At 40.9% G+C, this 108,407-nt stretch overlaps 4 protein-coding genes and 1 long non-coding RNA gene across 7 annotated transcripts in view; 2 read left to right on the top strand and 3 right to left on the bottom strand.

Moving 5' to 3' along the window:
* arhgef39 (Rho guanine nucleotide exchange factor (GEF) 39) overlaps positions 1–23,219 on the top strand; it is a 98,824-nt gene extending 75,605 nt beyond the window's left edge. For 2 of the 3 annotated variants that reach the window (XM_044186453.1, XM_044186452.1), the window contains 3 exons: positions 13,678–13,907; positions 20,510–20,598; positions 22,417–23,219. In XM_044186453.1, coding sequence (XP_044042388.1) covers positions 13,678–13,907; positions 20,510–20,598; positions 22,417–22,471 — 374 coding nt within the window. In that variant the 3' untranslated portion in view covers positions 22,472–23,219. Of the gene's footprint in view, positions 1–9,016; positions 9,083–13,677; positions 13,908–20,509; positions 20,599–22,416 lie in introns of all 3 variants that reach the window. The other variant, XM_044186451.1, reaches the window with a different exon arrangement.
* A 553-nt stretch (positions 23,220–23,772) lies between these two features.
* Positions 23,773–25,151, bottom strand: LOC122871289. The gene is made up of 2 exons (XR_006376832.1): positions 24,799–25,151; positions 23,773–24,038 (listed from the first exon to the last, which is right to left on the bottom strand). It is a non-coding gene; the product is annotated as an uncharacterized LOC122871289 (long non-coding RNA).
* A 17,919-nt stretch (positions 25,152–43,070) lies between these two features.
* il17ra1a (interleukin 17 receptor A1a) lies at positions 43,071–62,725 on the top strand. Its single transcript, XM_044186202.1, has 11 exons — positions 43,071–43,321; positions 49,292–49,316; positions 49,723–49,869; positions 50,052–50,173; positions 51,001–51,124; positions 54,697–54,744; positions 55,287–55,441; positions 56,673–56,747; positions 56,896–56,965; positions 59,920–60,030; positions 60,175–62,725. Exons 1-11 carry the CDS (start codon positions 43,226–43,228, stop codon positions 61,599–61,601), a joined length of 2,400 nt encoding a protein of 799 aa, XP_044042137.1. The 5' UTR covers positions 43,071–43,225; the 3' UTR covers positions 61,602–62,725.
* Positions 62,726–69,360: 6,635 nt separating this feature from the next.
* On the bottom strand, positions 69,361–73,874 carry tmem121b (transmembrane protein 121B). The gene has a single exon (XM_044186072.1). The coding sequence runs from the start codon at positions 72,964–72,966 to the stop codon at positions 71,794–71,796; it is 1,173 nt and encodes a 390-aa protein (XP_044042007.1). The 5' UTR covers positions 72,967–73,874; the 3' UTR covers positions 69,361–71,793.
* Positions 73,875–74,019: 145 nt separating this feature from the next.
* On the bottom strand, positions 74,020–107,538 carry mkrn1 (makorin, ring finger protein, 1). Its single transcript, XM_044186071.1, has 8 exons — positions 107,381–107,538; positions 106,498–106,629; positions 94,713–94,894; positions 93,974–94,197; positions 88,298–88,512; positions 86,861–86,971; positions 86,034–86,178; positions 74,020–76,395 (listed from the first exon to the last, which is right to left on the bottom strand). The coding sequence occupies exons 1-8, from the start codon at positions 107,452–107,454 to the stop codon at positions 76,183–76,185; spliced, it is 1,296 nt and encodes a 431-aa protein (XP_044042006.1). The 5' UTR covers positions 107,455–107,538; the 3' UTR covers positions 74,020–76,182.
* Positions 107,539–108,407: the final 869 nt, after the last annotated feature.

The following is a 108,407-nucleotide window of genomic DNA, read 5'->3' as shown; positions in this document are numbered from 1 at the left end:
CTGTAGACAGTCTATAACCTTCTTCTTGTAGCCATTGGTTGGATCTCTTTTAAGTTTTTGATATGTGGTTGTGTCTTCAAGAAGGTTGTTGACCTTGGTTTCATAATCGGCTGTGTTCAGAATCACAGTGCAGCGACCCTTGTCTGCTGGTAGAATGTTTATGCTGTGATCCTTCTGCAGTGCTGAGAGTGCCCTCCTCTCTTCGGATGTAATGTTGGAAGGAGGCGGTTTGGCACTCTTTAATGTTGCTGTGACACGTAGCCTCAGGTCTGCAGCCTCTGTTTCAGTCATCTTGTTCTTCCTAATGGCTGTTTCGGTGGCTGTGATGTAGTCCACTGTAGGGATGTGGTTGGATGTAACTGAAAAGTTGAGCCCTTTGGAGAGCACATTTTTTTCCGCCTGTGTCAGGATGCGGTCTGATAAGTTTTTGATCCAATTGTTTCTGTTAATACATGTCTCCCTTTGTTCAGTCCCTGATCTCCTGTTGTGCTGGTCCTTTCCTAGATTCTTCTTATTCAAAAGGATGTTAAATTTCTTAATTTGCCGCTCCGTTCCTGTGGTCTGCTAATTTCACAGCCAGGAAATTAGCAGACCACAGGAACCATCGCCGTTTTAATCTAAGATGCAGGCAGAGCAAGATTATTCCCAAGAGCCTACAGATTAAACCACCAGTAAAAGGACACAGAGCAGAGAAGATTTGGAGAAGAAACCTGACCCAGATGCTTAGTGAAAGGATCAGGGAAAACAACTTAAGAATAGACAATTTGAAGAACAGAATTGAATTTTTGCAGAAGAAGTTAACAAGCATTGTCCCAGAAGAAATCCTCAAGAGAGTGTTGGATTTTACACAGGTAGCACAGGGTGCACAACATAGGAAGAGCAAGGAGCGGCAAATTAAGAAATTTAACATCCTTTTGAATAAGAAGAATCTAGGAAAGGACCAGCACAACAGGAGATCAGGGACTGAACAATGGGAGCGCCAATTTAAACCAGCTTAGTGCGGCTCCTGCCAATTACATGTTCCAGTCTCTGTAATAGGATGTGATGGTCAATGGTGCCGAATGCAGCACTAAGATCTAACAAGACAAGTACAGAGACAAGTCCATTGTCTGATGCAATTAAAAGGTCATTTGTAATTTTCACCAGTACTGTCTATGTGCTATGATGCTCTCTAAACCCTGACTGAAAATCCTCAAATAAACTATTGTTATTTAGAAAGTCACACAACTGATTGGCGACTGCTTTCTCAAGGATCTTAGAAAGAAATGGAAGGTTAGATATAGGTCTATAGTTGGCTAAAACCCCTGGATCAAGGGTGGGCTTTTTAAGAAGCGGTTTAATTACAGCTACTTTAAAGGACTGTGGTACATAGCGTGTTAAGTACCAAGTGGGTATAAGTATATAATTAAAATAAGTGTGAAATACAAAGTAGGTTTACTGGTTGATGATAATAATACGGTATAAAGTAATAGTGCGGTTTAATTACAGCTACTTTAAAGGATTTTGGTACATAGCCTGTTAATAAAGACAGACTGATCATATACAGTAAAGAGGTGCTAACTAAGGGTAAAACGTCTTTAAGCAGCATAGTTGGAATGAGGTCTAAGAGACAGGTTGATGGCTTAGATGAATTAATCGTCGAAGTCAGCTGAAGATCGTCAGGAGCAAAGCAGCCAAAACCCACATCAGGCTCTACAGCTATTTCCAAGGTTCCTGTGTTTGAAGACAAGTCGGCACCAGTTGAAGACAGGACTTGATGATTTTTTTCTCAAATAGTTCAAATTTTATCATTAAAGAAGTTCATGTAGTTGTTACTACTGAGCGCTATAGGAATACATGGGTCAATAGAGCTATGACTCTCTGTCAGCCTGGCTACAGTGCTGAAAAGAAACCTGGGGGTAAGCTGCTCTGGCATTACGGAGGGCCTTCCTATATGTTTTAAGACTATCTTGCCAGACTAAACGAGATTCTTCCAGGTTGAAAAAAAAAGTGTTTTATTGCAAGTAAAATAAATTTGTGATTAAAAATGTATTAATGCAAATCCAAAAGTTTTCGAATCCAAACATTTTTCTTTTGAGACCAAAAGCTTTGCTTTCAAATCCAAAAGTTTTGCTATTGAAACCAAAAGTTTTGGTTGCTGTTGAACTGACTCTCGTGGGCGGGACCTACGCTGAAAGATTAAAGACGGAGAAGACAGAATATCAATGCACATATATGTTTACAATAACGTCGCAAGAATGTTGTGTTTTAACAGGTGCACATAGATTGCTTTTGTTTGACAATGTATGATATTTTAATGGATTAAAAAATCTGTATTATTTTGTCAGCCTGTAGCTGCTAGCTTAGCTCAATAAGCTACTCACTACCATTACGTGCCAAGGCTGCCTATTAGCCTGCATGATGTTGTGCATGTAGCTAGTAGTTAACAGGATCAACAATCTATCAAAATATTTGTGATGTGCTGTATTATTTTATCAGTCGTTATTTAATATTGGTCACTTTCTTGACTTAGGTGTCACGCTAGCTGAGCAATCTGGGTTCCATCCACCTGTTTTTATTGCACATCTTTGATTTTAATAATAGTGGCAGATCTGTGTGGAGTGATGAGGAGACTGTAACCTTCCTCACATTAATACATAAAACAAACATAAATGTCATATTTATATCGTGTTTTCTACCATTTGATGCTTGATTGGCGCTCACTCAATTACCTCATGTTGTTGCGCCATCTTATTCTTCAATGATATATAATGGCACTTGACTAGAGAGTTGGCGGCACCTACTGCTTATCTCGATGAACCAACTCCTAATAATCGCATTACGGTAGTGGGTGGAAACAAGCATTCATTCGCATTTTCTTTCGCTGATTTTTGGGCCACCAACCGAAATTTTCTTTAGTTTATAAGTATGGGAATGTTTTCCCATGCACAATTTTTTGCAGATCAGACTCATGGCCTAGTAGGAGTTCGAAAAAGTAGGTTTTGCATATTTTGCATATTTTGCAATTTTGCGAAAAAACATTGTAGGCGGAAATGGGTGTGACCTATATCACAAGGTGTCTGAGGTGCATGCATCAATTTATACCTCCCCTGTGAATTTCACTTGCATAACTCTTATGGTGTAGGCTGCAGTACCACTTTTACCAACGGAAAAATAATAGCCAAGACACCAAAAATGACACATGCCCACTGGAGGTGGCGCTATAATCAAGGTAAATGCGTTTTGGCCAGTAACTCCCACATAGTACGTCGCACATTCGAAATCCTTACATGCACACATTCCCTGAATTGAGCTGCTTCTTATGATATAGACCACGCCCGTTTTTGCCTATAATTTATTTAGATTATTCAGAACATCGCAAAACATTCAAAACCTACTTTTTCAAACTCCTCCTAGGCCTTAAGTCTGATCTGCATAAAAGTTTAGAATGGAATGGAATCTATGGACCCTATGGCTGTGTGCCCAGGCTGTGTGCCTGATTACTGACCAGGCGAGAGGACAGCTGATGAAACTCCACTCAAACAAGGCTGCAGGCCCCGATGGCGTTAGCCCCGGGGTGCTAAAAGTCTGTGCCCCCCAGCTATGTGGAGTCCTTCAGCCTGGCTCCAAGGACTACAGACCGGTGGCACTGACTTCCTACATAATGAAGACCCTGGAGAGACTGGTTCTGGAACAGCTGCGGCCCATGCTCAGACCCCTCCTGGACCCCCTTCAGTTCGCCTACCAGCCCTGACTGGGAGGATCTTCCTGCTGAACCGCATCTACACCAACCTTGACAAGCCGGCAAGCACGGTGAGGATCAAGTTTTTTGACTTCTCCAGTGCTTTCAACACCATCCGGCCAGCCCTGCTGGGTGAGAAGCTGGCAGCGATGCAGGTGGATGCCCCCCTTGTGTCCTGGATTGTGGACTACCTGACTGGCAGACCACAGCATGTGCGCCTGCAGCACTGTGTGTCGGACAGCATGGTCAGCAACACTGGGGCCCCTCAGGGGACTGTCCTCTCTCCCTTCCTCTTCACCATCTACACCACAGACTTCAGCTACCACACAGAGTCCTGCCACCTTCAGAAGTTTTCTGATGACTCTGCTGTGGTGGGATGTATCAGTGGTGGTGATGAGTCTGAGTACAGGGCTGCGGTGGGTAACTTTATCTCATGGTGTGAGCAGAACCATCTGCAGCTCAATGCGACAAAGTCTAAGGAGCTGGTTGTGGATCTACGGAGGGCCAAGGTACCAGTGACCCTGGTTTCCATCCAGGGGGTCAGTGTGGACATTGTGGAGGACTACAAGTACCTGGGAGTACACATGGACAATAAACTGGACTGGGCTAAGAACACTCAAGCTGTTTACAGGAAGGGGCAGAGCCGCCTCTATTTCCTGAGGAGGCTGAGGTTCTTCAACATCTGCTGGACAATGCTGAAGATGTTTTATGAGTCTGTGGTGGCCACACAGACTAACACACAGTGCTATCCTGTATGCTGTTGCATGCTGGGGCAGCAGGCTGAGGGTAGCGGACGCTAACAGACTCAACAAACTGATCCGTAAGGCCAGTGACATTGTGGGGGTGGAGCTGGACTCTCTGGCGGTGGTGTTAGAGAGGAGGATGCTGGCCAAACTACATGCCATCTTGGACAGTGTCCCCTACCCACTCCATGGCGTGCTGGTCAAACAAAGGAGTACCTTCAGCGGAAGACTCATCCCCCCAAAATGCGCCACAGGAAGTCATTCCTGCCTGTGGCCATCAAACTCTTCAACTCCTCCCTATAAGTGTCAGTCTATATGACCCTAAGTCATTAAACTGGACATTGGACCATTAACATCACTGCAATACTTGAAATAATTGTGCAATATTCTCTGTTTAATACTGCTGTGCAATATACTCTTTTCAGTTTAAAATTCCCTATTTATTGATATTTATTTATACTTCTATAACTGCTGTGCAATATCCACCATCTCATAATCATCTTAATAAGCTACCCTTAACTTGACAGTACAAGCACTATGACTTATTACTTATATTATTACATTGTATTATTACACCGTACATACGTATCATCAACCGGTAAATCCACTTTGTACTTTACATTTATTTTAATTTTATAATTATATCCACTTTGTACTTAATTTATCCTGTATTATAGTGTGTTATATTTTGATTTGCTTAGAAGTTATATTTCTGTGTGCACTGACGTGATAGTAAACAGCTTTAACAAAAGAGTTTCCCTTTGGGGATCAATAAAGTATTTCTGATTCTATGTATGTACTGAGGCCCTGTGCAAAATTTGGTGCCAATCAGCCACTAGGCGGCGCTTTTGTCATAATCATAAATATGCTATGTGTGGTAGCTGAAGTCTGTGGTGTAGATGGTGAAGAGGAAGGGAGAGAGGACAGTCCCCTGAGGGGCCCCAGTGTTGCTGACCATGCTGTCCGACACACAGTGCTGCAGGCGCACATGCTGTGGTCTGCCAGTCAGGTAGTCCACAATCCAGGACACAAGGGGGGCATCCACCTGCATCGCTGCCAGCTTCTCACCCAGCAGGGCTGGCCAGATGGTGTTGAAAGCACTGGAGAAGTCAAAAAACATGATACAGGTGGGTGTGGATGCGGTTCAGCAGGAAGATGATGGCGTCCTCAACTCCCAGTCAGGGCTGGTAGGCGAACTGAAGGGGGTCCAGGAGGGGTCTGACCATGGGCCGCAGCTGTTCCAGCACTAGTCTCTCCAGGGTCTTCATTATGTGGGAGGTCAGTGCCACCGGTCTGTAGTCCTTGGAGCCACTGGGATGCGGTCGGCACAGGAATGAGGCAAGATGTCTTCCACAGAACAGGGACCCTTTGAAGACTCAGGCTCAGGTTGAAGACATGTTGAAGGACTCCACATAGCTGGGGGGCACAGGCTTTTAGCACCCCGGGGCTAACGCCATCGGGGCCTGCAGCCTTGTTTCAGTGGAGTTTCATCAGCTGTCCTCTCACCTGGTCAGCAGTCAGGCACACAGCAGAAGTTACAGGTGGGGGAGGGGGGGTCATTAGTGTGAAGAGGGCTGTTAGCCTGATGGGTAGGGGGGAGCAGAGTACTCAGAGGAGCTTGAGGGCCGACAGCAGCTGAGTTAGAGGGGGGATGAGCAGGAGCCGGCGTGTCGAATCTGTTAAAGAACAGATTAAGTTCGTTGGCCCTGTCCAAGCTGCCTTCAACTCCTCTGCAGCCAGTCGGTCTGAAGCCAGTGATGGTCTTCATGCCACTCCAGACCTCTCTCATGTTGTTCTGCTGGAGTTTCCACTCCAGCTTCCTCCTGTACTTCTCCTTGGCGTCCCTGATTTTCACCTTCAGGTTGGCCTGGATTGCCCTCACCTTCTCCCTATTACCATCAGTAAAGGCCCTCCTCCTGGCATTCAGGATGTCCTTGATGTCCTTTGTTACCCACGGTTTGTTATTTGGATAACAATGGACCATCTTGGTTGGGACATTGCAGTCCACACAGAAGTTAATGAAGCCAGTAGTGTACTCAGTGAGCCCGTCAATGTCCTCTCCATCAGGCTCACTGAGTGCATCCCAGTTTGTCACCTCCTCCAGATCTCAGTGGGGACATCGGTAGTCCTGGGTGCCATGCCGCTCGGCTTCAGCGCGATCAGCTGTTCCCTGGTGTAAACAATGCGGCCAAACAGCTGATCTGCAGCGCTGCCCCAACCGAGGAGCAGAAGAAGAAGTTCCACGGCGAAAAAAAGTACCAAAACACTTTCTACCCTCATTTTCGTAAAGAGCGTAGTTTAAATTACACTTACACACAAGTTACTCAAGTTTGGAAGAAAAAGGAAGACGACAAGACGGAGCTACGGCAATGGGCAGCATGCGGGCTGGCGCATGCGCACTTTTTGCGCAAGTTGGAAAGAATTGAGGTTCCGGGAAAAGTCTTTTTGCAGTGTCCGCTTGTAGGGATCGGAGGAAGCCGGTCGCTCCGTTCTTTGTTCTCCTTACAATTAGTTTGACGCTAAGTGGCTTAGTTGCTTGTTAAAGTTAGCTGGCAGACTTTGTGTAGTAGCCGCTGGCGCTAACTAAGCTTTGTTGCAGAAATCTCACGCAGGCGTCCCATGTCTGCTACAGTAAGAGAGAGAGTTTGGTTCTCCTGTGTGTCTGTTCTAAGCAGGTCACACTGGGAGACAGCTAGCAGCTGTCTGCTGCAGCAGAAGAGTCCAGAAGAAAGAGAGAGCGAGCAATGGCCATGGTGTTTTTATTGACCTGGTGACATCATGGGTCCTTTAAAGTAGCTGAAAACCTCTTCTTAAAAAGCCCACACTTCATCCAGGGGTTTTAGATAGCTATAGACCTATATCTAACCTTCCCCCTCTCTCTCTAAGATCCTTGAGAAAGCAGTCACCAATAAGTTGTGTGACTTTCTACTTAACAAGAGTTTATTTGAAGATTTTCAGTCAGGGTTTAGAGTGCATCATAGCACAGAGACAGTACTGGTGAAAATTACAAATAACATTCTAATTGCATCAGACAATGGACTTGTCTCTGTACTTGTCTTGTTAGATCTTAGTGCTGCATTCGACACCATTGACCATCACATCCTATTACAGAGACTGGAACATGTAATTGGCATTACATGGAGCTGCACTAAGCTGGTTTAAATTCTATCAGATCGATCTCAGTTTGTACATGTACAACGATGAATCCTCCATGCACACCAAAGTTAGTCACGGAGTTCTGCAAGGTTCCATGCTTGGACCAATTCTATTCACCTTATATATACTTCCTATTGGCAATATTATTAGGAAACACTCCATAAACTTTCATTGTTATGCAGATGATACACAATTATATCTATTGATCAAGCCAGATGAAACTAACCAGTTGGCTAGACTTCAGGACATAAAAACCTGGATGAAAACCTGGATAAACTCAGTCAAAACTGAAGTTATTGTACTTGGCCCCAAACACCTCAGAGACACGTTATCTAAAGATATACTTACTCTAGATGGCAAGGACTGCCTTTTTTCGCCTATGTACATTGCAAAAGTCAGGCACATCCTGTCTCAAAATGATGCAGAGAAACTAGTGCATGCATTTGTTATTTCTAGGCTAGAATTTTTGCAATTCCATAATATTAGGCTGCCCGAATAAGTCCCTTAAGACTCCAATTGATCCAGAATGCTGTTGCCTGTGTACTGACAAGAACTAGGAAAAGAGATTTATTATATATAGATATATATTTCTCCAATATTAGATTCTCTGCACTGGCTCCCTGTAAAATCCAGAATAGAATTTAAAATCCTTCTCCTCATCTACAAAGTCCATAATGGTCAGGCACCATCGTATCTTACTGACCTTATTACCCCACTAGAACACTGTGCTCCCAGAATGCAGGGTTGCTTGTGGTTCCTAAGTCTCCAAAAGTAGAATGGGAGCCAGAGCCTTCAGCTGTCAATCTCCTCTCCTGTGGAATCAGATCCCAGTTTGGGTTCGGTAGGCAGACAACATCTCCAAATATAAGAGTAGGCTTAAGGCTTTCCTCTTTGATAAAGCTTCTAGTTAGGGTTGACTCAGGTGAGTCCTGACCCATCCCTTAGGTATGCTGCTATAGTCTTAGACTGCCAGGAGACTTCCCATGATGCACCTTTCTCCTCCTCTCCCTCTTCAACAGTATTCATTCTTATCCTATTAATGCATGTTACTAACTTCTAATATCTTCTTTCTCCCATAGTTTCCTTCTGTTGCTTTCAGCAGGTATGTCTGACTCCGCAGCCGTAGAGTCTAGATCTATGATTACGGGCCTCCTACTGCCCCCATGTTCCTGCTTGACAACTGCTACTACAGTTATTATTATTAGTCTTATTATTATTATTATTGTTATTCCTCTCATTATTATTCCTATAATTATTTCATTAATATTAATATTACCACTACCATTACATTATTATTATTTTAATATTCTATGTGGAATTTGCATTGTGCTACTGTATGCTCTCTTTCCTTCTGCTCTCTTTCTTTCTCTCTCTCTTTCTTTCTCTCTCAACCCAGCCGGCAGTAGCAGATGGTCGCCCACCCTGAGTCTGGTTCTGCTTGAGGTTTCTGCCTTCTTAAAAGGAAGTTTTTCCTTGCTACTGTCGCCAAATGCTTTCTCGTGGTGGGAATTATTGGGTCTCTTTAAATAATATTAGGAAGAGTACGGTCTAGGCCTGCTCTATAGGAAAAGTGAAATAAGATAACTTCTGTTATGAATTGGCACTATATAAATACAATTTAATTAAATTAAATTAAATACTACTACCCATGAGCCTGGTCTGCCATTCCTATGGAAAAGAAGCCATTCAAAGATGCTAATCAGAGCAGTAGTGAATTCAAAAGGCTTCATTGATGAACATGTGAACAAGAGGCTGCACTATAGTTTTTGGATGAATCTGAATTTGACCCAGAATCTAAAAGTGCATTGCTTCAAGCTGCAGGTTGTAAAACCAGTTTTCTCAAGACTGTATTCTTTAGCTTCCACCTGCTGTTAGCAACACATGTAACAGAATTGTAAGGTTGGTGATTGGATGTTTTTTGTGAGTCACGTAACGTTGTCTATGGGAAAAATAAATGGGACTTCTGGAACTACTTCTGGAACCAGGGTTGCCAGAAACATCTCCCACTTAGCAACTCTATCTCTATCGATCTATTTTGAAAATCAAATAATTGTTTAAAGCATTTGTCAATTAAAAATGACAAACATTTGCTGGTTCTAGCTTCTAATATATGAGGATTTGATGCATTTCTTTGTCATGATTATATCATTTGACATGATTATAAACTGAATATCTTTGGTTTTGGACTGTGGATTGGCTTAAACAAGCAATCTTAATACTTAATAAAAAAATCTCCTTGGACTGTAGGAAATTATAACAGCCATTTTTCACTATTTTCTGACATTTTATAGAGAAAGCTATCGATATTGCTTTGAAATAAAACATTCAGCAGACACAGAGCAACACAGCCATTTCAGTGGAGTCATCTTCCTGGCACTCGTACCTCTTACAATGATCTTAAAGCATTACATTCAACTTAATGTCCTTTCTCTGCAGTTATGAGGCCAGAAACTATTACTACTCTCACTTATTTGTGAGAATATGCCTGTACAGTGGCTATTGTCGGTTTTCACAACAAGAAAAGCCCCCAGGTATGTTAGTTAATTGTGAAATAGCTGAGGGTGTGAGGGATCTGTTTCATGAGGACATTTCCCACTACAGATATAGTTTATTCAAAATTTCCTGAACTGAGCGTTAAGATGACAGGCCTGACAGTGGTCATTGTAACACATTAAAATGACTAGTTGCTCTGTGTCTTTTAAATGGTTGTATAAGGCTCAAACATGGTTTTATTTATATTAAATTTAATAGAACGATCACAACCACTGCTCCAATCTGAGAAACACCTGAGAGAGAGTTGTGGGGTTTCTCTTGACTGTTTTTGCGTTTGAGACCCATGGCATTTCAAAAGCAATTTGACCCCCACCTGGCCCTGCCACTTAATCTCAGTGGGCTTGTCTGTAGCTGAAAATGTCCTCCCTGAGCCCCAGAGGCACAGCTCCGGCCACTCAGACTAGCTGCAATCACAGGCTACTGGCTGGGGCAATTACAAAAACACCCTGGACCCAGGCTGAATTTTCATCTTATCTATCCAAATGTCAGCCTCTTGCTTATTAGCTATCATCATGCTGCTGCCAATCATGGTGAAAGAGATGAGTTTTCCTCAGCAGCCACACCCCGACATGCCTACCTCCCACTGAGTCTGATTTTCTCTCGTCTTCTTTGCTCCCTTCAAATAGCCTTCATTTATCTTTTCAATTCAGCATGGCTTAGTTAGTCTCATTATTTTTGTTCTCTGCAGTTCTGCAATTTGATGCTGAGGAGACGATGATTATTACCACTTTTACACTGACATAGTGATGTTGGTTACACCTACATTGGTGGTCAATCTGAATGTGTCAATGTGAGTTATCTAGGTTTGCGGTATTGAATCTGCTTATTGAATCCGAATCCTTTTGAATCCCTTATCAAATTTTAATCCGCTTCAGCTTTCAACATTCGTGAGTACCTTAAGTTAAGAATAACTAAAACTCAAAGATCTCTAATCACCTTTTGTTGACTGAGAAGGTAGAAAAACTTTCGAGTGTCAGGCTAATTAATGCTGACAACCTGTAGCGAAAACCTGAAAAAGAGCTGAGAAGCATAAGACTGGAAATGTTGATTAATTGACTTGTAACTTTTTCAATTTTTTCTTTTTTTCCCAAATCAGGACCTTGAGTATTTGCTCCAAATACTGACATGCGTGACACAATTAGCTATATCTTTTCATTAGAGAAGAGTTGCTACTCTGGTGGTCTTGTTGATTACAGACACCGGTTTGCAGAAGGCACATTGACCCAACAGCCAAAAGTTTCATTTCAGCCATTATGGGATTAATGTCAATTAAGTACAGCTGATATAATTTGCCACCGCTTATGTCATTTTGGCAGAAGCGACTGTCAGTGCCGGCTAAAAATGAGAAGCCTACTAATGTAACCAGGATGTCTTGCACATTTATCTTTGCTAATAAAAAAGGAAAGATAAAAAATATTGATATGTTTGTTCTCTACGGAGCTTAACTATTCCAGTTTTTTTGGAATGGTAATGTTTAAGCTACAAAAACACTGGTTAAGGTTAGGGAAAGTCAGCATTGACTTTTGTAATATATAATCGAGACAACAATCTTTCCCAAACCTTAACCAAATGCTTTGACTAACACTGTGTCTACACAGGAGGTGTAGCGTGACCAGCATGTTACCAGAGCGGCAGTAGCAGCTTCAGTGCCCACGTTTTGGCAGTAGTCAGAGCCCAACACACAATCACTGTAGTTACGCGCGTAAATGGAAGAAAACTGAAGCGTAAAAATCCGCTTTGGTTATTTGGGGGGGACTATCAGGTGCTGTAACAAATTCAGAGAGTGTATTTAATATTAGTTTATTTAGGGCAGGCCTAATAAGAGGTAGATCAAATCTTATGAAGTGGAGCCTGCAGAATAAAACCCCTGTCTTAGTGGGATCACAGTTTTGTTATTTGCTTGTTGGTCAGATTTGCAACAGTTAAATCAAATAGTGGCCAGGTATAACTAATTAGTAACAACTACACCTTGAATAAGAACTAGTTGTGTGTGGTGTATTTCATGATACTTTAATGATGTGGAAATCTAGTTTAAAGGCACTGTGGTCACTTAGAGATAGTGGTAAATGCTAAAAATAGTGTGAAAGAAGTACAAGTAGACATGAGTCATAATGTCAGTGAACTGAATTAATGTTAGCTACAGAGCAACATCTATCTGAAGTTTGTTATGGCTAACATTTGCCACCATAAGCTAATGGTCATATCAAACAGTAAGTAAGGGCCCGCTTGAAAACAAAGTAGTTTGTGTTGTCTAACCAAGTCAAAAGTGTTTATATCTGTTCTGAATGGCCACACTTGAAGGCGGGGTGAAAAGCCTGCTGTCATAGAAAGGGATGTGACGATGATGAATCGTACAAATGGGAATAACAGCACACATTTTCAGACAGTCTCTCCTCAAAGACATTCAAGGTGTTGCACTTGGTTGTTCACATGAAAAGTGACAGAAGTAGTTGTGTGAAGAATTAAAAAAAGAGACTGAGACCTGACCAGTCACTGAAAGTTGCAAAAATTGGATATTGGACTCACTGTAGGGATGGGTTCTGATAGCTAGTTCCATTTTGGATCTGGTTCCAAGTTGGTGAAATACCCAGATTCTTTAAGCTCTGCAGCCAATGAGTCCCTTATTGAATCTTTCATTCACAACCTCTCTTAGATCATCTCTTTTGCCTATTTCTGACCTTACAGGCAGACTGACTGGAACATTTAAGTTAAGGCAGTCTGCTTTAACTTAAACTGCCCTAAGTCAAAGTGTGGATACAAAGTCAACCAAACAATTCCCAAATGCAATATATGCAGGGGTACTCATGACAAAGAGGGGATTAACAAGTCCATGGTTAAATATTTATCTACCGTCCATCATGTTAAAGTAAGAAATTGTGTTATTTTTGATAACTTGAGAAGGACGAGTGCTTGGCGTCAGCCTACTGCCGGTGTTACACTGTATTCTGTGACCTGTAGCAGTGCAACAACCATTTCACATTCACGTAACATTAAGTGTATCGTGTACACAGAAAATTCAACAAATGGTTTAGTTGATATTTGCTGAATGATAAAGTATTACTTCCACTGTGTTTACCTTCTTCAGCACAGCCCCCCAGTAAGGAGCAAACACTGTTTTCCCTCGTAGCAAAAGGAAAAATGAGTCAGGGATAACAGGGTTAATGAATTTCACAGAGTAGTGACAAAATATGTGGTGAAAGCCCTACACCCTTTCAGCACAGTAGAATCTCCATGGTTTAGCTATAATACTGAGTGAAATAAAAACAATAATTTTTCAACAATTTTTTAACTAAGACTCGGTAAGGAAATTGAAAGGATTCGGATTCGATAAGCAGATTCGGAACCGGATTTAGATTTGATAAAATGCTATTGAACCCCATCCCTAGTCATGTGGTTTGAAAACTTTAAATGGGTAATAGACATGAACAGTGACATCAGACACCAGACAAGCATCTAAAGATAATGATTGTTTATGTTTCTGTCTGTTCCTCCCTCATCTCACAGGGAGATGGTACATCCGTGAGGGCTGGCTGAAGATGGTTCCTCCTAAAGGTGCAGACGTTAAGCCCAAGATGTTCTTCCTGTTCTCTGACATGCTGCTGCAGGCCAAGCGCTGCAGCTCACTGCATACCACCAACGGAGACAAGTTTGCCGGTCAGTACGCCTACCCCCTGCAGGATTGCACTGTGGAGAAGGTGTTTGGCCACACCAGGAGCCAGGGAGGCCTGCTCAGCGTGAGTGTCAGCCAGCTAGGCTCATAACTGCCTACCTAAATATTGTTCATGTGACAAGTTTCTTTCCAAAACAGAGCGATCAGGGAATTTCTGGGATATTGTGAAATATTGTATTTGATAGTGTTCAGCTCAGTGGGAGTGGAAAACAACATTAAAGAAACAGGAAGGAAATAAATCAATTAATGGCATACTGACTTATTTATGAACAGCAGCTGAAATTTCATATTAGAAGAATGAACTATATATAAGGAAAACAGCAAGAAACCTCTGATTCTAGTGTTCAATTTTGTTCAATATATTCTCCAAATTAGTTATAAGCTTAATACAATACTTACATGCCCATGTATATGTTGAAAGAGTTATTGGTCCTCCTCTCCATACTAGCCGCAGAGTATTCCTTCATAGTGCAACTACAATGTAAAATATAGAAGTCTCATTCTGTGCAAAGATTTATTCCAAAGCTGAAGCCTTATAGCTTACATCCTGGAAGTTGCATATAGGTTTTTTGCTGGGACAAAACACAGGCATTCAACCTACACACGATTGCCAGGATGAAGATACCTACTTGGTTTGTGTTATTCAGATTGCTGAAGCTTCATCTTAGCATCAGCTGAACTTTAGAATACACAGAACAAAGACTGTGTATTTTGTCCTGCATCTGTTACAGTGTAGTCACTCTACGAAGGGATTGCTTCAGGAAGAATGATTTCAATCACCAATAACTCTTTCAATCTACATGTGCCATATAAGCATTGTATTAAAATAGACTTCTTGTACAAAATCTCAACCTATACAGCATATGCTTTAGAATATAATAAAACTGTATTGTCCCACCAGGGCAGGAAATTAGTCTTTGTCTCTCCAATAAATATAATAAACATAACACAATAAAAAAGTAATAAACACAACATGCATCACAAATCATCAGCAGTAAAATATCCTAGCATGAGGATATGTTAGTGCTGTTTGTTCATTATATTGACTGCACATGGTACAAATGATCCTAGATATACCTTTTTGTTTGTAGGTATTACTAATCTTACACAGAATGCATATTTTTAGTTGCCACAGTCAGGTTACCATACCAGATTCAAGTCAAGTCAGTGACAATCACTGAGCTTTCAGTGTTATTGTACATATCATAGTCTTAATGATAAGTAGGGCCATCTACAATAGTTGACACAGGATTTGTAATTTCCTGTGTAACTGTAAGTTGAATGTTAAAAAGAAAATGCTCAGTGTTTGTTGGGCAGCAGGTGGGGGAGACATCTGTTCATTGATTTGAGTATACACATGACTGAGTCCTTAGCAGAGGTATTATTTAATTTCCACTTTTGATGTATGTTGCTTTGATTTGTCTTACATATGGCCTTGCTGTTGCATAATCTGCCAAACAGAGATTTCCTGAATGTTTTCCAGCCTCACTGAATGAAAATGTCATTTAGTTCTGCTTGTCAGAGAAGACCTGTGTTCCCTCATTTCTTCTTCTCCCTAATCACTTCAGACCCTTGTTGAAGTAGCCCAAAAGTTGAACTTTTAATTTGTCTCTCCTTTCAGTCTGATTCATCAACTGCTGGCTGCCAAATTGTGTCTAGATTATGTAGTTGCTGTCATGAAACATTCACGCATCATGGAGTGAGTAACCAAAGCGTTTATGCAGTGAGAGTTTAGTGCCAATGCTGCATCAATATTCATTTCAGCAGATATGCTCTCGCTCAAAGAGCTCTTTATGTTGTGCTGTTAATGTGCTTCCCTGTGATGCACAGCAGTGTGCGGAGGTTTGATTACTCTACTGTCTGCTCACACTGCTGTCTGTCCAAAATGTTGGCAGCATTTGATGCTTTTTGACATTAAAGCTTGAGTCACACAGGACTAGTAGTATTTATTTTAAATATTAAGCAATTATAATTCAATATGTGACTTTTCATTTTTCTAATCATTTATTAGGTAAAAAGACATCAATGATATCAATCTGGGAAATGTAGCACATATAAGAAGCTGGAATCAGTAAATGATTTGTATTTTTTAGCTGTTGGTATTATCAATTAACCTGTTGTCTATTTTTGCAATTAATCAAAAATCATTTAGTCTATCAAATGTCAAAAAAATGTAACTTTTCCTTCACAACCTAAGTGACATCTTCAGATGTCTTGTTTTGTCTGACCAACAGTCCAAAAGACTGATATTCATTTTACTGTGATATAAAGAGAAAAGCAGCAAATCCTCACATTTGTGAAGATGAAACCAGAGAATATTTGCCATATTTGCTTGACAACTGTAACAATTAATAAATTATCAAAAAATAATTTGCCTATAAATTTTCGACCAAATAATTGATTTGCTTCTTGTTTCAGCTCTAACTTTAAAACACTTTGGGATATGGTAAGTTAAGATGGGCATTTGTACACTAAATGATTCACTGGTTTCAAAATAATAATCATTTTCTTAATCCCTTGAGAATTTTAAAAAGTTCCATCACACGTCACCTGCTATATTTCTGATAATGATAACATCAGTCTCATGTGAATCAACATCTCAATATTTTCAGACTCGAGAAAAATATAAACATGTTTTTCTACAAAAACCTTAAATGAATTTAATTAAAGAAGCCAAAGTTCTCAAATTTTAGATGCTGTCTAACACAAGCAGCTGTACAAGACATTAGCCTGAATAAAATTAGGGCTGCAACTAACAATTATTTATTATCATTGAATCTGTTTATTATTTTTATAATTCATTATTAATAATCTATAAAATGTTACGTGACATTTTTCCAGAGCTGTTGGTGATGTGTTTTTACTTATCAGACCAACAGTCCATAACCCAAAGATATTCAGTTTACTATAATATAAATGCAATACATTTATAACAATTAATCGCTTTTCAATACTGCTGATGATTTATTTTCTATTGATTGACTAATCAATTAAGCCCTAAATAAAATACAGTTTTAACATCTGACCAGACATTTAATGCCAGTTTTTGATACTTGACATCACTCAGTGCTACACACATTTTGGTCAGCTCCATAAAAGTATTGTGATTTGATACCCAGCCCTAAAAATGATTAGTATGAGCTTGTTGAGCTTGTTTGATAGCTTGTTGGTGCAAATTTAGCCGGTTTACCTGCCTAATCAGCCATAATGATCCACTACCATTCAGTAGTGTCTAGAGAAAAAAGGGATTTTATCAATAGTATGTGGGTGAAATACAGAATTTATGTATTTTGTGAGAATGTGCAGCACCAAACACAGATTAATTCAGGTAATCCTAGTAGTGTATATATAAGACTACAGAGTGTCCAGCATGTGTGTTGCTGTATGATCATCTTGGCAGGCCCAAGGACGTATTGTCTTGATTTGTTGAAGGCAGTGTAAATTAAAAGCATCCTTCAAGGGACTAATGAAAAGGCTGCTGATGGGGAGATTATTCAGAGCTGTATTATTTGGAGTGTGTGTTTATGTTAAGAGCTGGGAAGTGTAGTGATGGCTGCCTGCTATAACAGAATCTCTCAATTGCTGGATCAGATTAGGCTGCAGATCCATCTCTTCCGGCCCTCCAGTAAATACATCTTCCTCAAGCCTGTCGCCGCTCTCCGCCAGCACACTACACGTTATCTAATGGCAGAAATGGCATTTCATTAGCCTCTTATCCCACTGAGGCCCAAATGCATACTCAATAGTATTACACGTAATTTCTCATAAGGACACATTATTGATCCCGGGCCTCTACCTGAGCTTAAGGAAAAGGGCTGTCAGCACTCCAGGGCCCTCCTCATACAGGGCCATGAAAAATTAAAGCCAAATTAAATTTGACAGCTGAAAATGCCATGGCAATCTATATGCAAAGTCTGAAAAAAATCGCTTTTATTAAAATTGTCTGTGTTTCTTTCTTTTCTTTTTTTCTTGGTCACATGTTTGTAGAGAACTGGCTTTTATTTGTGGCTCGTCACACATTTTTCTCTTCATCTTCTGTTCTTTCCCCTCCCTCCGTCTGTCTCGACCTTACTTATTCTCTCCTCTCTCACTGTCTGTAGTCTTCCTCCTGCTAATATGCCCTCACTACTTGAATATTTTCCCACATCCCTGACAGATTCTCTCTGATGTATAAATAATCAAGCTAAATTATGTGCAGCAATGAGGCTCCATGCTCTGCCGTTCTTATTATACAAAGTAATTTCTACTACCTAAGAGGGTCAGATTTCCTGACAAATCCCTAATTACCGCATTGCAATAGAAATGGAATCTATTTGTGCATAAATCAACCGCCGTCCCCCAAGTGGCAAGTTCCTAATATCATGTGGCACTCAATTCTCACTGAACTCTAATTAGATAATACTTTTGATGATGGTACATTTGAAATCGTAATCTATTAAATGTATAATGAGAGACACCCCCCACCCCGTATAAAAACATCATTATGTTTGATGAGCTATATGCTCTGTTCTGTCCAAATGCACATGGAAATGATCGATATGTCACTTCTCAACAAGCTAGTTTCCTGTGTAGAGGCTGCAGCCGCAGATAAATGTGAAAGGTAACTTAATATGGTAAAGGCCTAATTTTGATCCTCTGTAATAGCTTTCCCAGTGTAATCGTGCTGCTGTAAAAGCCCCTTTTGTTTGGGCTTGGACATCTCCCTTTGGTTTGTTTGACAAGTACAATCTGAGGCTGCTTTTAGCAATGTGAATGAGAGAGTTAATAATTACTGTTGACTCAAAGGAAGAGGGCCCTGTTACTCTGTAGACTTGAAAGGAGCCCACAAGAGATCTGAGAACATGTTTCTGCCCAGCTGCCGACAGAACAGAATATCATTTTCCTGTAAATGTGACCTGATATAACAGATTATTTTACTTTACTCAACTTTACTTGTTTTGTGTGTTTTCTTTACCTTCAGATTTCAGTCAGTGTTGAGGGCGATGAACACCTGTGAAAAGCAGCAGTAGGTTTTCCTGTATGACAAGCTGACAGAGCGAAGAGGTTTTTGCTTGATTTGGCCTGCCCTCTACTGTTTTTATAATGTTACTGCAGTTTCAGCCCTGCTGTAGAGATTCTTCTGATGACTAACAGATGGTGAGGCCACTAAAATACAACCAAAAGCAGATAAATCTACAGTTTTTTATGGTTCCCATGCCTCTTGGAAAATCTGGAAGGCTGTAAATGTGTCTTTCAAATCATGTCCTGAAAAATGACAAAATGTCCTGGAAAACTATGATTTGTTGTGGAAAAGTTTTTAATGTGGAACAAACTTAAAATCAGGTTTCCACAGTGCATGAACCGTCAAAAGAGGCATAAGCACCACAGATTTATTTTTTCTCCAGTTTCCTTGCAACACTTTGCAGTTGAAAAGACTTAGTGTTAGTGAAATTACTAAATGTTTCTGAAGAACAAACTTTACTTTCCCCACCCATTTTTTATATTTCTTACTTCTTCCTTTTAACTGTATATTTCTAAATGAAGTTTAAAGTGCTGAATAGTTTAAAAGTCTGCCAGAATGGAAAGTCCCTGTGCAGATTTGGTAATCTTTGCTAATCTGAAGTCAGCTTGTGAATGATGCTGTTTTGCAGCCAGCTCTTTTTGGATGTCAGAGTTTGCCACCAAAGGCGCAGACCATCAGAAATTACCTCTAAAACTGTAGGAAACACTGTTTTTAATGCCCAATTGATAATGACTATTAAATGCTACCGCAAATGTGCAAAGTTCAGATTCAACCTATCAAAGACTGAGTGAAATGTATGTGTTGATTAATCTTCATAATAACAGTTAATCTCTTGAAGTCTGAAATTTGTCATATCTGGCTGATAAAGTCAGACTATGACTGAGGATTTCTTGAGCCACTTTTTACCCCCTTGGTCTTGTTAGCATAGACTTACAGAACAGTTACTGTTTCAAGAGGTGAACTCTGGTTTAGATTGTGCATGTTGCATGGACAAAAATTATGAATTTTTGCCAGCACAGAAAACAGGATTTGCCAAACAAAGCTTCAGTTTTAATATGGCCATCTTATTATCCAGTACCCATCCTATCACATCACAGGATCTGGAGTAAGGAGACCTTCAGTCTTAAATCAAACTACATGTTACTACAGGGAACAGGTAGAAGTGGAAATATGAACCAGCAAGTCTAATTTAAAGATTTATTCAATGCCAAGAAACAAAGCCTTTTTAGGCCACATTGTACTCTGAAAAGTTAATCACAGCAGCAATAGTTTTCTCCTAATGAGGTAAACAGTGAATTAGCATAGTATTACAAAGCACACACTACAAGGTATTCTACCTGTAAATATGTACAGTACCTGTGTTCGAAAACCTTGTGTACCTGGATGATGTTGCATTGCACAGCTGAAAAAGTAAAGCTAGAATGTTTCTCTGAATATTTTATATTGAGCGACAGCACCGCTCGCTGCACCAACACATAAGTCTCACTGAAATTAATGAGGAAACCTGTGTTTTGGCTGTGCTGCCATTGCCAGTGTGACAGGGCCATACCAGTCATCCAAATACCCATCACAATACAGTACCGCACACCCACCATAACACCTCATTCACACTCATACTGCCAACAAACATCCTAACTACTCTCTTATACCTCCTCTTCCTCCAGTTAACCTTCCCCAAAGCCAAACTCCTGCTGATGTCCAGCAACCAGGAGGATCTCAATGACTGGTACCAAAGCCTGAGCTCAGCTATCCGGTATGTACCTGTTACACACAAACAGACACAGATGCCGGCACACACGTTTGTACATCTATACTTGTGAGCACCCTCATTGATGTGACATAAAGCATTCCCTAACCTTAATCATGACAACTGTAAACCCTAACCCTAACCCTAGACTGAACCTAAACCCAATTCTAACCTGAACTCTTAACCCTCAAACAGCCCAGGACTGGCCAAAATGTTCTCACTTTCAAAAACTGACCTCAATCTGAAGGTCTAAAACTCAAATTGGTCGACACAAAGATAGACGTACAAGTACACACACATCGTAGAAAAGGTTTCAGTCATAGTCATCTGGACACTGTTTTCAGAATGATTCTACGATAGAACACTCCTGGACGAATGAGGGACTACACCGTCTTATTTTGAAGTACACACACACATCACACACACACACACACACACACACACACAGGTTGTCTGTGAGTCTTCAAGAAGTCATAGAAATTAATTGGTGGTATGTAGTTTTAAAACCTTAATTAATATACTGTGCAACAAAGTTAGTGCACGTTTTTGCTTCAATCGAAAAGACTGTTTTGACTGTATTCAGGTGTCATAACACACATGGAAGGTCCTCAGCTCAGGCAACCCCATCTGAGAACAGTTGATACTATTCTAAAAGATAAACTTGTGATCTTCTCCTTCAATTGCACCCTTAAATTTCTTTAAATTTCGAGAATACAACTTGTTTCCACACTGGCAACGGCTGTGCATGTACAGTGGTGTGAAAAAGTGTTTGCCCCCTTCCTGATTTCTTATTTTGTTTGTCACACTTAAATGTTTCAGATCATCAAACAAATTTAAATATTAGTCAAAGAACAGACTGCCTTTTTAAGGTCATGCCACAGCATCTCAATAGGATTCAGGTCAGGACTTTGACTAGGCCACTCCAAAGTCTTGATTTTGTTCTTCTTCAGCCATTCAGAGACCCCACAACAACATCCAAAGAACTGCTGGCCTCACTTGCCTCAGTTAAGGTCAGTGTTCATGACTCCACCATAAGATAGAGACTGGGCAAAAAAACAGCCCCAGACCATCACACTATCACCACCATATTTTACTGTTGGTATGATGTTCTTTTTCTGAAATGCGGTGTTACCTTTACGCCAGATGTAATGGGACACACACCTTCCAAAAAGTTCAACTTTTGTCTCATCAGTCCACAGAGTATTTTCCCAAAAGTCTTGGGGATCATCAAAATGTTTTCTGGCAAAATTTAGATGAACAGCAGTGGTTTTCATCTTGGAACTCTGCCATGCAGGCCATTTTTGCTAGTTATCGCAAACACTTGAATGCAGTTGTTGCTGCTAAGGGTGGCCCGGCCAGTTATTAGGTTTAGGGGGCAATCACTATTTCACACAGGTTTTTAAATGAAGGTTGTTATTAATAATAACAACCTTCAATTAAAAACTGCATTTTGTGTTTACTTGTGTTATCTTTGACTAATATTTAACTGCTACACTGTAAATGTAGCTGCTGGTAGCTCCTTCAAACTTGCTACATTTGTGTTGATTTTTTTTTTTTTTCGGCTTTATTGCTGAAACATCATTACATGATGTCTGATTGGATATGATTTAAAGGGCTAAGCCAAAATTGTTCAAATCGACTGAATCAGGAGATTTTGACTATGGCAACGGCTGTGCATGTAGATGCTGCGGCAAGTCGGCTAGCTCCTTCAAACTCCACTACATTTTTATTTTTATCAGTTATCTTATTTGATATTAATTGAAATGAGAATCAGGCTGGCCAAGCAATGGGAAATCTGAGACTGTTTTGCCCACATCTTTGCAGAGACCTGCTCCACCAACATCCCGGCTCTAGCAGTCAGTGGGCGGACCGTTCCTGAGCTGAAGGAGCACAAGATTCTGGCCGGATGAGGGGAGGTGGACTCTGTAAATTGATAGTGCTTGGTGTGCAAGCGCAGGAAAAGTGGATGGACACAGTTTGCAGATGTTGAGCATTTTATGTGAAGATGATAACCACATTATTATGTTCACTATCTTGTTGCTGCCGGGGTTAGGAAATGGTGCATTTGTTGGGGACTATTTTCAGCGGTGGATCAATACACATTTGGTGCTCTAGTGAGTATTTGGGGCAGCAGGATAGTGTATGTGGGATTGAGTCAAAATAAACTACAGTGTATATGTCACCCAGTGCAACGGTGTGGCACACTGATGTGTTTTTCATAGTTTTTGGACAACAACTCTATGGCACAGAGGAATAAGATATATCAGGCTGTGGATACACACACATTACTTGTTAGAAGGATCAGTTCATTGATGGTTTGAGTCTTTATATGGGATTTGGTGACAACAAAAATATAGAATAGCACTAGACTTATCCTTTAAAATAAATGTCTGTGTTTGAGCTGCACAAGATTAGTGCTGACTGATGAGTGATTCTGAGGTTTATTGATTTATTACTTGTGATTTTAATTCAGTGAAATAATGTGTGACTCGTGTGTATTTTCATTGATTGTATTTTTGGATATTGGATGCGTTATCTTCCTGTTTCTTATTTTCTGATGAAAAGCATGTAGCTCAAAACTTCACCTATATTTAATGAAAAACTTAATAAAAATTCTTGGATCATTATGCAGTGTGTGGACAGTGGTTTGATTGTCCTAACCCTCAGTAGGTATAGAATGACTCGGTAAAACTTTAACACTGGCTGATGTGTATGCAGGTTTTTATTGGACTTCATTATTTGTAACCCACAGAAGACAATCCACAAATGTGTACCATAATACACAAATATCTCACTATCCACAAACATATTTTTTAATTTGTGTTGTGTCAAGTTATATCCACAAAAATATAGCGATTTGCAAATATGCATAACTTACTCTGTAAAAAAGTATTTTAATTTCACATAAAAAGATATAGGTTTTACAAGTGTAAATAGTTCCACCACAAAAAATACATGTAAAGTGATATTTACACATTTGTGGATTCATTTTTACATGCCCCCCTATTTATTTGTCCAATTCCACAAATAACAGAGCTGGCCAGCCCCTATTAAAACAGATATGGTAGTGGCATGAGGCAAATAACAGAACAGCTACAACAGTCTAATTCAGAAAAATAGGGTTAGTGCAGGAAACAAACAAGTAAAAGACAACACTTATGTCATAATTTTGATTATAATTTGTTCATACAAGACTGTTTATTACATGACACAATTCTCAAAAGTATGTAAGTAAGTAAAAAAGTATTTATTTAAATATAAATGTAAAACAAATACATTGTGATAAACTATTCAAAAGTAAATTATACACTTGTACAGAAAAGTTTAGATGGAGATGAAAATCAGAGAAGAGTCCAGCGTCGTCCAGCAGCAGTAGAATGCAGTGTTGATGGTGGCTTGGAGTCCAGTGATGGTAACAGGACAGGAGAGATGAGGCCAAGGTGCTGCTGAGAAAGAAAGGGATGAAAGGGTCAGTGATATCTCCAGAAAATCCACAGGTCATATCATTCCTATAATCATGTAGTAGAAACACAACAGAGACATCATGGCTTACAAAGCATTTAACTTTTAAAATACTGTCACTTTTTTTACCATTTAAACTGAGATGACACATTATGTGCAATAAAGATTTTAGTGGAGCTGCTCTAACAGACTGACAGCTGTCTTGTGTGCACAGAGTCAGTGTTATAAACAGAAGGACATGCAGAGGTTTCATTCTGAGTGACTTGATGCTGTGGAATATTTGAATGTGAGGCCAAAAACCGCTGTTCAAAGAAATGATTGACAGCATAAAAGTGCTAACTTCAGATAGTCCTGATTAACAAACTAATATCCAACCAGGATTCAGATTCTGACAGTAAACCTCGGCTAAGTAATGCGCTGCGACAGCGCTTTGATTCGGACTGAATGACTGACCGGGTCTGTACGAAGGAGGCTCTGTGAGAGGGAGGAGACACAGAAGAGTGTTTGTTGAGGAAAACCTGCCAGTGAGCAGGCTAGGTTCACAGAGTCAGTTACCATGGTAACCATGGTCCTGACCCAGACTTTAAGTTACCTCTCTTTCACTCAACCCGCTTTCTGAGACAGGGCCCCGAACTAAATGATCTAACATATGAGCTAGCTTGTACACCACTGCTACAGCTAGCTAACACTAACGTTAGCAAACTGTAGGTAACCTCAGTAAGTAAGCAAGCACAGCACACTCACCTGGAGATGACAATGACGAACCCGATGCTGAATCATGACCGTTGGGTTAAATAAAGATGCTCCACCCCGTCTTTCTCCTCCTGGTAGAAGCCAGCTGGTTTTCTCCTGTTGTACGATGGTTCTTGTTCAGCCTTCTTCCATCAGCTCACAGACTGTAGTTCCCTCAGCTCATGTGAGGGAATCTCGCCACCTGTTGGTGTAGCTAGTAACTGCACCTCAATTTACAGTTTCCTTTTTTCAGATCTGCTGCGGTACGATTCCACAAATAAACAGGAGGGAAGTCACAAACTTCATGTGGCCAACAAGCTGACAGGAAGCAATCTACAAATGTGCAAAACCCTTCACATGTCCACAAATGCGTAAATATCACTTTACATGTATTTGTTGTGGTGAAACTATTTACATTTGTAAAACCTATACCTTTTTTATGTGAAATTAAAAAGTTTTTACAGAGTAAGTTATGCGTATTTGCAAATCGCTCTGTATTTTTGTGGATATAACTTTACACAACACCAATTTAAAAATACATGTTTGTAGATAGTGAGATATTTGTGTATTATGGTACACATTTGTGGATTGTCTTCTGTGGGTTACAAATAATGAAGTCCAATAAAAACTTCCATAACAGTGTACCTTGGGCCTATCTGTCTCTCAGAAAGACTCTCAGCATTAGTCAGCTAAACCTTAGTAACTTCACTCTCAGCTCGCCAGAGCTGGTGTAACTGGGTCAGGTTTGTAGGCCTTCTTGCTTGCACTCACCTTTTCAGTGCCGCCCACAAATTTTCTATGGGATTGAGATCAGGGCTTTGTGATGGCCACTCCAGTACCTTAACTTTGTTGTCCTTAAGCCACTTTGTAACTAATTTGGAGGTATGCTTGGGGTCATTGTCCATTTGAAAGACCCATTTGCGCTTAAGCTTTAACTTCCTGGCTGATGTCTTCAGATGTTGCTTCAATATATCCACATCATTTTCTTTTCTCATGACGCCATCTATTTTGTGAAGTTATCTTTGACTAATATTTTTGTTTGATGATCTGAAACATTTAAGTGTGACAAACACTTTTTCACACCACTGTATTTTATATAGACTTGGGTTGACATCTGCAGCCGAGTACACCAGCTGCGCGTAAAAAAGTAGGTTTTACGCTGGTCTTAGCTACGTCCGACATTGTGATTTGAATTTACCAAGTAAAGAGTGTACCAAGCTTGACTGACCACAGTCGTAGCTGCGCCCAGTCTTATGATGCGCGTTCACATGAATACACGTGAAGCGTGATGATTGTTGCACATTTCTATCTCACTCTAACTTCTTCCTTCAAACAAGCTATGGAAGATATGGATAACGCAAACCAAAAGAAAAGGAAAATTAATTGAACTGATAGAGGAATAAGAAAACTTAGAGTTGTTTGTAGAGCATAGAGACGTACTCACAGCTAAATTTAACAACACAAGCAAACAAAAACTATCAGCATGGAAATCGATCACCAGTGCAATCAGTAATGAATGCAATGGCGGACTGTGGACAGTTAAAGAGGTCAAAGTTAAAGAAATAGAAAGATCTTTTATCAAAAGCCAAAAAGGATTCATCGGCTCTTAACAGGGGGAGGTCCTTCACCAAAAATGTCTGTATACAGCAGTATCATCATTGATATTTTTGGATGACTGAATGGCATTGACAGTTCAGAGCTGTCATCCCCAACAGTTAAAGTGGATGACTCGGATTGGTGCAGCGCAAATCATGATGTGACAGCTGTCAGTATGAGTGGTAGGTCATTAATCTTCTTTTCCTTTCGGCTGTTCCCTTTCAGGGGTCACTACAGTTAATCATGTGCCTCCATCTAACCCTGTCCTCTGCATCCTCTTCACTCACACCAATTAACTTCATGTCCTCTCTCACTACATCCATAAATCTCCTCTTTGGTCTTCCTCTAGCCCTCCTGCCTGGCAGCTCCAACCTCAGCATCCTTCTACCAATATATTCACAGTCTCTCCTCTGAACATGTCCAAACCACCTCAATCTGGCCTCTCTGACTTTATCTCCGAAACATCTAACATGAGCTGTCCCTCTGATGTACTCATTCCTGATCCTGTCCATCCTCGTCACTCCCAAAGAGAACCTCAACATCTTAAGCTCTGCTACCTCCAGCTCTGCCTCTTGTCTTTTCTTCAGTGCCACTGTCTCTAAACTGTACAACATCGCTGGTCTCACCACCGTCTTGAACACCTTTCCTTTCATTCTTGCTGATACTCTTTTATCACACAACACACCTGACACTTTTCTCCACCCATTCCAACCTGCTTGCACTCGCCTCTTCACCTCTATTCCACAGTCTCCATTGCTCTGAACCGTTGACCCTAAGTCCTGCACCTTCTTCAACCTCACCGTTCCACCTGGGTCCCTCTCATTGACACACATGTATTCTGTCTTACTGCGGCTAAGCTTCATTCCTCTGTTTTCCAGAGCAGACCTCCATCTCTCTAGATTTTCCTCCACCTGCTCCCTGCTCTCACTACAAATCACAATGTCATCCGCAAACATTATGGTCCATGGAGATTCCTGTCTAACCTCATCTGTCAGCCTGTCCATCACCAGAGCAAACAAGAAGGGGCTCAGAGCCGATCCTTGATGCAAACCCTCCTCCACCTTGAACTCCTCTGTCACACCTACAGCACACCTCACCACGGTCTTACAGCTCTTATACATGTCCTGCACCACTCTAACATACTTCTCTGCCACTCCAGACTTCCTCATACAATACCACAGCTCCTCTCTCGGCACCCTGTCATACGCTTTCTCTAAATCTACGAAGACACAATGCAACTCCCTATGACCTTCTCTGTACTTCTCCATTAGCATCCTCAAAGCAAATACTGCATCTGTTGTACTCTTTCTAGGCATGAAACCATATTGCTGCTAACAAATGCTCACCTCTGCCCTTAGCCTAGCTTCCACTACTCTTTCCCACAACTTCATTGTATGGCTCATCAGCTTTATTCCTCTGTAGTTGCCACAGCTCTGCACATCTCCCTGGTTCTTAAAAATTGGCACCAGTACACTTCTCCTCCATTCCTCGGGCATCCACTCACTCTCCAAGATCTTGTTAAACAAACTAGTCAGAAACTCTACTGCCACCTCTCCTAGACACTTCCATACCTCCACAGGTATGTCATCTGGACCAACTGCCTTTCCACTCTTCATCCTCTTCAACGTCCTCCTCACTTCACTCTTGCTAATCTTTGCTACTTCCTGCTCCACACCAGTCACCTCTTCTACTCTTGGTTCCCTTTAATTTTCCTCATTCATCAACTCTTCAAAGTACTCCTTCCATCTTCCCATCACACTCCTGGCACCTGTCAATACATTTCCATCCTTATCTTTAATCACCCTAACCTGCTGCACATCCTTCCCATCTCTATCTCTTTGTCTGGCCAACCTGTACAAATCCACCTCTCCCTCTTTAGTGTCCAACCTAGCATACAAGTCCTCATATGCTCTTTGTTTGGCCTTTGCCACCTCTACCTTCACCTTACGTTGCATCTCCCTGTACTCCCGTCTACTCTCTTCAGTCCTCTCAGTATCCCACTTCTTCTTAGCTAACCTCTTTCTCTGTATACACTCCTGAACTTCCTCGTTCCACCACCAAGTCTCCTTGTCCACTTTCCTCTTTCCAGATGACACACCGAGTACCCTCCTACCTGTCTCCCTGATCACATTAGCTGTAGTGGTCCAGTCATCTGGGAGCACTTCCTGACCACCCAGAGTCTGTCTCAGCTCCTCCCTGAAAACTACACGACATTCTTCCTTTTTCAACTTCCACCACTTCGTCCTCTGCTCTGCCTTTGTCCTCTTCATCTTCCTCACCACTAGAGTCATTTTACACACTACCATCCTGTGTTGTCTGGCTACACTCTCCCCTACCACTACTTTACAGTCACTGGTCTCTTTCAGATTACAACGTCTACACAAGATGTAGTCCACCTGAGTGCTTCTACATCCGCTCTTATATGTCACCCTATGTTCCTGCCTCTTCTGGAAGAAAGTGTTCACTACAGCCATTTCCATCCTCTTTGCAAAATCTACCACCATCTGTCCTTCTGCGTTTCTGTCCTGAAGACCAAACCTGCCCATCACATTCTCATCACCTCTGTTCCCTTCACCTACATGCCCATTGAAATCTGCACCAATCACCACTCTCTCACCTCTGGGGATGCTCTGCATCACTTCATCTAACTCACTCCAGAATTTCTCCTTCTCTACTCACATCCTACCTGTGGGGCATAACCACTCACAACATTGAACATCACCCCTTCAATTTCCAGCTTCAGACTCATCAACCTGTCTGATACTCTTTTCACCTCTAGAACATTCCTCACAAACGCCTCTTTCTCTTCCTATCTGACTATCTTTCAACCTGGTCTCCTGGACGCACAGTATGTCCACCTTCCTTCTCTGCATCACGTCAATGAACTCTCTAGCCTTCCCTGTCATAGTCCCAACATTCAAAGTCCCTACTGTCAGTCCTACATTCTTAGCTTTCCTCTTCTCTCTCTGCCTACGAACACACTTTCCTCCTCTCCTTCTTCGTTTTCGACCAACAGTAGTCCAATTTCCACCGGTACCCTGTAGGTCAACAGCACCGGTGGAGGTCATTGTTAACCCGGGCCCTGACCGATCCGGCATGGAAGTCATTGTCACGATTCGCATTTTTAATTTGGCATGTGTTTTACGTCGGATGCCCTTCCTGACACAACCCTCTGCATTTATCCAGACTTGGGACTGGCACAAGAAGACACTGGCTCGTGCCCCCTTGCGGTTGCATTAGTGGTTGGTCATTAATACAGTAACATTACCATAAATGACTTTATCCTTCAGCTATAGGTTAGGCCTACATTGTTACAATTAAGTGCTAGTTAGACAAACTTAAAATACAATGTTGAGATTTTACAGACTCAAACAACCTCCCAAGAGAAGAGAAAAGCCCCACAGCATGCCCCACAACCCAAATGATGACGCAGGAGGAATATGTCTATGCCCACACTCCCAAAACAAATGTTGAAAAGGGAATCCTTCGTGGGGAGACTGAGACTACCAAACCCAAGGCAGAACATGAGAAGTTGGAGCTTGAAAATGAAAAACTAAAACTGGAAATTAAACTTCTTGAGACAGCAGAACAAATATGACTTCTCAGAATGGTGAAAACAATAAAAAAAAATCTATTTCCTTTCTCTCATTTCATGTTAATAGTTCTCCAAATGTTTGTCCATGATGTAATTGTCACAGCCTGTCATGTCCTCACCAGCCTGTAATCACCCACACCTGCTCCCAATCACACTCAGTATATAGTCACTCCACTCACCTCACTCAGTGTCCGACCTCGTTCACGTGTAGGACTCCATGCACCAGACTACACAAATGTCCATTGTGTTGGTTTCCAGTGCTTTCCCCTGTTTCCAGTGTATCTCCCCCGTGGCTTCACCAGTCCTCCATGGCTTCACCAGTCCTCCGTCGCTCCACCAGTCCTCCGTGGCATCACCAGTCGTCCATGGCTTCACCAGTAGTTCCCCAGTCTCGGCTCCCTTCAGCTACCTCCCTTCATCCACAACTCGTTTCCTAGCACTCTCCTGGCTGTTTTTCAATAAAGAGCATTCCAGTCATTCTCTGTGTCTCCCTCCTGTCTGTCAATTGTAACAGAAGGTCGGACCGATACCACGAGGATGGCAGCCAGGAGTGACGACGGCCCCTTCCTCAACCTGAGTTGTCTGGCCCAGCGTTACCTCCTCAACCGCCCTTCACCTCCTCTAGCGGCTGACGAGTTGGTGCAGCCGGGAGATCTTCTCAGGCTCAGTAGGAGAATGTGAAGAGTTTTTAGCGAAATGCTACCTGGTCTTCCTCCTACACCCATCTCAGTTCCCGACTGAACAGTCTCGGGTGGCCTTCATAGTGCTCCGGCTGGCCGGCCCGACGCTGCGCTTGGCGGGATCCCTGACGGCACGGGAAGAGGCGGTCCTCAACTCTCTGGGCCAGTTCTTGGCGCTGCTCGGCCAGAAGTTTGGCCCGCCGAATATGTGGTCATCAGTCGGTCTGCCTCCCAGGGCTCCGCCTCCCATCGGCTTGCCTGCCTCCAGTTCCGAGGCCCAGCCGCTGCCGCCTGCCTCTGTCTCCAGAGGGTCCCAGCCTTCGCCGTCCGTCTCCAGAGGGTCCCAGCCTTCGCCGTCCATGTCCGGAGGGTTCCAGACTTCACTCCGGTTTCCAGCCCGGAGGTCCATCCGCCAGAGTCCCCAGGCTCCGCTCCGGTCCAAGCTCCTGGTCGACCGCCCGAGTCCCCAGGCTCCACACCTGCCCCAGCTTTGGGCCGAAACCCCAGACTCCGACCAGCTCCCCGGATCAGCTTGCTCCCTATGGACAGGCCACTGCGTCGGGGGGGGTTCGTCCCTCGGGAGCTGGCCGTGGAGGGGGGGGGTACTGTCACAGCCTGTCATGTCCTCACCAGCCTGTAATTACCCACACCTGCTCCCAATTACACACCTGCCCCTACTCAGCCCCAATCACACTCAGTATATAGTAACTCAACTCACCTCACTCAGTGTCCGACCTCGTTCACATGTAGGACTCCATGCACCAGACTACACAAATGTCCATTGTGTTGGTTTCTAGTGCTTTCCCCTGTTTCCAGTGTATCTCCTCCGGTCGTCCGTGGCTTCACCAGTAGTTCCCCAGTCTCGGCTCCCTTCAGCTACCTCCCTTCATCCACGACCCGTTTCCTAGCACTCTCCTGGCTGTTTTTCAATAAAGAGCATTCCAGTCATTCTGTCTCCCTCCTGTCTGTCAATTGTAACAGTAAAGAAATATGCGTGACATTTCTAGACTAAATTCAGCTCTAAATCGGAAAGGCCTTGGACAATTAATAGCCTATAATTTATATTTATATAAGTCAGAGCCAAATTGTAATGAACTGTATGTTATTGATGTATGAGATTGCTTTTACTGTTTTGTTGCTTATGTTTATATATTTATTATATACAGCTCTGGAAAAAATTAAGAGACCACTGCAAAATTATCAGTTTCTCTGGTTTTACTATTTATAGGTATGTGTTTGGGTAAAATTAACTTTTTTGTTTTATTCTATAAACTACTGACAACATTTTTCCCAAATTCCAAATAAAAATGTTGTAATTTAGAGCATTTATTTGCCGAAAGCAACAACTGGTCAAAATAACAAAAAAGATGCAGTGTAGTCAGACCTCGAATAATGGAAAGAAAATAAGTTCATATTCATTTTTAAACAACACAATACTAATGTTTTAACTTAGGAAGAGTTCAGAAATCAATATTTGGTGGAATAACCCTGATTTTGAATCACAGCTTTCATGCGTCTTGGCATGCTCTCCACCAGTCTTTCACATTGATGTTGGGTGACTTTATGCCACTCCTGGTGCAAAAATTCACGCAGCTCAGATTTGTTTGATGGCTTGTGACCATCCATCTTCCTCTTGATCACATTCCAGAGGTTTTCAATGGGGTTCAGGTCTGGAGATTGGGCTGGCCATGACAGGGTCTTGATTTGGTGGTCCTCCATCCACACCTTGATTGACCTGGCTGTGTGTCATGGAGCATTGTCCTGCTGGAAAAAACAGCCCTCAGAGTTGGGGAACATTGTCAGAGCAGAAGGAAGCAAGTTTTCTTCCAGGACAACCTTGTACGTGGTTTGATTCATGCGTCCTTCACAAAGACAAATCTGCCCAATTCCAGCCTTGCTGAAGCACCCCCAGATCATCACCGATCCTCCACCAAATTTCACAGTGGGTGCCAGACACTGTGGCTTGTAGGCCTCTCCAGGCCTCCGTCTAACCATTAGACGACCGGGTGTTGGACAAAGCTGAAAATTGGACTCATCAGGGAAGATGACCTTACTCCAGTCCTCTACAGTCCAATCCTTATGGTCTCTCGCAAACCTCAGCCTGGCTCTTCTTTGCTTCTCATTGATGAAGGGCTTTTTTCTAGCATTGCACGACTTCAGCCCTGCCCCTAGGAGCCTGTTTCGAACCGTCCTCCCCGTGCACTTCACCCCAGCTGCCTTTTGCCATTTTTTTGTAGGTGTTGATGTCGTCCTACGGTTGTTGAGGGACATTCGAATGAGTTGGCGGTCATTCCAGTCAGTGGAGAGTCGTTTTCGCCCTCTGCCGGTCTGTATCTTTGTTGTCCCCAATGTCTGCTGCTTGACCTTGTTCTTATGAACCGCCGTCTTTGAAATTTTAAGGATGGAAGCAACCCGACGCTCACTGTATCCCTCTGCCAGTAAAGCCAGAATTGAACCCTTCTTTTCCTCACTCAAAACTTTTTTGGCATGGTCAATAGTTATTTTTTGATTCCAATTACTTTTGAGGTACTACTAGCACTGTTTTTGCCATCCAGCTGGTCCCACTGCAAGTGTTTTTTTATACTTTTCCTTATTAAATAAGATTTGGTTCAGGTGATCACCTAATCAGCTCCTCATTCAGTAGAATGAGGTGTGCCTGTGTTGGAATTCAACAGACATTGGAATGGAATGGCTTCCATACTTGTAGAGATGCTGATTTAAGAAAAAATTGCAGTGGTCTCTTAATTTTTTCCAGAGCTGTATATGTTAGGCCTATTTATTTATTTATTTACCGGTACATCTAGGCACCAACATACAATTTATTTGTATATTATTTATTTAAAATACACTATAAAAGGCCCTATTAAAAATATGTGATCAAAAAGGTGAGCTAATTAAAACATCGACTAGATGTTTATTACATGCAAAAAAAAAAAAACATGAGACTGAAATTAAATCAGTTCAAACGGCAATGTTAGATTATTAGCATTCATTTAACAAATATTTACCAACAGTGGTCATTCTTTTCTCATTCTTTTACAACATACAATATGTTCTAGGTCCTTTAAGTTGTTTGATATGATTGTGGACAAGTTGTCCACCAACATCTTCAGGGAAGAGCCATGGGGTTCTCATCTGCCTCCAGCACCACTTCTCCTTTCCTCGGAAGGGGGATTTTCTTTTGAACACAAATGTGGCAACAATGATGACACAGGCGTGTTCAGGATGCATTCGCATTTTACTGTGGAGGCAGTGAAACCTAACAACCAACAAAAATAGGCTAGTCAATACCATTTCACATTATAGGCATAGTTTCATTTTAGCCTAGTTATAGGCCTAACTCAAGTTTATTTATATTGCCCTTTATCACAAGCATGTCGCAAACAGCTTTACATCATGGCAAAAAGTAATATACTACATCACTATATAGATTATACACATTGCATACACCATACTGGTGTTTTTAAATTTTGTTAGTGGTGTTTATGCCCATAAAAGTTACTAACCTACGTTTGAGGACTCCAATGTAGTGCTTGACAATGTTTTTCGTTGTTGCATGCTTTCTGTTGCAGTTGTACTCTTGTGCAGTTCTCGCTGCGATGACAGGTATCATTAGTCACTATCTCTGTGGAGAAGACCATTCACTCTCCCACTCAAATTCCCGACAAAGTGCACTCTCTCTGAGTATGCGAGCATCATGGGTCGACCCAGGCCATGAGAGCCAGTACACTTTATGGGAGCTGGGTGATCCCAGCTCTCCCTCTCTGTTTTGCCTCCCACCTCTCACCTCTCAGCTCCCAGCTCCTACCTCTCCAAAACTACACTAATTTAAATAGGTTGTGGTTATGCTTTCTATATCCCACATTGGATCTTGATGTGGCTAAAACTAAAGTGTTCTTTCTAGATCCCACATCTATTATTGTGCATTGTGCCTCCCTAACCCTATTCTCCCCCCCCCCTCTCTTAAAACCAAACATGGTAGCGGCGGATGGCCGCCCACCATTGAGTCTGGTTCTGTCCAAGGTTTCTGCCCTCTTAAAGGAAGTTTTTCCTTGCCACTGTCGCCAAATGCTTGCTCATGGTGGGATTTGTTGGGTCTCTGTAGTCTAGACAAAAAATTTAATTTAATTGAATTATTCATGTAACTGGTTCTTTTCATATATAGTGGTGTGCAAAAGTGTTTGCCCCCTTCCTGATTTCTGCATGTTTGTCACACTTGATGATGTTTCAGATCATCAAACAAATTTAAATATTAGTTCAAGATAACACAAGTAAACACAATTGGTGGGGCAATCACTTTTTCACACAGGGCCATGTAGGTTTGGACTTTGTTTTCCCTTAATAATAACAACCTTCATTTAAAAACTGCATTTTGTGTTTACTTTAATATTTAAATTTGTTTGATGATCTGAAACATTTAAGGGGGCAAACACTTTTTCACACCACTGTATTCTAAGAGAGAAAGAGAAACGCAAAACATGTCGGCATAACACCCGCCGTCGATGGGGGGGGGGTAGCAATTAGGGAAAAAAACCACCAGAGTGGACCAGTGTTCGCAATAATTCCTGTGTTTAACCACAGATTGGAACACAATCATGTTAATAGAGTAATACTCATCAGACATCAGCACACTTCCCTTGACTTACTGTTACTGCAGACATTTTTTCAAGTAAAGACACTTCTAATGCTCGATGCATGTTAGTTTGCCAAGGAACTAAATATTGTGCTAGGACAGTGACATTAAATAATCATACACAGTAATGACAGATGACTGAATCTTTCAACACTGCTATTAACTCTCAAAACAGAAGTGGTCTGGCCATTGTTATAACCAGCTATGTGTTATAAACTGCGCTCTCGGATTCATAAGATATTTGTACTTGTAAACCGTGTGCACGGATTTGTAAACTGAGAGTACAGATTTAGGGTGAAGTCAGATAATTTGGGACACTTTTTAGTAGATTACCAAGAAAACCACCTAAAATTACTACCCTAACTACCTTAAGTGTGTACTTACTTACATAACACTTGTTATGGATCTCTGCTATATTACTATAAAGAAAATGTGTTGCCAAGTAAAATACTTTGGACCTTCAAACTCATCAAGAACCCCTACCTCACTCTGATGACATGCTCAAGTAACAATGGACAGTCACTGATGGTTAAAAAGGACACCAAACCATTCAGATTAATTGAAAAACAATTGTATTTCATGTTATTTTATATTATTATTATAATATACTTATTTTCCCCTTCACTTGCTTCTCTAATGTTGACTTTGGCACATTCCATGCCATTGCCAAAAACATAAGTTTTGGCCTCTGTCCTGTCTCCAGCATCTTCTTATTATATTAATTTATCGGACCCTTCATTCTTTCCTCCCTCCAATGATTGTACTTTCCTCCAACTTTTCTGACATGCTTTCCCTGTTCTTTTGCCTGTTTCCTTTGTGCCATATTGTCTACACTGGATATTAAAATTATTAATATTCCCTTTCAAACTGTACCTCCCTCGCCCACCAGGATGTACATATATGTGTTGCATGCGTGTATGTGCCTGAGTGTGTGTAACAATGTTAATGATAGCTAATTCTGGCTGAATGTTTGTTGTGATGCAAATAAAGCGGCCTGCAAGCCCGTGAACTCTCTAATTGCCTATGTCTCTGTCTCTGTCACGGACCCTGTTGTAGCAAGATGCTACAGTTAAATTACCATTAGCTAAAGATAATGCTGTGGATAGGTAGACCCAATGGTGTAGGGACTAATAAATCAATCCCCAACCAGAAAGCCTGGATGAATGGAGCGGTGAGGGCTCTACTCAGTGCCAAAAAAGCTGCTTTTCGTTCAGGAGACAAGGAAGCTTACGATACTGCCAGAGCAAAACTGAAAGCTGGCATCAAGGAGGCAAAGCTGAGACATCAGGAGAGACTGGAGAGAGACCTCAACACCAGCAACACCAAAGATATGTGGCAGGCGATCAAAACCATCACAGGCTACAAAAGCAGGAGCGCCTGCATCATGTGTGAGGCCACATTACCAGATGAGCTAAACATATTTTATGCTTGTTTTGATCTCCCCAACAAAGAGTCAGTTGTAAAGTCTGCTCCGCCTCCAGAAGACCAGCCATTGTCAGTATCCACAGCAGATATGAGAAGAATCCTACTGACAGTGAATATGAGTAAAGCTGCTGGGCCTGATAACATCCCTGGCCGTAAACTAAAAACATGTGTCACAGGAGATTGTTCCCACCTGATTCAAGACAGCCACCATCGTCCCTGTACCTAAAAAGTCTGCAGTGTCTAGTCTAAATGACCACTGCCCTGTGGCTCTCACCCCCATTCTGATGAAAGTTTTGAGAAACTGGTTCTCCAGCACATAAAGAACAACATACCAGCCAGCCTGGACCCACACCACTTTGCTTTCAGAACCAACAGATCCACAGAGGATGCCATCTCCACTGCCCTCCACTCAGTCTTCACACACCTTGAGAACAACAACATCTACATCAGAATGTTGTTTGTTGATTTCAGCTCAGCATTCAACACAATCTCCCCAATGAAACTGAATGGAAAACATAGCACTCTGGGCTTGAGTACCACACTCTGTAATTGGATATTTGGACATCCTTACAAACAGACAGTTCAGATTGAAGGTCACACCTCCTCCACTCTAGTGCTCAACACTGGAGCCCCCCAGGACTGTGTGCTCAGCCCCCTCCTGTTCACTCTGTACACCCATGATTGCAGCCCCCAACATGGAGATAACTCTGTTGTGAAGTTTGTGGATGACACCACCATCATTGGCCGGATTACAAACAAGACTTATATCACAGAGAACCTGACACCCACCCTGGTCAAGAAAGCTCAGAAAGAGCAGTATTTCTTAAGAAAACTAAAGAAGGCAAAATTACTGTGCCAAGTTCTTAACTTTTACAGAGGAGCAATAAAAAGCATCCAGACTGGAAACATAACAAACTGGCATGAGATGTGCACGGCCCAGGACCGGAGGGCTCTGCAGCGGGTGATTAAAACCACTCAGAAGATCATTGGTACCAACCTACCAAGCATCAGTGATATCAGTGAGGTGAGGTGCCTGCACAGAGCCCAAAGGATACTAAAAGACAGTACCCACCCAGCCACAGCCTCTTCACCCTGCTGCTGTCTGGCAAGAGATACAGAAGTATCTACTGTTGTACCACCAGACTACATATAATTTTTTGAGTAGCATAAAAGGAACTAGAAGGTGGGACATGGGAGCTTGGAGGTGGGAGCTGAGAGCAGCAAGGTGGGACATGAAAGATGAGAGGGAGGTGCGAGCTGGGAGTTGGGAGCTATGAGATGGGAGGTAGGAACTGGGAGGTGAGAGATTGGAGATGGGAGCTATGAGATGGGAGCTGGGAGGTGGAAGCTATGGAGGTCAGGCTGAGAGGATGGGAGGCAAAATTGAGCGGGGTCGCTGGATGCTGGGTACAGTGCCGTGTTTCTGTCTGATACATGCTGTTGTTGAGGGTAGAGCTCTTCAATTAACTCAAACAGGGCTTTGTCATCGCATTCATTTATTTGCAAAAGAAAAGTCTGGAGAGAAGCTGTTCCTTAATTTGGCATTTATTAAAACATTGGAGGATCAAAACATATCTTGTACAAGGATCTTTTCTATTCAGAAAACCACAGTCAGCAAGCTGTTAATCTGTAGTCAACATCTTAGGAAAAAGTGCTCTTCTTAACATTACACAGAGTTTTAAATGAGAATGTGCAACTATCTGATAGGTTTCTACAGAGGTGGGGAGGAGCTGTGGTTTAGACTTAGCTCTCCCTTTGTTGGTACACAGGCTGGCCCCAGCCTCTGGGCACACGGTTCGTGTGGAGACAGCGCCCTAGTGGAGGAATCCTACACTTCCTCTGTTTGTAAGTTGCTAAAGTCTCTGCTTCGTTCCTCACAAATTATACTTCTCCTCTCATGGCCATTACAATACATACTGTCCTCAGTACATGATGTTCTTTCTGATATCCCTGTTTCTTTGTATAAATGTAAGCCTGTTTGCAACAGCTAATCAACTTTTCCCTGCAGTCAGCAAGTCTGCAGGACAACACTTTGAATTGTTAAGCCTCATACCCTGCTTGTGTGTATGTGTGTACAAAAGTTTCAACATGGTATTAATATAATAGGCAAGCAATCTTCGTTTAAGTTTTTGATTGTCACAGCTTGCCTGCCAAAGCAAAACCTCTCAATCAGCTCACCTGTGGGTTTGTCCGATCACGGCTGACTCTCTCGTCTTAATGTCTTTTCATTATTTATTCTGTAAAAAATATGCGCTGCCATCTTTCCTGGTTGTGTGATAATTATTTATTCCGTGGTTATTACCATGGATACTAGTCTGACTTTCCAACTTATGCCTGCTCCTTACTAGGCGTAAAAGTTATACCCAGGCGCAACACATACAGGGCTTAAGTCTAAATGGTGCACTAGTCATAACCTTAAGTTGGTCATAACTTTCAGTTCTATGTCGGACGTAACGTTACACCCAGGTGTTAGCCCAGCTGGTGCACTCAGCTCCTGGTGACTGGGGAGGTCATAGCAGATGATTCACATCGTTTTCATACTCAAACCATTCAGTGAGTCCTCGTGTCTGCATGGAAGCCTCTGCATTCATTATGTTTCTAGGCTCATTTATTCAGGTTTTTCCTTTAATTTGTCACTTGCCTGTACAATTAGCTTATAAAATATGATTCATTGTTATAGATTAAATTACCCAACACTATCTAAAGAAGTTAAAATTAGCTTCACCTTGACCAACAACAACTATAATATTCTGTTACATCTTAATGCATCTGTGATAAGAATTCAATAATATAATAAATAATATAAAAAGTGCTAGGATAAAAAGGATAATTCCAGTTCATTACAAATTATTAGTGTGAATGCTGAGTATTCTCACACACACAGATAGAAACAAATACTAACACATGCATATACACATTAACAAACTGACACACACTAACGCACACATGATTGGTTTTTCTATCTTTGTGGGGACTCCAACACACACATGCTGGTTTTTCTGCATTGGTGGAGATTTCCAAACACAAACCGGGTTGTCTATATTAGTGGGGACTTACACACACTGTTTTTTTATACCTTTGTGGGGACTTCCATATGCAAACTGGTTTTTCTGTCTTTGTGGGGACTTCACCACACAAACTGGTTTATCTTTGTGATGATTTTTTACCAACACATACAGATGTACACACATACTAACTAGTTGTGTTTTTTAATGACCTATTAAACCTTTTTTTTTTACAGTGTACTATCAGTTGAACTATATCCTGTGAATGTTGCCTTTTTGCATTATATTGTTTGATAATAAAACAAAGAAGGTTAGCTCCATGTTATAACCCCCAAACCTGCAAATTAAAGCAAACATCATGAAAACTTAAAAGGAAATGGCGTTCCAACAACCTGGAAGAATCCAATTTAGTCTGGCAAGATAGTTTTAAAACATATAGGAAAGCCCTCCGTAATGCCAGAACATCATTAATAGAGGAAAATAAAAATAACCCCAGGTTTCTTTTCAGCACTGTAGCCAGACTGACAGAGAATCACAGCTCTATTGAGCTATGTATTCCTAAAGCCCTCAGTAGTAACGACTTTATGAGTTTCTTCAATAATAAAATTTTAACTATTAAAGAAAAAATTCATCAAGTCCTGCCATCAACGGGTGCCGACTTGTCTTCAAACACAGGAACCTTGGAAACAGCTGTAGAGCCTGATGTGTGTTTTGGCTGCTTTGCTCCTGTCAACCTTCTTCAGCTGAATTCGACGATTAATTCATCTAAGCCATCAACCTGTCTCTTAGACCCCATTCCAACTAGGCTGCTTAAAGACGTTTTACTCTTAATTAACACTTCTTTAGTGGATATGATCAGTCTGTCTTTATTAACAGGCTATGTACCGCAATCCTTTAAAGTAGCTGTAATTAAACCGCTTCTTAAAAAGCCCACTCTTGATCCAGGGGTTTTAGCCAACTATAGACCTATATCTAACTTTCCCTTTCTCTCTAAGATCCTTGAGAAAGCAGTTGTGACTTTCTAAATAACAATAGTTTATTTGAGGATTTTCAGTCAGGATTTAGAGTGCATCATAGAACAGAGACAGCACTGGTGAAAATTACGAATGACCTTCTAATTGCATCAGACAATTGACTTGTTTCTGTACTTGTCTTGTTAGATCTTAGTGCTGTGTTCGACACCATTGACCATCACATCCTGTTACAGAGACTGGAACATTCAATTGGCATTAAAGGAACCACACTAAGCTGGTTTAAATCCTATCTATCAGATTGATCTCAGTTTGTACATGTTAACGGTGAGTCTTCTGCGCCCACCAAAGTTAGTCATGGAGTTTCACAAGGTTCTGTGCTTGGACCGATTCTATTCACCTTATATATGCTTCCTTTAGGCAATATTATTAGGAAATACTCCATAAACTTTCATTGTTATGTTATTTCATTTCATTGTTATTTCATTGTAAACTGTAGCTAAAGGACTTTGTTTAAGGGCACATCAGTAATGGTAGGGGCACTAGCCTTTCTTTTAGGGATTGAACCAGCAACTTTCCAGTCATAAGCCTGCCTTTCCTCTGCATAGTTTTAGTTTACTTTATTTGACATTATGAGGAGGACATCACACACAAGTAAAAATATCCAAGACTTACGTCCATCGTGGTCCTTGTTATAAAGATGCAGGAGTCCAGGTAAAAAGGTGAGACATTATATTACCCACATACATTACATATAAATACCTGTATTACTGTATATCACCATCAATAAAATCAACACAAGCATAAAACATCTTAAAATTATGAAATAATATGAATCATTACATACAACCACAATGATAATATTACACTTCTAAATTTCCCATAAGCCATTTTACTTTTTTGTTAATTTTTCTTTTTTAAAAAAAATCTGGTTGTTACTTATTATTTTAATGTACAAAGGTAACTTATTCCAACAAGAACCCATGTTGGTATTAAACCTCAGTAAATACAAGTCAGCAACACTAGCTCTAGTTTGGTGGGTATGAGTTCCCCCAACCCTGTGAAGGTGGTCTTTGTTATAACAACAGAGGCCCTGAGTGTCTCAAAGATAAAGTAACATTTAACTTTGACTTTAAGTTACAGGCCCTTGTCAGTTACATAGTGTCAGACAAGAAAGGTAAAGCTTGCATTTCTATCTGGGGATGTTGAAGAAATGTACATGAAATATGACAGAAAAGTGCATGAGCTCATACTGTTCAGTGACTTCAGTGCACAGACAATAGCAATCTACAAAAGATCCAACTTCTGCACTTCTTGTGCCATCTGATGATGAATACGTCAAAATGCACCTGTGCGACACTGAAAATGACTGATGTGGAAAGTCAACATGTCCTACTTCCCCTCAACTTCCTTCACTGTTCAGCTTTGTCCTTGGTTTTGAACCTGATTAAGTGTGGTGCTGTTAAGAGTGCAATTGGAGCCAACATATGATCATGTCATTTCTATTATCATGATGAAGAAAAACGATCAAGCAGAAATATGTCACTTTGAAGTTGTGTGAAAGTACAGTAACGTGTTCCTCTGAGCCCACACAACAAGGAAGACACATGTATAATTATTCATGTTGCATTCTTGTCTATAGGAAAAATGGCATGTCAAAACAACCTGGTAGAAATTACCCATCACTGCAGCTTTTAGCTGGTATTCACTGCCCCAACATACAGAGAATACTTGCAACTTACCATACTCTTCATAGTATATACTATTTTTTATTTTTTCTATCTTTTTATTATGTGCAATGTTAATATGCAAATTTAGTGAGTGAAATGTTTGTGAAAGGATATTTTAGATATTGAGGTGATTGTAATTTTCTTGTATCTGTTGGAAAGGGTACAGTACACTATGTCAGGGGTTTCTAACTCTATTCTCCAGGGCCTACCTGGCAAAAGGTATGTGTGTTGTTGTCAGGAACTCACACAGAGTTTGCTGATTAGGCTAATTTTAGTACTTATAATTAGATAATTAGAGTTGAAAAACTGTACTGGATCATTAGGCCTATCAAATGCAGAGACATGCAAGTAAAGAAGGTACAGACCTGGACAGAGAGGAAAATTTACCTCAGCTCTAATTCACAAACACTGTTCTGTGAAACGAAAATGAACAAATGAATTGTTTCAATAATTTATTTTGTAACTAAAGCTCTCAAATTAAAATGGTATGACACTACAAGCCTATTTGCTATTTAGGTCTGTCTGTGATTTCATGTCCCTTATGCAATAAAGATAATTATCAGAAGCAAACAAAGTCAACAGATAGTGGTCTATATTCCCAAGCGACGTGAAGGCAACATGAGGTAACTTACAGTAAATAGAACCGGTTTTTTACGTAGAGAGCAGGAAGTTTTTTATTAATCAACAGCAGCGTCGGTCTCTCATTGTGTTTTGGCTTTAGTTTAGACCGCAGCAGTATGAAAATGTCTGGACGCAGATACTTTCTAGACTGAAGTGAGGGTGTGACAGTACAGCTTCCTTAAAATGATCCTTCATCGACTAGTTTTGGTGTTAATGTGCGTGTCGCTGTCGGCCGCGGAGAGGATCTTAACAGAGCTTCCTGACAGCTGCTCTCGACAGGTAAGCTAGCACCGCCTGACGCGGCTCGCGGGCAGGAAAGAGACGTAAAGCTTTCAATCCGCCGCCTCCAATTCTGTCTGTAGGCCTTAAGGAAACTAGAAGGATGTTAGTGTAAATGCAGCCATGTTTCTGTAATGATTCAAGTCGTTTTTGTCATTTTTGGTCAGTATTGATTCACTGAATTATATCTCATTTACTCATCTTTTTATTATGCTTCATCTTCTGTTACGTTTTTTCAACTATATTCTAATAGCTACTGTTATCATCCTGTATTTGTAACTATTTTTTGAAACAGATAGGACATGACTGCTGGTAGACTATAATTATGGGGTTTGTCAGATGGACAAAATTGTAATTATAATAATTAAAACAACATTTTCTTGATATGGTAATGTTATGAATATGTCACAAAATATAAACATTCCAAATAAACAACAATATCATTTAGAAAAAACCCCAACATCATTTTAATTCAAATATAACTTATAATTCATTTAGATACTAGAATGGTGCACCACAATATCTTTTGTCACCATGTGGTTTTGTATAGATATATGACAGCATATTGATGCCAAGATGAACAATGTTACAATGTAGTAAGCGAGTTGTAACAGACAGTGGGGAAAAATGCTGATAAAGATTTACAGTTAATAACTCATTCATGTCACCTTTTTCATACTATCAGCTAACCCTTTACAGCCTGTTGTCCACATAACATGCTTTAAAAATGAAGTCTGGAGGAAATAGATTTCAATTAACACATACAGCACTGCTGCCACCATTCACAAATATCTCAGTTTCTTGTTATGATATGATGGTGATCAGAGTTGGCTCTGGATATGGCGCTGCCCCTCAGCCTTGCTTCCAATTTTTCCAGTGGCCATTCCTGGTATTGCAACGCAAAATCTCCCTGCGGACCAAAAAGCATTTTACCCATAGGCCACCATTTTATAAGAGATGTCTGTAAAACTTTTGACAGGACACATCAAACTGGAAGCAAGGTAAATTATGACTTTTTCTATTATGAATTTTTGATCCATGGAGGTTTTATATTTGTAAAACTTTCCTCGAGCCGAGAAAAGCGATAAAAATCTGTGACATCATCACAATGTAAAATCTATGGGCCAAGTGGGAACTCGTGGGCGGGGCCAGCTGGAGAAACAGTACTGCCTATATTCAGTGGGCTGCATACCCCAGAAGTAAACCCGGAAGCTAGAAACTTTTTTTACGTACGTGTCAGTGCCCGATCCGTAACAGCTGCCTGATCCGTTCTGGACATGCACAAAATAGGTCCTGTCAGTCAAAAAATGTTACTGCAAATGTGCCTGTTCAAAATACTAAAACTAAATCTTTCAAATCAAGATAACAAAATGGGTTTTAAACCTTTCTAAATTGAATAGTTCACTATTATGTAATAGGGAATTTACTGAAGTTATAAAAAACCTGGCACTTATTTCTGCCTGATTTGTACCACGCACTATGTGGAACATGTTTTTTTCATATATTGAATGAACTGTATTGAATGAACAGAATTACACTTTTTTCATTTTTAATTACAAATGAAGTACGGATTATCCGATGATACACGGACCGAACTATTACATTTTCAATTATTAAACACCATGTTGTTATCTTGAGTGTGAGTAGGACTGTTTTATGATCAGTCATTCATATTACGAGTAATTTTGAATAGGCAAATTGACTTGACTGACAGGACAACTTTTGCGCGTGTGCAGAACGGATCGGGCACTGACACTATGCGCCAGGCGAGCAATTCTCCTTGGATTGAATAGGTGCCATCTTGGGGTCTGTATATAAAGATGGACGACACGTCTCCACTTCCTCCCACTGTACAAAAATGAAGTCACAATATCCCGGATACGGGAGCTGCCATCTTGTGCTGGTGATGTCATTTGGAGCCAGAGTCTGCGCAGTAGTGATCGGGGTTGCAGCCACGATATTGAGGTCCTGCGCATACACCCGGCTGACTCAATCACCAGCAGAGCCCAGCTGTCAATCATGATGTGAAACCCCCTATTTATAGCATCAGATAACTCATTTAAACCAAACTTATCAGAAAAATGAACACTTGGCATACACCAGCGTGATAAGAACTACCTAAAATGACTAACAATCTTTGGGAAAAATTTATTTGATGTGTACTTGGATTTTTTAGTTTGGAGGGGGGTTTATGACCTATACTGCAGTCAGCCACCAGGGGGCTTTTGATATCTTTTGGCTTCACTTTTGGGGTCATGTTGTCCATTTTTATACACAAGCTATTCATCAAAACAATAACAAAAAAACATAGTTTGATGACGTTGTGAAGTAGCGTGGGATCATGGGAGTTGTTGTCTTCGCCACCATTGCCTTCATTGCAGTCAGCTTCTCCCGGGTTGGGATTCCTTCAGTGTCCATCGTTCAGGAAGCTTTTACCGAGAGCTGAATTATTCTCAGAGGTCTCCTTCTCTCCAAAACAAACAGACCAGTGATTAAAACTGGTAAAAACACTGAATAAAGTAGTTTCACTTTAAAAATCTGTGTTTTTTTGACAATGTTAGGCAGACAAAGGACATCCCAGAGGGGCGGCAAGCCGAGCTGCCGCTAACATTTGCTCAGCTTGTTTCTCTGACAACTTAAGATCCAGACGTCCGATGACTGAAATCCTTCATCTGGTTAAAATATATAGTTAAAAACTACCAAGATCTAAAAAGTGTATTGTAAAAATGTAGCTTAAAACTGGATAAAAAGTAAATTCATGACAATGGACCACTAGCTGCATGGCTAACTGAGCTACGGTGATGGTATCTCTGCATCAGGAAACTCCGTAAATCAAAGAGAGTTGAGGCAGAGCAGCCAGAGGACATCAGAGGGCAATATTTTCTACACAAAATATGATCCAGTTTCACCAAAATAAGTGAATAAAGTTGTTGTGTTTTTGTACAGTGATCAGTGAGGCCCACCCCCCAGAAACACTCCGCTCCAGGTTTTTCCAACCTAATTCTTGTCTCATTTGTGGTCTGATGAACAGTAAATTCATCAAATTCAGTGCCCCAAATCGCTAGTTTCACCAAAATCAGTGAATAAAGTTATAAAGTTGTGTTTTACAGTAAGGCTCGCCACGCAAAAATGACCTGAAGAAGACCAACTTTTTCTGCTGAGATCACGTGATTTCCTTTCAACTGCAGAGCTGCTCTTGCAGAGGTCCACCATTTTGTGTCTGCAGCTAGGTACTTCTGGCAGACAACCATAATGCTGACGCATGTGCAAAGGAGATATGACGCCATTGACAGGCCACAAAATGAAATGTTACCTTGATAAAAATTACGGATTTCTCTAGGTTTGAAAATGGTTGGAAACAATTGAGATAATGTAAGTAATACAACTCAACAAAATATGTAACATAGGTCTAGTGGTTTTTAGACATTTTAATGTGGAAAAGTTACATATTATACCTTTAAAGTATTCTGTTTTTGCGTGTTGCAGTCGCAGGCACCTTGGATACACAGTGGTGGTGATTGGAACAAAACAGGACCGGTGTTTTGGTTTAATGAGTGACTCTGTTAACTGGCGACTTTCGGCCGAATGTGTCTGTGGTTGTCATAGTTACGACAGCTGTTGAAAACAGGAAGAGAATATGTAGCTGTCCTCATGAATGCCTCTTTGTTTAGTTTTTCATTACAATGTCAAAACATACCTATCTGATTCGTCTTTGGAATCTTGTTTGAGGAAACTTGTCACATACTCAGTCGCATTTTGAACATGTTTTGTTGTTACAGAATATGTCCAAAGCAGCAAGAGAGCAAGTTGCTCTTCCTGTGAATGTCTATGTCTAATACATTTTCTAAATACACCTATTCGTCTTTGGAGCTTGTGTGAGTAAACGTGTCACGTAGAAGAACTATTTAGCCCTTTTAAACAAAAAAAGGAAAACTATTCTTTTTACGGGATTCAAACTCATACCATTGTGGTAAAATAAAAGAAAGTCGGGAGAGTATTTCAGTGCACCATTATCACCACACTATTGCACTATAGGCGCAGCATAAAACAATTAATACAGCATACAGCCTGCCGTCTCTCTTAAAAAACGGGAGACTGCCAGATCAACTTGTGACTACACTGTTCTTGCACTTAAGGTATTTTACTGGTTTCCAACATAAATAAACCACCGTTTAAAATCAGTTGAAAAACATAATTGTAGTGCTACAAATCAATTAAGTAAATATGTTGATGTAATCACGTGGAAATAGTGAAGTTTGAAGATCCTGCTTCTGCTGCACAATAAAAAAAATCTATATTTACTATATTTACTGTCTATATATACCAAAAATGCATAGAATTGTCCTTCCACTGCTTACAACCCAGCCAAGAACACAGAGATGTCAAACTGTCAAGTTAATTTTATTCAGGACAGGCCAAAAACACATTTGTCTCAGACAGTGTCACAATCTGTACAACATATGACACCCTCAAGGGAAAAAATGCATACCACACAAAGGGAGAAGAGGCAGAGCAAATAATAGCAGCTAACATGCACAAATACGGAGCAAAAACTGGCTATTTCTCCTGGAATATGAATCAGAACTGGAATATGACGGCAGCACCTACATTACCCTTCACTATATTGTGTGGACACATCGACTCCATGTTAATGGCCATGGTTTTTGAATGAGAGGGTCAACAATCACGTATGGGTGGAATGTTTGAGTGTTCATATACTTCTGGCCATATAGTGTATGTTTTCTGTAACTGATTATATCTTGTGTTTCAAAAGATTTAATATCTAGCCTATATATCATGTGTTTGTCATATTTACACATTTTAAGTAGCCTATAACATTGCCTTAAGGTTACTAACATAAATACATAATTTATCTTACAAACAAAGCTTTTAAACAGCAGCTTATTTGTGTTGGAAACCAGAGCAAACTGCAGCATATCATCCGCTGTGTTGAGAAGGTGATCGGCGGCAACCGGCCATCATATTCCAGTTCTGATTCATATTCCAGATGCCTCTTCTCCCTTTGTGTGGTATGCTTTTTTTCCTGAGGGTGTCATAGGTTGTACAGATTGTGACACTATCTGAGACAAATTTGATTTTGACCTGTCCTGAAATCAAAAAATAAAATGAACTTGACTGTTTGACGTCTCTATGTTGTTGCCTGGGTTCTAAGAAGTGGAGGGACCTCAATTCTATTCATTTTTGATCTGAAAAACATTATTTTTTATTGTGCAGCTTCAAACTTCACTATTTCCAAATGATTACATCATCATAAACATTTGCTTCATTCATTTGGAGCACTACAATTACGTTTTGAATTAACTGGTTTTGGAAGAGCAACATGTTCTCTTCCTGTTTTCAACATATTCCGTAACAACAAGCAACGTTCCAACCGCGACTGAGTACGTGACACGTTTCCTCAAACAAGACTCCAAAGACAAATCAGGTAGGCTATGGCTGTATTCGAAACCGCCTACTATACTAGCAGTGTGTACTCATTTGGCCAGAATGTAGTATGCAGTACGCAAACAAAAGCAAAAGCTCCAGTATGCCAAAAATACCCGGATGTTGTACTGATTTGGAAAAAATCTCCAGTATGCATCGGACCAATCTACCTCACGCACTGTGTCCCACAATGCAATGTGCTGGAACTATCACAATAACCGTCCCTTAAACTAAACAAAACAAAGAGGCATTCACGAGGACAGCTATGTATTCTGTTCCAGCTGCGTAACTATGGCAACCACAGACACATTTGGCTGAAAGTCGCCATTTAACATGCTAACTCCTTAAACCGGAAGGCCCGGTGTTTAGGTTTTATGATATTTTTTAAGGTGTTTTTCTGTTCTGAAATGCACTTTGTGTAATTGGTGAAACGTTGGGAAATCAGTAAAGTTTATATTTGTAAGATTGCTAATACTACAGTTCTCATTTCTAATCTTTGCTTTTTTTCTTTTTTTCCTGCCACAGGGTTTGAGTTGTGCAGTCACCAAAAGTGAGGGAATTTTACTCTTCTTAATTCCTTCTATTGTCATATCTCTAATCTTTTGAGCACACGTTGAAGAAAGGAGAGTGCCTAACACTCAGAGATTACAGATTTGGGTTCTTAAGGGTTATAATAATATTCTTAGACACATTTAGTCACCAAATTTAGGGACATGCTCTCTATCTTAAAAACCCATTTTTATCCTACAAAATTCAAAAAATTCAGTGTTCCACCCCAAACTAACTAAGTGTTGTGGAATTGTGGAATACTTTCTGCATTTAAATTAAGAAATGAATTAACAAACAAATAAAGAAATTCTGTAAATACATGAATGATAGAATGTGCATGGAAAAGTCAGATGGGATATCAGGTTTCTCAGCTGTCTGACATTCAGTATGTGTGTGTCTGTGTGCAGGTAACTGTATGGACAGTAAATGGCTGGATGTTCATGAGTACACGCCCAGCAGTCCAGAGGAGCTGCAGGTGTCTGTGGACACAAAGCGGGATGGGACAGGACACCTGCAGCCTGTACTGTTCGCTAACTGGACGATAAAGGATGATGGTGAGTCAGTCTGCTGACTTGTGCAAAGAAATGCATTTTAAGTATTACATTAAAAGGATGCAAGACATGCATTTATTCATATGATGTGTAAACTTCAGATGACTAGCTTCACTTGATGTGGTGTAGTGAAGACAGGAAGGAGCAGTGAGACAGGAAGTGACCTCTGCTGTGTTTCTCCACAGGCAGTATTTGTTACCTGAAAGCCACTGAGTTTCATGTTCTGGTGTCGTCCACAAACCAGAACCTGTGTGTTCGATATTCTTTCAAAGACAAACTCCCAATGAGAAATCCATCAGGGGAAAAGGTGGGTGGCTCACAACAACTTAGATATTTATATAGTGCACTTATAGTGACATTTTCAAATGGTTTATATATACAAGTAGCACATATTTCATATTATTGTATGTTTTTTCACATCAAATTACTCAGAACTTCCTTGTTTTTTTCTGAATATGTTCCTCTGGTATTAATATGTACACTTTACCATCCAGTTTTACCATAATTCCAGTTTTTAGTCTCCCACAGGAACGTCTGTTGTGTTCTGTATGACTTGCAGCATTTCTGTGTCTGCAGCTCATTTCTTTTTGCCATGTATGTGTTGTTATATTTGTGAATGTGTTTCTTAATTTGCGTTTTTCCCCCTTGAAGGTGCTGTCAAAGCAATCAGGATGTATTCATCAGTTGCTTGTGTTTTATTGAGCTGCACTGCAATGAGCTCTTTTGGCCCCCATTGAACTTATTTACAGAATGAAATGATTTATATGATACCAATGATGAGAAAACCATTGAAGGAAAGCTGAGATGCAGAGTGCTGCTTCTTAATACAGACCTATTCAATTCTTAAGCATACTTTCCCTAAACTGGATTGATCTTGTTGATTTTAATATAGATGAAATGTGCAGTACTATAACCAAAAAATGTCAGATTAGACTCTGAACCAGATACTCAATATTAAATACTGCAGATCAGGATCAGAGAGAAAAACCTGATTTGCACAACCGTTTCATAGCTTTATGTAAAGCCCGGCAACACTGTTGTTTGTGGTAACAGTTTGTAATCAAAAACAAAACAGTCATCAAAGTTTAATTCCCTGAAATACAATATTATGACAATATTATTTTGTGTCTTCAGTGGTCATTCTCAACTAAAATGCTGTTGGACCCTGGTCAGAGATACCGGGTCTCTGTCTTCAACATCCCCAAACCAGAGTTGGGCCACAGCAGCTATGATGTCAGCACTGATGTCATTGTTCCTGGTGAGTTGAAGTCAAAACCAGTATTTGGTTGGTCTATACATTCTCCTGTCAATTCAATTCAATGTTAGGGTCAATTCATAACAGAGCAGGTCTAGACCATACTCTTTATAATATCATAGTAAATGGACTGTACTTATATAGCGCCTTTCTAGTCTTTCTGACTACTCAAAGCGCTTTAACTACATATCACATTCACCCCATTCATACACAGATGGAAACTGCAGTTGGATACTAATCATTCACACACACTTAGTTTAACTTAATTTGGGGTCAGGGACACTTCGACATGTGGGCTGGGGGAAGCTAGGATCGAACCACTGACCTTCCAGACAATTCCCACCCTGAGCAAGCACTTGGTGACAGTGGCAAGGAACTGGAGGAAAGAGGCAGAAACCTTGAGCAGAACCAGACTCAGGGTGGGCGGAGAGAGAGTAGTATTCTAAATAAAAGAATACTAGATTTCCTCGAAGAACACTCCATCTTGAGTAAAAATCAAATTGGCTTCCTCCCAAAACACGGCACCATCAACCATATATACACCCTTCACACTTTAATTAACAAACATGTACACCAAACAAAAAATGGTAAGATAATAGCTTGTTTTATTGACTTCAAGAAAGCTTTCGACTCTATTTGGCATGAAGGGCTCTATTACAGACTTCTACATTGTGGTATAGAGGGCAAAATGTATGATCTGGTTAAATCAATGTATTTGGAAAATAGATGTGCTGTAAACATTGGAGACAAACAAACTGAATCCTTCACCCAGAGGAGAGGTGTTTGTCAAGGCCGCAACTTAAGCCCGACTTTATTTAATGTGTATATAAATGAACTTGCTGTACAGTTGGATCAGTGTGCTGCTCCTGGCCTCTCCCTCCTAGATAGAGAGGTGAAGTCTCTGTTTTACGCTGATGACCTTGTTCTACTGTCTCCTACTGAACAAGGACTACAGCAATAGCTGGACATAGTAGAAAAGTACTGTCAGAACTGGGCCCTGGCAGTAATGAAGAAATATGTAAATACGTTTATATGAAGAAAACTAATGTCATGATTTTTCAAAAATGCCACAGATGCCAGGAGAACAAATACCATAAATAATCATATCATTGAACACAGTATGAGTTATACCTACCTTGGTATAACCATAACAGCATCAGGGAGTTTCAACATGGCAATGAATGCACTAAAAGAAAAAACTCGAAGAGCTCTAAATGCAATTAAGAGAAAATTTTATAATTTCCAAATTCTAATTAAAATTTGACTTAAAATATTTGATAGTGTCATCCAGCCCATTGCGCTATATTGTAGTGAAGTATGGGGTCCACTCAGTCATCATAGCTATACCCACTGGGACAAACATCCAACAGAATCTTTACATGCAGAATTCTGCAGATACATTTTACACGTACACCAACAAATGCATGTAGAGCAGAATTGGGCAGATATCCACTGATAATTAACATTCAAAAGAGAGCGCTCAAATTTTTTAATCACGTTAAATCCAGCCCCCTAGAAACCCTCCATTCCAAAGCCCTCCAAACCCAAGAGCTGAGCCCAGAAAAGAGTCCCCTATGTCAGCTGGTTCTGAGACTAACTGCTAACTGCCCCCCCAGACACACTCTGACCAGTCGCACAACAGCACTGCTTTCAAAACACCAATCAGAGAAAACCAAATTATAAAGTAATGTAAAGAAACCTATTTGGAACATTGGAAAGAAGAAACTAAAAGCCAAAGTAGATTAGAATGTTATCTGGCCTTAAAAAGAGATTATGAATTAGCAGAATATCTCTCTACTGTCAGAGATATAAAGCAGAGACAGATCCTAAACAAGTAGGCTCAGTGACCACAAACTGGCAATTGAAAAAGGAAGACACAAAAAATCATGGCAACCAAAAGAAAACAGAATATGTGGTCATTGTTCGACAGTTTGACAAAACATGTAGCGTTGCATTAGTTAAACAGTACTGTGCTTAGCCATGTACACTGTTACTCTATGCTATGCCCAGTTATATGTTACCAGTCCATGAAAGAAGAAGAGCTTTGGTGTGCTGCTGTTTGCTGGCCATGTGGATGAGCCAGGCAGGGAAGAATTTTGGTTCTGACTGAAGAAAAGTCCTTGCTGTGCAGTCCATTTGTGCAGATGGAGGAACCAGTCGCTCTGTCTGTTGTTCTCCTTACAGTTACTTAAGGTTAGCTGTCAGATTTTATGTAGTAGCCGTTGGCGCTAATCATTGTTGCAGAAATCTTACACAGGCCCTAGTGTCGCTGCTGTAAGAGAGAGTTTGGTTCTGTTGTGTGTCTGCTCCAAGCAGGCCACATTTTTGGACAGCTGCTGCTGAGCATCAGTGCTGTAGATGAAGCCAGGAGGGAAAGAGAGAACAATGGCCGCTGACCCATTTTTTGAGCTGGTGACATTACGGGTCACCGGTCAGTCTGAGCAATGGTAGCTGGAAGCTGGGTCCATGGGGGGAGTTCACACCTGTGAAGTCTTGGAGGATCGTGGGAGACTGAGTTCAATGGCTCTCCATTGTCTAAAGAACAAAAGAGCATGCAGTCTCCTAATAAAAGTTCAGCTAAAGTCCCACAAATGAATGAATTAATTTGTGGAGTGCCAGTGGTCCCAACACAATCACAGAAAGCACAAAACTACGGGAGAGAGAAGGATTTTAAATTATATTCTGGATTTTACAGGGAGCCAGTGCATAGAAGCTAATATGATCTATATATGATCTCTTTTCCTAGTTCTTGTCAGTACATGTGCTGCAGCATTCTGGATCATCTGGAGAGTCTTAAGGGACTTATTGGGGCAGCCTGATAATAAGGAATTGCAATAATCCAGCCTAGAGGTAACAAAAGCAAGGACTAGTTTTTTGAGAAAGGATGTAGCTGATTTTTGCAATGTTACATAGGTGAAAAAATGGCAACCCTTGAAGTTTGTGGCAGTTAAAGGACATCCTGATCAAAGATAACTCAGAGGTTCCTTATGGTGGTGCTGGAGGCCAGGGCAATGTCATCTAGAGTAACTATAGCTTTAGAGAACGTGTCTCGGAGGTGTTTTGTACAATAACTTGAAAATTGCAGGTCATCCAGGTTGGTATGTCCTTAAGGCTGTCACTGTTTGGTTGAAGTTATGAATGAGTTTAGTTTTATTTTATTAAATGTATTTCCACATTTGTGTTTAGTAAATTCTTTCTCATTCCAGTTTAGCCTTCTTATTTGTTAATTTTTAACTCATGTAATCAGTCTGTTTTCTGTGTGTCTGTGTGTGGATCTTATATAAAATGGTTAACTGGAATATACAGGATTATATACAGTATATATACTGAAATATGAAGTATCTGAAACTGTCACCATAGCAGGTTTAGAAATCATAGGCAGCAGGTCTGACATCTGCAACCAATAAATGTATTTAACAAGACTGAGTGTGAGATTATTCCTACAACTCTTGTGCAATTTCTTAAACTCAAATAAACAAACTAGGGGATTTTGTGCATCTGGTGTCATTGCCACTCATTTGCAGAACTTTGAATCCTCTTGAATTGACTTTGATGAAATTCTCTGATTTACCCAGATTGTCAAGATCCCAAAATGCAGATGACCCAGTTTTGCATAGAGAGAGGTGAGTCCTTGATATTCTGAAGTCCAGTAAGAGTGAGTAAGTCATATAAACCAGAAGTTTTCAAAGTGGGAGGCGGGCCTCCCCAGGGGGGCTCCAGTTTCAGGGGAGGCTCAGTGAATGGAAGTGAAAAAATATTACATTAGTTATTACATTAGTTATCAAAAGGAGATCACATAGAATAGCCTAAATGTGTGTGATTTGGTTAAAGACATTTAATTTTACTTTTTTCCCACTTTCCCAGAGTCAGAAACTAATAAATGCCTTAGGACAGACCTTTTTTTAATGTATTTGGTATAGTCTGAAGTTATGTCAAATAGCAGTATTAGGCTATCTTGGCTCAATTGTTGAGTGTCTATGGGATCAAATAACATAATTATGATCCCACAGGCATCCAGGAATTAGCGAAACTAAGTAAGTAAACTAAGGCGGGGTGAGGGGGCGCCTTTTTCCAAGCTTTGTCTGAGGGGAGGCCCACAGTCTCAGACTTTGAAAACCCCAGATATATATCATTTCTAACATGTTGTCTTGTTGCTGTACCGTAGGAAGTCTGTGGCAGCCAAACATCAAACTGGCTCAGATCACTGCAGTCAGTGGAAGATCTGCACTGGCTGTCAGCTTCAGTCCTGACAGACTCTGTGAGGAGTATGTAGTTATTGTTAGTTGCTCCAGTACCCAACAAGTAGACCGTACATACAAGGTAAGGTCACATCATGCTGGACATTCAAATGCTTCTGTATTTGAAGAGTACTTTTGCAGTAGGCTGTCTCACACAGAAGATGAATGCAGTTTTCTTATCAGTGATTTGACCCAGAACATTACTGTAGGTGCTCATTACAGCATCCTGTATTTTGTACCATAGCCTAGTTTTTACCCCAGTTTTTTCTTCATTTCAGTACAGCAAACTGTGTGCCCTGCTTCTCTGTGCAGTATTTTTCTGCTGATTGTAGAAAAGGCTGCTCATTACTGTATATCTGCAAACCACTTGAATGTATGTAACTCCTCAGTCACAGATACATTTTAGGGCTCACATATCATATCGTCCTGCACAGTATCCAAGTTGCAACGCTGCAGAGTGTGTTCGAGTGCATTCACACTAGATATGTTCTGAGGAGTTTATTTGAACTTCCCCCTCTGGTTTAATTTGACACCAAATAAGAACACTGACACCTGAAAATGCAGCTCTCAGTCTCCTCACAGAGAGCTGAGCTGCAGTTCATTAGGAGTGAGATGTCAGCATCTCCCTCTGTCCTTTCTTGGGACTACTGTCTACCTACTGTATAATATATAGAGTATGTTCATATGCTATTTAAACTGTCTTTACTAGTAGCAGTAACTACATTATTAGAAAGGTCAGAATGAGGGGTTATTACCTACTGGGTAAACTTGCTACAGACCAGGTTCTATAGTTCCCTATAGTTCTATAGGGATTTATAGTCTAAGTGTGACACCAAGGAGTGGTGTACCTGTGTGCCTTGTGCCAAAAAGTCTTGGTCCTTATGGTCATTTTGAAAGCAGTAGTTTGTGGTGCTCTTGAATTGTATTGTGTTATACTGTGTTTGTAATATAATTTGTAGTCAACCCTCAATGAAACACACGGGGTGGTGGAGGGTGGTTGTATTATACTGCATTCGTCTTAGCTAGGTTTACCTAATAAAGTGTCAAATTAAAGGAAAAATGCAAAGCAAGTTGCAACAGATGTGCACACACAAGGTGCACGTCTGCAACAGGAAAACAATTATTTTGCAGGCATGTCGTTTTTAGCAACACTAAACCCTAAAAACATTTACATAAATCCCACACAATAGTTTTAGATTTTCTTGAGCAGAAAGGTGTTCATGTTGAAATGTACCAGAATTATAGTCAAAAATTTTTTATTGATAATTGTCTTGATAAGTCTTTTCATGGTGTCTTCTTTCTCTCTTCTCCAGGGTAATCAGATGACCCTGAATGTAACATTCAGCCTTGATAAATGGCCTAGATCTTGCTGCCAGTTTGATGCTGAGGTAAATCTTTGCAGATCTATTCTGCTGAGTAATGTTAGTGTATTACTAAACTCCTTTTTCAGCTGGCAATGCCTCTGCATTATCTATGATAATATTTAACTTCCATGTTAGAGTTAACTGACTGACTTGACTTTATTCTTCACTGCAGATCAAACCACTTTTCCCACAATGTGGCCAGGACTGTGCCCGTCAAAGGACAACTCTGGATGTTTGTCCTGGTATGTTGGCAGATATAGAATATCAATATTATGGCTAATTAGGAGTGTGACTGGATGTTCTATCTTAGTGATTATGGTACAACACCCCTTAGCCTCACAATATGGTCAAGTTGGACACCAATCATAAGGTTGGTGGTTTGATTCCCAGATTTTCCTGTCCACATGTCAAAGTAGATAGATAGATACTTTATTGTCGTTGCATATCAAACACAACGAAATGTGGTTTGGCAGCAATCCACTCCGCTTAGCAGGAGTATGATGCGTTGCTGTAGATTAAACTACCCAACAGTATATAAAGCAGTTAAAATGAGCTCAACCTTAAACATCTACAGCAGTAAAATGCAACACACACATTAATGCAGCAGGATAACACTTGAATGCAGGACTTTTACTTGTAGTGGAGTATTTTCACAGTGTGGTATTAGTACTTTTTCTGAAGTAAAAGATCTGAATACTTAATACTTCCACCACTGCAACCGCTGAATATTCTAAGTCTCAACTGTAGTCTAGTTTGTCGATTTCTTTTGCTGCAGTTATGGTATTAATTGTTTCCTTTTAGAGGTCTTAAAAATGTCTTAAAAGTCAATACATTTGTACTTTTTGTAATTGTGCAGATACCCTGTTATTATACACCCATGGGTACTATACACTGATGAAAGACCAAAGCTAGCTAGATAACTAAATTATCTGGTCAGCTATCACTTCTTTTGGAAATACAGTAAACTGTATGCAGTAGCTGGTGTATTAGTGGCTAGTATGGTGGCCCTGAGAGCTCAACACACTGCATCTTAAGAAAGCACATGAAAATATACAAAACAAAGTAAATGAAGAAAACATCCTCACCAATTCCACAACACGTGCAGCATTTAGAAAGAAAAACGCTGCAAAGTGAGAAAACACAACCAAATACAGACAGCACAACCAAACAAACGAAAAAACTCCAGTGATGTGAACCTTAATATAAGGTTCACTAATTTGAATATTTTTTGGCTGGACCGTAGCAAACAGTGCTCAATTACGTCCTCCGGAGGCTTTTACAGAGATGCACGGACTGTCCTCAATTACGTCCTCAGGGGGCTTTTTCAGTGAGGAGACAGACAGTCCTCATATTGCAGGACATATTGCATATTTGATAAACAGAATAAAATGTGTCAGTAAGACTGAGGAAAAATCCTATGGAAACCTCTCTTGTCTGTTACTTCTTGATGCATTTATTGAGACTAGACTATTACCTTGATATAATATTAACTGTCCCAACACAAGTATGTCCTCCGCAGTCCAGTTTGGCTACTTTTCCAGAGGTCCTTTTAAATTACCACTATGTAAATATATCAACAACAAAAATAACAGTTTGGACTGTGATCAAGATTTGATTAACTTGAGCAGAAAATGGCATTACCTTGTCGGTTTTGCCATACTGCTGTCCTCCAGCATTTAAGCTTTACCTTAGGAGTGTGTACGACATGTTCATCTAACACTGTTAAGGCTCCTCTATACATAAAAAGAAGTGCCATTTCAGTCTTCAAGTGGTGAAGCTCCTGACCAATCTGGAGAGAGACTGGACTGGTGTTGCCCAGTTTTTGTTATTTCTGAAAACCACAAACTGGCAGCCACACCTGCATTCCATGTGAGCCATGTGAGTTAAAATGGATGAACTCCACCTGTCGCTCTGTTCTCCACATTCCTCACATTCCTACTTCCTCCACAGTCTGTGTTCACTGCTGAACCACACCGATCATCTCTGTGCTGGCAGTGATGAAGAGGAAGTGTGCTTTGAGAAAAGAGGCAATAAAGTATTGAATAACAGCCAGGAAAGATAAGTGCTGATAGATAGACTCTCCCTACACCAAGACACCATGTTTTGAAATTCAGCTTGAAAATATGCTATTCAATGTGTAGCAGGAAATGCAGCTACCTATTAATGGAATATTTTGCTTTCTGTAGCCTGTTCATTGATTTCTAATACCAATGACTACTTCTGCTTTATATTTTCCCCCACCAGTATGACAACAGGGATAATAACGTACTACAGAACAGTTTCAAGCCCACTGATACATGATCTATCAGTCACTTCTAAGGGCAGAATGTATCCTTTTCTGCACCTCTTCCTTGTACCGTGACTATAATGCCAGTGAGAGAAATTAGGATATAATTAGGGGAATTGGGTCAGCCAAACAAACTGACAATGTCCTCCCTCAGCTGGACTTAGGCACAGACGTCCTTTGAACTAAATGCTAACATGCTCACGATGACAATGATGTTTAGCAGGTTTAATGTTGACCAATATTTACATTCACCATCTTAGTTTAGCATATGTTAGGGTGCTAACATATGCTAAAATGCAAGTTAGCACTAAACACAAAGTACAGCTGAGGCTCATGGGAAATCATTAGTTTTGCAGGTATTTGGTCATAAAGCAAAATATTGGCCGAATTCAAATTTTGACCTGATGATGGCACTACATGAAAATCAGGCGATCACCTAAGTTAGTAGGATTCACCATGTGGGAACCAACTCAGCTATACATACATTTACATATATACAATATTAAGGTCAGGTATTTTTGTAGTTTGGGCATTGTGTACACATAACACGAGTTTTCATCAAAATATAAATCATAGTTTTATGTTGCTATGTAATTTATATATTAGGCTACATTTGGGCTAAATGTGGACCGAAACAGACGTCCATCATGGGCTAAACTTAGACCAAATGAGACTCAACTTTTGTGCTAAATGACCACCACAACTGGCCGACCTGATTTGGCAAAAAAAAAGTATGTGCTAACTAGTTCAGTGGATAAGTGAAAACTTTGACCTGCTGGTGACACTAGAGGAAAAGTCAGGGGATCAACAAAGTAATTTGGATTTAGCCATGGGGGCAATAAATGTCATAGTTTACTCTGTAAAAACAGCATCACGGCTAATCAGTGAACTGTGTTCTGATTTCCACAGCAAAGCCAACAGATGCCCCCTATGTCCATCAGTACACATTTGTTGCCCTGGGAGTGGTGTTTATGTGTGTAGTGATGGCAGTTATTGTGTATGTCCTCTGCAGGAAGCCAGGTTAGTACATATACAATACATTTTCAGCTCTATCTCTGTTTAGTTCTAACTTAAAAATCAATCTAATTTCATTAAGAAACATTGGTTTGAAATTACTCTTAATTTGTTGATGGCATCTTATTGGTGTTCTTGGTGCACTTTCAGGTAAAACTGGTATTGTTGCACCACCTGCGGGAAGTGAGAAACCGTGGCAGCGGCAGCTTAAGCAACCGCCCAAAGTGCTGGTCATCTACTCCCAGGACCACCACCTCTACAGGGATATAGTGCTAAAGCTCTGTGCCTTCCTCCAGGCCAAGTGTGGCACCAAAGTGCTGGTGGACCTGCTAGACTCCACCTCAGTAGGCATGGTGGGTCGCCTTCGCTGGCTTGAGTGGCAACGGCAACAGCTTAAAAATCCTTCTGACAAAATCCTGGTGCTGTGCTCACGAGGCGTCCAGGCAAAGTGGAGGGCCATGTGCGGTGAAGGTCAAGTGACACTGCGGGAAGACATTGTCTCCCCTACTGATGACATGCTCACTCCCTTTCTCAACCTCTTCCTACCAGACATGCACCAGGCAGGCATGCTGGGCAAGTACATGGTGGCTTACTTTGATGTCATTGGCAGCCAGCAAGACGTCCCATCAGTTTTTGACATCGCAGTCAAATACAAGCTGATGAAGCATTTTGAAGAGCTGTACTTCCGGATCCTAGACATTGAGAAGTATCAGCCAGGTCAGGTCAACCACATCGACGGCATCAGTGGGGATGAATATTTCAACTGTCCCGCAGGTAGAGCCCTGAGGAATGCCATCGAAACCTTTCAGGCCTACCAGGTGGAAAATCCTGATTGGTTTGAGAAGGAGTGTGTGGACGGTGAGGAGGAAGTCATGACTGAGGCTAACCTGCTCATTGACCAGCTGGTGATCCCTCCAGTCCTAGAGTGTGTTCCTCTAGTCAGAGATGAGCTTCCTGTCTACATCCATGAGGTCAAAATCAATGAAAATAGCAACAGTGTTCATGTCCTTACACCTGAACTGAACACAGAGTGCGAGCTGTCGTCAGTGGCAGAACTTACACCAGTAGTGAACCCTGAATGCAAACATCAGTATCTGTCAAACCTGGATGAAGTGTTGACAGATCACCTGTATCCTCACAGATCCAATCCAGAATCTGTCTACGTAGTTGAGCCTGTTTTGAACAAGCCGCCACCACCAAGACAGAACTGCCTCTCCCTCCAGAAAGAACCCTTGGGTCAAATTCCTACTGAGGATGAGGAAGAGGATTCTCTACTACCTATGATCCAACTCTCTCACGCTCATTTGGACCAGAGAAGCTCATCCCTACAGAACACCCTGAACTCCAACCCTCCAGAATCCTCATGTATGCAGAGTGAATATTTCCCTCCATCCGAAATCAGCCACTCTCAGCCTGTGGAGATGGAGGAGGACGAGGTTCTGGAGCCCACTGGAAAGGGTCCGAGCAGTGGATCTGATCAAGGCTACATCTCCAAAATGTCCTCCCAGCATGAACCACATTTCAAAGAGGATCCACTGGTGGCTCTGAGAAGGCTGCAGGAGGAGCTGTTTCAATAGAATCTAGGATACTTTGACATAGGTCCTGAAGGAAACTGATGCTCACAGTCCAAAGTCCATCCCCAGCAACAAGTACTGAACTTTCACTGACTTCAACCAACATCACCTGCATGATCACAATAAGTGCCTGAATGTAGGAGGGTGTAAGAGGTCCAAACGCTGTAAGAAGAATTGGACAGCGCACCTGTGAAATCATGTTATATATAATAACCTATATTATTAATATGCTGTTTAACAAAGACAAATCAAAATGATCATACCTTCATAGAACAAATAAGTAGACACAGCGACTGGTGCAATGTGCATGTAGATTTGTTCATGTCAGTTTTTTTAAATGGTTTGCAATTTGTTCTATTAAGTCAGAATAGGGTTGTTTGAATAGATGTTGCACCTGGATTTGCCGAGATTTGGACCGGAAAATTCATGACCTATTTCAAGAGAGATGTTGGGCTTGGAGACAGCAAATAGTAGTCATTAGAGGATCTGCAACTGAATTAACTTGCTTTTAATATTAATTAACTTAATTTAACTGCTTTTGGTTCATCACTCCGACAGGAGGATGCAAGGCTGGATTACCAACCAGGAAATGCAGCAACTACCCAGGGGCCCCAGATTCTCAGGGGGCCAAAAAGCTCCAGGTCCACAATTTGGCAATAACTAAAACTAACTGAAATCTAAACTGAGCCATAAGGCAACACCTGCATTCTTACGCAATCTTCAGGCCCCATTTTTTAGAGGGGCCCTGAGAAAATCTATTTAAAATTGAGTTTTAAGGCTTTTATTATTTCACTTTATATTGTGCTTTCATGGTTTTACTAAATACCTTTGTTCTCAATCAAGCTTGGTGCTGTTAAACTGCATTGTAGGCAATATTTCAAGTTGATGTGTTGTCTTCTACATCTGGCCTTTTATCCATGGGAAAAAGGCAAAAGCTCCACCAGTAAAAGTTTTCCAGGAATGAGGGTATATTGCAAATAACATTTTTATCAGTGTGTTCATGTAAGGATTCAGTTTTGTTTGACAATGAAGGTCTTTTATGGGGGTCTAACAGCACTTATCTTTTTCCGGTTCAATTATTTTCCTCTGTTATAAAAGAATCCATAATAAATAATCTATGTACATTACTTTCCTCAGATTTATTTCAGGTTTCAACCACATAATACTCTTACATCAACAGTACATAGATTGGATTATATCAGTACAGATATACACCACACAACTTAACAGAACAGGTAGAATCCTATCTGTAAACAACAGCAATGTTATGTCCCTTTAAACAAGTTTGAAGAAAAGGAAAGCCATAATATAAGACAGGGTATTCAAATTGCACACATTGTGTTTTTCATTGCACGTAGGCTAAAGAAGAAAAAACATTTTAATCTGGGTAGCATGATTGGCTCCTTTGAATATCCATGTCCATGAAAGCCTTTGGTTGTTTCAGTGTAGTTACGCACTGTGCTTATTCATGCAGGTTAAACGTCCACTATACTTCAGCTTAAAGTTTAATGTAAACAAATGGTCCTGCTTGTGATTAAACTGTGTGGTAAGCTTCATGTGCAAATCCAAATAAAGATTGTTAGAGAGCCTTTCCAACAGTGTAGGACACATAGATTACTGGCACAAGGAAATAATACAAAATAGTATAAAATATAATATTTTAAATACTTTGGCAAGATATGATAAGCAATAAACAAACAGAAGCCGTTCTCTGTGTAATATGAGAAACAAAGCTGAGAGAACCACTGGAGTAGTCAACATGTCATATTGTGTGTACAGCAGCAGCTCTATGACCTGTAATCCTCCATATAGAGCACAAATCAGGGCCAACATCACAACAGCACTCTGGTGTCTGCAGAGTGAATCAACAATTCAGTCAAAGATTTGAAATTGGAAAGATTTATTGATCTAAGATTCTATTTAATTTTTGAAAGTGAAAATTCATTCTGGATGTGGATGAATAGTATTTTGACAAAATCCACTTAAAATCCACTTATTCACTTATTCACAGAGTTTTCTTCCAGATCTCGTGGTCTACATCAGCAGATAGTCTTTGTCATGGAGACACCTCTGTTGTCATCATGTGACATAAGTATAGAACTTAATTCACCTAAAAACAAGTAGTTTACATATAAGTGGAAAACTGAGGGAGACTGGCCTTGTGTATGACATCATCTTGATCACATGTTACAGCTGTGGGGAACACAACATCAGTGAAACAACAAGGACCTTGGACAAGTGATTGAATGATTGAACACCAGAACCAGACAACATCAGCTGTCTGTGAACACCAGACCAAAACCACTCACAGTACCACTCTCTCACATTCTCGCCGGGGGATTCCCAACGAAGATGGAATGGTAAATGGACTGTACTTTTTAGTCTTTCTGACTACTCAAAGTGCTTTAACTACATATCACATTTACCCCATACACACACATTCATACACTGATGGCAGGTGCCAACTGCTCATCAGTTGAAAGAAACTAATCATTCACACACACTCACACACCTCGCAATTCGGGGTTCAGTGTCTTGCCCAAGGACACTTCAACATGTGAGCTGGGGGAAGCTGGGATCGAACCGCCAACCTTCCGATTGGTGGACGACCCGCCACAGTCGCCCCCGAACGTCCACAGAACTCCTTATTTAAGAACAATTTCAGAACCTTACATTATCTGGATGTATGATCATGTTATTGCTTGGTTGTTTGGTTATAAAGAGTAAGGTCGAGATTCTAAAGAGTACGGTCTAGACCTGCTCTATAGGAAGTGCAATGAGATAACTTCTGTTATGAATTGGCGCTATATAAATAAAATTGAATTGAATTGAATTATCTTTCATCGATAAATAAGGAGAATCTCTTATAGGCCTATAAAAGTCAAGAGGCCTTTATTCATTTAGATATGTAAATTGTTGAACGTAGCTGATTATTAGTAGTAACTGATAACTGTTGTTGATTTAAATCATCATTCAATATTCCTTTTAAATCTTCTAATTTATGTATTTATGTTATTTGTTATACTATTTATTTACTTGCATTATTGTTATCTCCACAATAATATACCACATAGCTGCGTAAGAATGTGTCTCATTGAATTTTGTTCAGGATAAGCTATTGTCAGTTAGGTAGTCAGTCATGCCAAACATATAAATAGCACTCAATGTGCTAATGAAAAGCACCCAGTGGTTGACCAGAGAAAGTTCAAGGATGATATTCACATCTGTCACCAGAGACCGTCTGTGAACACAGACCTGTCATGTGACCAAAGATCCTCACTTAGGTCAAATGATGACACCTGAGCAAACTCTATCCACTGAGGAAGACTGTGAGATGTGGTTCAAAGCTCTGGAAAAAGCAAAACTGACCTTGAGATTATTTTGTCAGGCTATTTAATTATTATCTATTTTATTGTTCTTGTGAAGGAATTTTCCTTAGCGGCCTCGTGTGTAGAGATGTGAGTAACAGGTGAAAGGCAGGACACTACAGCAGTCAGAGGTCAACTCCATTTCTAGGGCTGCAAGTGATCCCTGTATGTTCCCTAGCCATAGTTCACTGTCTCCATATCTGTCGCTCTCATCTGGGAGGAAGGACAGCTGGGCAGGCAGATGGGGCTGTTACCTAGGCAACCCCAAGGCCTGATAGTAGCTCTTGTCTCAGGCATAGAAGGAAATACTGACTGATTTCCCTGTAGAATGCACCACATTTGACCTGTTAGCTCCAATGTGACTGTCAGTAAGATTTACAGTTCACCATCCAATAGGAAGAGTGAACATATGTAGGCTGGAGAATCCTAACCTTGTAGGGAGAACACATTAGATTCTATAGGGCTAGTAAAGGATAAATATTGTGGATCAGGAAGAGACCTTCATACTTGGTTTTGGCACTGCACTGGGTTTCACCTTGTACTGCTGATATCACTGTCTCCTCGGCCGAGTCTCATTAAACATTGCTGTGTAAGACATCCTGAGTCTCCAGAAACCTTCTTCATCATCAGAGTTGACCAGCTCACAAGAATTTCCTTCATAGTTCTAAATAATAATGATCGTTATTAATTCATTATTTAGAATAACAATCTATTGCATTGACTGAACCGAAGTCCCGCCCGTTTACCCACAATGCTCCAATCAAAGCTGAACTACATGTAGACCCAGCAACCCAACAATTCAGCATGAGGCAATACAGCCATCATTTTTTGACAGCACCAAGTCTTTCAAGTCAATTTGGTTTGTCAGGACCCTTAAAGGTAAACGAACAATTCCCTGATTTTGGCAAAATGTACAATAATGGACCCAAATTTACAAATGTATGTTTTTTGAATATTTAGAATGCTAATGGAAACAATAACATCCTGACAGTGTACCTTTAAATTAGACAGAGATTCAGTTCATTTTAAATTAATATAAACTAAGCTCTTAATCCTTGCTGGTTCCACCTGACACTGTACAACATGCAGAACCATTTGAGCAGAATTGGAGTCCAGGCTAACTTGTTTGGCAAGTCACACTTGGTGTTTGCATGTTTTACCTTTTTTTTTATTTATTTTTTTCAACAAATCTCATACACTTTGCATCAATGCTGGCCATTTTCTAAGCAAACTGCATGTTTTGAGATTGCTTTCCTCTAGTCAGTCACTGGTATCAGTTCATTCCAATACAGCTTGAAAGCCATATCTTGTTGACACAGTTACATACTTCATTCTTGTTTTGTGATTCACTGATTTTTCAGTTCAGTCTGTATTACTATGTACAACTGCATGACCAAAAGTATTTGTAGACATCCAACCATTCCAGCCATATGTCAGTCGGCCCCTGATGGGTGATAAGGCCTGGATTGTGGTGGATGGGGTTGAGGTCAGGGCTCTGTGCAGGCCAGTCAAGTTCTTCCACACAAAACTGGGAAAACCACATTGTTGTGTTGACACAGAGAAGGACTTTCCCCAAGCTGTTGACACAAAGTCGGAAGAAACTATAATTTAAAATGTCATTGTATAATGTAGCAATAAGATTTCCCATCATTGGAACTGAGGGACCTAGACCAAACCAGGAAAAACAGACCCAGACCATCAGTCTTGACCCCTCAGCAGTACTCCCACAATGCTCACAAGGCACAACCTCTGACCTGCATACACTGATCGCTCGCAGAGAAGCAAACAAAGCTGGCAAATTGCACAGATTCCCTCACTGTGTAAATTCACAGTTCATTCAGCTCCAAAATATTAGGCACTAAAATCACTTCAGACCCCTCTGACATCATCTTCAGTCCTATATACTTATCTAATATACTTTGATCAGCCAATGTTGCTAGACACAACATTACTAAGCTTAATAAAGAGCTAATCATGGAGGACAGTGATCATGCCATGACATACTGTACCTGCTGTTAATCACAGCTGTAGTGTCAGTCTAGTAAATGCACTGACCCACTGAAATGTAGCTTGGTATCACCTGTGCTGTTCCCAGCAGCACCTGGATGCAGACTGTCTCCCATTTCAACTCATCAATGTGTAAACTTCTACATACACTCTGAAAAAGATGGATTTTCAACACAACCTGTTGGATACAGCATGTATGTCACTTTCACTTGTTTAAATTCCATGGATCATTTTAATGGAACAGTCTGACATTTTTAGTCTGATTGTTTGACTGTCTAAAGTCAGATGAAAAGGTCAATGATGGTGGAAAGTGGGGTTTGGATTAAAGAACAGCAGACTTTGAGCTAGATCAACCGGACAAGGCAGGCACAACAGCGGCTGCTGTGATCACCCAAGAGGAGAGGAAGAGCCGGGAGAGGAGCCATGCTGGCCCAGCGTGGATCTAAGGCTGCTCCTGACTAATGTCCGGTCTGGACAAAATGGGACTCAGAATCAGAGACTGTTGTGCCCACATCTTTACAGAGACCTGCTCCATCAGCGTCCCAGATCAAGCACTGGACGGGCGGACCGTGTTCCGAGCTGACAGAGCGCAAGACTCTGGCGAGATGAAAGGAGGAGGACTCTTTTTATATGAAGATGGAAACCATATTATCATCACTGTCTCTTTCCGCTGTTTAAATTCCACCAGACACACCTGCGCTGTGCTGCAGGATTATTTCCTGGGTGTATACGTGTAGACTATGTATATAAATAACTGTATATATTGTTTTATTTTATTTATTTTACCCTATTTTAATATGAATTTAATTTTCTGTTATGTTCTATGTGTGTAGCATGAAGGCACTACAAACTTTCATTTCATTATACAACCAAGTGTTGTAAAATGATAAATAAATGACCTTGTACCTTGAATGATGTCACTTTTGTAAAGCATCAGCATTGAATGTTGGCAATCTCCGGTGTCAAAGTCCAACACTTTGCACACCCAAAAAGTTGTTTGTGTTAGTGGCACTATAGCATTGTCATGCAACTGTACTTCTGTCTTTCCCTCAGAGAAAGGACACCCAAGAGGTTGCATGTCAGAAACACATAAATGTAGGTCATTTTAAGTGTTTCAACAAACAGCCAATCCTGTCTTTTTCTGGGGAAGATCTTGCAGTTATTGGCCTAGTTCAAATTCTAAATGCACCTAAACCAACGACATCTCAGTTATAGTTTCTAAAAATGTTGAACAAACAAGATACGTCATGTAAATGATAAAGTTTTTGATTTGTTGGGCCAGCAGTAAAAACAATTGTATTTCCCAAAATGTCAAATTGTATATATTTATATTATACTGAAGTATAATAGTAAGTAAGAGTATAATCACATTAAACTGATGAGATCACTGATCTGCTGAATTTCTTTGTAGCACAAAACAGGGGGAGAGTGATGTCATGGAAGCCCATTTCCACCAGGTAATCGAAAGAAAAAATTAGGGATGATAAAAAATAACAATTGTCATGAGTATTATTATGACTTGCTTTGAGAGGCACTTACATCCCATAGAAAATACTTAGGGCTAAGCTTTGAATAGCACTACATTCAGTGGGTCTTCATCCTTATCAGAGCTTTTTCACTGAAAACAGCTGCCGGCTGCTGCCGCTGGAAACCAGGTTCAATTCAACTCAGTTATATTTATATAGCACCAATTCATAACAGAAGTTATCTCATTGCACTTTTCCTATAGAGCAGGTCTAGGCTGCTTTATAATATTAATTACAGAGACCCAACAAATCCCACCGTGAGCAAGGACTTGGCGACAGTGGCAAGGAAAAACTTTCTTTAAGAGGCAGAAACCTTGAGCAGAACCAGACTCAATGGTGGGCGGCCATATAAGGTTGATGAGAGGGGGGATACCGACTGGAAAACCAAAACTTCTTTTAGCTCATTGTTTTGGAAGCAGCTCCTTGTAGAGATGAGAGGAACTGCAGAGTTGGGAATAATTATTTGTGAGTTCCTTATTATGAGCAACAATACATTACACATAGCCATTTGATCCATTGTTAATATAAAAATATTAATCAGTGCAGCTTTATGTAAAAGATATGACTTAGGTCAAGATTGTGACTCAGACTTCATATCTCATAATTGACTTGGCTCAGTAAGAGATTGTCATAATTACTTACTGTCATGACATACTGAAATGTTATTTTTATCATCACTAATTTTTTTCTCCTTTTTAATTGATTTTTGAAAGAAATGGGATTCCATATATTATAAAGCACTAAAAAGTAGCACGCACACACACACACATATATATATATATATATATATATATATATATATATATATATATATATATATATATATATATATATATATATATATATATATATATGCACTGAGCGTTTTTGTATGCTTGGCATGACCTTTTAGCAAAGTAGAAATATTGTAGGCCTATGAGTGAATAAATGGGTGTTTTTTGGAGAAATTGAGAGCTGGGCTCTTAGGTGACCCAGAGAACTACAGCGCTTAAAATGACATATGTCGGTAGCCAGTGATCTTTTAGGACTCATGATCCAAAAAGTGACAGAAGTAGTAAAACAGTAGCACAGCCAGTGATACTAACAGAAACTCTTGTTGGCCAAGGGTCCATTTGAAAAGGGCTGTAGAAAACCTGTCAACCTGTAATGGCACTGTTGGATCTTTATGCATGGCATTAACTTACACAAACATGTCTATGCTACTCTCAGTACCAGACACAGCATTTAGAACTAGCACGGACCCACGGACAACACTGTCATCAATAGAAAACACTAAATGGGTGGAGCCCTGGAGAGTCAAACCAGAGGATTCTTCAAATTGCACTTTATGTGTCTCTCTGTATTCAATTCAAGTGCAGCGGTGAAACTCACAGACTGAACACAACTCGACAAGGTCAGTGCACTGCGGTTTGTTTTCCGTTTGTAGGCTGCAGGTGCTACAGTCAAACCCAACACCTGCAATAGACTGGTCTGAAAAGGGATCATTGTAAGGCGTTCCAGACATGTCCAAAAATTGGAAAATCTATTCTCCTGTTATGTAAAATGTAATTGGCCCCAAAAGTCAGAATTCCAAGTTGAAAGCTCAGAAAGATTAGTCAGCTCCAAGGTTTCAGATGCAGTTATCTGACGCTGCTCCAATGTAGCAACGTGCTGTAAACACCTGTGAAAATGTTTTTAGCCTATAATATTGAATCTATAAGGCCTTTTTTTTGTATCACATGATGTTATATCCACCATAACTGGTCACGGCTGGATTACCAAGCGGGCAACTGCCCCAGAGGCCCAGACCCTCAGGGGCCCCGAAGGCCTCAAGTTGTATGTCGCAATCACTTTGTGGTAATTTGATTCATTACAAAGTTGTTCGGTAATATGCACCAAGGGCCCTAAGGTGGCTGCTGCATTTTTTTTCCAGTCATGGGGCCTTGTCTTATAGATGGGTCCTGTGTCAAAATGCAATACAGGACTGTAACTACTTGCTAGCGGCCCACAGCTCAATTTTACCTAGGCTGAAAAACCAAAGAGAGAGTAGATGCTTTCTGAGGTTCTGCTCCTTCTTTTTAAAATCTGTGTAAGGGACACATTTGCAACTTTACAACATGTAGAAAACTGGTTGTTAATCAGTGAAGGAGTTTGTACTGGCAAGTCCTTGATACAACCAAACTACTAAGCAGCTGCCTTGGTGCCCACAGACACCAAGGGGCCCCCAATAAGCAAATTATAACTGTTAAGTCTCTTTGGGTTGCTCTCATCATTACATAGACTATTTAATAATGTGGGTTTGCTGATATTGTCATTCTAGTGGAATCTAACCCTGCAGATATTTTCATTAGAATTTGTCAAATTGTTTATATATTTATCTCTGAGATTTCTGCCTTCACCCCTATACAATGGAGGTGGATATAATTCAGTTTGTGCTCACAACATTTTAAAATTTCCAAAGCTTTACTCAGGGCAATCCAAAGAACACAAGACAGTTTTTATAGAAGTTATCTCATTGCACTTGTCCTATAGAGTTCGGTCTAGACCTGCTCTATTGGAAAAGCGCAATGAGATAACTTCTGTTGTGAATTGGCGCGATATAAAAAAAATTGAATTGAATAGGAACTATTTCTTTGTTATAAAGCAATTCCAATGAAAGCTACCTTCAGTGTGTTCTGTGAATTATCCAGAGTGACAGAGACACTGTTTGTGGAAAGACATGTTGCAGCTGAATTTTTAAAATGTAATTTATTTATTTTTTGTATAAGACCCCTCTTTTATAGAGGTCCAGTTTTAAAATCTAGTTTTAATGTTGTTATTATCTTAGTTGATATTATGCTTACACGGTTCACATCCTCAAATAAATGAGTGTTTAATCAATGTAACTCAGGTGGGGGACACAGGGGGCTCAGCAGTCCCTGTCCCCTGGGGCCTGCTCAGGTTAGTGTATTGAGGTGGAGGCAGTAATCTCAGCTCACCACTAGAGGTAATTGAGAAAACATGTATTTTTGCAATTTGGGTGAAATGTAGCCTATTTGAATAATTAGTTTTTCCTTTAAATGTTAATTTACTTTGTAATATGATTGCACCAAGTAAATGACTTTTCCATACACTGTTTTGTTGCCTAAATACCGTACAGTAGGTTTGGAGTGTTGGCCTGCTTTTCAAGTCCTCACTCAAAGCCACTATCTGGAAGCAGAGGCTGGGGTTGGAATTCGGACCTAAGTGGGATTTTCCAATTTCCAGCCGTGTCTGGAGCGCAGCACGACTCCTCCTTTCCCCGCCATCACCGCGGAGCCGGCCCTCAGCCGGGCTCTAGGACTGGGTGACGGCCAGGGTGTTGACGTATCCGTGCGGACACATGTCGTTCTCGGATACGCAGTGGGAGAACTGGGCCGGGTTGTTGCCGCCGGCCAGCCTCCGCACCCCCCGCACCGCGACACACTGCTCCACCAGCTCCAGGAACTTGCACACCAAGAAGAAGATGTTTTTGAACATGAACACCGACACCGGCATCTTGTACACAAAGACCTGGAAACACCTGACCACCAGCAGGGGCGCGTTGACCACCAGGCCCGTGGAGAAGCGGGCCCACAGCCACCGGCAGCGCAGCTCCGACGCCGTCAGCTCGTAGAGCCAGATCACCGGCACTGCCAGGGCCACGAAGTACACCGAGATCACGGTGTACTTCAGATAGACGGTGGGGATCTCGTTCCTTAGCAGCATCTCCACCAGTGTGTAGCTGTCCAGCAGGTCCAGGCAGGTGCTCAGGAAGCAGCTCTGGGAGTGGTGCCGCGTCGCCCCGTTTAAATCTTCGATGATGGAGTTGATGAGGCAGAAGAGCAGCGGTGCGGACAGCAGCATGATGATCTTGAAGCCGGTCACTCCGCACGGGACCTTGAGCGCGATCAGGTCCAGGATGGATGTCTCCAGGATGAGCACCACCTTCGGAGTGCAGGCAATGACATAGATGAGCCAGGCCAGGTAGGCGTACGTGAACTCCCCGAGGTTGCAGCCGAAGATGGAGCTCTTCTGGTGGAAGCCGCAGGCCCGCTCCCTCTTGCTCCGCGCGTTCTTCATGAAGAAAATCCCCCAGCCCGAGATCACCACCAGGTCCGTGGCTATCCACGAGCACCAGTACAGGTCGGTAAAAATGATGAGGTAGAAGTCCAGAATGCCGCCTTGGAAGATGAGGAGGAGGAAGCAGAGCGCCTTGTACAACAGGCTCCTCTTGGATTTGTACCCCAGCAGGGGAGCGGTCTGCATGAACTCCCCCGATGTCATTATGCAGGCGGCCGCGGTTGAGGAGACCAGGGGCTGGATGCTACCGCTCTCCTCCGGGATGATGCTGCCGCTGGTGGTCTGGGTGTCCCGCCTCCTACTCAGCTGCCCAGATTGCGGAGAAGAGGAGACGGGGGAGTCCGGGCAAAAGCTCGCTTCGGATAGATAGTCGGCCTTCGGATTGTCGTTTCCAGTTTCTGAGAGCATTGTATTTGTGCGGTCGCCTCCCTTTCTCCGCTTTTCTTCCTTCTTGATGCTTGGAAAGGTGGAGAGAAAGAGACATGCGCAAAGAAAGGCAGGGGCCCTGATGGAATGGACTAGGCTGCAGCTGCTTCAAAAGGCCTACATCTGCTTTTGACAACAGTGATTTCACTTCTTTATTAGTTCGTTTTTCAATCAATTATTTAGTCTGTAAATTACAACAATAAACACAAATTCCCATCAGCAGCTCCAAGAGGCCAAAGTGATGCCTTCACATGCACTGGTTATGTTTGAAGCCCCTTGTATCGCCTAACAATGGGCCTAACCTAATTAGAAGAAAAAAGGTCTTCAATTCCTAATGACAAAAATTATATCAAAATTATTATCTGTTGTGTATTTGTATATCGGCTACATCTTATACAGAAAGGTGCTCTATGCACTGTGTTATTACTCATCAGTGTTGCTTTTGAGTGCACTCTTTGTGCAATGTATACAGTTTTTTATGCTACAGTACTAGCTGGTAGTCATTTGGAAAGACATTCATTTAGGAATTTGCATTTTAGGAATATAAGCACAAAACTGAAATAATGATGGTCCTGAAAGTAGAGGACCCTCTTCAAGACAGGACCTCAAGATCAGGTAATAAAGCAGGACCCACCTTAAGGTCCCAATTATGTCACCTGATATTGTAATGGCTGCATAACCCTTAATACATGTTCAGTTAAATTAGCACAAAGCAGTTGACACTTTGTAAGCCTGGATCTTTTTGGGCCCCTGGAGTTCAACATTCAATCTCCTGTTATTTAGTCTCCACCAGCTCCTGAGGGGACTTTTCACATTACTATTGTATTACTATTATTTTTAGTACAAATATTGATTAGTGCAGCTTTAATTTATTGAGTTGTATATTAGAACTACAGAACAAACTCTTTACAAATTATTAGTTAACTAATCGTTTTTAAGGGAGCGCGGACATGTTTTCAAGTTGAAATAGTTTCATGTTTTTACTGTAACTGAAACAGACAAGACAAGCAAAAAGATTTAGACTTGATACAGTACAGAGATTGATAATAAACTTTAATTCAAGTTAAGATGGATGGCTGTGGAACATAGAAAACACACATTTCAGTATAAACATATGCATTCCAATGGAGTTCAACAGGTTGAGACCATGCTATCAGGAGTCTGTGGATGAGCATCTCAGCAGCAAAGCTTAGTATGCATTACTCAGTGAAGCCAACGGAGAACAGTGAATCTACACTTTACACTGGTGGGGTGGGAAATTAAAAGTCTCAGCTCCATGATTCTCTGCGCCGTCAGTCTGCTGAAGAGTTTGTAATCACAAGTGTTCTCTCTCTCTCTCTCTCTTTAACCTGGTTCTGAGGAAGGACTTGCTTTTTGGTACCACAGGTGTTCCTGGATGCTGAGATTCAGGATGGTGGAGGGGAAAAGATTTAAAATAAACACATAACATTTCACCTTAACTGCACAGTAAATTCATTCTTCATTCAAAGGCAGTATGTTTCCCAGACTACAACAGGTGCATACGTGTGTGTGCATGTAAGGGGGGGAGAAGAGGAAGGGGTGGGTGTGTGTGTGTGTGTGTGTTTCGGAGGGGGGGTGGGGGTGGGGGATGTGGAGGGAGAAAGACGACGACTTAGCACAACCTTAGCAGGTTTACCCCTAGCCCTGAACCAGGACCTGTCATACAATTTATCAGGGTCCTAGATCGCTGTCTCCGTAACCCCGACACTTCAGTCACTGAGCAGCTCAGAAACTTTGTTACTGAAGAATGGGAAATTCTTCCTCACTCACCGACAGCAGTGCTGCCGCTGGTGGCTGGGAGATAAATAAAAAAGGTGACTACCATTTTGTTCAGTAGTATTGCAGTAATATAGATTCCAGTCACCAGAGGCAGCACTGAGCAGCACTCTGTGGCCTCAAATTAGTGTGCTTGATAAATTTCGGTTTAAACCTTATGGTTGTAGATCAGCCTTTGTAAAACTGTGAAAAAACTCTGCATGAGATGTTGAAGTTTTTGAATGAGCAGAAAAGATTTGTAGTTGTCTAAATAAATTTCATGCACAGATGATATCAACAGAGAGGTTACACAAGGACAGGTAAAAACAGGGTCATGTTTTCTTTTTGTGTAACCTGGCCATTGATTTGTGCACATATTTTATTTAAACATTCTCATGCTGTTTATACACTAAACAAAAGGTCATAAACAACCACAGGCTTTGAAATTATTACTCAACATAATTTTACAAGCTCAAAATTTAAAGATTTGAGTTGATACACTCTAGCCGGTGAATGTAAAACAAATCCTGCATTGTTACTTTCCACTCTCTGACTTTGTTTTTCCCCACCTTACAAGTCTCCAAGAAGTTTGCCTACCATCTGGTGCATTCATATCTTTAACATTTTTTTCTGTAACGAATTTGTGACTGAAGTTACAAAGATGGCGATCAAAGATCAGGGATAGTGGTCACCCTGCTTTAAACAGCCACAAACCCTACAAGAATTTCATTGTTCAGGATTTGATGAACAGCTTGTGTTCCATTATGATCTAAACGCGAAATGGAAAGGCTTTTTAACCCTGAAAAAAAAAAAAAAGCAAGCATAGATTTCTAGGGGCCACAGTAAATACTTTTCAGTACAATATGACAATGATTATAATAATGTATTGAACATCAGCAGCTTTAATAAAGAAAAAAAAAAAAAAAGAAGTTCCGGCTTTCAAAAACCGTCAGTAAAATCTTACAACATGTCCATCATGATTACAGTAAATGCTGCTGAGTAAGTTCACATCCTCAGTCTGAGACGTATGTATTTACACCTGGGTAGATGATAAACAAGTCAAACCCACATCCACAAATAAACTTGACAATGTTTATTAGCAATATTTGAAGAAAGTTATAATTTTTGTTAAATCTTATATTGAGTTATTTTTGTAATTTTATTATTTTACCTTTTAACATGAACCGCACAAGATAGACTCACGAGGATAGATGTCTAGAAAATGTTTAGCATGAGCGCACTGACTTGTTGGATTTTTTTTTTTTTTTTTCATCTTTTATAAGTTCATTTATTAATGGCCTGCTTAAAGGCACTGCCACAATACAGGGGATGGGGAAAAAGCTACTGTCCATCACTCACACAAGACAGTCCATTCTAGTGTCTAGTATACATGGGGGGTGGGGAGGTTAATGGGTGGGGATGCTATAGGTAAATCTCATAGAAATCGTCCAGCTCCTCGTGAAACAAGTCCCACTCATCCTCTGAATCTGTCACTTCGTCGTCAGTTCCTGCAGCGAGCAGCATGAGGAGCATCTCGCTCAGCTCAAACGTCACCATCTCCTCGTCCTCGTTGTCAAAGGAGTCAGTGCTTTCCCGCTCATCAAAGATGTCCCATAGTGGTGTTCGCCTCGAGTTCTGGGGGGAAAAGGAAAAGAGTTCTATTTTCAAACAAGAATGTATTCTGGGAACAATAACTTAATCTGATGCAGCAAGTCAGGCTCATGGAGCCTTCATAAAGCCTGGTCTACATATGGAAGCCCATTTCTGCCAGCAAAAGAAATCATAGATGAAATGTTAGGAATGACAGAAATTAAGACACTCACGGACAGTCAAATAATGTAATTCCAATTCAGAATTTTTACTCAATTTTTGACTTAAATCAGAATCATGAGATAAATTACATTTTTCTGATAATTTTGACTTCCTATGTCAAAATAATGCCACAGTATCTCAAGTCACTTTGACCTAAAAAAGGAAAAACCTAAACATATCTCATCATTTTGACTTGGCATCCCATTTTGACTTATAAAGCCTTTGACTTCTAAAACTTTTGACTGACTAGCTTATAATGCTGAATTAATCAAGATTTGTACTATCTCAACATTTTGACTTACTACCTAATAATTTTGACAATCTCGTAATCTTGATCTAAGTATCTCATAATGTTAACCAAGTAAATCGAAATCTTTAGTCAGTACTTCATAAATATGAAATCCTAATGTTTCAGTTTGTTCTCCTCCCTGTCTGACAAATTGCCCATCCCTAGGTGGTAGAGATGTGGATATAGAAGCAATTTTTATATCCACATCACCACCACCTAGGGATGGGCATATATATGTATGTATAAACTCATGCTCATGAGTTTTTAAAAATATTACCGAAAAAACCCCCAGATTTAAAAAAAAAAAAAAAAAAAAAAAGAGGAGCAGATCAGATTAAACAGATTTTCACATTAGCTTTTTATTTCGACATATCAGAAAGTTCTTGTGTTCACTGCTCCAATCATTCATCAAAGTTTACAATAAACAAGGTCCAAGACTCGCGCTTAGAAAATAAAGTGATAAATAAAAATTAACTGCTGAAGGTAATAAATGGTTAAACTACAGAGACTTAAGAACAAGAGATTTAAGCCGTGTCTGTCATGGGCAACGTGAGATTACTGGCGAATAAAATGGATGAGCTAATGGCGTTATCCCGGAGTCAGACGGAGTTCTGTGAGTGTAGTTTGATGTGCTTATCAGAGACATAGCTACACCAGGATTTCCCGGACCACAACGTTTCCATTGATGACTTTCAGACTGTTCGGGCCAACAGGGATCACACCGGGAGCGGTAAGAGTAAGGGCGGTGGGCTTGTTGTTCTGGTCAACAACAGATGGTGTAACCCTGGTCACGTTACTATCAAGCAGAGTATCTGTAGCCCGGACATTGAACTGTTAGCTGTGGGACTCTGGCCATATTATCTGCCACGTGAATTCTCACATGCCATTGTTGTGACTGTTTACATCACCCCCTCTGCTAACTCGGCATTGGAGTGCAACACCATTCACACCGCCATAGCACAACTCCAGACTCAACACCCGAGTGCACTCATATTAATCTTGGGTGACTTCAACCATGTCAGTGTTTCAACAATACTGACTAATTTCACCCAGTATGTGTGTTGTCCTACTAGAGAGGAGAGGACATTGGACCTGCTGTATGCTAACGTTAAGGATGCATACAGCTCTTCCCCCTTCCTGCCCCCTGGGTAGGTCACACCACAACCTGGTTCACCTCAAACCCTGCTATGTGCCTCTGGTTAAAAGGCAGCCTGCGACCACAAGGACAGTGAGGAGATGGTCAGAGTACGCCTATGAGACACTTCAGGGATGTTTTGAGGTGACAAACTGGGATGCACTCTGTGAGCCCCATAGAGAGGACAGTGGTGGGCTCACTGAGTGCATCACTGGCTTCATTAACTTCTGTGTGGACTGCAATGTCCCAACTAAGATGGTCCATTGTTATCCAAATAACAAACCGTGGGTAACAAAGGACATCAAGGACATCCTGAATGCCAAGAGGAGAGCCTTTACCGATGGTAATAGGGAGGAGGTGAGGGCAATCCAGGCTGACCTGAAGGTGAAGATCAGGGACGCCAAGGAGAAGTACAGGAGGAAGCTGGAGCGGAAACTCCAGCAGAACAACATGAGAGAGGTCTGGAGCGGCATGAAGACCATCACTGGCTTCAGACCGACTGGCAGCAGAGGAGTTGAAGGCAGCTTGGACAGGGCCAACAAACTTAATCTGTTCTTTAACAGATTCGACACACCGGCTCCTGCTCATCCCCCCTCTAACTCAGCTGCTGTCTGCCCTCAGACTCCTCTGAGTCCACTGCTCCCCCCTCCTCCATCTTCCTGGCAGAGTCCAACTCCCCCCTTAACTGGCTCTCGGGCTAACGGCCCTCTCCAGATTGATGACTCCCCCTCCCCGCCTGTAAGCGCTGCTGTGTGCCTGACTACTGACCAGGTGAGAGGACAGCTGATGAAACTCCACTCAAACAAGGCTGCAGGCCCTGATGGCGTTTGCCCCGGGGTGCTAAAGGCCTGTCCCTCCTAGCTATGTGGAGTCCTTCAACACGTCTTTAACTTGGCATTAGTGTTCAAAAGGTCCCTGTTCTGTGGAAGACATCTTGCCTCGTTCCTGTGCCGCGTCCCAGTGGCTCCAAGGACTACAGACCGGTGGCACTGACCTCCCACATGAAGAAGACCCTGGAGAGATTGGTGCTGGAACAGCTGCGGCCCATGGTCAGACCCTTCCTGGACCCCCTTCAGTTCGCGTACCAACCCTGGGTAGGAGTTGAGGACGCAATCATCTTCCTGCTGAACCGCATCTACACCCACCCGGACAAGCCGGCAAACACGGTGAGGATCATGTTTTTTGACTTCTCCAGTGCTTTCAACACCACCCGGCCAGCCCTGCTGGGTGAGAAGCTGGCAGCGATGCGGGTGGATGCCCCCCTCGTGTCCTGGATTGTTGACTACCTGACTGGCAGACCCCAGCATGTGTGCCTGCAGCACTGTGTGTTGGACAGCGTGGTCAGCAACACTGGGGCCCCTCAGGAGACTGTCCTCTCTCCCTTCCTCTTCACCATCTACACCACAGACTTCAGCTACCACACAGAGTCCTGCCACCTTCAGAAGTTTTCTGATGACTCTGCTGTGGTGGGAAGTATCAGCGGTGGTGATGAGACTGAGTACAGGGCTGTGGTGGGTAACTTTGTTTCATGGTGTGAGCAGAACCATCTGCAGCTCAGTGCGACAAAGTCTAAGGAGCTGGTTGTAGATCTACGAAGGGCCAAGGTAGCAGTGACCCCGGTTTCCATCCAGGGGGTCAGTGTGGATATTGTAGAGGATTACAAGTACCTGGGAGTACACATGGACAATAAACTGGACTGGGCTAAGAACACTCAAGCCCTTTACAGAAAGGGCCAGAGCTGCCTCTATTTTCTGAGGAGGCTGAGGTCCTTCAACATCTGCCGGACATTGTTGAGGATGTTTTATGAGTCTGTGGTGGCCAGTGCTATCCTGTATGCCATTGCATGCTGGGGCAGCAGGCTGAGGGTAGCAGACGCTAACAGACTCAAACTGATCCGTAAGGCCAGTGACATTGTGGGGGTGGAGCTGGACTCTCTGGCGGTGGTGTCAGAGAGGAGGATGCTGGCCAAACTATATGCCATCATGGACAGTGTCTCCCACCCACTCCAGGCCGTGCTGGTCAAACAAAGGAGCACCTTCAGCAGGAAGACTCATCCCCCCAAAATGCACCACAGAGCGCCACAGGAAGTCATTCCTGCCTGTGGCCATCAAACTCTTTAACTACTCCCTCTAAGTGTTAGTCTATATGACCCTAAGTCACTAAACTGGACATTGATCATTAACATCAGAATCATAAATACTTTATTGATCCCCAAGGGGAAACTCTTTTGTTACAGCTGCTCACTATCACACAGGAATGGAAGTACTAAGAAAAAAATATAATACACTATAATACAGGTCAGATAAATTAAGTACAAAGTGGATATAAGTATAAAGGCTAAATAAGTGTAAATACAAAAGTGGACTTAGAGGTTGATAAGTATGTATGGTATAATACAATGTAATAATATAAGTAATAGTGCAATAATGAGTACTGTCAAGTTAAGTGTAGCTTATTAAGATGAATATGAGACGGTGGATATTGTACAGCAGTAATGGAAGTATGAATAAATAAATAAATATCTGAAAACAGAGTATGTTGCACAGCAGTATTAAACAGAGAATATTGCACAAGTAGTCATTTAAGGGAGAGGGAGGCACAATGCAAATACCACCTAGAATTATTATTTTTGTAAATAGAATTGTAATTGTAGTGTTAATATTAATAAATGAATAATAGCAATGACAGCTATAGGAAAAATGTCAGTATTAGTAACAGTAGAGAGAGAGAGGAGAGAGAGAGCGAGAGATAGAGCTTAACTACTTTTGCATGCAGTAAATGTGGTCGCAGTGTATGTTAGTTCGACATAGGTCACTGTATAAATTCCCATTAGGTCTGACAACCTCATTATAAAGTCTCACCAGTGTCTCTCACCTTTACATGCCTCTCTCCTCCCCCTGTCCCTCCACCTTCTTTCTTAAATTTATTTTAGCTTTTATACAGTGGTGTGCGAAAGTGTTTGCCCCCTTTCTGATTTCTTATTTTATTTGCATGTTTATCATGCTTAAATGTTTCAGATCATCAAACAAATTTAAATATTAGTCAAAGATAACACAAGTAAACAAAATGCAGTTTTTAAATGAAGGTTGTTATTAAGGGGAAAAAAATAATCCAAACCTACATGGCCCTGTGTGAAAAAGTGATTGCCCCCTAAACCTTAATAACTGGTTGGGCCATCCTTAGCAGCAACAAATGCAATCAAGCACTTGCGATAACTTGCAATGAATCTTTTACAGCACTGTGGAGGAATTTTGGCCCACTCATCTTTGCAGAATTGTTGTAATTCAGCCACATTGGAGAGTTTTCGAGCATGAACTGCCTTTTTAAGGTGATGCCACAGCATCTCAATAGGATTCAGGTCAGGACTTTGACTAGGCCACTCCAAAGTCTTGATTTTGTTATTCTTCAGCCATTTAGAGGTGGACTTGCTGGTGTGTTTTGGATCATTGTCCTGCTGTAGAACCCAAGTTCACTTCAGCTTGAGGTCACTAACAGATAGCCGGACATTCTCCTTCAGGAGTTTTTGGTAGACAGCAGAATTCATGGTTCCATTTATCACAGCAAGTCTTCCAGGTCCTGAGGCAGCAAAACAGCCCCAGACCATCACACTACCACCACCATATTTTACTGTTGTATGATGTTCTTTTTCTGTTACTTTTGCGCCAGATGTAATGGGACACACACCTTCCAAAAAAGTTCAACTTTTGTCTTGTCATTCCACAGAGTAATTTCCAAAAAGTCTTGGGGATCATCAAGATGCTTTCTGGCAAAAATTAGACAAGCCTTAATGTTCTTTTTGCTCAGCAGTGGTTTTCGTCTTGGAACTCTGCCATGCAGGCCATTTTTGCCCAGTCTCTATCTTATGGTGGAGTTATGAACACTGACCTTAACTGAGGCAAGTGAGGCCAGCAGTTCTTTGGATGTTGTTGTGGGGGTCTCTGAATGGCTGAAGAAGAACAAAATGAAGACTTTGGAGTGGCCTAGTCAAAGTCCTGACCTGAATCCTATTGAGATGCTGTGGCATGACCATAAAAAGGTAGTTCATGCTCGAAAACCCTCCAATGTGGCTGAATTACAACAATTCTGCAAAGATGAGCAGGCCAAAATTCCTCTACAGCGCTGTAAAAGACCCCTCGCAAGTTACCACAAATGCTTGATTGCAGCTGTTGCTGCTAAAGGTGGCCCAACCAGTTATTAAGTTTAGGGGGCAATCAGTTTTTAACACAGGGCCATGTAGGTTTGGATTTTGTTTTCCCTTAATAATAACGAACTTCATTTAAAAACTGCATTTTGTGTTTACTTGTGTTATCTTTGACTAATATTTAAATTTGTTTGATGATCTGAAACATTTAAGTGTGACATCGTAGAAAAGGTTTCAGTCGTAGTCATCTGGACACTGTTTTCAGAATCAAGACGTTTCGGCTCCCATCCGGAAGTCATTCTCAATTGTGAAAAATGGTCCGGGAACTCAGAAATATAAGCTACTCCGTGTTACATAAGCCCTGCCCGCAGGAAGGAGTCTTCCTGAGTATCTGCTGATTACCCTGCCTAGTTTCACCTGAAACTGACCTAATTGTTTCCATGATGGCCCAGTAATCAGTAATCAGGCCTATTGTTTTCTGGCTGCATCTACTTCATCACTGTTAAGTACCTGATTAGCATATGATTGGCGTGAATGGCTTCTTTGACACCTCTTTCAAACCAACTCTTCTCTCTACTTAGAATCGTCACCTCACTGTCTTCAAATGTGTGGTTTGTAGCTTTTAGATGCAAATGCACGGCGCTCTACAATCCTGAGTTAGCGTGTCGTCTGTGCTGATAAAGTATTTTGTGAAGTGGCTGTTTAGTCTCACCTATGTACCGTTCTTTGCAGTTTTCCTCACTGCAGGTAACAGTGATGAGGGAGGTGCAGCCAGAAAACAATAGGCCTGATTACTGATTACTGGGCCATCATGGAAACAATTAGGTGAGTTTCAGGTGAAACTAGGCAGGGTAATCAGCAGATACTCTGGAAGACTCCTTCCTGAGAACAGGGCTTAATTAACACGGAGTAGCTTAAATTTCTGAGTTACCGGACCATTTTTCACAATTGAGAATGACTTCCGGATGGGAGTCGAAACGTCTTGATTCTGAAAACAGTGTCCAGATGACTACGACTGAAACCTTTTCTACGATAGAACACTGCTGGACGAATGAGGGTCTACACAGTCTTATTTAAGTTTGACAAACATGCAAAAAAATAAGAAATCAGGAAGGGGGCAAACACTTTTGCACACCACTGTACCTATATTCACTTTGTACTTAATTTATCTTACCTGTATTATAGCGTATTATATTTTGATTTGCTTAGTACTTCTATTGCTTCTAAGTGTGCATTGACGTGATAGTGAGCAGCTGTAACGAAAGAGTTTCCCCTCAGGGATCAATAAAGTATTTCTTATTCTGATAACCGTCCTGTAACACTACTACCTTTATATATTTAAATTGTTGGTGGCTCACTGTCAGAGAGGTCATTTTTGAGGTCTGCAGTTTGTGGTGATGCTGTACTGCATTATATTATATCATATATGAGTCTGTGGTGGCCAGTGCTATCCTGTATGCTGTTGCATGCTGGGGCAGCAGGTTGAGGGTAGCAGACGCTAACAGACTCAACAAACTGATCCGTAAGGCCAGTGACATTGTGGGGGTGGAGCTGGACTCTCTGGCGGTGATGTCAGAGAGGAGGATGCTGGCCAAACTACATGCCATCTTGGACAGTGTATTCACCCACTCCATGACGTACTGGTCAAACAAAGGAGTACCTTCAGCAGGAAGACTCATCCCCCCAAAATGCACCACAGAGCGCCACGGGAAGTCATTCCTGCCAGTGGCCATCAAACTCTTCAACTCCTCCCTCTAAGTGTAGTCTGTCTCTCTTCATGACCCTAAGTCATTAAACTTGACATTGATCATTACATATATGCATATGTATTAATACTCCTGTGCAATATACCCTTTTCAGTTTAAAATTCCCTATTTATTGATATTTATTCATGCCTCTATTACTGCTGTGCAATATCCTCCATCTCATTATAAATAAGCTACACTTAACTTGGCAGTTAATGCACTATTACTTTATACCGTATTATTATCATCAACCGGTAAACCCACTTTGTACTTCACACATATTTTATACTTATACCCACTTGGTACTTTTTTTGCTAGTACTTCTATTCCTGTGTGCACTGACGTGATAGTGAGTTGCTGTAGCAAAAGAGTTTCCCCTCGGGGATCAATAAAGTATTTCTGATTCTGATATTATATTATAAGGCGTTCCTAATATTGAGTCAAGACATCAACAATTTACATACTCTACAAATACAGAACCTTTTAAGCAAGGTAGTATTTATTGCAAGGTTACTGCATGTACCTCAGAGGTGTTTCTATTTTTCTGGTCAACCTGCATGTTATTACGATTTCTAATTTCCACATACAGCAGAGGGTGCTACAGTTGAGGAGGTGTAGTTAGGGTAGCAGAAGAGTTTCCCCTCGGGGATCAATAAAGTATTTCTGATACTGAACACGAAAGTGCCAAGGCAGAATGGTCCCTGCCACTGAAAGTGCAAGAAACCTTTAGTTTTTGGAAGGATTATTAGGGCCCGAGCACAAAAGTGCCAGGGCCAAAAGGTTCCTGGCACTGAAGGGGCAAGGAAACAATTGTTTTTGTAGGGATTATTATTATTATTATTATTATTATTATTATTATTATTATTATGGCCCTAGCAGGAAAATGCCAGGAAACTAATTTTTTTCTAGAGATTATTATTGTTATTGTTGTTCTGCCCCTTTGAACACATTTTTGGCTTACGATGCTAGAAAACTATGGAAATGTTGCACACACAAGTTCTGCAGTGATTGGGGTTGGGTGCGGCTCTTTAGTACCTCCAAACGCACGCCACAGTTGGGGAAAAAGTTGCTTTGATCTTCATGAGATTTGGGTGGATCATTGCTCTCATCATAAAGAACATACTTCACTTTCCATTGAGAGAGATTTCCCATTAGGAAGTCAGCCATTTTGGATTTCCTGCGTCAATTAAATTTTTTTTAAACACGTTTGAGGCCTTTAGAATGCTGAAAAAGGCACGAAACTTTGCGCCCAGACCAGTAAATCCTTTAATTTGAGTTCATGTTTGGGCTTGGGGGTGGCACGTCGGCTCTATACCGCCCCCAATGACTTTTAGCCTTCAAAACGGCTAGGGATAGCGGAAAACTCACGAAACTTGGCACTTGAGGGATTCCAGGATAAAAGAGAGAACAAATGATCGTTGACCTTTTTATTGACCTGGTGACTTCCAGGTCACGGGTCAGACTGGCCAATGCTGCGTTCAATGGCTCTCAGGATTGTGGGACAAAAGAGAATGCAGTCTTCTTACAAAAGTTCAGTTAACAATCACCCAAATTAATTAATTCATCTGTGGAGTCCCAACACAACGCTAAATTGTGAAGCTCTTTAGGTTTCCTCAAATGGCGTTGCGGCAAAGTTTGGAGAATTTTTGCGACTTTTTAATGTCTTAACTGCTCCTACAGAATTAATTCGATTGCCTTCCAATTTGGGTAGTGTAATCTAAAGACCATTGTGATGCTAAACTGCTAAGCTTTTTACGTTTTCTCAAGCAGTGTTATCGTGGCAATGCGGTGAATGGCGGGTTCCAAAATTAGCAACAGTGCTAGGACCCGTTCAACACTGCTTGCAGCTTTAATTTAATGTTTGCCTTGTAGATACAGGCACAAGTGAAGTAGTTAAAACTACAGTGAAAAGCAAGCAACAAACTAATAAATAACGTCTGTAGTAGGGCCAACATTGTATTAAGTACAAAAAAGCTTTTTCTCTGGAGAAAAAGCATTTTCTCAAGGGCAGCAATGCTGGAAACAGGACAGTGGTGTGAGGGGTTGTGCCGCGGCGTGACCAGCTGCCACTGGTGTGGGGGTTGTACATAGAAAATACCAGGGGCTGCTGTTCCGATGCGCGCTCGTTCGGTGGTATGTTTTGCCCTTTACCCGGTTCCTGCTGTTGGATCCAGCCTGTCTTCGCTGGGGTTGAACTTCCTCCAGCCGTCCATCAGGAAAGGCGTGCCTGTAGAAGCAATTTGAGCCAAAAGGACACGTTCCACGACCCTCGTCAAAGTAACGACACGGTTTACTCCTGAAGAAGAAAAAAGGGAAACCAGAGAATACACACAGAAAGTTAGATTGTCTCAGTGATTTAGAACACAAAACACACCTCTAGCATCAAGCAACACTAAACTAATCAATCTTTGAATGATGAATGATGATGTTTTCTCAGTGGAGAAAAATGAAGACCAAATTTTCTAAAGTGTTTCAGAGTTAAGGTCTGCACTGGAAAGTTTTTTCATGCACCCGCCCGCTCCCTGCTGAGTTTCTCACCATTACCACCCCCTCCCGCAGATTCACCATCCCACTCTTGTGATGATTCTAAATCACATCTACCTGCAACAGCCTTCTATTCAATATCTGTCTGCCCCATCCTGCAGGAAAAATAATGGATTTTTAATTGCTGATACTTAACTGTTGAATAAGCCACTTTCCAGCTTCAAAAGACCAGTAAAATAAGATGGACTGAAAAAAAGCCTCATTAAATAAAAAAGAGACAAAAAAGCATCTGCAACTTTTTCTTTTGCAGAAAAACTGCAATGAATTGTGTCCCTGTTTCTCTGATTTGTTGTTTCCCACAGTAGATACAAACCACTTGGTAGAAATCAGGTTTATGTGCAGCAGTGATACTGTTATTGTTGTAAACGTTTGTGTAGTGAGTGTATGGATGTGTATTCTCTGTGGTCCCTCAATATAGGAAATGGTCTGTGTACCCCATGCCGTCCTTGTATTTTTGGATGAGTTTCTGCTTGTCATCCTTATCTTCCACCCAGTATTCGCTTGGGATGACAAAGTTGGATGTGATTCGACACTCTGGGCAAGACCTGCAAAGAAAAATAATACTGTTTAGTAATAATAATAATAATAATAATAATAACAACAATAACAACAACAACAATACAAGTACTGTTAAAGATTAGTAGAAGATTAGTTGTGTGGTCACTGGGATTGGACCAGTGTGGCATCCTGACCATAACATTTCAATAAGAACACAACCTGTTAACCAAACTCCTTCTATTTGCAATACATTGCTGCTTTGCAAAGAGTTAACCATATTTTCTTTACCAGAAAGCATTCTCTTAAATAACCATGTACGGGAAATGTCTGGGCTCAAACAAGGGTCAATAAGATTTTGAGCTTGTGAAATGATGTTCAGAAATTATTTCAAAGCCCATTGTTGTATCAACTTTTGGAAATTTGTTAAAAACTCTGCATGAGAAATTTTGTGAATGCATAGCAAAGATTTGTATATGTAGAAAATCTGGGAATATTTAAGTAAGAAGAAAGAAAAAAATTATTTTGTACTTAGACATGTGCATGTTTAACTTCAGGGTCACACTCAGGGTGGGAACTTTGTGTGCTTTATTTCTGTACTTAGATATTGGTAGTAACCCCACCCCCCAGACAGATTAAAAAAAAAAGGACATGAAAATCTACTGTTACTCATGAAGTGATTTGATTTGAAGAGTAAGTTTCCTTGACTATGCAGACACTCTGGTGTAATAAGTCAAGCTGACCTGATCTTGACTCAGTGAACCTGCTTATCTTATATATCTCATATTACGTATTCACTTATCTTGCATATAGCACTGTCTAGATAGGATGCCTTAAAAGTATTTCACTTGTCTTTATTTCAAATCATGGTAGAGATGCTCTTTGTCCTCAAGCACACATGGAAACTGAAATATCATCAGCTCAATATAGCTGATATAACAAGGTTTACTTTTGGAACCACTACAGATAATAGTGTTGAAATCATTAGTTAATTTATTGATCTTGATTGGGTTACTGACAGAAGATTAATCAATGGCAATTTTGATAGTTGATAATGTTTTAAACAAAAATCAAGACATTAAATACCTTTGGGTTTTTACACTGTCACTGACATAGACCTCGCAACTTTTGGTCATTAGTTTTGATGCTTAACAGACTAAAACTAAAAAACTGGTTCCTTGATAAATAAATATTTCACAACCTCCTGAGAAAATTTAACAGACATACAGATTTAAAATAATTTACTATTTAGCCTTAGAGCAATGGAGACTACAATCTACTGGGGACACAAGAGCCTCATGACAAACAAACAGGTATTCCAGAGAAAATCTTCCCTCACTTTCCAAACCCTAATTTGCCCTGTATAAGTGACTCACTTGATGATTTTGCTCTCAAACTGTTTGGCACTCCTCCACTTGCGAATGCACTTTAGACAGTAGCAGTGGCTGCAGTTGGAGAGGATGCCAAAACGGCGCTCACTTGGGTTGGCCTTCTCAAACACCACTTCCATACACACACCACACATCATGTCCTTGCTGCGTTGGATGGCAAATGAAATCTCCATGTCTTTCTCATGGGCCTCGATGCATGCCTAGAAGAGGGAACAGTTAAACCAACACACCACAACCTTTTCTCCATTTAACCAGGGTTCCATTCAACTGTGGTCCTCAGATAATTTATCAGAAGAAATGCAGTATCTACCAACAGCAGAGAGAATACAAAAGGTGTTCATTACATATCTAATGTTACATTTTTGCTTTAATAAACTTCTTACACACTAGATGGTATTATTTTCTTGGGCTGTGTTCAGACAACAGCAGCACTGCATCAGAAAACAGCAGCCCCCCCCAGTCATTAAATGGGTGAAGCTGGCTCATAGTTTCGCTGTAATGCAATGCGTGCAAGCACACATTCCCAGTAGATGATTTTGTAATGTGAATGGTATTAATCTACTGTTTAACTCGTGATTGTGATGGAGGATAAAATAACCTGATAACTTTCCAGTTGTAAATATATTATAAACTGCTGTGCAGTGTTTTGGAGTTTGATAAACTGAGGGATGTATTACTCAAACTGGACTTCCTGGACCATATTTCATTGTCTCACTAGTACCCGATACGGCTGACACTTTATTCATTACGAATAATGAACAAACGGAAATAACGCGTGGAAGCTAGAGATGTCCTGAGCTGATTCTAAGGACTAGCTCAGGGCTAAAATACACCCGATGCTGATCCTTTTTTACTGTATTCTACTGTGTTTTAGCCACCTCTGCTCGCTAGTGTTGCAGCGCTGCTCTCCTTTAGGAGCCTAAGTGATTGAGTTCTGACACACGGATTGGCAAAATACAGCTCCAACACCAAAACATCTGTTATTGAATATTTTAGCTCTCCTCTCTCCTTCTCATGATCAAAGAGTAATGAACAAAACATTTAGGTAATAGCTTCTCATTTTTAGCTGGCTTAACCGTTGCTTTTACAAACGTCACCGGCGGCAGGTCATAACAGCTGTCACTAATTATACAACAGTTAGTTTCGACCGAGTAATTTAATTGGACAAGAGGCATTCCACGAGTGCTGCTATACAGTACAACAGCACTGGGACTTTTAACTATATGTATCATTCCACTTTGCAGGCCTAATAACTGTCAATTACATTAACAGTCATTAGATTAGATCATCATCATCTTAGATTGTAACAAACTTTGCACTGCAAAGATGAACATATTTCCACAAATAACATTTGAGTTAAATTATGAATGGTCGTCCTCTAGGGAAGGAAAGAAGCCTGGATACTTCAGCGCAAACCTCCAGGTGTGCTCATACGACATCAGTCGACCTAGACAAATTAGAGAAGAGCAAAAATGAAGCTAACACTGTAAGGCAACCATCATGGGCTTTGAACTGCTTTCACACATGGCTCAAAAATATAAACAAACATCAACATTCAGTCCATTAAGACGACCGAGCTGAATACAGTCTTGAGGCAGTTTTATGGATCCATCCGGACAACTAAAGGGGAGCTCTACAGCATCAGCAGCTACCTTGGGCTTCAGGCTGGTTTAAATCGTTATATCAATGAGCCTCTGGTTAGCCGTTCATGGAATTTAATGCAGAATCCAAACTTCATATCAGCTAATAATGTTTTCAAATGTGTTGTAAAAGACATTAGAAGGGCAGGGAAAGACGAAACAACACACCATCCTCCGATTTCACCTGAAGACCAGCGCATCTTAAAATATTCTGCAACAGTAAGCCCAGACAATCCAAAAGGTTTGCTGAACAAGGTCTGGTACGATATTCAGGAGCAAAGAGGGGAATCAGGATCTCAAACCTGACTCATTCATCCTAAAACGTGACGAGAATGGAGTATTTCACCATGACATGACAAAGAAACAAACAAACAAAATAAAATCATAAAGCCCCACTGGAAAAAGAGAGAAAATCGGAGGGGCGCTAAGTTTGAGGAGCGAGGAAATCCCCTCTGCCAGGTAGCATCTTGAAAAGTTCCTCGCAAAATTGCTCCTGGTCCAAAAGCCCTCTTTCTGCAGCCCAGGAGGGTAACAGCGGCGACAGACAGCTTCTGGTAGACCACCGTTCCCTGTCTGATGCAGGACTCGAAGCGAGGGAGATCATGGCAGTGAGTGGCCACAGGTGAGATGCTTTATATTAACATACAGAGACTACGATGTGAATTGTGATTGATAATGAGTCGCGGAACATAAAAAATATAAACAAAAAACTTGTTTGTCTTACAGGTCTGAAAGCTCGCTAAAAAGTTTCTGAGACTAGTGGTCGATTGATATGGGTTTTTCTATGACCGGTGCCAATATTTAGTGAGCAGGGCGGCCAAAGTCATGTATAATTCCATTATTCCAAGCACATTACACTATAATATACATGGTTATCTTAGCCAGTAATATGTTGTTTTAGATGGAATTTTTATTAATTAATGAAACTGAAAAATGTATTGGGTTATGCTGTAGATTTCAGAACGTGACTGGCGTTTAAGGGAGAGCGGGGTCAGCAGCGACGTCCTTCAACTGCATTCTTCTATACATTATAACTTAATATATATTAAACGCTAGTCAGTAACAGTTTTAGTTTAGATTTGCTGTCATTTAGGATGGGAGAAACGTGTTTACATTTAGAAAAGACATTAGGCATGAGAGTTATAGTACAGGGCTCAAAACTAACTTTTTGGTGTGGGAGAGCTAACATCGTTCTGCAGCAGCCAAACTGACAAGGCTACCTGCAGATGTGTCTGCAGACGTTTCTTGTTTATAGGCCTTGTGAGCGCAGGCATTGCCGAGGCCGATTATCTCAAAATGCCAGATAATCAGCCCGATTAATCGGTCTATCACTACTGGAGACCATCCATGGAGAGCAGGAAACAATGGAGCAACGTACTGTCTGATCAAGCTGTTAACTCATCGGAATCACACATGCCACCAAAACGACTGTCAACAGACTCTTATTTCACTGGTTGCACAATAAATGGAAACATACAGATAAACATGATACAAAGTAGCTGGCCTGCGGTAAAGTGTAGACCTACACAAAGTAGCAAGCTAGTGTGCAGGAAAAGTTTGTGTTGCTTGGCAACAGTTCAGTCCGAGTCCAGTTGAGGAACCATTTTATGTTGGCAGAGCCAAATAAATGATTAAATAAAACAAATAAGGGGTGTCGCGATATACCAGATTTGGCAATAACCGTGAATATTGAAATATTGATATCATGTTAATAATACACATGATAATTCTGATTCTGATAATATCGTGTAAATAATCCAGCGCCTCTGTTGCTTTCCGTTTGTGCTTTGTCATAGTAGGTGGCGGTAATGCACCTTAACACTGGCTGCCGCCCGCCATAAAAAAAGTAAACATTTTCTATGTTTACCGCAATAATATCATTATTGTGAATTCTTTTGGCCATGATGATTGTGTGGTAAAAATCTGATATCGTGACAGCCCTAAAACAAATCATAATCTGTTGTTGCCTATTACTGTTAATTAATAAATGTGGCTTGTAGAACTGTTGTATAAAAGCAATATCACACTTGGTGTGGTGCTGTTGTACTGAATATCAGCACGGCTGTGATTATCTTCGGCACTCGTACCTACGACCGAATCACAGCCGTGCTGATATTCAGTACAACAGCACTCCTTCTCGTGTGATATCGCTTTATTCACTTTCATTCTGTGAGCAACTTGGTGACAGGCTTTTCAGTTGGTGTCTGTACTGCCAAAGATTGTTTGTGAGGAAAGAACGTCCACTCTATAACACCACTGTACAGCCCCAAATCGACTTTAGTTCCAACTTCAACATTGAGGAGTCTTCCTTCTAGCTGATTGCTTCATGTCAATTTCAGGAGTTGCACAGTCTGCTGCTTCTTCAAAATGCAACTGCCTTACAGAAAGGTTGAAGACACCTGTTAACTCAGTGAGGCAGCAGGGGCACTGCAAATGAATGGAGCAATGTCAGCTCTGCAACATATCTTACGATTAGGCAAGAATGAATTCTGCCAAGTTAAACACTGGTTCTTGTTTGTTTGTTTGTTGTTGATTTTTTTGTGAAGTGACTGCTCTAGTAACTGAAGCAACACACCCCAATCTGTCTGTAGTAAAGAGGTGAATCATGCCGGGCCTCAAAACCTCAATTAAATGCAACAAATATGTGAATGAAGTTGGAATATATCAGCAAGAAGCAATTATTATGAGCCAAACACACATGTAAAAATGGTGATATATTGTTAAAAAATAAGGAGACAGAGGGACTTTAGTGAGAAACAGTAACTATGAAATCTTTATATTCTACATACCCCCAAAGCCAGAGGGATGAATACATTGAGAAACAATATAACTGATAAGTATGAAGGCGTACCGTGTGAAAGCACCCCTGATATTCTCAGACATTCAGTAAACTTATCAAGTTCCTTGATTTTTGCTTCATAATCCAGCTGTAGGTAGCGCTGGACTCCATAGATTAATTTGTTCATTGTGTGACTTAGACTGAACCTTTATTTTGAAACGTGAGCCATTGTATCGTCGCACCTCTTCTCCAGTCACTTCCTGGACTATCCCCCGAATGGGTAACAAAAACTCAGGCTCACCTTTTGTTCTCTCTCTTTCTGCTTTCACCGGCTCACCTCTCAGACCTGGGGACAGAGGTCTCCTCCGCCGTGAAGTCTGCTCGCAGCAGACACACCGAACCAAACTCTTTTTTTCTTATGAGAGCGACGCGAGAGGCTGCCTAAGATCCCTGCAACCAAGCTTAGTTAGCGCCCGCAGCTACAGCACATATTCTGCAAGCTAACTTTACAAGCAACAGGAGCAACAAAGCCAGTTAGCACTGAGCTGCTAACTCTGCATGAAGAACAAAGGAGCGACCGCTTTCCTCCGACCTGCACAATCAAAACACGGCACAGCAAAGACTGCATCATTCGACATTGGATCTACAACTTTTCCCAGCTGGAGCAGCACACCAAAGCAACCCCTCTTTCCTTCATGGACTGGTATTGTTAACTGGGCATAGCAGAGCGTGAAAGCGCAGGACTGCTTAACTTTTCTCAGTGTACATGTATTGATTCGGTTCATTGAGCTATATTGTTCTGATATGTTTTCATCATTAGGTTATTTGGTAGCCACATGCTAAGTTGATGATAGTTATGCTTCGTGCACGTACTCATAGAACTACTATGTTTAGTATATTTTATGAGACTGAATTAATTCATTGGCTATTGTTTTCCCTTCTTTAAGGGTGGTACCCCGAGGTGAATTTAATGCAAGTTAAATTCTATCATTTAATATACATATTGATTATTTCTGAAAGCCTGATGTCAGTGCAATCACTCTACTTCATCTTTTTGTAGCGATTAATGTGTTAATGCTGTATAATTTTGGTGCCTTTGAGGCTCATTAATTATCGTTACATATTTTGGTATCACCTCTAAAAATTCCAGTATTCCAGGAAATGTGTGACAGTGGGACAGTGAATGCACACCCCAGCATGGTTAATGTGGATCCACCAGCAGGTTGTTTCTGTAAGTGTTACCTTAGTGTGATCGGAGCGCTGGGTGGTGTCAGTGGGGTGTAGCACCTGGAGGCCGCACATGTCACACACGTCGCCGTGGAGATAGGCACAGTTGATTCCGTAGCGGCACTCTCCAACAGCAGCGTACGGACAGAGCTGCTTCCTCAACTCTTTGTTATCCAGTGCTGCGTCACTGTCAAACTCCTCAATGAGAGGGATGGAGCTCTCCACCTTCACTGGCTCAGCTGCACACAGACAAGACAGAGAAGAAACATTTTTACAGACATTTATTTTGTGCCACATTAATGAGAAAACAAAAATTCTTCATGCTTTTGCCTACTCTTGCAAATGAGGATAATCTGATCTGACGACACTTAACCTTAACACCTTAAGCTTCCTTTCTGCACTCAACTTTTTTCCCCAATGTAACCAACCTTTAAACTTGACAATGAAGTCATAATTTGAGCTGCTATGCTTTTTCAGACCACATAACAGTGGATGAACTCTATCTAGTGCAAGCTACATGGCATCATAAAAGATGATGATCCAGTTGTTTGGCCGGCAGTGGAGTGTGAATGAAAGCATTCACACGCCTAAATTAACCCAGTCAAATGGACAAACGCACCAAAGGTTGTTTGAATCTCCCTAACCCCAAAGGGTTGACAGACATCATTAACTCATCATAAAAGTGTGAACTTAGGGTTACGTTTAAGTGTGAGTATCAATATCACACTTGATATGATCAATGCTGGTCACTCACCCCGTCCACAGTACGGCTGTCCTGGAACAAACTCAGCAGCGTTGACCCAGTCTTGTGCCCCTGGGCCAGGTGTTGGCCCACTGGGCTCTGGGTCTGATGGGCCAGCCAGCGAGACGGAGGGCAGTGGCAGCGTCTGGGGGGTTGGCAGCTCCTCGTTCTTTGCCGGTTTACAGTGTTCAAACCTGAGGAAGCACAGAGGATTGTTACAGTACAAATGATCTACTGTCCTACAGCACTAATGCAGGAAAGTTACAACCAGAGTAATGACCAGGAAAACAGCCCGCTGAAAGAGAGGAGCTGAATTACAAACAGCCAAAACAATGTTGATTACTAACAATACAAAAACATAATTTTAAGATTGTGAGAAGTGCCACGCGGGATTGTAAGACTACTGACCAATACCTCCATTACTGCTGTGCAATATCCACCATCTCATAATAATCTTAATAGGCTACACTTAACTTGACAGTACATGCACTACTACTTATTACTTTCATTGTATTATTATACCATATTATCATCATCAACCGGTAAACCCACTTGGTACTTCACACTTATTTTATACTTATACCCACCTGGTACGTAATTTATTTTCTGACCTGTATTATAGTGTATTGTATTATATTGTTTGCTAGTACTTCCTCCTGTGTGCACTGACGTAAAGGCGAGCTGCTGTAACAAAGAGTTTCCCCTCAGGGATCAATAAAGTATTTCTGATTCTGATTATTACGCAAAACCTACTTACAAGAGTGCATGACACAAACTTCTTCCATTCCAGCAGTACAGCAATAAAAGTTAATCAGAGTACCAAGAACTCAAAAAGGTTTTCAGCAGCAAATAACTTACTACTTAAGTCCAAAGTAAGTCATTACCACACAAGTTGATGGTCATCAGACATCCACATTGTTCTAGGACAGTGCCTTTGAACAGACATACGGTATCTCCCTCTCAAGACAGCATTATTACTACTTGTAACAATTTAATATTCATTGTGGAGCTGGAGTCACAATAGTGCTGGGAGTGCAGCATACAGTTTTTTTTCTTCAAAAGTCTGACAAGTGTTCTCACACTAGGGACAATGCTTCATTGTATGAGCAAAATGTGGTCTGACACAAGGTGAAGTGAATAGTCAGCTTGCTGGACTAGTGGAGTGGTTTTAGTCAGTTAGTTACTTGGTTTATTAGAAATATCCAACGCAGACTTTATAGTCTTAAGCCACTAAAAACACTCAAACTGTGTTTGTCCTTATCGACTAAAGAACTACACCTAGTCTCTCTCTCTCTCTCTCTCTCTCTCTCTCTCTCTCTCTCTCTCTCTCTCTCTCTCTCTGAATGCAAGGCAATTACAACGGACAGCAGTGATCCTCGAGATGCTTGGCTATAAGAGCAACCATGGGAGCCATGAGAAACAGTACCCACCATGGAAACGAAGGCTGGAGGCAAAAATCAAGGAGGCCCGGAGAGAAGTTGCAACCAGCCGGTTTATTCTTCTTGTTTCATTATCTCGTGTACCTCTTTAGGTGGCCTGGCCATGGCTTGGAGCCTTTGTTTGGCAGTTTCGAGTGCTTCAGTGCTATGGGCATCTGGTTGTACTTCTTGGGTACTTGCTTTCTCATTGCACCTCTCTCGGCCTCTGTCAGTTGCCTCACTTCCCTCAATGCCTCCCATGGTTGCTCTTATAGCCGAGCATCTCGAGAATCACTGCTGCTGAGGCGTATATCAGCTCATTGGTTTCAGTGAGGGTTGTGGTAGGGATCGCACTCAATGCTGCATTCACATCTTCTAGGAGATCGTAAAAAAGGTTTCAGTCGTAGTCATCTGGACACTGTTTTCAGAATCAAGACGTTTAAGCTCCCATCCGGAAGTCATTCTCAATTGTGAAAAAAGACTTCCGGATGGGAGCCGAAACGTCTTGATTCTGAAAACAGTGTCCAGATGACTACGAATGAAACCTTTTCTACGATGGAACACTCCTGGACGAATGAGGGACTACACCGTCTTATCTTCTAGGAGACTTTCTGATGGTACTTCACTTAGCAGTTGTAATTGGCGTCGGGGTTGCCTTGCATTCATCCTCGCCATGATCTTATCTTTCAGGTCAGTCACTGCCTCGTTCAGCGTGATTTCACTTGTTGGGGCTTCGTACCCAATCTCCGGTTGGGGAGCCGCCGTTGGCTCCCCTCTGACCTGTTGTCCTGGCTGATAGCAAAAGCTCTGTCCCCCTTAGTTTTCATCCTGGACACAGGAACAGACAGGAGACCCCTGCCCGAAGACCTCACACTATGTGAAGGTTCATAAGGGATTACAAGGTCTAAAATATATCTGTGTGTATGACTGTCTGCATATCTCGAGACCCGTTCATCCGATCGACTTCACACTTGGCAGCTGTATTGCTAAGGACCCAAGGGAGTGCAGTGTCAAGTGTCAAGTCGATCAGATGAGCGGTTCTCGACAACTCTGCATCTGTCTGTTCCAAAACGTTCAGCCTCTCTGAACTGTTCTTCAATAAGAATGGATTTAAAAATTGTAACTCCTCAGAGTAAAACTATTAAAAACATAGATGGATCAGCCACTGCACCTGTATAATGTTTGTGGCTGTATAATACCACCTGTATAATGACCATGCCCTTTTATAGTGCAGTGACATTGAAGTCTACAAACAGAGGACAAAGAAAACTCCAAGATACTGAGCTTGACCTTCAGTATGTTCAGTTTGTACAGACCAGTACACCGTTTTTAGTTTGACTTGTGTACACTGTGTCTCCAACTGTTCATTCTAGTGCTTTTACTTGAAAAGAATATTTTGGTACTCTTTCGCCCCACTAAATAATAAACATGCAACTGGAATGTAAACTGCCATTTCCCTTGCTGAGCTGTTACAGATAGCAGTCTAAATTTCCCAACCTGAAAGACAACCTCAGACACATACAGTATCCTTCTGACTGTACCATACCCCTTTATCCTCTCATAAAACGTTAATTTCTGATTGTCTCACAGCGGTTGCACTCTAAAGAACAAATAAACATGTCCGCTCCCGCGCGCTAATTGCCATAACACCTGATTTGGTTTGAATACAAAGTTTGTCATGTGGCATTTGACTCATCACATAAATTTGTTGATCCAGTACAGGAGAATTGAGGATTGCTTAAATGCATGCTGACCTGCTGCTCATACAAATACAGTGGAACCATTGTCATGTAAGAATTAGATTACGTCGAGATATGAATCAAAATCACAATTAGGGTTAACGTCCCTATTAAGCCTACGTATAAACCCACTTGCAACTTCAGAGTCAAATAAAAAAAACTACATCATAATTTTTTGCTGTGTGATGTTTCTTCCAATGAAGCTGCTTGTTACATAAATGACACTTTACATTGTAAGCCAATCAGATATGTCGATATTGAATTATCAAAGCATGTGTGACATGTGCCTGCTGTTCCCAGAAGAAGTTGCAAAAAAACTGTGTGTGACAATAAATGTGTATGTTTATCTTTATTTATTTTTAATGAACATTTTTACCTGATGGGCTTAAAGGGGACGCTAGCAAAATAAATAAATAAAATAAAAAAATAAAAATCACCCTGTGGGTGGATGTAAATGAGTAAAGCTAATTAATTCTCTGCATGATCTTATGTTATTGCACCATATATAGATTTATTTTATATAGTTGTTTTTTTAATGTCATGTGCGTAGAATAAAATATTCTGTCTTTGTTAGAATGACCATTTAGCATCTGGATGCAGTGGACAGAGAGACAACCCATCTGGTGTGTATTAAAATAAATAAATAAATAAATAACAACTACAGCAGTAGTGAGACCTAACCAGCAACACAGACAGGTAGAAACTGGTGCCTTTTATACTGTGTCCCTGGTATATTACATTGGATGCTTCCATAAAAAGGTGTAAAATATTATCACATGACTCACACATAATATTTATAATGATCTACTTATTGCTATTTACTCCCAAAATAAAACACATAAAACATAATTACAATAAATATTCATGTACCCCAAAACTACCAAACCCCTGCTCTCCTATCCTACCACTTGGCCCCTCATGGAACGTTTACGTTGGTGTTCGTACCCCCGGGGGCCGAACACCTTGGAGCAGACACAGGACAGGACAAGTGTTTGTGCAAACAACTTAAACAATGTTCGCTAAACTAATGCCCTAGCACACACTTTTATACCACGATATTACAGCACATTTACTGCACAAAACTCAGACCGTAATTTGTACAAACAGTATTGTCAGAGCATATGTAAGTCTACTCTCTTTCAGGCGGAGCCGAGTACCCAGCCCAGCACCTGCCAGAAGACAACACAATCAATCACGCTTTAAAACGTTCAGTAGGTACGCTATAAATATTCAATAAAGTCAATAAATATTTGATACAAAATGTGCAAAATGTTCTGTGCTAATAAAGTGTAGGATATCGCTACCTAAGTGCAAAGTGCCATTATTAAAGTGCATGGTTAAATTGCTTGTTAAAAGTGCAATTAATACAAACCCGCTGTACAATATTTACAAGGCCGAAGCAGTCAGTCACTAGTAACAAAGTGCCCTTCGTTACAGTCTTTTAACCATAAATTCACTGATGTTCCCTTTAAGCCCTCCGGCTCCCATTAAGCACACTTGACTGTTTCAATGGGGATTTACTCCATTTTGACCTTTGAACCATTTTCCTCTCTAATTTTGACCTCAACTGATGAATCAGCTCCATACTTTAGATAATTAATACCCATATTTAAATATCATATATATATATATATATATATATATATATATATATATATATATATATATATATATATATATATATATATATATATATATATATATATATATATATATATATGTGATTGTATATAATATATACAATCACCTCAAAGAGCATAGGACTACATTTAGCCTAGGAGAAAGTAGAAATTGCAGAACGTTGACATCTTTCTTGTTTATTTTGTTTAAGTTATAGGCTGATACATGAGCTTCAAGATGTTGTCACTGATGTCTCCTCACAATGAACTGAATATTTTTAAAATGTGTTTTCATAATGTTTTCAAACTACTAGCCTAAATGTGATTAATATTTGGAAATCAATTAAAGTTATTGTTTAATCTTAAATAAGGTCATCAGAAATCATTAGGTCCCCCTGCATAAATAAAGGATAAATAAATAATTAAAAAATAGCAACATTGTGTGAGTCTGTTCTTTCTAACATGATAATTCCTGTAATATTTAAAAAATATATATAAATAAATCAGGCTTTATTTTTCACTTCTCTACCATGATGTCAAATGATACAGATGACAATTTAATCAACTGCATCAGTATATATAATTTACCCCTGACTCACAGGAATTAACAAAAATAAAGTCCAACTGACATTGGCATTGGGCTTTTCAAATCACTCATGTGAGGATATTCATGATTATCCCGATAATGGAAATTCACCACGATCAACTTGAGTGTTTTTTTATGCCAATCCGCGATAGAAATCGTATATCGTCCCATCCCTACCCAGAGCCCTAACATCAGTAATGTTATACAAGTGAATTTGAATAACAATTACACTAGCTAATGTTAGACTCCATGGAAATAATCTTAACAGTTAACGTTATATCCAAATTGTGATGGCTAGCGTTCGCTATATCTGCTGAGATGCTGAAGCAGAGACGTTGTGCTATTATAGTAGGCTAGTTCAGTTTTACAACAAACACTGTACAGAGTTTCCGTGGACACTTTCTGTCTCTTCTCTGCGTCCCTAGCTATTATCTCTCTCTTCCTCCTCTTTGTAATCCGCGCTGTCAAATCCAACCAAAGATGCTCTGAACATCTCTGATCACACACAGCATAAGAGCGTTGTGCGACAGTAATAATCATCCGTGCGAAACACAGTGTGCTGTATGTAATTATATGGATTAAAAAAACCTTTGATGCAAATAATTTGAATCCAAGATTTTTAGTAATCGAGTTAATCGAGGAATCGCTTCAGCCCTAAATTATGTGTCGACAATTTGAACATCCTCGCCATGTATAATGTTAGCTTTTGGTTTGTTACTATTAAATCAATAATTATTTCCTGGTTTTTGACATGTTAAGGTCAAGGAAGTTATCACCACACTATTTAACAAAGGCAGGTAGGGCACAACTATGATCTGACTCCGAACCCTGGAGAAGAGACAATAGGGCGGTGTCATCAGAAAATTTCACAAGATAGCTGCCCTCTTGAGAAGTCCTGCAGCTGTCTACATAATAAAAAGCAAGGGGGGACAGGACACAACCCTGAGGTGAGCCTGTATTTGAGACTTGGTGTTGGACATATGTCCATTCACCAAAACCTGCTGGATTCTATCTGTTAGAAAATCTAAAAGAAACATCAAAAACTGACCAGGTAATTTTAAAAATGCAAGTCGCTCAATCAAAATATGAGGTTGCATCTTGTTAAAAGCCAAAGAGAAATCCGCAAATAAAAGGAGGCACAATGCAAACATGACAAGGGATGTAAGCGCAACAGGTCGCATTTAGTTCCTTGAAATTTTTGTAATTTTGGGATGAGTATTATAGTGGATGTTTTCCAAATTGTAGGCCAATTTCAGTTTAGTGAAGACCTCACTAAGCTGTTCAGCACAATAGCACAAAGTGCGCCCACAGATGGCATCAGGACCAGCAGCCTCATTTGCACATTCATTAATGGAGGCCATTGTTTTAATCCCTTGCCAGGCTGCTCTAAGACTGGTTACACTGTTACATTGCATTTTTTACCCTATAATGATAACCCTATTATGATAACAGATCCTCAGCTGTCCACATGGAACCGTCTGTTAGAGTGGCCTCAGTATAGAAAACCAGTCAACTCCACAGCTATAATACAGCATTAGGCCATGACAGCCTGTGCACACAGCCATACAAAAAAGAAGACCTGGCCCATCTCTCCTCCAGCCTCCTCCATAAGCTCCATCAGAACACACTTGCTGGAGCTGTGCATAAATAAATGAGAAAAGGGTGCTGCAGCACAGTGAACCTGAGGAACCCAGCAACAGCACGAGAGGAGGGGGGCAGAGAAGAGAAAGAGAGCAGGAGGGAAACAGAAAGCGTTACACAATTGCCATGCAGGCTGCAATGCACTATGTCTGGCCCTGGGGGCTGCAGAAGAGAGAGAGGGAGAAAGACAGAGAGAGTGAGAGAGCGAGACAAAGCCCATCACAATAGATAGAGCCCAGGGAATTCAACCATAATTAAAAGCTGCAAGCAGCGCTCAACGGGCCCTCGCCTCCACGCGCGCCTTGGGGGAGCGACAGCCGCGGTCGTTGTGACTGGAAGCTGGATGACACAGCTCTGAATCTTCACAACCGACCAATTTAGCATCGCAACGATCTTTAGATTATACTGCCCAAATATGATGTCAATCAAATTAATTCTCTAGGAGCAGTTCAACATAAAAAATTTTTGGGCTACAATGACAATATTGGCTGCATCGCCATGGAAATGGCAATGGAAATTTTAGGAAACCTAAAAAGCTATGCAATTTAGCATCGCAAAGGCCTTCAGATTGTACTTCCCATGATTTAAAGTACGGAGGCTGTAAATGGCACGTTAAATTCAAAATGGCTGACTTCCTGTTGAGTTTATGGTATGGCTCCAAGAGGCTTTTTTTTTTCCTAGTCTAGAGATGATACATCTGCCTCCCAAATTTTGTACATGTAGGTGAAACATACCACGGGGGCTGCTTTGTTGAAATTTTGTAGGGGGCGCTATTTAGTCATTTTGCCACACCCAAGCCCCAGACTATACCACAAAACAAAACACAACCCTTCTGACGTATATGCCAAGTTTTGTGAGTTTTCTGCTATCTCTAGCTGTTTTGAAGGCTAAAAGTCATTAGGGGGCACCTATAGAGCTGGAGTGCCACCCCCAAGCCCAAACGTGAACTCAAATTGAAATATTTGCCAGTTCAAGTCTGGGCGCAAAGTTTTGAGACTTTTTCAGCAATTTAAAAAGGACTCAAACATGTGTTTGAAAAATGTAAATTGACGCAAAAAAATCAAAAATGGCTGACTTCCTGTTGGGAAATCTCTTATGCCACGCTCAGTTGTTTGTATTTGTAGCCCCCTAGCGGTCGATTTGAATCAAACTTTCAGGGTATGTTTCAGGTACTTCTGTGGACATATCCTGTAAGTTTTGTGATGATTGGCACAACGGTTGTTGACTTTGGTCTATTTATGTGCTAAGCCACGCCCCCTTTGAAGTTCATTGGTCAATATCATGAAAATTATATAAGATATCAACAAGCGTTATACAACTTTTGATAAGCTTCATCCAGTGATGATCCACTGAAAATGTGGTAGTAATTGGACCTAGAGGTTTAGGAGGAGATCTCAAAAATGTGTTTTTCAAAAACTTAAAAATGGCGGAAAATCTAGGCAGACTTTAGTGGTCCAAGAGGCTGTTTTGTAGAGCACATTGAGCTGCACTTGTGAGAAACATTTCAAGTCATTCAGACCTACAGTGTGATGGGCGTGGCCTGTTATAAATTGCATTTTTGGGCCTTAATTACAGCGCCGCCATGTGGCCTATTGGGCTCATATTTCTCATTCCAGCTCAGGGCAATTTGAGCCGAAGTGGCAGACAATAATAATAATAATAATAATAATAATAATAATGATAATCTCTACAAAAACAATAGGTTCCTAGCACATTCGTGCTCGGGCCCTAATAATTCCTTGCATTACACAGTAGTCGCTGCTCGGGCCCTAAATAAAGTTGCAAGCAGCGATGAACAGGCCCTCGTACCTGACAGCACGTTGGGGTGTGACCCAGCCTCGGCACCGCTGCCAGTGGTCTGACGACATGTCTTTGAATTTTCACGTGTTCTGGACGCTGCACGAAGGAGTTAAGTGTCACTTCCTGTGTCCACTCTGTGGCGCTAGAGAACACCCACTAATTATATGTCATGTTCCAGTATATCAAGTGTACACCACACCCTGAAAATTTCACGTAAATCAAATAATGATTGTCATGCAATGGTTACTTCCTGATGCCAGTAGGTGGCGCAATGACTACAACTCTTAATTGGCATGTATCCTCAGTCTGGGCAACAGTGTTTGATGTAAACTCACAGTCTTCACAATGAACCATCGTCAAGTCTGATGACTTTGGTGAACAAATCTGGGGTGGAACTGGTTAACATACAAGGAGGAGTATGTAAAACTATAGGGACTGTAACTTCCTGTTGCCTGTAGGTGGCGCTATCAGTATGACTGAATATTGGCATGTAGATGTCTTCAGGGCGGGACTACGTGATCATTTTCCTCTATTCAAGAGCGTGTTCTTTTAATTTGAAAGCATGACTTATTGATTTCAGTTCAGATTTTGCCCTTGCACTTAGATTTGCTCTGCTTCTGCTCAAACTGTGCACGTGCTCTCAGATATATTGTTGCTTGCACAGATTCCCTTCCTCCACCTTCAGCCCTTCTCACGGTCAGACTGCTTCTGTGCGCTCGCGGAACATCTGCTCTCAGATTTCTCCTCTGCTTTCAACCTTCCACATCCCCGCCCCATTCATTCATACATACACACATTTCTTTATAACTGTTGGAATAAAAATGACAGTTATTACATATAGCAGTGCCCATACACTTAACAATAATAGCTAAATACTGTATAGGGAATCTGTGAGGATACGTCACGCGTGTTGCATGTTGGGATGGCGGCGCCATCTTGTGAGGAACGCACTTTGTTGTTACCTGTGCCTTCTACGGTGGTTAACAGAGTTACCTGCTTACCTTTCATTTTATTTGGCTAAAACATGGTTAAATTGGTCAAAACTGAAAAATCCCTAAAAGCTCATCAACAGTTTTGCTGTTGCTGGGTGCAAGATCTGCTAATTCACAAGCAAAGTTGGTCAAACTGCGAGAGCATAGTCATACTTGCAAAGGTAAGGTAGCACTCCTCTTTTCGGCAAAATTATTAATCCAAACAAAATACAAAACTTTCAAAAACATCCAGCTATGTGATTATTTTATTGAGTCATAGTGTTAAGTTATGTCCTCAAGTTACACTCAAAGTTAAATGTTCAGTGTAATCAGTTTCTTTTTCTTTTTTAACCTCCAACTTATTCCTGCATACAGGCCAACACGTCACTACAGTTTGCTGCAACAAGGGACGTTGCCTGCAACACCGACCCACACTGACTCTTCCTCACATCAGAAGTGCAGGTTTGTAGCCTGATGTATTAGGACTACTTTGAGCTGTTGCAGCCTTTAGTAGTTGTACTTATACTGTAATATTGCTATGTATGTCTCAGTTTCATTTAGAAAACTATTTTCTTTTCTACTGATGGTTCCTACATGAAACTGCTCACAACAAGGTCTGTGGATTATCTTGAGTAACTGTATTTTTTGGCACTTTGAGCACCACAAGCCAAATGCCTTTAGTTGCATTATATTCGAGAGAAGGCAAACTCGGCAACTCACACCAAAACAATCTAGATGGTTAAATAGCACTACAGGTAAGAGGAAGAATATGTAGTTTTGATTTTGCGGTGAACTGTCCCTTTAACAATGATCAAACACAGAAATGTATCCAAATATGTTGTGTTCTAAAACACGGTTGAAATAATGGTGATGTCTAAGTAAAAGTGTTTATCAGAGAGAATCTATCTTCATATGTTGTTCGACAAGATGTACTCTGGACGTCCATTAACCATTGATGATGATGTTCCATGAAATTTAACATAGTGTCCTTTGAAAACCCGAAGCTATTTGATAAAAATTGTTAGGATAATGTAATGTTTTGCTTATTATGTATGGATTTAAAAGATTTTTTTGAATTTGTAACTGAATGTGATAGTGGGAAATCACACAGCTAATTTCCAAATTGTATTCTATAGCCTCATGTGCCACTTGATCTTTGAGGGAATACACAAAGCACATGGAAGAAGACGTGTATGACATGATTTTTATTTTTTTATTTCAATTGGATATACTATGGATATAATATAGTTAACAAAGTTTCAAGTCTAGACAACTTCATTTTCATAAAAAAGGGAAATGAATGGAAACAAAACCAAAATGGTCAGCCCAGTGGTACTGTCCTTTAAGATAAAAACACTTCCATTCATCATATTCAGATGCAGACCAGACTCATGTGTATCTTAAAGGCAGGATTTTGACAAAACACAACAGTAAATTTGCTCAAAAGAATATTCCCATGTTCAAATATAAATCAGCCAAGCGCCCATGCGTGTACTAGAATTGTTGTCCTTTTCATCTCAACAAAGACCTATGGTGAGACAGCCAGAAGGACGCTTATGCTGGCAGGCATTTTGAACCTACACTAGCTCCACAAACACTCAAGACAAAACTTCCAATGCATATTTTATAATACACAATTTCATCCAGCAGAGCAATGCTGTAATGCCACAGACAAATGATAACAGTTCCTTAGACCTACATGGGGCTGCCGCCGACACAGACCAACAACATGTTGACATTGGGAAGCAGCAGTCTCAGGTGTCAGATCCACTTGAGGAGCAGGCTGCAACACTTCTGAGAAGCCCTGCCAGCAAAGCTGCTGTGCTGTAAATTGCTGAGAGTACAACCACTTTTAGAAAGAAAGTTATAATGCAGCTCAACTGACAACTGGGAGCACTTTTTCAGGCTGTGGCAGCTGACTTTGAACATGCCAGTTCAGTACAAACATCCAAGCCTTTTTAAATTACGTCCACATTTGACTAATTTTTGTATTTAAAATAACTTATTTTAATTGTGTCTTTACCTGCAACGATCCCCGAACACACAGTTTCCCTTCTGAAAGAACTTGCAAATCATGGCTGCAGGTTTGCTGTTGGTCAGATCATGAGAATATCGACAGTTGTCTCCTTCTTTGCAAAGACCATGCATGAAATATCTGAAAATACAAAATAAGAACAAAGTTGTCTAGTTAATAGACGATTCCCCGCCATACTAGAATTCTAACGGGAAAGAAGTAGTTCATTTTCAATTCAGGATGTCAAACTGAACTTTGTAAGTTTAACACGCTGTACAACCCGCTACATCTAACCAAAGTGTACGTGAATGTCGCATTTCACTTTCATATTGGTAACGCAATCAAGCTAATCTTGGTCACGGTCACAACAAACAATTCGACTGATAACGTTAGCTAATGTAGTCTGGATGTGGATCCTAGCAGGTGCTACGACTATTAAGGTTACAAAATTTAAACTCTCCAAACAGCAAAATTCGCTGGTTTTAACGTTGGTTAGTTTTAAAGTGAAAGTGTACTGAGTGCCTGTGAACAGCTAGTTAACATTAGCGTTAAGGGTTTTATCACTCTGTTGTATGACAGTTGTTTTGCGTAACGTTAGTCTAACATTATAACTGTTAGTGTGGCATTAATACTAGTCGAGTTAATCGTTGAAAACGAAGCTCGCAAACTGGCCACTAACCTACCACACTAGTCTGCTATGTGGCCACAACACAGTGAACATAATAACACAGCAGTCTAGTAACGTTACAGCTAGCTAGCCAACAGCTGAGCCGAGGCGCAGAAGACGCTGTTGTCAGTCGCTCGCCAGCCATCGAATCACCGCTATTTTGATGTGAAACGATAGAAAATATAATCATCTTCGATATTTTAATAGTCGTTTGTCTTGTCTTACCTGCAGGTTACGTGTTTGGTCCAACCTCCTGTTACTGCTGAAGCCGCCGTAGACGCTACTGCTGCCTCCGCCATTGCTGTTTATGTTGAGGAGCTATAGCCGGATGTTCCGGACAGCTCCGCTCCAGCTCGGCCTCTTTCGCATATGTACGGTTCAAGTCGGAGTTTATCGAAAACCTCGCGCTGGGTACTGTCCACTACGAGGCACCATTGTCACACTCAAGTTGAATTATGCAAAACGGCTGTTTAAATCTGTTGTTTCGGGTTGTTTATATCACAGAAAAACACTAACCGATCTCCACGCTAATAATAATCTGCGTCAGTTAGAGTTGATTAAATTCATACAATTTTTGTTTAAAATCATAATTTAGTCTACTTCTAAAGTACTGTAAGTAGCATTGTAAATATATGCTTTCCACTGCTATGCGCTGTTGTTTTGGGATATTACCCTGAATTTGGAAAATTAAAAAAATGCTTTTATTTGTCAGTTTCAGATTTTCAAAGAACAAACTGTATTTTCCATTTTGGCAGTTTTAAGTAATCTGTAGAAGGCTTATATGGTCTCTTTTATTTAACATCTTTATTGTTATGGAGAAATGACAAAGAAAAGGGAGAGACTCTGTGAAGTTAAACCAACTAGAGTTGCATGCTCTGTAGATCTTTTGAAAGCTTTTGACACTCATTATGTCTCAGGTACAGGCCTGATGGAGCAACATAGCTGTCCACACAAACCCAATGCCTCAGATTCTCCTCATCTGGAAACTCACACTCAGAACATCAACTGAAGCGGTCAGAAGCCTTACTATGTATATATGTACGTACGTACGTACTATGTATAAACAACACAATGGGGCTTAAATGTATATATTATGTGCATAGTGAAAGCAACTCAACTCAAAAATCCTGTCCTTCACCCACATCCACAAAGAGTTTTCATTGTCACATAACAAGGTTAACAAGGCTAAATGCATACACCAACAATGGCAAAGTGATGGAAAGGAACAATCAACTATAGCAGTGGTTCCCAT

Source organism: Siniperca chuatsi, linkage group LG23 (assembly GCF_020085105.1).
Source record: "Siniperca chuatsi isolate FFG_IHB_CAS linkage group LG23, ASM2008510v1, whole genome shotgun sequence".
NCBI classification, from domain to species: domain Eukaryota; kingdom Metazoa; phylum Chordata; class Actinopteri; order Centrarchiformes; family Sinipercidae; genus Siniperca; species Siniperca chuatsi.
Note: the sequence above shows the minus strand (reverse complement) of the source record. Positions and strands in the feature narration are given on the sequence as shown.

What these genes read in the sequence shown, in the direction of transcription:
- tmem121b (XM_044186072.1), bottom strand. Translation starts at nt 72,966, where the DNA reads ATGCTCTCAGAAACTGGAAACGACAATCCGAAGGCCGACTATCTATCC.
- il17ra1a (XM_044186202.1), top strand. Translation starts at nt 43,226, where the DNA reads ATGATCCTTCATCGACTAGTTTTGGTGTTAATGTGCGTGTCGCTGTCG. An exon ending in AAGTAGACCGTACATACAAG is followed by an intron (nt 55,442 to 56,672) that starts GTAAGGTCACAT and finishes TCTCTTCTCCAG; the next exon opens with GGTAATCAGATGACCCTGAA. An exon ending in GCTGCCAGTTTGATGCTGAG is followed by an intron (nt 56,748 to 56,895) that starts GTAAATCTTTGC and finishes TCTTCACTGCAG; the next exon opens with ATCAAACCACTTTTCCCACA.
- mkrn1 (XM_044186071.1), bottom strand. Translation starts at nt 107,454, where the DNA reads ATGGCGGAGGCAGCAGTAGCGTCTACGGCGGCTTCAGCAGTAACAGGA. An exon ending in AAATACAAGGACGGCATGGG is followed by an intron (nt 86,179 to 86,860) that starts GTACACAGACCA and finishes TTTCTTCTTCAG; the next exon opens with GAGTAAACCGTGTCGTTACT. An exon ending in GATCCAACAGCAGGAACCGG is followed by an intron (nt 76,396 to 86,033) that starts GTAAAGGGCAAA and finishes TTTTCCCCCCAG; the next exon opens with AACTCGAGGCGAACACCACT.